Below are 136338 nucleotides of genomic sequence, written 5' to 3'. Positions count from 1 at the left end.
GCTCTTTGGGCGTGGGACCAGTCTCCAGACATATGGCCATTTTTGTGCCTGGCACGGCGCCAAGTGGGAAAGGGTGGTTTTGAGGCTGAAGGCAGCAGGAAAGCCTGCAGCCCCCAGGTCTCTGGGGCTACGCAAGCGGTTCCCAAAGAGCTTTAGAACAAGGCATAGTTTTCCCTGCTGGCTCTTTGGGAAAGGGACCAGTCTACAGACATATGGCCATTTTTGGGCCTGGCGCGGCGCCAAGTGGGAAAGGGTGGTTTTGAGGCTGAAGGCAGCAGGAAAGCCTGCATCGCCCAGGTGTGTGGGGCTACGCAAGCGGTTCCCAAAGAGCTTTAGAACAAGGCATAGTTTTCCCTGCTGGCTCTTTGGGAAAGGGACCAGTCTCCTGACATATGGCCATTTTTGGGCCTGGCGCGGGGCGAAATGGGAAAGGGGTGTTTGGAGGCTGAAGGCAGCAGGAAAGCCTGCAGCCCCCAGGTGTGTGGGGCTACGCAAGCGGTTCCCAAATACCTTTAGAACAAGGCATAGTTTTCCCTGCTGGCTCTTGGGCGTGGGACCAGTCTCCAGTCATATGGCCATTTTTGGGCCTGGCGCGGGGCCATGTGGGAAAGGGTGGTTTTGAGGCTGAAGGCAGCAGGAATGCCTGCAGCCCCCAGGTGTGTGGGGCTACGCAAGCGGTTCCCAAAGAGCTTTAGAACAAGGCATAGTTTTCCCTGCTGGCTCTTTGGGAAAGGGACCAGTCTCCAGACATATGGCCATTTTTGGGCCTGGCGCGGCGCCAAATGGGAAAGGGGTGTTTGGAGGCTGAAGGCAGCAGGAAAGCCTGCAGCCCCCAGGTGTGTGGGGCTACGCAAGCGGTTCCCAAAGAGCTTTAGAACAAGGCATAGTTTTCCCTGCTGGCTCTTTGGGCGTGGGACCAGTCTCCAGACATATGGCCATTCTTGGGCCTGGCGCGGCGCCAAGTGGGAAAGGGTGCTTTTGAGGCTGAAGGCAGCAGGAAAGCCTGCAGCCCCCAGGTGTGTGGGGCTACGCAAGCGGTTCCCAAAGAGCTTTAGAACAAGGCATAGTTTTCCCTGCTGGCTCTTTGGGCGTGGGACCAGTCTCCAGATATATGGCTATTTTTGGGCCTGGCGTGGCGCCAAGTGGGAAAGGGTGGTTTTGAGGCTGAAGGCAGCAGGAAAGCCTGCAGCCCCCAGGTGTGTGGGGCTACGCAAGCGGTTCCCAAAGAGCTTTAGAACAAGGCATAGTTTTCCCTGCTGGCTCTTTGGGCGTGGGACCAGTCTCCAGACATATGGCCATTTTTGGGCCTGGCGCAGGGCCAAATGGGAAAGGGGTGTTTTGAGGCTGAAGGCAGCAGGAAAGCCTGCAGCCCCCAGGTGTGTGGGGCTACGCAAGCGGTTCCCAAAGAGCTTTAGAACAAGGCATAGTTTTCCCTGCTGGCTCTTGGGCGTGGGACCAGTCTCCAGACATATGGCCTTTTTTCTGCCTGGCGCGGGGCCATGTGGGAAAGGGTGGTTTTGAGGCTGAAGGCAGCAGGAATGCCTGCAGCCCCCAGGTGTGTGGGGCTACGCAAGCGGTTCCCAAAGAGCTTTAGAACAAGGCATAGTTTTCCCTGCTGGCTCTTTGGGAAAGGGACCAGTCTCCAGACATATGGCCATTTTTGGGCCTGGCGCGGCGCGAAATGGGAAAGGGGTGTTTGGAGGCTGAAGGCAGCAGGAAAGCCTGCAGCCCCCAGGTGTGTGGGGCTACGCAAGCGGTTCCCAAAGAGCTTTAGAACAAGGCATAGTTTTCCCTGCTGGCTCTTTGGGCGTGGGACCAACCTCCAGACATATGGCCATTTTTCTGCCTGGCGTGACGCCATGTGGGAAAGGGTGGTTTTGAGGCTGAAGGCAGCAGGAAAGCCTGCAGCCCCCAGGAGTGTGGGGCCACGCAAGCGGTTCCCAAAGAGCTTTAGAACAAGGCATAGTTTTCCCTGCTGGCTCTTTGGGAAAGGAACCAGTCTCCAGACATATGGCCATTTTTGGGCCTGGCGCGGCGCCAAGTGGGAAAGGGTGGTTTTGAGGCTGAAGGCAGCAGGAAAGCCTGCATCCCCCATGTTTGTGGGGCTACGCAAGCGGTTCCCAAAGAGCTTTAGAACAAGGCATAGTTTTCCCTGCTGGCTCTTTGGGCATGGAACCAATCTCCAGACATATGGCCATTTTTGGGCCTGGCGCGGCGCCAAGTGCGAAAGGGTTCTTCTGAGGCTGAAGAGAGCAGGAAAGCCTGCAGCCCCCAGGTGTGTGGGGCTACGCAAGCGGTTCCCAAAGAGCTTTAGAAAAAGCCATAGTTTTCCCTGCTGGCTCTTTGGGCGTGGGACCAGTCTCCAGACATATGGCCATTTTTGGGCCTGGCGTGACGCCATGTGGGAAAGGGTGGTTTTGAGGCTGAAGGCAGCAGGAAAGCCTGCAGCCCCCAGGTCTGAGGGGCCACGCAAGTGGTTCCCAAAGAACTTTAGAACAAGGCATAGTTTTCCCTGCTGGCTCTTTGGGAAAGGGACCAGTCTCCAGACATATGGCCATTTTTGGGCCTGGAGCAGCGCCAAGTGGGAAAGGGTGGTTTTGAGGCTGAAAGCGCGAGAAAAGCCTGCAGCCCCCAGTTTGTGTGGGGCTACGCAAGCGGTTCCCAAAGAGCTTTAGTACAAGGCATAGTTTTCCCTGCTGGCTCTTTGGGTGTGGGACCAGTCTCCAGACATATGGCCATTTTTGGGCCTGGCGCGGCGCCAAGTGGGAAAGGGTGGTTTTGAGGCTGAAGGCAGCAGGAAAGCCTGCATCCCCCAGGTGTGTGGGGCTACGCAAGCGGTTCCCAAAGAGCTTTAGAAAAAGCCATATTTTTCCCTGCTGGCTCTTTGGGCATGGAACCAATCTCCAGACATATGGCCATTTCTGGGCCTGGCGCGGCGCCAAGTGCGAAAGGGTTCTTCTGAGGCTGAAGAGAGCAGGAAAGCCTGCAGCCCCCAGGTGTGTGGGGCTACGCAAGCGGTTCCCAAAGAGCTTTAGAACAAGGCATAGTTTTCCCTGCTGGCTCTTTGGGCGTGGGACCAACCTCCAGACATATGGCCATTTTTGGGCCTGGCGTGACGCCATGTGGGAAAGGGTGGTTTTGAGGCTGAAGGCAGCAGGAAAGCCTGCATCCCCCAGGTCTCTAGGGCTACGCAAGCGGTTCCCAAAGAGCTTTAGAACAAGGCATAGTTTTCCCTGCTGGCTCTTTGGGCGTGGGACCAGTCTCCAGACATATGGCTATTTTTGGGCCTGGCGCGGCGCCAAGTGGGAAAGGGTGGTTTTGAGGCTGAAGGCAGCAGGAATGCCTGCATCTCCCAGGTGTCTGGGGCTACGCAAGCGGTTCCCAAAGAGCTTTAGAACAAGGCATAGTTTTCCCTGCTGGCTCTTTGGGCGTGGGACCAACCTCCAGACATATGGCCATTTTTGTGCCTGGCGTGACGCCACTTGGGAAAGGGTGGTTTTGAGGCTGAAGGCAGCAGGAAAGCCTGCAGCCCCCAGGTGTGTGGGGCCACGCAAGCGGTTCCCAAAGAGCTTTAGAACAAGGCATAGTTTTCCCTGCTGGCTCTTTGGGCGTGGGACCAGTCTCCAGACATATGGCCATTTTTGGGCCTGGAGCAGCGCCAAGTGGGAAAGGGTGGTTTTGAGGCTGAAAGCGCGAGAAAAGCCTGCAGCCCCCAGTTTGTGTGGCGCTACGCAAGCGGTTCCCAAAGAGCTTTAGAACAAGGCATAGTTTTCCCTGCTGGCTCTTTGGGCGTGGGACCAGTCTCCAGACATATGGCCATTTTTGGGCCTGGCGCGGCGCCAAGTGCGAAAGGGTTCTTCTGAGGCTGAAGGCAGCAGGAAAGCCTGCAGCCCCCAGGTGTGTGGGGCTACGCAAGCGGTTCCCAAAGAGCTTTAGAACAAGGCATAGTTTTCCCTGCTGGCTCTTTGGGCGTGGGACCAATCTCCAGACATATGGCCATTTTTCTGCCTGGCGTGACGCCATGTGGGAAAGGGTGGTTTTGAGGCTGAAGGCAGCAGGAAAGCCTGCAGCCCCCAGGTGTGTGGGGCTACGCAAGCGGTTCCCAAAGAGCTTTAGAACAAGGCATAGTTTTCCCTGCTGGCTCTTTGGGCGTGGGACCAACCTCCAGACATATGGCCATTTTTCTGCCTGGCGTGACGCCATGTGGGAAAGGGTGGTTTTGAGGCTGAAGGCAGCAGGAAAGCCTGCAGCCCCCAGGAGTGTGGGGCCACGCAAGCGGTTCCCAAAGAGCTTTAGAACAAGGCATAGTTTTCCCTGCTGGCTCTTTGGGCATGGAACCAATCTCCAGACATATGGCCATTTTTGGGCCTGGCGCGGCGCCAAGTGCGAAAGGGTTCTTCTTAGGCTGAAGAGAGCAGGAAAGCCTGCAGCCCCCAGGTGTGTGGGGCTACGCAAGCGGTTCCCAAAGAGCTTTAGAACAAGGCATAGTTTTCCCTGCTGGCTCTTTGGGCGTGGGACCAACCTCCAGACATATGGCCATTTTTCTGCCTGGCGTGACGCCATGTGGGAAAGGGTGGTTTTGAGGCTGAAGGCAGCAGGAAAGCCTGCAGCCCCCAGGTGTGTGGGGCTACGCAAGCGGTTCCCAAAGAGCTTTAGAACAAGGCATAGTTTTCCCTGCTGGCTCTTTGGGCGTGGGACCAGTCTCCAGACATATGGCTATTTTTGGGCATGGCGCGGCGCGAAGCGGGAAAGGGTGGTTTTGAGGCTGAAGGCAGCAGGAAAGCCTGCAGCCCCCAGGTGTGTGGGGCTACGCAAGCGGTTCCCAAAGAGCTTTAGAACAAGGCATAGTTTTCCCTGCTGGCTCTTTGGGCGTGGGACCAGTCTCCAGACATATGGCCATTTTTGTGCCTGGCGCGGGGCCAAATGGGAAAGGGTGGTTTTGAGGCTGAAGGCAGCAGGAAAGCCTGCAGCCCCCAGGTGTGTGGGGCTACGCAAGCGGTTCCCAAATAGCTTTAGAACAAGGCATAGTTTTCCCTGCTGGCTCTTGGGCGTGGGACCAGTCTCCAGACATATGGCCATTTTTGTGCCTGGCGCGGGGCCATGTGGGAAAGGGTGGTTTTGAGGCTGAAGGCAGCAGGAAAGCCTGCAGCCCCCAGGTGTGTGGGGCTACGCAAGCGGTTCCCAAAGAGCTTTAGAACAAGGCATCGTTTTCCCTGCTGGCTCTTTGGGAAAGGGACCAGTCTCCAGACATATGGCCATTTTTGGGCCTGGCGCGGGGCCAAATGGGAAAGGGTGGTTTTGAGGCTGAAGGCAGCAGGAAAGCCTGCAGCCCCCAGGTGTGTGGGGCTACGCAAGCGGTTCCCAAAGAGCTTTAGAACAAGGCATAGTTTTCCCTGCTGGCTCTTTGGGAAAGGGACCAGTCTCCAGACATATGGCCATTTTTCTGCCTGGCGCGGGGCCATGTGGGAAAGGGTGGTTTTGAGGCTGAAGGCAGCAGGAATGCCTGCAGCCCCCAGGTGTGTGGGGCTACGCAAGCGGTTCCCAAAGAGCTTTAGAACAAGGCATAGTTTTCCCTGCTGGCTCTTTGGGCGTGGGACCAGTCTCCAGACATATGGCCATTTTTGGGCCTGGCGCGGGGCCAAATGGGAAAGGGGTTTTTTGAGGCTGAAGGCAGCAGGAAAGCCTGCAGCCCCCAGGTCTGTGGGGCTACGCAAGCGGTTCCCAAAGAGCTTTAGAACAAGGCATAGTTTTCCCTGCTGGCTCTTTGGGCGTGGGACCAACCTCAAGACATATGGCCATTTTTGGGCCTGGCGTGACGCCATGTGGGAAAGGGTGGTTTTGAGGCTGAAGGCAGCAGGAAAGCCTGCAGCCCCCAGGTCTGTGGGGCTACGCAAGCGGTTCCCAAAGAGCTTTAGAACAAGGCATAGTTTTCCCTGCTGGCTCTTTGGGCGTGGGACCAGTCTCCAGACATATGGCCATTTTTGTGCCTGGCACGGCGCCAAGTGGGAAAGGGTGGTTTTGAGGCTGAAGGCAGCAGGAAAGCCTGCAGCCCCCAGGTCTCTGGGGCTACGCAAGCGGTTCCCAAAGAGCTTTAGAACAAGGCATAGTTTTCCCTGCTGGCTCTTTGGGAAAGGGACCAGTCTCCAGACATATGGCCATTTTTGGGCCTGGCGCGGCACCAAGTGGGAAAGGGTGGTTTTGAGGCTGAAGGCAGCAGGAAAGCCTGCATCGCCCAGGTGTGTGGGGCTACGCAAGCGGTTCCCAAAGAGCTTTAGAACAAGGCATAGTTTTCCCTGCTGGCTCTTTGGGAAAGGGACCAGTCTCCTGACATATGAACATTTTTGGGCCTGGCGCGGGGCGAAATGGGAAAGGGGTGTTTGGAGGCTGAAGGCAGCAGGAAAGCCTGCAGCCCCCAGGTGTGTGGGGCTACGCAAGCGGTTCCCAAATACCTTTAGAACAAGGCATAGTTTTCCCTGCTGGCTCTTGGGCGTGGGACCAGTCTCCAGTCATATGGCCATTTTTGGGCCAGGCGCGGGGCCATGTGGGAAAGGGTGGTTTTGAGGCTGAAGGCAGCAGGAATGCCTGCAGCCCCCAGGTGTGTGGGGCTACGCAAGCGGTTCCCAAAGAGCTTTAGAACAAGGCATAGTTTTCCCTGCTGGCTCTTTGGGAAAGGGACCAGTCTCCAGACATATGGCCATTTTTGGGCCTGGCGCGGCGCCAAATGGGAAAGGGGTGTTTGGAGGCTGAAGGCAGCAGGAAAGCCTGCAGCCCCCAGATCTGTGGGGCTACGCAAGCGGTTCCCAAAGAGCTTTAGAACAAGGCATAGTTTTCCCTGCTGGCTCTTTGGGCGTGGGACCAACCTCCAGACATATGGCCTTCTTTCTGCCTGGCGTGACACCATGTGGGAAAGGGTGGTTTTGAGGCTGAAGGCAGCAGGAAAGCCTGCAGCCCCCAGGTGTGTGGGGCTACGCAAGCGGTTCCCAAAGAGCTTTAGAACAAGGCATAGTTTTCCCTGCTGGCTCTTTGGGCGTGGGACCAGTCTCCAGACATATGGCCATTTTTGTGCCTGGCGTGATGCCATGTGGGAAAGGGTGGTTTTGAAGATGAAAGCGCGAGAAAAGCCTGCAGCCCCCAGTTTGTGTGGGGCTACGCAAGCGGTTCCCAAAGAGCTTTAGAACAAGGCATAGTTTTCCCTGCTGGCTCTTTGGGTGTGGGACCAGTCTCCAGACATATGGCCATTTTTGGGCCTGGCGCGGCGCCAAGTGCGAAAGGGTTCTTCTGAGGCTGAAGAGAGCAGGAAAGCCTGCAGCCCCCAGGTGTGTGGGGCTACGCAAGCGGTTCCCAAAGAGCTTTAGAACAAGGCATAGTTTTCCCTGCTGGCTCTTTGGGCGTGGTACCAGTCTCCAGACATATGGCCATTCTTGGGCCTGGCGCGGCGCCAAGTGGGAAAGGGTGCTTTTGAGGCTGAAGGCAGCAGGAAAGCCTGCAGCCCCCAGGTGTGTGGGGCTACGCAAGCGGTTCCCAAAGAGCTTTAGAACAAGGCATATTTTTCCCTGCTGGCTCTTTGGGCGTGGGACCAGTCTCCAGATATATGGCTATTTTTGGGCCTGGCGCGGCGCCAAGTGGGAAAGGGTGGTTTTGAGGCTGAAGGCAGCAGGAAAGCCTGCAGCCCCCAGGTGTGTGGGGCTACGCAAGCGGTTCCCAAAGAGCTTTAGAACAAGGCATAGTTTTCCCTGCTGGCTCTTTGGGCGTGGGACCAGTCTCCAGACATATGGCCATTTTTGGGCCTGGCGCAGGGCCAAATGGGAAAGGGTGGTTTTGAGGCTGAAGGCAGCAGGAAAGCCTGCAGCCCCCAGGTGTGTGGGGCTACGCAAGCGGTTCCCAAATAGCTTTAGAATAAGGCATAGTTTTCCCTGCTGGCTCTTTGGGCGTGGGACCAGTCTCCAGACATATGGCCTTTTTTCTGCCTGGCGCGGGGCCATGTGGGAAAGGGTGGTTTTGAGGCTGAAGGCAGCAGGAATGCCTGCAGCCCCCAGGTGTGTGGGGCTACGCAAGCGGTTCCCAAAGAGCTTTAGAACAAGGCATAGTTTTCCCTGCTGGCTCTTTGGGAAAGGGACCAGTCTCCAGACATATGGCCATTTTTGGGCCTGGCGCGGCGCGAAATGGGAAAGGGGTGTTTTGAGGCTGAAGGCAGCAGGAAAGCCTGCAGCCCCCAGGTGTGTGGGGCTACGCAAGCGGTTCCCAAAGAGCTTTAGAACAAGGCATAGTTTTCCCTGCTGGCTCTTTGGGCGTGGGACCAACCTCCAGACATATGGCCATTTTTCTGCCTGGCGTGACGCCATGTGGGAAAGGGTGGTTTTGAGGCTGAAGGCAGCAGGAAAGCCTGCAGCCCCCAGGAGTGTGGGGCCACGCAAGCGGTTCCCAAAGAGCTTTAGAACAAGGCATAGTTTTCCCTGCTGGCTCTTTGGGAAAGGGACCAGTCTCCAGACATATGGCCATTTTTGGGCCTGGCGCGGCGCCAAGTGGGAAAGGGTGGTTTTGAGGCTGAAGGCAGCAGGAAAGCCTGCATCCCCCATGTTTGTGGGGCTACGCAAGCGGTTCCCAAAGAGCTTTAGAACAAGGCATAGTTTTCCCTGCTGGCTCTTTGGGCATGGAACCAATCTCCAGACATATGGCCATTTTTTGGCCTGGCGCGGCGCCAAGTGGGAAAGGGTTCTTCTGAGGCTGAAGAGAGCAGGAAAGCCTGCAGCCCCCAGGTGTGTGGGGCTACGCAAGCGGTTCCCAAAGAACTTTAGAACAAGGCATAGTTTTCCCTGCTGGCTCTTGGGCGTGGGACCAGTCTCCAGACATATGGCCATTTTTGGGCCTGGCGCGGCGCCAAGTGGGAAAGGGTGCATTTGAGGCTGAAGGCAGCAGGAAAGCCTGCAGCCCCCAGGTCTGTGGGGCTACGCAAGCGGTTCCCAAAGAGCTTTAGAAAAAGCCATAGTTTTCCCTGCTGGCTCTTTGGGCGTGGGACCAGTCTCCAGACATATGGCCATTTTTGGGCCTGGCGTGACGCCATGTGGGAAAGGGTGGTTTTGAGGCTGAAGGCAGCAGGAAAGCCTGCAGCCCCCAGGTCTGAGGGGCCACGCAAGTGGTTCCAAAAGAACTTTAGAACAAGGCATAGTTTTCCCTGCTGGCTCTTTGGGAAAGGGACCAGTCTCCAGACATATGGCCATTTTTGGGCCTGGAGCAGCGCCAAGTGGGAAAGGGTGGTTTTGAGGCTGAAAGCGCGAGAAAAGCCTGCAGCCCCCAGTTTGTGTGGGGCTACGCAAGCGGTTCCCAAAGAGCTTTAGTACAAGGCATAGTTTTCCCTGCTGGCTCTTTGGGTGTGGGACCAGTCTCCAGACATATGGCCATTTTTGGGCCTGGCGCGGCGCCAAGTGGGAAAGGGTGGTTTTGAGGCTGAAGGCAGCAGGAAAGCCTGCATCCCCCAGGTGTGTGGGGCTACGCAAGCGGTTCCCAAAGAGCTTTAGAAAAAGCCATAGTTTTCCCTGCTGGCTCTTTGGGCATGGAACCAATCTCCAGACATATGGCCATTTCTGGGCCTGGCGCGGCGCCAAGTGCGAAAGGGTTCTTCTGAGGCTGAAGAGAGCAGGAAAGCCTGCAGCCCCCAGGTGTGTGGGGCTACGCAAGCGGTTCCCAAAGAGCTTTAGAACAAGGCATAGTTTTCCCTGCTGGCTCTTTGGGCGTGGGACCAACCTCCAGACATATGGCCATTTTTGGGCCTGGCGTGACGCCATGTGGGAAAGGGTGGTTTTGAGGCTGAAGGCAGCAGGAAAGCCTGCATCCCCCAGGTCTCTAGGGCTACGCAAGCGGTTCCCAAAGAGCTTTAGAACAAGGCATAGTTTTCCCTGCTGGCTCTTTGGGCGTGGGACCAGTCTCCAGACATATGGCTATTTTTGGGCCTGGCGCGGCGCCAAGTGGGAAAGGGTGGTTTTGAGGCTGAAGGCAGCAGGAAAGCCTGCATCTCCCAGGTGTGTGGGGCTACGCAAGCGGTTCCCAAAGAGCTTTAGAACAAGGCATAGTTTTCCCTGCTGGCTCTTTGGGCGTGGGACCAGTCTCCAGACATATGGCTATTTTTGTGCCTGGCGCGGCGCCAAGTGGGAAAGGGTGTTTTTGAGGCTGAAGGCAGCAGGAAAGCCTGCAGCCCCCAGGTGTGTGGGGCTATGCAAGCCGTTCCCAATGAGCTTTAGAACAAGGCATAGTTTTCCCTGCTGGCTCTTTGGGAAAGGGACCAGTCTCCAGACATATGGCCATTTTTCTGCCTGGCGTGACGCCATGTGGGAAAGGGTGGTTTTGAGGCTGAAGGCAGCAGGAAAGCCTGCAGCCCCCAGGTGTGTGGGGCTACGCAAGCGGTTCCCAAAGAGCTTTAGAACAAGGCATAGTTTTCCCTGCTGGCTCTTTGGGCGTGGGACCAGTCTCCAGACATATGGCTATTTTTGGGCCTGGCGCGGCGCCAAGTGGGAAAGGGTGGTTTTGAGGCTGAAGGCAGCAGGAAAGCCTGCAGCCCCCAGGTGTGTGGGGCTACGCAAGCCGTTCCCAATGAGCTTTAGAACAAGGCATAGTTTTCCCTGCTGGCTCTTTGGGAAAGGGACCAGTCTCCAGACATATGGCCATTTTTGGGCCTGGCGCCGCGCAAAGTGCGAAAGGGTTCTTCTGAGGCTGAAGAGAGCAGGAAAGCCTGCAGCCCCCAGGTGTGTGGGGCTACGCAAGCGGTTCCCAAAGAACTTTAGAACAAGGCATAGTTTTCCCTGCTGGCTCTTGGGCGTGGGACCAGTCTCCAGACATATGGCCATTTTTGGGCCTGGCGCGGCGCCAAGTGGGAAAGGGTGCATTTGAGGCTGAAGGCAGCAGGAAAGCCTGCAGCCCCCAGGTGTGTGGGGCTACGCAAGCGGTTCCCAAAGAGCTTTAGAAAAAGCCATAGTTTTCCCTGCTGGCTCTTTGGGCGTGGAACCAGTCTCCAGACATATGGCCATTTTTGGGCCTGGCGTGACGCCATGTGGGAAAGGGTGGTTTTGAGGCTGAAGGCAGCAGGAAAGCCTGCAGCCCCCAGGTGTGTGGGGCCACGCAAGTGGTTCCCAAAAAACTTTAGAACAAGGCATAGTTTTCCCTGCTGGCTCTTTGGGAAAGGGACCAGTCTCCAGACATATGGCCATTTTTGGGCCTGGAGCAGCGCCAAGTGGGAAAGGGTGGTTTTGAGGCTGAAAGCGCGAGAAAAGCCTGCAGCCCCCAGTTTGTGTGGGGCTACGCAAGCGGTTCCCAAAGAGCTTTAGAACAAGGCATAGTTTTCCCTGCTGGCTCTTTGGGAAAGGGACCAGTCTCCAGACATATGGCCATTTTTGGGCCTGGCGCGGCGCCAAGTGGGAAAGGGTGGTTTTGAGGCTGAAGGCAGCAGGAAAGCCTGCATCCCCCAGGTGTGTGGGGCTACGCAAGCGGTTCCCAAAGAGCTTTAGAAAAAGCCATATTTTTCCCTGCTGGCTCTTTGGGCATGGAATCAATCTCCAGACATATGGCCATTTTTGGGCCTGGCGCGGCGCCAAGTGCGAAAGGGTTCTTCTGAGGCTGAAGAGAGCAGGAAAGCCTGCAGCCCCCAGGTGTGTGGGGCTACGCAAGCGGTTCCCAAAGAGCTTTAGAACAAGGCATAGTTTTCCCTGCTGGCTCTTTGGGCGTGGGACCAACCTCCAGACATATGGCCATTTTTGGGCCTGGCGTGACGCCATGTGGGAAAGGGTGGTTTTGAGGCTGAAGGCAGCAGGAAAGCCTGCATCCCCCAGGTGTGTGGGGCTACGCAAGCGGTTCCCAAAGAGCTTTAGAACAAGGCATAGTTTTCCCTGCTGGCTCTTTGGGCGTGGGACCAGTCTCCAGACATATGGCCATTCTTGGGCACGGCGCGGCGCCAAGTGGGAAAGGGTGCTTTTGAGGCTGAAGGCAGCAGGAAAGCCTGCATCTCCCAGGTGTGTGGGGCTACGCAAGCGGTTCCCAAAGAGCTTTAGAACAAGGCATAGTTTTCCCTGCTGGCTCTTTGGGCGTGGGACCAACCTCAAGACATATGGCCATTTTTGTGCCTGGCGTGACGCCATGTGGGAAAGGGTGGTTTTGAGGCTGAAGGCAGCAGGAAAGCCTGCAGCCCCCAGGTGTGTGGGGCCACGCAAGCGGTTCCCAAAGAGCTTTAGAACAAGGCATAGTTTTCCCTGCTGGCTCTTTGGGAAAGGGACCAGTCTCCAGACATATGGCCATTTTTGGGCCTGGAGCAGCGCCAAGTGGGAAAGGGTGGTTTTGAGGCTGAAAGCGCGAGAAAAGCCTGCAGCCCCCAGTTTGTGTGGGGCTACGCAAGCGGTTCCCAAAGAGCTTTAGAACAAGGCATAGTTTTCCCTGCTGGCTCTTTGGGCGTGGGACCAGTCTCCAGACATATGGCCATTTTTGGGCCTGGCGCGGCGCCAAGTGCGAAAGGGTTCTTCTGAGGCTGAAGGCAGCAGGAAAGCCTGCAGCCCCCAGGTGTGTGGGGCTACGCAAGCGGTTCCCAAAGAGCTTTAGAACAAGGCATAGTTTTCCCTGCTGGCTCTTTGGGCGTGGGACCAATCTCCAGACATATGGCCATTTTTCTGCCTGGCGTGACGCCATGTGGGAAAGGGTGGTTTTGAGGCTGAAGGCAGCAGGAAAGCCTGCAGCCCCCAGGTGTGTGGGGCTACGCAAGCGGTTCCCAAAGAGCTTTAGAACAAGGCATAGTTTTCCCTGCTGGCTCTTTGGGCGTGGGACCAGTCTCCAGACATATGGCTATTTTTCGGCCTGGCGCGGCGCCAAGTGGGAAAGGGTGGTTTTGAGGCTGAAGGCAGCAGGAAAGCCTGCAGCCCCCAGGTGTGTGGGGCTACGCAAGCCGTGCCCAAAGAGCTTTAGAACAAGGCATAGTTTTCCCTGCTGGCTCTTTGGGAAAGGGACCAGTCTCCAGACATATGGCCATTTTTGGGCCTGGCGCGGGGCCAAATGGGAAAGGGTTTTTGGAGGCTGAAGGCAGCAGGAAAGCCTGCAGCCCCCAGGTGTGTGGGGCTACGCAAGCGGTTCCCAAAGAGCTTTAGAACAAGGCATAGTTTTCCCTGCTGGCTCTTTGGGCGTGGGACCAGTCTCCAGACATATGGCCATTCTTGGGCCTGGCGCGGCGCCAAGTGCGAAAGGGTTCTTCTGAGGCTGAAGGCAGCAGGAAAGCCTGCAGCCCCCAGGTGTGTGGGGCTACGCAAGCGGTTCCCAAAGAGCTTTAGAACAAGGCATAGTTTTCCCTGCTGGCTCTTTGGGCGTGGGACCAGTCTCCAGACATATGGCCATTTTTGGGCCTGGCGCGGCGCCAAGTGGGAAAGGGTGGTTTTGAGGCTGAAGGCAGCAGGAAAGCCTGCAGCCCCCAGGTGTGTGGGGCTACGCAAGCGGTTCCCAAAGAGCTTTAGAAAAAGCCATATTTTTCCCTGCTGGCTCTTTGGGCATGGAACCAATCTCCAGACATATGGCCATTTTTGGGCCTGGCGCCGCGCCAAGTGCGAAAGGGTTCTTCTGAGGCTGAAGAGAGCAGGAAAGCCTGCAGCCCCCAGGTGTGTGGGGCTACGCAAGCGGTTCCCAAAGAGCTTTACAACAAGGCATAGTTTTCCCTGCTGGCTCTTTGGGCGTGGGACCAACCTCCAGACATATGGCCATTTTTGGGCCTGGCGTGACGCCATGTGGGAAAGGGTGGTTTTGAGGCTGAAGGTAGCAGGAAAGCCTGCAGCCCCCAGGTCTCTGGGGCTACGCAAGCGGTTCCCAAAGAGCTTTAGAACAAGGCATAGTTTTCCCTGCTGGCTCTTTGGGCGTGGGACCAACCTCAAGACATATGGCCGTTTTTGTGCCTGGCGTGACGTCATGTGGGAAAGGGTGGTTTTGAGGCTGAAGGCAGCAGGAAAGCCTGCAGCCCCCAGGTGTGTGGGGCCACGCAAGCGGTTCCCAAAGAGCTTTAGAACAAGGCATAGTTTTCCCTGCTGGCTCTTTGGGAAAGGGACCAGTCTCCAGACATATGGCCATTTTTGGGCCTGGAGCAGCGCCAAGTGGGAAAGGGTGGTTTTGAGGCTGAAAGCGCGAGAAAAGCCTGCAGCCCCCAGTTTGTGTGGGGCTACGCAAGCGGTTCCCAAAGAGCTTTAGAACAAGGCATAGTTTTCCCTGCTGGCTCTTTGGGCGTGGGACCAGTCTCCAGACATATGGCCATTTTTGGGCCTGGCGCGGCGCCAAGTGCGAAAGGGTTCTTCTGAGGCTGAAGGCAGCAGGAAAGCCTGCAGCCCCCAGGTCTGTGGGGCTACGCAAGCGGTTCCCAAAGAGCTTTAGAACAAGGCATAGTTTTCCCTGCTGGCTCTTTGGGCGTGGGACCAATCTCCAGACATATGGCCATTTTTCTGCCTGGCGTGACACCATGTGGGAAAGGGTGGTTTTGAGGCTGAAGGCAGCAGGAAAGCCTGCAGCCCCCAGGTGTGTGGGGCTACGCAAGCGGTTCCCAAAGAGCTTTAGAACAAGGCATAGTTTTCCCTGCTGGCTCTTTGGGAAAGGGACCAGTCTCCAGACATATGGCTATTTTTGGGCCTGGCGCGGCGCCAAGTGGGAAAGGGTGGTTTTGAGGCTGAAGGCAGCAGGAAAGCCTGCAGCCCCCAGGTGTGTGGGGCTACGCAAGCCGTTCCCAATGAGCTTTAGAACAAGGCATAGTTTTCCCTGCTGGCTCTTTGGGAAAGGGACCAGTCTCCAGACATATGGCCATTTTTGGGCCTGGCGCGGGGCCAAATGGGAAAGGGTGTTTGGAGGCTGAAGGCAGCAGGAAAGCCTGCAGCCCCCAGGTGTGTGGGGCTACGCAAGCGGTTCCCAAAGAGCTTTAGAACAAGGCATAGTTTTCCCTGCTGGCTCTTTGGGCGTGGGACCAGTCTCCAGACATATGGCCATTCTTGGGCCTGGCGCGGCGCCAAGTGCGAAAGGGTTCTTCTGAGGCTGAAGGCAGCAGGAAAGCCTGCAGCCCCCAGGTGTGTGGGGCTACGCAAGCGGTTCCCAAAGAGCTTTAGAACAAGGCATAGTTTTCCCTGCTGGCTCTTTGGGCGTGGGACCAGTCTCCAGACATATGGCCATTTTTGGGCCTGGCGCGGCGCCAAGTGGGAAAGGGCGGTTTTGAGGCTGAAGGCAGCAGGAAAGCCTGCATCCCCCAGGTGTGTGGGGCTACGCAAGCGGTTCCCAAAGAGCTTTAGAAAAAGCCATATTTTTCCCTGCTGGCTCTTTGGGCATGGAACCAATCTCCAGACATATGGCCATTTTTGGGCCTGGCGCCGCGCCAAGTGCGAAAGGGTTCTTCTGAGGCTGAAGAGAGCAGGAAAGCCTGCAGCCCCCAGGTGTGTGGGGCTACGAAAGCGGTTCCCAAAGAGCTTTACAACAAGGCATAGTTTTCCCTGCTGGCTCTTTGGGCGTGGGACCAACCTCCAGACATATGGCCATTTTTGGGCCTGGCGTGACGCCATGTGGGAAAGGGTGGTTTTGAGGCTGAAGGCAGCAGGAAAGCCTGCAGCCCCCAGGTGTGTGGGGCTACGCAAGCGGTTCCCAAAGAGCTTTAGAACAAGGCATAGTTTTCCCTGCTGGCTCTTTGGGCGTGGGACCAGTCTCCAGACATATGGCCATTCTTGGGCACGGCGCGGCGCCAAGTGGGAAAGGGTGCTTTTGAGGCTGAAGGCAGCAGGAAAGCCTGCAGCCCCCAGGGGTGTGGGGCTACGCAAGCGGTTCCCAAAGAGCTTTAGAACAAGGCATAGTTTTCCCTGCTGGCTCTTTGGGCGTGGGACCAGTCTCCAGACATATGGCCATTTTTCTGCCTGGCGTGACGCCATGTGGGAAAGGGTGGTTTTGAGGCTGAAGGCAGCAGGAAAGCCTGCAGCCCCCAGGTGTGTGGGGCTACGCAAGCGGTTCCCAAAGAGCTTTAGAACAAGGCATAGTTTTCCCTGCTGGCTCTTTGGGCGTGGGACCAGTCTCCAGACATATGGCTATTTTTGGGCCTGGCGCGGTGCCAAGTGGGAAAGGGTGGTTTTGAGGCTGAAGGCAGCAGGAAAGCCTGCAGCCCCCAGGTGTGTGGGGCTACGCAAGCCGTTCCCAATGAGCTTTAGAACAAGGCATAGTTTTCCCTGCTGGCTCTTTGGGCGTGGGACCAGTCTCCAGACATATGGCCATTTTTGGGCCTGGCGCGGGGCCAAGTGCGAAAGGGTTCTTCTGAGGCTGAAGAGAGCAGGAAAGCCTGCAGCCCCCAGGTGTGTGGGGCTACGCAAGCGGTTCCCAAAGAACTTTAGAACAAGGCATAGTTTTCCCTGCTGGCTCTTGGGCGTGGGACCAGTCTCCAGACATATGGCCATTTTTGGGCCTGGCGCGGCGCCAAGTGGGAAAGGGTGCATTTGAGGCTGAAGGCAGCAGGAAAGCCTGCAGCCCCCAGGTGTGTGGGGCTACGCAAGCGGTTCCCAAAGAGCTTTAGAACAAGGCATAGTTTTCCCTGCTGGCTCTTTGGGCGTGGAACCAGTCTCCAGACATATGGCCATTTTTGGGCCTGGCGTGACGCCATGTGGGAAAGGGTGGTTTTGAGGCTGAAGGCAGCAGGAAAGCCTGCAGCCCCCAGGTGTGTGGGGCTACGCAAGCGGTTCCCAAAGAGCTTTAGAACAAGGCATAGTTTTCCCTGCTGGCTCTTTGGGCGTGGGACCAGTCTCCAGACATATGGCCATTTTTGGGCCTGGCGCGGCGCCAAGTGCGAAAGGGTTCTTCTGAGGCTGAAGGCAGCAGGAAAGCCTGCAGCCCCCAGGTGTGTGGGGCTACGCAAGCGGTTCCCAAAGAGCTTTAGAACAAGGCATAGTTTTCCCTGCTGGCTCTTTGGGCGTGGGACCAATCTCCAGACATATGGCCATTTTTCTGCCTGGCGTGACGCCATGTGGGAAAGGGTGGTTTTGAGGCTGAAGGCAGCAGGAAAGCCTGCAGCCCCCAGGTGTGTGGGGCTACGCAAGCGGTTCCCAAAGAGCTTTAGAACAAGGCATAGCTTTCCCTGCTGGCTCTTTGGGAAAGGGACCAGTCTCCAGACATATGGCCATTTTTGGGCCTGGCGCGGCGCCAAGTGGGAAAGGGTGCATTTGAGGCTGAAGGCAGCAGGAAAGCCTGCAGCCCCCAGGTGTGTGGGACTACGCAAGCGGTTCCCAAAGAGCTTTAGAAAAAGCCATATTTTTCCCTGCTGGCTCTTTGGGCATGGAACCAATCTCCAGACATATGGCCATTTTTGGGCCTGGCGCCGCGCCAAGTGCGAAAGGGTTCTTCTGAGGCTGAAGAGAGCAGGAAAGCCTGCAGCCCCCAGGTGTGTGGGGCTACGCAAGCGGTTCCCAAAGAGCTTTACAACAAGGCATAGTTTTCCCTGCTGGCTCTTTGGGCATGGGACCAACCTCCAGACATATGGCCATTTTTGTGCCTGGCGTGACGCCATGTGGGAAAGGGTGGTTTTGAGGCTGAAGGCAGCAGGAAAGCCTGCAGCCCCCAGGTGTGTGGGGCCACGCAAGCGGTTCCCAAAGAGCTTTAGAACAAGGCATAGTTTTCCCTGCTGGCTCTTTGGGAAAGGGACCAGTCTCCAGACATATGGCCATTTTTGGGCCTGGAGCAGCGCCAAGTGGGAAAGGGTGGTTTTGAGGCTGAAAGCGCGAGAAAAGCCTGCAGCCCCCAGTTTGTGTGGGGCTACGCAAGCGGTTCCCAATGAGCTTTAGAACAAGGCATAGTTTTCCCTGCTGGCTCTTTGGGCGTGGGACCAGTCTCCAGACATATGGCCATTCTTGGGCCTGGCGCGGCGCCAAGTGGGAAAGGGTGCTTTTGAGGCTGAAGGCAGCAGGAAAGCCTGCAGCCCCCAGGTGTGTGGGGCTACGCAAGCGGTTCCCAAAGAGCTTTAGAACAAGGCATAGTTTTCCCTGCTGGCTCTTTGGGCGTGGGACCAGTCTCCAGACATATGGCTATTTTTGGGCCAGGCGCGGCGCCAAGTGGGAAAGGGTGGTTTTGAGGCTGAAGGCAGCAGGAAAGCCTGCAGCCCCCAGGTGTGTGGGGCTACGCAAGCGGTTCCCAAAGAGCTTTAGAACAAGGCATAGTTTTCCCTGCTGGCTCTTTGGGCGTGGGACCAGTCTCCAGACATATGGCTATTTTTGGGCCTGGCGCGGCGCCAAGTGGGAAAGGGTGGTTTTGAGGCTGAAGGCAGCAGGAAAGCCTGCAGCCCCCAGGTGTGTGGGGCTACGCAAGCGGTTCCCAATGAGCTTTAGAACAAGGCATAGTTTTCCCTGCTGGCTCTTTGGGCGTGGGACCAGTCTCCAGACATATGGCCATTTTTGGGCCTGGAGCAGCGCCAAGTGGGAAAGGGTGGTTTTGAGGCTGAAAGCGCGAGAAAAGCCTGCAGCCCCCAGTTTGTGTGGGGCTACGCAAGCGGTTCCCAAAGAGCTTTAGAACAAGGCATAGTTTTCCCTGCTGGCTCTTTGGGTGTGGGACCAGTCTCCAGACATATGGCCATTTTTGGGCCTGGCGCGGCGCCAAGTGGGAAAGGGTGGTTTTGAGGCTGAAGGCAGCAGGAAAGCCTGCAGCCCCCAGGTGTGTGGGGCTACGCAAGCGGTTCCCAAAGAGCTTTAGAAAAAGCCATATTTTGCCCTGCTGGCTCTTTGGGCGTGGGACCAGTCTCCAGACATATGGCCATTTTTGTGCCTGGCGCGGCGCCAAGTGCGAAAGGGTTCTTCTGAGGCTGAAGAGAGCAGGAAAGCCTGCAGCCCCCAGGTGTGTGGGGCTACGCAAGCGGTTCCCAAAGAGCTTTAGAACAAGGCATAGTTTTCCCTGCTGGCTCTTTGGGCGTGGGACCAACCTCCAGACATATGGCCATTTTTGGGCCTGGCGTGACGCCATGTGGGAAAGGGTGTTTTTGAGGCTGAAGGCAGCAGGAAAGCCTGCATCCCCCAGGTCTCTAGTACTTCGCAAGCGGTTCCCAAAGAGCTTTAGAACAAGGCATAGTTTTCCCTGCTGGCTCTTTGGGCGTGGGACCAGTCTCCAGACATATGGCCATTCTTGGGCACGGCGCGGCGCCAAGTGGGAAAGGGTGCTTTTGAGGCTGAAGGCAGCAGGAAAGCCTGCATCTCCCAGGTGTGTGGGGCTACGCAAGCGGTTCCCAAAGAGCTTTAGAACAAGGCATAGTTTTCCCTGCTGGCTCTTTGGGCGTGGGACCAGTCTCCAGACATATGGCCATTTTTGGGCCTGGCGCGGCGCCAAGTGCGAAAGGGTTCTTCTGAGGCTGAAGGCAGCAGGAAAGCCTGCAGCCCCCAGGTGTGTGGGGCTACGCAAGCGGTTCCCAAAGAGCTTTAGAACAAGGCATAGTTTTCCCTGCTGGCTCTTTGGGCGTGGGACCAATCTCCAGACATATGGCCATTTTTCTGACTGGCGTGACGCCATGTGGGAAAGGGTGGTTTTGAGGCTGAAGGCAGCAGGAAAGCCTGCAGCCCCCAGGTGTGTGGGGCTACGCAAGCGGTTCCCAAAGAGCTTTAGAACAAGGCATAGCTTTCCCTGCTGGCTCTTTGGGAAAGGGACCAGTCTCCAGACATATGGCCATTTTTGGGCCTGGCGCGGCGCCAAGTGGGAAAGGGTGCATTTGAGGCTGAAGGCAGCAGGAAAGCCTGCAGCCCCCAGGTGTGTGGGACTACGCAAGCGGTTCCCAAAGAGCTTTAGAAAAAGCCATATTTTTCCCTGCTGGCTCTTTGGGCATGGAACCAATCTCCAGACATATGGCCATTTTTGGGCCTGGCGCCGCGCCAAGTGCGAAAGGGTTCTTCTGAGGCTGAAGAGAGCAGGAAAGCCTGCAGCCCCCAGGTGTGTGGGGCTACGCAAGCGGTTCCCAAAGAGCTTTACAACAAGGCATAGTTTTCCCTGCTGGCTCTTTGGGCGTGGGACCAACCTCCAGACATATGGCCATTTTTGTGCCTGGCGTGACGCCATGTGGGAAAGGGTGGTTTTGAGGCTGAAGGCAGCAGGAAAGCCTGCAGCCCCCAGGTGTGTGGGGCCACGCAAGCGGTTCCCAAAGAGCTTTAGAACAAGGCATAGTTTTCCCTGCTGGCTCTTTGGGAAAGGGACCAGTCTCCAGACATATGGCCATTTTTGGGCCTGGAGCAGCGCCAAGTGGGAAAGGGTGGTTTTGAGGCTGAAAGCGCGAGAAAAGCCTGCAGCCCCCAGTTTGTGTGGGGCTACGCAAGCGGTTCCCAAAGAGCTTTAGAACAAGGCATAGTTTTCCCTGCTGGCTCTTTGGGCGTGGGACCAGTCTCCAGACATATGGCCATTTTTGGGCCTGGCGCGGCGCCAAGTGCGAAAGGGTTCTTCTGAGGCTGAAGGCAGCAGGAAAGCCTGCAGCCCCCAGGTGTGTGGGGCTACGCAAGCGGTTCCCAAAGAGCTTTAGAACAAGGCATAGTTTTCCCTGCTGGCTCTTTGGGCGTGGGACCAATCTCCAGACATATGGCCATTTTTGTGCCTGGCGTGACGCCATGTGGGAAAGGGTGGTTTTGAGGCTGAAGGCAGCAGGAAAGCCTGCAGCCCCCAGGTGTGTGGGGCTACGCAAGCGGTTCCCAAAGAGCTTTAGAACAAGGCATAGTTTTCCCTGCTGGCTCTTTGGGCGTGGGACCAACCTCCAGACATATGGCCATTTTTGGGCCTGGCGCGGCGCCAAGTGGGAAAGGGTGGTTTTGAGGCTGAAGGCAGCAGGAAAGCCTGCAGCCCCCAGGTGTGTGGGGCTACGCAAGCCGTTCCCAATGAGCTTTAGAACAAGGCATAGTTTTCCCTGCTGGCTCTTTGGGAAAGGGACCAGTCTCCAGACATATGGCCATTTTTGGGCCTGGCGCGGGGCCAAATGGGAAAGGGTGTTTGGAGGCTGAAGGCAGCAGGAAAGCCTGCAGCCCCCAGGTGTGTGGGGCTACGCAAGCGGTTCCCAAAGAGCTTTAGAACAAGGCATAGTTTTCCCTGCTGGCTCTTTGGGCGTGGGACCAGTCTCCAGACATATGGCCATTCTTGGGCCTGGCGCGGCGCCAAGTGCGAAAGGGTTCTTCTGAGGCTGAAGGCAGCAGGAAAGCCTGCAGCCCCCAGGTGTGTGGGGCTACGCAAGCGGTTCCCAAAGAGCTTTAGAACAAGGCATAGTTTTCCCTGCTGGCTCTTTGGGCGTGGGACCAGTCTCCAGACATATGGCCATTTTTGGGCCTGGCGCGGCGCCAAGTGGGAAAGGGTGGTTTTGAGGCTGAAGGCAGCAGGAAAGCCTGCAGCCCCCAGGTGTGTGGGGCTACGCAAGCGGTTCCCAAAGAGCTTTAGAAAAAGCCATATTTTTCCCTGCTGGCTCTTTGGGCATGGAACCAATCTCCAGACATATGGCCATTTTTGGGCCTGGCGCCGCGCCAAGTGCGAAAGGGTTCTTCTGAGGCTGAAGAGAGCAGGAAAGCCTGCAGCCCCCAGGTGTGTGGGGCTACGCAAGCGGTTCCCAAAGAGCTTTACAACAAGGCATAGTTTTCCCTGCTGGCTCTTTGGGCGTGGGACCAACCTCCAGACATATGGCCATTTTTGGGCCTGGCGTGACGCCATGTGGGAAAGGGTGGTTTTGAGGCTGAAGGCAGCAGGAAAGCCTGCAGCCCCCAGGTCTCTGGGGCTACGCAAGCGGTTCCCAAAGAGCTTTAGAACAAGGCATAGTTTTCCCTGCTGGCTCTTTGGGCGTGGGACCAACCTCAAGACATATGGCCATTTTTGTGCCTGGCGTGACGCCATGTGGGAAAGGGTGGTTTTGAGGCTGAAGGCAGCAGGAAAGCCTGCAGCCCCCAGGTGTGTGGGGCTACGCAAGCGGTTCCCAAAGAGCTTTAGAACAAGGCATAGTTTTCCCTGCTGGCTCTTTGGGCGTGGGACCAATCTCCAGACATATGGCCATTTTTCTGCCTGGCGTGACGCCATGTGGGAAAGGGTGGTTTTGAAGCTGAAGGCAGCAGGAAAGCCTGCAGCCCCCAGGTGTGTGGGGCTACGCAAGCGGTTCCCAAAGAGCTTTAGAACAAGGCATAGTTTTCCCTGCTGGCTCTTTGGGTGTGGGACCAGTCTCCAGACATATGGCTATTTTTGGGCCTGGCGCGGCGCCAAGTGGGAAAGGGTGGTTTTGAGGCTGAAGGCAGCAGGAAAGCCTGCAGCCCCCAGGTGTGTGGGGCTACGCAAGCGGTTCCCAAAGAGCTTTAGAACAAGGCATAGTTTTCCCTGCTGGCTCTTTGGGAAAGGGACCAGTCTCCAGACATATGGCCATTTTTGGGCCTGGCGCGGGGCCAAATGGGAAAGGGTGTTTGGAGGCTGAAGGCAGCAGGAAAGCCTGCAGCCCCCAGGTGTGTGGGGCTACGCAAGCGGTTCCCAAAGAGCTTTAGAACAAGGCATAGTTTTCCCTGCTGGCTCTTTGGGCGTGGGACCAGTCTCCAGACATATGGCCATTCTTGGGCCTGGCGCGGCGCCAAGTGCGAAAGGGTTCTTCTGAGGCTGAAGGCAGCAGAAAAGCCTGCAGCCCCCAGGTGTGTGGGGCTACGCAAGCGGTTCCCAAAGAGCTTTAGAACAAGGCATAGCTTTCCCTGCTGGCTCTTTGGGAAAGGGACCAGTCTCCAGACATATGGCCATTTTTGGGCCTGGCGCGGCGCCAAGTGGGAAAGGGTGCATTTGAGGCTGAAGGCAGCAGGAAAGCCTGCAGCCCCCAGGTGTGTGGGGCTACGCAAGCGGTTCCCAAAGAGCTTTAGAAAAAGCCATATTTTTCCCTGCTGGCTCTTTGGGCATGGAACCAATCTCCAGACATATGGCCATTTTTGGGCCTGGCGCCGCGCCAAGTGCGAAAGGGTTCTTCTGAGGCTGAAGAGAGCAGGAAAGCCTGCAGCCCCCAGGTGTGTGGGGCTACGCAAGCGGTTCCCAAAGAGCTTTAGAACAAGGCATAGTTTTCCCTGCTGGCTCTTTGGGCGTGGGACCAACCTCCAGACATATGGCCATTTTTGGGCCTGGCGTGACGCCATGTGGGAAAGGGTGGTTTTGAGGCTGAAGGCAGCAGGAAAGCCTGCAGCCCCCAGGTCTCTGGGGCTACGCAAGCGGTTCCCAAAGAGCTTTAGAACAAGGCATAGTTTTCCCTGCTGGCTCTTTGGGCGTGGGACCAGTCTCCAGACATATGGCCATTTTTGGGCCTGGCGTGACGCCATGTGGGAAAGGGTGGTTTTGAGGCTGAAGGCAGCAGGAAAGCCTGCAGCCCGCAGGTCTCTGGGGCTACGCAAGCGGTTCCCAAAGAGCTTTAGAACAAGGCATAGTTTTCCCTGCTGGCTCTTTGGGCGTGGGACCAACCTCAAGACATAAGGCCATTTTTGTGCCTGGCGTGACGCCATGTGGGAAAGGGTGGTTTTGAGGCTGAAGGCAGCAGGAAAGCCTGCAGCCCCCAGGTCTGTGGGGCCACGCAAGCGGTTCCCAAAGAGCTTTAGAACAAGGCATAGTTTTCCCTGCTGGCTCTTTGGGCGTGGGACCAGTCTCCAGACATATGGCCATTTTTGGGCCTGGAGCAGCGCCAAGTGGGAAAGGGTGGTTTTGAGGCTGAAAGCGCGAGAAAAGCCTGCAGCCCCCAGTTTGTGTGGGGCTACGCAAGCGGTTCCCAAAGAGCTTTAGAACAAGGCATAGTTTTCCCTGCTGGCTCTTTGGGTGTGGGACCAGTCTCCAGACATATGGCCATTTTTGGGCCTGGTGCAGCGCCAAGTGCGAAAGGGTTCTTCTGAGGCTGAAGGCAGCAGGAAAGCCTGCAGCCCCCAGGTGTGTGGGGCTACGCAAGCGGTTCCCAAAGAGCTTTAGAACAAGGCATAGTTTTCCCTGCTGGCTCTTTGGGAAAGGGACCAGTCTCCAGACATATGGCCATTTTTGGGCCTGGCGCGGGGCCAAATGGGAAAGGGTGTTTGGAGGCTGAAGGCAGCAGGAAAGCCTGCAGCCCCCAGGTGTGTGGGGCTACGCAAGCGGTTCCCAAAGAGCTTTAGAACAAGGCATAGTTTTCCCTGCTGGCTCTTTGGGCGTGGGACCAGTCTCCAGACATATGGCCATTCTTGGGCCTGGCGCGGCGCCAAGTGCGAAAGGGTTCTTCTGAGGCTGAAGGCAGCAGGAAAGCCTGCAGCCCCCAGGTGTGTGGGGCTACGCAAGCGGTTCCCAAAGAGCTTTAGAACAAGGCATAGTTTTCCCTGCTGGCTCTTTGGGTGTGGGACCAGTCTCCAGACATATGGCCATTTTTGGGCCTGAAGCGGGGCCAAGTGGGAAAGGGTGGTTTTGAGGCTGAAGGCAGCAGGAAAGCCTGCATCCCCCAGGTGTGTGGGGCTACGCAAGCGGTTCCCAAAGAGCTTTAGAAAAAGCCATATTTTTCCCTGCTGGCTCTTTGGGCATGGAACCAATCTCCAGACATATGGCCATTTTTGGGCCTGGCGCCGCGCCAAGTGCGAAAGGGTTCTTCTGAGGCTGAAGAGAGCAGGAAAGCCTGCAGCCCCCAGGTGTGTGGGGCTACGCAAGCGGTTCCCAAAGAGCTTTAGAACAAGGCATAGTTTTCCCTGCTGGCTCTTTGGGCGTGGGACCAACCTCCAGACATATGGCCATTTTTGGGCCTGGCGTGACGCCATGTGGGAAAGGGTGGTTTTGAGGCTGAAGGCAGCAGGAAAGCCTGCAGCCCCCAGGTGTGTGGGGCTACGCAAGCGGTTCCCAAAGAGCTTTAGAACAAGGCATAGTTTTCCCTGCTGGCTCTTTGGGTGTGGGACCAGTCTCCAGACATATGGCCATTTTTGGGCCTGGCGCGGCGCCAAGTGGGAAAGGGTGGTTTTGAGGCTGAAGGCAGCAGGAAAGCCTGCATCCCCCAGGTGTGTGGGGCTACGCAAGCGGTTCCCAAAGAGCTTTAGAAAAAGCCATATTTTTCCCTGCTGGCTCTTTGGGCATGGAATCAATCTCCAGACATATGGCCATTTTTGGGCCTGGAGCAGCGCCAAGTGGGAAAGGGTGGTTTTGAGGCTGAAAGCGCGAGAAAAGCCTGCAGCCCCCAGTTTGTGTGGGGCTACGCAAGCGGTTCCCAAAGAGCTTTAGAACAAGGCATAGTTTTCCCTGCTGGCTCTTTGGGTGTGGGACCAGTCTCCAGACATATGGCCATTTTTGGGCCTGGTGCAGCGCCAAGTGCGAAAGGGTTCTTCTGAGGCTGAAGGCAGCAGGAAAGCCTGCAGCCCCCAGGTGTGTGGGGCTACGCAAGCGGTTCCCAAAGAGCTTTAGAACAAGGCATATTTTTCCCTGCTGGCTCTTTGGGCGTGGGACCAATCTCCAGACATATGGCCATTTTTCTGCCTGGCGTGACGCCATGTGGGAAAGGGTGGTTTTGAGGCTGAAGGCAGCAGGAAAGCCTGCAGCCCCCAGGTGTGTGGGGCTACGCAAGCGGTTCCCAAAGAGCTTTAGAACAAGGCATAGTTTTCCCTGCTGGCTCTTTGGGCGTGGGACCAACCTCCAGACATATGGCCATTTTTGGGCCTGGCGTGACGCCATGTGGGAAAGGGTGTTTTTGAGGCTGAAGGCAGCAGGAAAGCCTGCATCCCCCAGGTCTCTAGTACTTCGCAAGCGGTTCCCAAAGAGCTTTAGAACAAGGCATAGTTTTCCCTGCTGGCTCTTTGGGCGTGGGACCAGTCTCCAGACATATGGCCATTCTTGGGCACGGCGCGGCGCCAAGTGGGAAAGGGTGCTTTTGAGGCTGAAGGCAGCAGGAAAGCCTGCATCTCCCAGGTGTGTGGGGCTACGCAAGCGGTTCCCAAAGAGCTTTAGAACAAGGCATAGTTTTCCCTGCTGGCTCTTTGGGCGTGGGACCAACCTCCAGACATATGGCCATTTTTGTGCCTGGCGTGACGCCATGTGGGAAAGGGTGGTTTTGAGGCTGAAGGCAGCAGGAAAGCCTGCAGCCCCCAGGTGTGTGGGGCTACGCAAGCGGTTCCCAAAGAGCTTTAGAACAAGGCATAGTTTTCCCTGCTGGCTCTTTGGGCGTGGGACCAGTCTCCAGACATATGGCCATTTTTGGGCCTGGCGCGGCGCCAAGTGCGAAAGGGTTCTTCTGAGGCTGAAGGCAGCAGGAAAGCCTGCAGCCCCCAGGTGTGTGGGGCTACGCAAGCGGTTCCCAAAGAGCTTTAGAACAAGGCATAGTTTTCCCTGCTGGCTCTTTGGGCGTGGGACCAATCTCCAGACATATGGCCATTTTTCTGCCTGGCGTGACGCCATGTGGGAAAGGGTGGTTTTGAGGCTGAAGGCAGCAGGAAAGCCTGCAGCCCCCAGGTGTGTGGGGCTACGCAAGCGGTTCCCAAAGAGCTTTAGAACAAGGCATAGCTTTCCCTGCTGGCTCTTTGGGAAAGGGACCAGTCTCCAGACATATGGCCATTTTTGGGCCTGGCGCGGCGCCAAGTGGGAAAGGGTGCATTTGAGGCTGAAGGCAGCAGGAAAGCCTGCAGCCCCCAGGTGTGTGGGACTACGCAAGCGGTTCCCAAAGAGCTTTAGAAAAAGCCATATTTTTCCCTGCTGGCTCTTTGGGCATGGAACCAATCTCCAGACATATGGCCATTTTTGGGCCTGGCGCCGCGCCAAGTGCGAAAGGGTTCTTCTGAGGCTGAAGAGAGCAGGAAAGCCTGCAGCCCCCAGGTGTGTGGGGCTACGCAAGCGGTTCCCAAAGAGCTTTACAACAAGGCATAGTTTTCCCTGCTGGCTCTTTGGGCGTGGGACCAACCTCCAGACATATGGCCATTTTTGTGCCTGGCGTGACGCCATGTGGGAAAGGGTGGTTTTGAGGCTGAAGGCAGCAGGAAAGCCTGCAGCCCCCAGGTGTGTGGGGCCACGCAAGCGGTTCCCAAAGAGCTTTAGAACAAGGCATAGTTTTCCCTGCTGGCTCTTTGGGAAAGGGACCAGTCTCCAGACATATGGCCATTTTTGGGCCTGGAGCAGCGCCAAGTGGGAAAGGGTGGTTTTGAGGCTGAAAGCGCGAGAAAAGCCTGCAGCCCCCAGTTTGTGTGGGGCTACGCAAGCGGTTCCCAAAGAGCTTTAGAACAAGGCATAGTTTTCCCTGCTGGCTCTTTGGGCGTGGGACCAGTCTCCAGACATATGGCCATTTTTGGGCCTGGCGCGGCGCCAAGTGCGAAAGGGTTCTTCTGAGGCTGAAGGCAGCAGGAAAGCCTGCAGCCCCCAGGTGTGTGGGGCTACGCAAGCGGTTCCCAAAGAGCTTTAGAACAAGGCATAGTTTTCCCTGCTGGCTCTTTGGGCGTGGGACCAATCTCCAGACATATGGCCATTTTTGTGCCTGGCGTGACGCCATGTGGGAAAGGGTGGTTTTGAGGCTGAAGGCAGCAGGAAAGCCTGCAGCCCCCAGGTGTGTGGGGCTACGCAAGCGGTTCCCAAAGAGCTTTAGAACAAGGCATAGTTTTCCCTGCTGGCTCTTTGGGCGTGGGACCAACCTCCAGACATATGGCCATTTTTGGGCCTGGCGTGGCGCCAAGTGGGAAAGGGTGGTTTTGAGGCTGAAGGCAGCAGGAAAGCCTGCAGCCCCCAGGTGTGTGGGGCTACGCAAGCCGTTCCCAATGAGCTTTAGAACAAGGCATAGTTTTCCCTGCTGGCTCTTTGGGAAAGGGACCAGTCTCCAGACATATGGCCATTTTTGGGCCTGGCGCGGGGCCAAATGGGAAAGGGTGTTTGGAGGCTGAAGGCAGCAGGAAAGCCTGCAGCCCCCAGGTGTGTGGGGCTACGCAAGCGGTTCCCAAAGAGCTTTAGAACAAGGCATAGTTTTCCCTGCTGGCTCTTTGGGCGTGGGACCAGTCTCCAGACAGATGGCCATTCTTGGGCCTGGCGCGGCGCCAAGTGCGAAAGGGTTCTTCTGAGGCTGAAGGCAGCAGGAAAGCCTGCAGCCCCCAGGTGTGTGGGGCTACGCAAGCGGTTCCCAAAGAGCTTTAGAACAAGGCATAGTTTTCCCTGCTGGCTCTTTGGGCGTGGGACCAGTCTCCAGACATATGGCCATTTTTGGGCCTGGCGCGGCGCCAAGTGGGAAAGGGTGGTTTTGAGGCTGAAGGCAGCAGGAAAGCCTGCAGCCCCCAGGTGTGTGGGGCTACGCAAGCGGTTCCCAAAGAGCTTTAGAAAAAGCCATATTTTTCCCTGCTGGCTCTTTGGGCATGGAACCAATCTCCAGACATATGGCCATTTTTGGGCCTGGCGCCGCGCCAAGTGCGAAAGGGTTCTTCTGAGGCTGAAGAGAGCAGGAAAGCCTGCAGCCCCCAGGTGTGTGGGGCTACGCAAGCGGTTCCCAAAGAGCTTTACAACAAGGCATAGTTTTCCCTGCTGGCTCTTTGGGCGTGGGACCAACCTCCAGACATATGGCCATTTTTGGGCCTGGCGTGACGCCATGTGGGAAAGGGTGGTTTTGAGGCTGAAGGCAGCAGGAAAGCCTGCAGCCCCCAGGTCTCTGGGGCTACGCAAGCGGTTCCCAAAGAGCTTTAGAACAAGGCATAGTTTTCCCTGCTGGCTCTTTGGGCGTGGGACCAACCTCAAGACTTATGGCCATTTTTGTGCCTGGCGTGACGCCATGTGGGAAAGGGTGGTTTTGAGGCTGAAGGCAGCAGGAAAGCCTGCAGCCCCCAGGTGTGTGGGGCTACGCAAGCGGTTCCCAAAGAGCTTTAGAACAAGGCATAGTTTTCCCTGCTGGCTCTTTGGGCGTGGGACCAATCTCCAGACATATGGCCATTTTTCTGCCTGGCGTGACGCCATGTGGGAAAGGGTGGTTTTGAGGCTGAAGGCAGCAGGAAAGCCTGCAGCCCCCAGGTGTGTGGGGCTACGCAAGCGGTTCCCAAAGAGCTTTAGAACAAGGCATAGTTTTCCCTGCTGGCTCTTTGGGTGTGGGACCAGTCTCCAGACATATGGCTATTTTTGGGCCTGGCGCGGCGCCAAGTGGGAAAGGGTGGTTTTGAGGCTGAAGGCAGCAGGAAAGCCTGCAGCCCCCAGGTGTGTGGGGCTACGCAAGCCGTTCCCAATGAGCTTTAGAACAAGGCATAGTTTTCCCTGCTGGCTCTTTGGGAAAGGGACCAGTCTCCAGACATATGGCCATTTTTGGGCCTGGCGCGGGGCCAAATGGGAAAGGGTGTTTGGAGGCTGAAGGCAGCAGGAAAGCCTGCAGCCCCCAGGTGTGTGGGGCTACGCAAGCGGTTCCCAAAGAGCTTTAGAACAAGGCATAGTTTTCCCTGCTGGCTCTTTGGGCGTGGGACCAGTCTCCAGACATATGGCCATTCTTGGGCCTGGCGCGGCGCCAAGTGCGAAAGGGTTCTTCTGAGGCTGAAGGCAGCAGAAAAGCCTGCAGCCCCCAGGTGTGTGGGGCTACGCAAGCGGTTCCCAAAGAGCTTTAGAACAAGGCATAGCTTTCCCTGCTGGCTCTTTGGGAAAGGGACCAGTCTCCAGACATATGGCCATTTTTGGGCCTGGCGCGGCGCCAAGTGGGAAAGGGTGCATTTGAGGCTGAAGGCAGCAGGAAAGCCTGCAGCCCCCAGGTGTGTGGGGCTACGCAAGCGGTTCCCAAAGAGCTTTAGAAAAAGCCATATTTTTCCCTGCTGGCTCTTTGGGCATGGAACCAATCTCCAGACATATGGCCATTTTTGGGCCTGGCGCCGCGCCAAGTGCGAAAGGGTTCTTCTGAGGCTGAAGAGAGCAGGAAAGCCTGCAGCCCCCAGGTGTGTGGGGCTACGCAAGCGGTTCCCAAAGAGCTTTAGAACAAGGCATAGTTTTCCCTGCTGGCTCTTTGGGCGTGGGACCAACCTCCAGACATATGGCCATTTTTGGGCCTGGCGTGACGCCATGTGGGAAAGGGTGGTTTTGAGGCTGAAGGCAGCAGGAAAGCCTGCAGCCCCCAGGTGTGTGGGGCTACGCAAGCGGTTCCCAAAGAGCTTTAGAACAAGGCATAGTTTTCCCTGCTGGCTCTTTGGGCGTGGGACCAGTCTCCAGACATATGGCCATTTTTGGGCCTGGCGTGACGCCATGTGGGAAAGGGTGGTTTTGAGGCTGAAGGCAGCAGGAAAGCCTGCAGCCCGCAGGTCTCTGGGGCTACGCAAGCGGTTCCCAAAGAGCTTTAGAACAAGGCATAGTTTTCCCTGCTGGCTCTTTGGGCGTGGGACCAACCTCAAGACATATGGCCATTTTTGTGCCTGGCGTGACGCCATGTGGGAAAGGGTGGTTTTGAGGCTGAAGGCAGCAGGAAAGCCTGCAGCCCCCAGGTCTGTGGGGCCACGCAAGCGGTTCCCAAAGAGCTTTAGAACAAGGCATAGTTTTCCCTGCTGGCTCTTTGGGAAAGGGACCAGTCTCCAGACATATGGCCATTTTTGGGCCTGGAGCAGCGCCAAGTGGGAAAGGGTGGTTTTGAGGCTGAAAGCGCGAGAAAAGCCTGCAGCCCCCAGTTTGTGTGGGGCTACGCAAGCGGTTCCCAAAGAGCTTTAGAACAAGGCATAGTTTTCCCTGCTGGCTCTTTGGGTGTGGGACCAGTCTCCAGACATATGGCCATTTTTGGGCCTGGTGCAGCGCCAAGTGCGAAAGGGTTCTTCTGAGGCTGAAGGCAGCAGGAAAGCCTGCAGCCCCCAGGTGTGTGGGGCTACGCAAGCGGTTCCCAAAGAGCTTTAGAACAAGGCATAGTTTTCCCTGCTGGCTCTTTGGGCGTGGGACCAATCTCCAGACATATGGCCATTTTTCTGCCTGGCGTGACGCCATGTGGGAAAGGGTGGTTTTGAGGCTGAAGGCAGCAGGAAAGCCTGCAGCCCCCAGGTGTGTGGGGCTACGCAAGCGGTTCCCAAAGAGCTTTAGAACAAGGCATAGTTTTCCCTGCTGGCTCTTTGGGCATGGGACCAGTCTCCAGACATATGGCTATTTTTGGGCCTGGCGCGGCGCCAAGTGGGAAAGGGTGGATTTGAGGCTGAAGGCAGCAGGAAAGCCTGCAGCCCCCAGGTGTGTGGGGCTACGCAAGCGGTTCCCAAAGAGCTTTAGAACAAGGCATAGTTTTCCCTGCTGGCTCTTTGGGAAAGGGACCAGTCTCCAGACATATGGCCATTTTTGGGCCTGGCGCGGGGCCAAATGGGAAAGGGTGTTTGGAGGCTGAAGGCAGCAGGAAAGCCTGCAGCCCCCAGGTGTGTGGGGCTACGCAAGCGGTTCCCAAAGAGCTTTAGAACAAGGCATAGTTTTCCCTGCTGGCTCTTTGGGCGTGGGACCAGTCTCCAGACATATGGCCATTCTTGGGCCTGGCGCGGCGCGAAGTGCGAAAGGGTTCTTCTGAGGCTGAAGGCAGCAGGAAAGCCTGCAGCCCCCAGGTGTGTGGGGCTACGCAAGCGGTTCCCAAAGAGCTTTAGAACAAGGCATAGTTTTCCCTGCTGGCTCTTTGGGTGTGGGACCAGTCTCCAGACATATGGCCATTTTTGGGCCTGAAGCGGGGCCAAGTGGGAAAGGGTGGTTTTGAGGCTGAAGGCAGCAGGAAAGCCTGCATCCCCCAGGTGTGTGGGGCTACGCAAGCGGTTCCCAAAGAGCTTTAGAAAAAGCCATATTTTTCCCTGCTGGCTCTTTGGGCATGGAACCAATCTCCAGACATATGGCCATTTTTGGGCCTGGCGCGGCGCCAAGTGCGAAAGGGTTCTTCTGAGGCTGAAGAGAGCAGGAAAGCCTGCAGCCCCCAGGTGTGTGGGGCTACGCAAGCGGTTCCCAAAGAGCTTTAGAACAAGGCATAGTTTTCCCTGCTGGCTCTTTGGGCGTGGGACCAACCTCCAGACATATGGCCATTTTTGGGCCTGGCGTGACGCCATGTGGGAAAGGGTGGTTTTGAGGCTGAAGGCAGCAGGAAAGCCTGCAGCCCCCAGGTGTGTGGGGCTACGCAAGCGGTTCCCAAAGAGCTTTAGAACAAGGCATAGTTTTCCCTGCTGGCTCTTTGGGCGTGGGACCAGTCTCCAGACATATGGCCATTCTTGGGCTCGGCGCGGCGCCAAGTGGGAAAGGGTGCTTTTGAGGCTGAAGGCAGCAGGAAAGCCTGCATCTCCCAGGTGTGTGGGGCTACGCAAGCGGTTCCCAAAGAGCTTTAGAACAAGGCATAGTTTTCCCTGCTGGCTCTTTGGGCGTGGGACCAACCTCCAGATATATGGCCATTTTTGTGCCTGGCGTGACGCCATGTGGGAAAGGGTGGTTTTGAGGCTGAAGGCAGCAGGAAAGCCTGCAGCCCCCAGGTCTGTGGGGCCACGCAAGCGGTTCCCAAAGAGCTTTAGAACAAGGCATAGTTTTCCCTGCTGGCTCTTTGGGCGTGGGACCAGTCTCCAGACATATGGCCATTTTTGGGCCTGGAGCAGCGCCAAGTGGGAAAGGGTGGTTTTGAGGCTGAAAGCGCGAGAAAAGCCTGCAGCCCCCAGGTGTGTGGGGCTACGCAAGCGGTTCCCAAAGAGCTTTAGAACAAGGCATAGTTTTCCCTGCTGGCTCTTTGGGTGTGGGACCAGTCTCCAGACATATGGCCATTTTTGGGCCTGGCGCGGCGCCAAGTGCGAAAGGGTTCTTCTGAGGCTGAAGGCAGCAGGAAAGCCTGCAGCCCCCAGGTGTGTGGGGCTACGCAAGCGGTTCCCAAAGAGCTTTAGAACAAGGCATATTTTTCCCTGCTGGCTCTTTGGGCGTGGGACCAATCTCCAGACATATGGCCATTTTTCTGCCTGGCGTGACGCCATGTGGGAAAGGGTGGTTTTGAGGCTGAAGGCAGCAGGAAAGCCTGCAGCCCCCAGGTGTGTGGGGCTACGCAAGCGGTTCCCAAAGAGCTTTAGAACAAGGCATAGTTTTCCCTGCTGGCTCTTTGGGCGTGGGACCAGTCTCCAGACATATGGCTATTTTTGGGCCTGGCGCGGCGCCAAGTGGGAAAGGGTGGTTTTGAGGCTGAAGGCAGCAGGAAAGCCTGCAGCCCCCAGGTGTGTGGGGCTACGCAAGCGGTTCCCAAAGAGCTTTAGAACAAGGCATAGTTTTCCCTGCTGGCTCTTTGGGCGTGGGACCAGTCTCCAGACATATGGCCATTTTTAGGCCTGGCGCGGGGCCAAATGGGAAAGGGTGTTTGGAGGCTGAAGGCAGCAGGAAAGCCTGCAGCCCGCAGGTGTGTGGGGCTACGCAAGCGGTTCCCAAAGAGCTTTAGAACAAGGCATAGTTTTCCCTGCTGGCTCTTTGGGAAAGGGACCAGTCTCCAGACATATGGCCATTTTTGGGCCTGGCGCGGGGCCAAATGGGAAAGGGGTGTTTGGAGGCTGAAGGCAGCAGGAAAGCCTGCAGCCCCCAGGTGTGTGGGGCTACGCAAGCGGTTCCCAAAGAGCTTTAGAACAAGGCATAGTTTTCCCTGCTGGCTCTTTGGGAAAGGGACCAGTCTCCAGACGTATGGCCATTTTTCTGCCTGGCACGGCGCCAAGTGGGAAAGGGTGCTTTTGAGGCTGAAGGCAGCAGGAAAGCCTGCATCTCCCAGGTGTGTGGGGCTACGCAAGCGGTTCCCAAAGAGCTTTAGAACAAGGCATAGTTTTCCCTGCTGGCTCTTTGGGCGTGGGACCAGTCTCCAGACATATGGCCATTTTTGGGCCTGGCGCGGCGCCAAGTGCGAAAGGGTTCTTCTGAGGCTGAAGGCAGCAGGAAAGCCTGCAGTCCCCAGGAGTGTGGGGCTACGCAAGCGGTTCCCAAAGAGCTTTAGAACAAGGCATAGTTTTCCCTGCTGGCTCTTTGGGCGTGGGACCAACCTCCAGACATATGGCCATTTTTGTGCCTGGCGTGACGCCATGTGGGAAAGGGTGGTTTTGAGGCTGAAGGCAGCAGGAAAGCCTGCAGCCCCCAGGTGTGTGGGGCTACGCAAGCGGTTCCCAAAGAGCTTTAGAACAAGGCATAGTTTTCCCTGCTGGCTATTTGGGCGTGGGACCAGTCTCCAGACATATGGCCATTTTTGGGCCTGGCACGGCGCCAAGTGGGAAAGGGTGCTTTTGAGGCTGAAGGCAGCAGGAAAGCCTGCATCTCCCAGGTGTGTGGGGCTACGCAAGCGGTTCCCAAAGAGCTTTAGAACAAGGCATAGTTTTCCCTGCTGGCTCTTTGGGCGTGGGACCAGTCTCCAGACATATGGCCATTTCTGTGCCTGGCGTGACGCCATGTGGGAAAGGGTGGTTTTGAGGCTGAAGGCAGCAGGAAAGCCTGCAGCCCCCAGGTGTGTGGGGCCACGCAAGCGGTTCCCAAAGAACTTTAGAACAAGGCATAATTTTCCCTGCTGGCTCTTTGGGAAAGGGACCAGTCTCCAGACATATGGCCATTTTTGGGCCTGGAGCAGCGCCAAGTGGGAAAGGGTGGTTTTGAGGCTGAAAGCGCGAGAAAAGCCTGCAGCCCCCAGTTTGTGTGGGGCTACGCAAGCGGTTCCCAAAGAGCTTTAGAACAAGGCATAGTTTTCCCTGCTGGCTCTTTGGGCGTGGGACCAGTCTCCAGACATATGGCCATTTTTGGGCCTGGCACGGCGCCAAGTGGGAAAGGGTTCTTCTGAGGCTGAAGAGAGCAGGAAAGCCTGCAGCCCCCAGGTGTGTGGGGCTACGCAAGCGGTTCCCAAAGAGCTTTAGAACAAGGCATAGTTTTCCCTGCTGGCTCTTGGGCGTGGGACCAGTCTCCAGACATATGGCCATTTTTGGGCCTGGCGCGGCGCCAAATGGGAAAGGGGTGTTTGGAGGCTGAAGGCAGCAGGAAAGCCTGCAGCCCCCAGGTGTGTGGGGCTACGCAAGCGGTTCCCAAAGAGCTTTAGAACAAGGCATAGTTTTCCCTGCTGGCTCTTTGGGCGTGGGACCAACCTCCAGACATATGGCCAATTTTCTGCCTGGCGTGACGCCATGTGGGAAAGGGTGGTTTTGAGGCTGAAGGCAGCAGGAAAGCCTGCAGCCCCCAGGTGTGTGGGGCTACGCAAGCGGTTCCCAAAGAGCTTTAGAACAAGGCATAGTTTTCCCTGCTGGCTCTTTGGGCGTGGGACCAGTCTCCAGACATATGGCTATTTTTGGGCATGGCGCGGCGCGAAGCGGGAAAGGGTGGTTTTGAGGCTGAAGGCAGCAGGAAAGCCTGCAGCCCCCAGGTGTGTGGGGCTACGCAAGCGGTTCCCAAAGAGCTTTAGAACAAGGCATAGTTTTCCCTGCTGGCTCTTTGGGCGTGGGACCAGTCTCCAGACATATGGCCATTCTTGGGCCTGGCGCGGGGCCAAATGGGAAAGGGTGGTTTTGAGGCTGAAGGCAACAGGAAAGCCTGCAGCCCCCAGGTGTGTGGGGCTACGCAAGCGGTTCCCAAATAGCTTTAGAACAAGGCATAGTTTTCCCTGCTGGCTCTTGGGCGTGGGACCAGTCTCCAGACATATGGCCATTTTTGTGCCTGGCGCGGGGCCATGTGGGAAAGGGTGGTTTTGAGGCTGAAGGCAGCAGGAAAGCCTGCAGCCCCCAGGTGTGTGGGGCTACGCAAGCGGTTCCCAAAGAGCTTTAGAACAAGGCATCGTTTTCCCTGCTGGCTCTTTGGGAAAGGGACCAGTCTCCAGACATATGGCCATTTTTGGGCCTGGCGCGGGGCCAAATGGGAAAGGGTGGTTTTGAGGCTGAAGGCAGCAGGAAAGCCTGCAGCCCCCAGGTCTCTGGGGCTACGCAAGCGGTTCCCAAAGAGCTTTAGAACAAGGCATAGTTTTCCCTGCTGGCTCTTTGGGCGTGGGACCAGTCTCCAGACATATGGCCATTTTTCTGCCTGGCGCGGGGCCATGTGGGAAAGGGTGGTTTTGAGGCTGAAGGCAGCAGGAATGCCTGCAGCCCCCAGGTGTGTGGGGCTACGCAAGCGGTTCCCAAAGAGCTTTAGAACAAGGCATAGTTTTCCCTGCTGGCTCTTTGGGCGTGGGACCAGTCTCCAGACATATGGCCATTTTTGGGCCTGGCGCGGGGCCAAAGGGGAAAGGGGTTTTTTGAGGCTGAAGGCAGCAGGAAAGCCTGCAGCCCCCAGGTGTGTGGGGCTACGCAAGCGGTTCCCAAAGAGCTTTAGAACAAGGCATAGTTTTCCCTGCTGGCTCTTTGGGCGTGGGACCAACCTCCAGACATATGGCCATGTTTGGGCCTGGCGTGACGCCATGTGGGAAAGGGTGGTTTTGAGGCTGAAGGCAGCAGGAAAGCCTGCAGCCCCCAGGTCTGTGGGGCTACGCAAGCGGTTCCCAAAGAGCTTTAGAACAAGGCATAGTTTTCCCTGCTGGCTCTTTGGGCGTGGGACCAGTCTCCAGACATATGGCCATTTTTGTGCCTGGCACGGCGCCAAGTGGGAAAGGGTGGTTTTGAGGCTGAAGGCAGCAGGAAAGCCTGCATCGCCCAGGTCTGTGGGGCTACGCAAGCGGTTCCCAAAGAGCTTTAGAACAAGGCATAGTTTTCCCTGCTGGCTCTTTGGGCGTGGGACCAGTCTCCAGACATATGGCCATTTTTGTGCCTGGCACGGCGGCAAGTGGGAAAGGGTGGTTTTGAGGCTGAAGGCAGCAGGAAAGCCTGCAGCCCCCAGGTGTGTGGGGCTACGCAAGCGGTTCCCAAAGAGCTTTAGAACAAGGCATAGTTTTCCCTGCTGGCTCTTTGGGAAAGGGACCAGTCTCCAGACATATGGCCATTTTTGGGCCTGGCGCGGCGCCAAGTGGGAAAGGGTGGTTTTGAGGCTGAAGGCAGCAGGAAAGCCTGCATCGCCCAGGTGTGTGGGGCTACGCAAGCGGTTCCCAAAGAGCTTTAGAACAAGGCATAGTTTTCCCTGCTGGCTCTTTGGGAAAGGGAACAGTCTCCAGACATATGGCCATTTTTGGGCCTGGCGCGGGGCGAAATGGGAAAGGGGTGTTTGGAGGCTGAAGGCAGCAGGAAAGCCTGCAGCCCCCAGGTGTGTGGGGCTACGCAAGCGGTTCCCAAAGAGCTTTAGAACAAGGCATAGTTTTCCCTGCTGGCTCTTGGGCGTGGGACCAGTCTCCAGTCATATGGCCATTTTTGGGCCTGGCGCGGGGCCATGTGGGAAAGGGTGGTTTTGAGGCTGAAGGCAGCAGGAATGCCTGCAGCCCCCAGGTGTGTGGGGCTACGCAAGCGGTTCCCAAAGAGCTTTAGAACAAGGCATAGTTTTCCCTGCTGGCTCTTTGGGAAAGGGACCAGTCTCCAGACATATGGCCATTTTTGGGCCTGGCGCGGCGCCAAATGGGAAAGGGGTGTTTGGAGGCTGAAGGCAGCAGGAAAGCCTGCAGCCCCCAGGTGTGTGGGGCTACGCAAGCGGTTCCCAAAGAGCTTTAGAACAAGGCATAGTTTTCCCTGCTGGCTCTTTGGGCGTGGGACCAACCTCCAGACATATGGCCATTTTTGTGCCTGGCGCTGCGCCAAGTGGGAAAGGGTGGTTTTGAGGCTGAAGGCAGCAGGAAAGCCTTCATCCCCCAGGTGTGTGGGGCTACGCAAGCCGCTCCCAAAGAGCTTTAGAAAAAGCCATAGTTTTCCCTCCTGGCTCTTTGGGCATGGAACCAATCTCCAGACATATGGCCATTTTTGGGCCTGGCGCGGCGCCAAGTGCGAAAGGGTTCTTCTGAGGCTGAAGAGAGTAGGAAAGCCTGCATCCCCCAGGTGTGTGGGGCTACGCAAGCGGTTCCCAAAGAGCTTTAGAACAAGGCATAGTTTTCCCTGCTGGCTCTTTGGGCGTGGGACCAACCTCCAGACATATGGCCTTTTTTCTGCCTGGCGTGACGCCATGTGGGAAAGGGTGGTTTTGAGGCTGAAGGCAGCAGGAAAGCCTGCAGCCCCCAGGTGTGTGGGGCTACGCAAGCGGTTCCCAAAGAGCTTTAGAACAAGGCATAGTTTTCCCTGCTGGCTCTTTGGGCGTGGGACCAGTCTCCAGACATATGGCCATTTTTGTGCCTGGCGTGATGCCATGTGGGAAAGGGTGGTTTTGAAGATGAAAGCGCGAGAAAAGCCTTCAGCCCCCAGTTTGTGTGGGGCTACGCAAGCGGTTCCCAAAGAGCTTTAGAACAAGGCATAGTTTTCCCTGCTGGCTCTTTGGGTGTGGGACCAGTCTCCAGACATATGGCCATTTTTGGGCCTGGCGCGGCGCCAAGTGGGAAAGGGTGGTTTTGAGGTTGAAGGCAGCAGGAAAGCCTGCATCCCCCAGGTGTGTGGGGCTACGCAAGCGGTTCCCAAAATGCTTTAGAAAAAGCCATAGTTTTCCCTGCTGGCTCTTTGGGCATGGAACCAATCTCCAGACATATGGCCATTTTTGGGCCTGGCGCGGCGCCAAGTGGGAAAGGGTTCTTCTGAGGCTGAAGAGAGCAGGAAAGCCTGCAGCCCCCAGGTGTGTGGGGCTACGCAAGCGGTTCCCAAAGAGCTTTAGAACAAGGCATAGTTTTCCCTGCTGGCTCTTTGGGCGTGGGACCAGTCTCCAGACATATGGCCATTCTTGGGCCTGGCGCGGCGCCAAGTGGGAAAGGGTGGTTTTGAGGCTGAAGGCAGCAGGAAAGCCTGCAGCCCCCAGGTGTGTGGGGCTACGCAAGCGGTTCCCAAAGAGCTTTAGAACAAGGCATAGTTTTCCCTGCTGGCTCTTTGGGCGTGGGACCAGTCTCCAGACATATGGCTATTTTTGGGCCTGGCGCGGCGCCAAGTGGGAAAGGGTGGTTTTGAGGCTGAAGGCAGCAGGAAAGCCTGCAGCCCCCAGGTGTGTGGGGCTACGCAAGCGGTTCCCAAAGAGCTTTAGAACAAGGCATAGTTTTCCCTGCTGGCTCTTTGGGCGTGGGACCAGTCTCCAGACATATGGCCATTTTTGGGCCTGGCGCGGGGCCAAATGGGAAAGGGGTGTTTGGAGGCTGAAGGCAGCAGGAAAGCCTGCAGCCCCCAGGTGTGTGGGGCTACGCAAGCGGTTCCCAAAGAGCTTTAGAACAAGGCATAGTTTTCCCTGCTGGCTCTTTGGGCGTGGAACCAACCTCCAGACATATGGCCATTTTTCTGCCTGGCGTGACGCCATGTGGGAAAGGGTGGTTTTGAGGCTGAAGGCAGCATGAATGCCTGCAGCCCCCAGGTCTGTGGGGCTACGCAAGCGGTTCCCAAAGAGCTTTAGAACAAGGCATAGTTTTCCCTGCTGGCTCTTGGGCGTGGGACCAGTCTCCAGACATATGGCCATTTTTGTGCCTGGCGCGGGGCCATGTGGGAAAGGGTGGTTTTGAGGCTGAAGGCAGCAGGAAAGCCTGCAGCCCCCAGGTGTGTGGGGCTACGCAAGCGGTTCCCAAAGAGCTTTAGAACAAGGCATAGTTTTCCCTGCTGGCTCTTTGGGAAAGGGACCAGTCTCCAGACATATGGCCATTTTTGGGCCTGGCGCGGGGCCAAATGGGAAAGGGTGGTTTTGAGGCTGAAGGCAGCAGGAAAGCCTGCAGCCCCCAGGTCTCTGGGGCTACGCAAGCGGTTCCCAAAGAGCTTTAGAACAAGGCATAGTTTTCCCTGCTGGCTCTTTGGGCGTGGGACCAGTCTCCAGACATATGGCCATTTTTCTGCCTGGCGCGGGGCCATGTGGGAAAGGGTGGTTTTGAGGCTGAAGGCAGCAGGAATGCCTGCAGCCCCCAGGTGTGTGGGGCTACGCAAGCGGTTCCCAAAGAGCTTTAGAACAAGGCATAGTTTTCCCTGCTGGCTCTTTGGGCGTGGGACCAGTCTCCAGACATATGGCCATTTTTGGGCCTGGCGCGGGGCCAAATGGGAAAGGGGTTTTTTGAGGCTGAAGGCAGCAGGAAAGCCTGCAGCCCCCAGGTGTGTGGGGCTACGCAAGCGGTTCCCAAAGAGCTTTAGAACAAGGCATAGTTTTCCCTGCTGGCTCTTTGGGCGTGGGACCAACCTCCAGACATATGGCCATGTTTGGGCCTGGCGTGACGCCATGTGGGAAAGGGTGGTTTTGAGGCTGAAGGCAGCAGGAAAGCCTGCAGCCCCCAGGTCTGTGGGGCTACGCAAGCGGTTCCCAAAGAGCTTTAGAACAAGGCATAGTTTTCCCTGCTGGCTCTTTGGGCGTGGGACCAGTCTCCAGACATATGGCCATTTTTGTGCCTGGCACGGCGCCAAGTGGGAAAGGGTGGTTTTGAGGCTGAAGGCAGCAGGAAAGCCTGCATCGCCCAGGTCTGTGGCGCTACGCAAGCGGTTCCCAAAGAGCTTTAGAACAAGGCATAGTTTTCCCTGCTGGCTCTTTGGGCGTGGGACCAGTCTCCAGACATATGGCCATTTTTGTGCCTGGCACGGCGGCAAGTGGGAAAGGGTGGTTTTGAGGCTGAAGGCAGCAGGAAAGCCTGCAGCCCCCAGGTGTGTGGGGCTACGCAAGCGGTTCCCAAAGAGCTTTAGAACAAGGCATAGTTTTCCCTGCTGGCTCTTTGGGAAAGGGACCAGTCTCCAGACATATGGCCATTTTTGGGCCTGGCGCGGCGCCAAGTGGGAAAGGGTGGTTTTGAGGCTGAAGGCAGCAGGAAAGCCTGCATCGCCCAGGTGTGTGGGGCTACGCAAGCGGTTCCCAAAGAGCTTTAGAACAAGGCATAGTTTTCCCTGCTGGCTCTTTGGGAAAGGGAACAGTCTCCAGACATATGGCCATTTTTGGGCCTGGCGCGGGGCGAAATGGGAAAGGGGTGTTTGGAGGCTGAAGGCAGCAGGAAAGCCTGCAGCCCCCAGGTGTGTGGGGCTACGCAAGCGGTTCCCAAAGAGCTTTAGAACAAGGCATAGTTTTCCCTGCTGGCTCTTGGGCGTGGGACCAGTCTCCAGTCATATGGCCATTTTTGGGCCTGGCGCGGGGCCATGTGGGAAAGGGTGGTTTTGAGGCTGAAGGCAGCAGGAATGCCTGCAGCCCCCAGGTGTGTGGGGCTACGCAAGCGGTTCCCAAAGAGCTTTAGAACAAGGCATAGTTTTCCCTGCTGGCTCTTTGGGAAAGGGACCAGTCTCCAGACATATGGCCATTTTTGGGCCTGGCGCGGCGCCAAATGGGAAAGGGGTGTTTGGAGGCTGAAGGCAGCAGGAAAGCCTGCAGCCCCCAGGTGTGTGGGGCTACGCAAGCGGTTCCCAAAGAGCTTTAGAACAAGGCATAGTTTTCCCTGCTGGCTCTTTGGGCGTGGGACCAACCTCCAGACATATGGCCATTTTTGTGCCTGGCGCTGCGCCAAGTGGGAAAGGGTGGTTTTGAGGCTGAAGGCAGCAGGAAAGCCTTCATCCCCCAGGTGTGTGGGGCTACGCAAGCCGTTCCCAAAGAGCTTTAGAAAAAGCCATAGTTTTCCCTCCTGGCTCTTTGGGCATGGAACCAATCTCCAGACATATGGCCATTTTTGGGCCTGGCGCGGCGCCAAGTGCGAAAGGGTTCTTCTGAGGCTGAAGAGAGTAGGAAAGCCTGCATCCCCCAGGTGTGTGGGGCTACGCAAGCGGTTCCCAAAGAGCTTTAGAACAAGGCATAGTTTTCCCTGCTGGCTCTTTGGGCGTGGGACCAACCTCCAGACATATGGCCTTTTTTCTGCCTGGCGTGACGCCATGTGGGAAAGGGTGGTTTTGAGGCTGAAGGCAGCAGGAAAGCCTGCAGCCCCCAGGTGTGTGGGGCTACGCAAGCGGTTCCGAAAGAGCTTTAGAACAAGGCATAGTTTTCCCTGCTGGCTCTTTGGGCGTGGGACCAGTCTCCAGACATATGGCCATTTTTGTGCCTGGCGTGATGCCATGTGGGAAAGGGTGGTTTTGAAGATGAAAGCGCGAGAAAAGCCTTCAGCCCCCAGTTTGTGTGGGGCTACGCAAGCGGTTCCCAAAGAGCTTTAGAACAAGGCATAGTTTTCCCTGCTGGCTCTTTGGGTGTGGGACCAGTCTCCAGACATATGGCCATTTTTGGGCCTGGCGCGGCGCCAAGTGGGAAAGGGTGGTTTTGAGGTTGAAGGCAGCAGGAAAGCCTGCATCCCCCAGGTGTGTGGGGCTACGCAAGCGGTTCCCAAAATGCTTTAGAAAAAGCCATAGTTTTCCCTGCTGGCTCTTTGGGCATGGAACCAATCTCCAGACATATGGCCATTTTTGGGCCTGGCGCGGCGCCAAGTGCGAAAGGGTTCTTCTGAGGCTGAAGAGAGCAGGAAAGCCTGCAGCCCCCAGGTGTGTGGGGCTACGCAAGCGGTTCCCAAAGAGCTTTAGAACAAGGCATAGTTTTCCCTGCTGGCTCTTTGGGCGTGGGACCAGTCTCCAGACATATGGCCATTCTTGGGCCTGGCGCGGCGCCAAGTGGGAAAGGGTGCTTTTGAGGCTGAAGGCAGCAGGAAACCCTGCAGCCCGCAGGTGTGTGGGGCTACGCAAGCGGTTCCCAAAGAGCTTTAGAACAAGGCATAGTTTTCCCTGCTGGCTCTTTGGGCGTGGGACCAGTCTCCAGACATATGGCTATTTTTGGGCCTGGCGCGGCGCCAAGTGGGAAAGGGTGGTTTTGAGGCTGAAGGCAGCAGGAAAGCCTGCAGCCCCCAGGTGTGTGGGGCTACGCAAGCGGTTCCCAAAGAGCTTTAGAACAAGGCATAGTTTTCCCTGCTGGCTCTTTGGGCGTGGGACCAGTCTCCAGACATATGGCCATTTTTGGGCCTGGCGCGGGGCCAAATGGGAAAGGGGTGTTTGGAGGCTGAAGGCAGCAGGAAAGCCTGCAGCCCCCAGGTGTGTGGGGCTACGCAAGCGGTTCCCAAAGAGCTTTAGAACAAGGCATAGTTTTCCCTGCTGGCTCTTTGGGCGTGGAACCAACCTCCAGACATATGGCCATTTTTCTGCCTGGCGTGACGCCATGTGGGAAAGGGTGGTTTTGAGGCTGAAGGCAGCATGAATGCCTGCAGCCCCCAGGTCTGTGGGGCTACGCAAGCGGTTCCCAAAGAGCTTTAGAACAAGGCATAGTTTTCCCTGCTGGCTCTTTGGAAAGGGACCAGTCTCCAGACATATGGCCATTTTTGGGCCTGGCGTGGCGCGAAATGGGAAAGGGGTGTTTGGAGGCTGAAGGCAGCAGGAAAGCCTGCAGCCCCCAGGTGTGTGGGGCTACGCAAGCGGTTCCCAAAGAGCTTTAGAACAAGGCATAGTTTTCCCTGCTGGCTCTTTGGGCGTGGGACCAACCTCCAGACATATGGCCATTTTTCTGCCTGGCGTGACGCCATGTGGGAAAGGGTGGTTTTGAGGCTGAAGGCAGCAGGAAAGCCTGCAGCCCCCAGGAGTGTGGGGCCACGCAAGCGGTTCCCAAAGAGCTTTAGAACAAGGCATAGTTTTCCCTGCTGGCTCTTTGGGAAAGGGACCAGTCTCCAGACATATGGCCATTTTTGGGCCTGGAGCAGCGCCAAGTGGGAAAGGGTGGTTTTGAGGCTTAAAGCGCGAGAAAAGCCTGCAGCCCCCAGTTTGTGTGGGGCTACGCAAGCGGTTCCCAAAGAGCTTTAGAACAAGGCATAGTTTTCCCTACTGGCTCTTTGGGCGTGGGACCAGTCTCCAGACATATGGCCATTTTTGGGCCTGGCGCGGCGCCAAGTGCGAAAGGGTTCTTCTGAGGCTGAAGGCAGCAGGAAAGCCTGCAGCCCCCAGGTGTGTGGGGCTACGCAAGCGGTTCCCAAAGAGCTTTAGAACAAGGCATAGTTTTCCCTGCTGGCTCTTTGGGTGTGGGACCAGTCTCCAGCCATATGGCCATTTTTGGGCCTGGCGCGGCGCCAAGTGGGAAAGGGTGGTTTTGAGGCTGAAGGCAGCAGGAAAGCCTGCATCCCCCAGGTGTGTGGGGCTACGCAAGCGGTTCCCAAAGAGCTTTAGAAAAAGCCATAGTTTTCCCTGCTGGCTCTTTGGGCGTGGGACCAATCTCCAGACATATGGCCATTTTTGGGCCTGGCGCGGCGCCAAGTGCGAAAGGGTTCTTCTGAGGCTGAAGAGAGCAGGAAAGCCTGCAGCCCCCAGGTGTGTGGGGCTACGCAAGCGGTTCCCAAAGAACTTTAGAACAAGGCATAGTTTTCCCTGCTGGCTCTTGGGCGTGGGACCAGTCTCCAGACATATGGCCATTTTTGGGCCTGGCGCGGCGCCAAGTGGGAAAGGGTGCATTTGAGGCTGAAGGCAGCAGGAAAGCCTGCAGCCCCCAGGTCTGTGGGGCTACGCAAGCGGTTCCCAAAGAGCTTTAGAAAAAGCCATAGTTTTCCCTGCTGGCTCTTTGGGCGTGGAACCAGTCTCCAGACATATGGCCATTTTTGGGCCTGGCGTGACGCCATGTGGGAAAGGGTGGTTTTGAGGCTGAAGGCAGCAGGAAAGCCTGCAGCCCCCAGGTCTGAGGGGCCACGCAAGCGGTTCCCAAAGAACTTTAGAACAAGGCATAGTTTTCCCTGCTGGCTCTTTGGGAAAGGGACCAGTCTCCAGACATATGGCCATTTTTGGGCCTGGAGCAGCGCCAAGTGGGAAAGGGTGGTTTTGAGGCTGAAAGCGCGAGAAAAGCCTGCAGCCCCCAGTTTGTGTGGGGCTACGCAAGCGGTTGCCAAAGAGCTTTATAACAAGGCATAGTTTTCCCTGCTGGCTCTTTGGGTGTGGGACCAGTCTCCAGACATATGGCCATTTTTGGGCCTGGCGCGGCGCCAAGAGGGAAAGGGTGGTTTTGAGGCTGAAGGCAGCAGGAAAGCCTGCATCCCCCAGGTGTGTGGGGCTACGCAAGCGGTTCCCAAAGAGCTTTAGAAAAAGCCATATTTTTCCCTGCTGGCTCTTTGGGCATGGAACCAATCTCCAGACATATGGCCATTTCTGGGCCTGGCGCGGCGCCAAGTGCGAAAGGGTTCTTCTGAGGCTGAAGAGAGCAGGAAAGCCTGCAGCCCCCAGGTGTGTGGGGCTACGCAAGCGGTTCCCAAAGAGCTTTAGAACAAGGCATAGTTTTCCCTGCTGGCTCTTTGGGCGTGGGACCAGTCTCCAGACATATGGCCATTTTTGGGCCTGGCGTGACGCCATGTGGGAAAGGGTGGTTTTGAGGCTGAAGGCAGCAGGAAAGCCTGCATCCCCCAGGTGTGTGGGGCTACGCAAGCGGTTCCCAAAGAGCTTTAGAACAAGGCATAGTTTTCCCTGCTGGCTCTTTGGGCGTGGGACCAGTCTCCAGACATATGGCTATTTTTGGGCACGGCGCGGCGCAAAGTGGGAAAGGGTGCTTTTGAGGCTGAAGGCAGCAGGAAAGCCTGCATCTCCCAGGTGTGTGGGGCTACGCAAGCGGTTCCCAAAGAGCTTTAGAACAAGGCATAGTTTTCCCTGCTGGCTCTTTGGGCGTGGGACCAACCTCCAGACATATGGCCATTTTTGTGCCTGGCGTGACGCCATGTGGGAAAGGGTGGTTTTGAGGCTGAAGGCAGCAGGAAAGCCTGCAGCCCCCAGGTGTGTGGGGCCACGCAAGCGGTTCCCAAAGAGCTTTAGAACAAGGCATAGTTTTCCCTGCTGGCTCTTTGGGAAAGGGACCAGTCTCCAGACATATGGCCATTTTTGTGCCTGGAGCAGCGCCAAGTGGGAAAGGGTGGTTTTGAGGCTGAAGGCAGCAGGAAAGCCTGCAGCCCCCAGGTGTGTGGGGCTACGCAAGCGGTTCCCAAAGAGCTTTAGAACAAGGCATAGTTTTCCCTGCTGGCTCTTTGGGCGTGGGACCAATCTCCAGCCATATAGGACATTTCTCTGCCTGGCACGGCGCCAAGTGGGAAAGGGTGGTTTTGAGGCTGAAGGCAGCAGGAAAGCCTGCAGCCCCCAGGTGTGTAGGGCTACGCAAGGGGTTCCCAAACAGCTTTAGAAAAAGGCATAGTTTTCCCTGCTGGCTCATTGGCGCGGGATCAATCGCCAGACATATGGCCATTTTTGTGCCTGGCGCGGCTCCAAGTGAGAAAGGGTGGTTTTGAGGCTTAAGGCAGCAGGAAAGCCTGCAGCCCCCAGGTCTGTGGTGCTATGGAAGCGGTTCCCAAAGAGCTTAAGAACAAAGCATATTTTTCCCTGCTGGCTCGTTGGGCGTGGGACCCGTCTTCAGACATATGGCAAATTTGGGAGGCGGGCGTGGCGCCAAGTGGGAAAGGGTGGTTTTGAGGCTGAAGGCAGCAGGAAAGCCTGCAGCCCCCAGGTGTGTGGGGCTACGCAAGCGGTTCCCAAAGAGCTTTAGAACAAGGCATAGTTTTCCCTGCTGGCTCTTTGGGCATGGGACCAATCTCCAGCCATATAGGACATTTTTGTGCCTGGCGCGGCGCCAAGTGGGAAAGGGTGGTTTTGAGGCTGAAGGCAGCAGGAAAGCCTGCAGCCCGCAGGTCTGTGGGGCTACGCAAGCGGTTCCCAAAGAGCTTTAGAACAAGGCATAATTTTCCCTGCTGGCTCTTTGGGCATGGGACCAATCTCCAGACATATGGCCATTTCTGTGCCTGGCGCGGCGCCAAGTGGGAAAGGGTGGTTTGGAGGCTGAAGGCAGCAGGAAAGCCTGCAGCACCCAGGTCTGCGGTGTTACGCAAGCGGTTCCCAAAGAGCTTTAGAACAAGGCAGAGTTTTCCCTGCTGGCTCTTTGGGCGTGGGACCTAATCTCCAGACATATAGGACATTTTTGTGCCTGGCGCGACGCCAAGTGGGAAACGGTGGTTTTGAGGCTGAAGGCAGCAGGAAAGCCTGCAGCCCCCAGCTGTGTGGGGCTAAGCAAGCGGTTCCCAAAGAGCTTTAGAACAAGACATAATTTTCCCTGCTGGCTCTTTGGGCGTGGGACCAATCTCCAGACATATGGCCATTGCTGTGCCTGGCGCACCGCCAAGTGGGAAGGGGTGGTTTTGAGGCTGAAGGCAGCAGGAAAGCCTGCAGCCCCCAGGTCTGTGGGGCTACGCAAGCGGTTCCCAAACAGCTTTAGAACAAGGCATAGTTTTCCCTGCTGGCTCTTTGGGCATGGGACCAATCTCCAGACATATGGCCATTTCTGTGCCTGGCGCGGCGCCAAGTCGGAAAGGGTGGTTTTGAGGCTGAAGGCAGCAGGAAAGCCTGCATCGCCCAGGTGTGTGGGGCTACGCAAGCGGTTCCCAAACAGCTTTAGAACAAGGCATAGTTTTCCCTGCTGGCTCATTGGCACGGGACCACTCGCCAGACATATGGCCATTTTTGTGCCTGGCGCGGCTCCAAGTGGGAAAGGGTGGTTTTGAGGCTGAAGGCAGCAGGAAAGCCTGCAGCACCCAGGTCTGTGGTGCTATGGAATCGGTTCCCAAAGAGCTTAAGAACAAAGCATATTTTTCCCTGCTGGCTCTTTGGGCGTGGGACCCGTCTTCAGACATATGGCAAATTTGGTAGGCGGGCGTGGCGCCAAGTGGGAAAGGGTGGTTTTGAGGCTGAAGGCAGCAGGAAAGCCTGCAGCCCCCAGGTGTGTGGGGCTACGCAAGCGGTTCCCAAAGAGCTTTAGATCAAGGCATACTTTTCCCTGCTGGCTCTTTGGGCGTGGGACTGGTCTCCAGAAACAGCAGGCCCTCCGTTGTGTGGGGCTACGCAAGCGGTTCCCACAGATCTTTAGAACAAGACATAATTTTCCCTGATCGCTCTTTGGACGTGGGACTAATCTCCAGACATATGGCCATTGCTGTGCCTGGTGCACCGCCAAGTGGGAAAGGGTGGTTTTGAGGCTGAAGGCGCCACGAAAGCCTGCAGCCCCCAGGTCTGTGGGGCTACGCAAGCGGTTCCCAAAGAGCTTTAGAACAAGGCATAGTTTTCCCTGCTGGCTCTTTGGACGTGGGACCAATCCCCAGACATATGGCCATTTTTGAGCCTGGCGTGGCGCCAAGTGGGAAAGGGTGGTTTTGAGGCTGAAGGCAGCAGGAAAGCCTGCAGCACCCAGGTCTGCGGTGTTACGCAAGCGGTTCCCAAAGAGCTTTAGAACAAGGCATAGTTTTCCCTGCTGGCTCTTTGGGCGTCGGACCAATCTCCAGCCATATAGGACATTTTTGTGCCTGGCGCGACGCCAAGTGGGAAAGGGTGGTTTTGAGGCTGAAGGGAGCAGGAAAGCCTGCAGCCCCCAGGTGTGTGGGGCTACGCAAGCGGTTCCCAAAGAGCTTTAGAACAAGGCATAGTTTTCCCTGCTGGCTCTTTGGGCGTGGGACCAATGTCCAGACATATGGCCATTGCTGTGCCTGGCGCACAGCCAAGTGGGAAAGGGTGGTTTTGAGGCTGAAGGCGCCACGAAAGCCTGCAGCCCGCAGGTCTGTGGGGCTACGCAAGCGGTTCCCCAAGAGCTTTAGAACAAGGCGTAGTTTTCCCTGCTGGCTCTTTGGGCGTGGGACCAATCTCCAGACATATGGGCATTTCTGTGCCTGGCGTGGCGCCAAGTGGGAAAGGGTGGTTTTGAGGCTGAAGGCAGCAGGAAAGCCTGCAGCCCCGAGGTGTGTGGGGCTACGCAAGCGGTTCCCAAAGAGCTTTAGAACAAGGCATAGTTTTCCCTCCTGGCTCTTTGGGCGTGGGACCGGTCTCCAGAAACAGCAGGCCCCCAGTTGTGTGGGGCTACGCAAGCGGTTCCCAAAGAGCTTTAGAACAAGACATAATTTTCCCTGCTGGCTCTTTGGGCGTGGGACCAGTGTCCAGACATATGGCCATTGCTGTGCCTGGCGCACCGCCAAGTGGGAAAGGGTGGTTTTGAGGCTGAAGGCGCCACGAAAGCCTGCAGCCCCAAGGTGTGTGGGGCTACGGAAGCGGTTCCCAAAGAGCTTTAGATCAAGGCATAGTTTTCCCTGCTGGCTCTTTGGGCGTGGGACCAGTCTCCAGACACAGCAGCCCCCCAGGTGTGTGGGGCTACACAAGCGGTTCCCAAAGAGCTTTAGAACAAGGCATAGTTTTCCCTGCTGGCTCTTTGGGCATGGCACCAGTCTCCAGAAACAGCAGGCCCCCAGTTGTTTGGGGCTACGCAAGCGGTTCCCAAAGAGCTTTAGAACAAGGCATAACTTTCCCTGCTGGCTCTTTGGGCATGGGACCAATCTCCAGCCTTATAGGACATTTCTGTGCCTGGCGTGGCGCCAAGTGGGAAAGGGTGGTTTTAAGGCTGAAGGCAGCAGGAAAGCCTGCAGCCCCCAGGTCTGTGGGGCTACGCAAGCGGTTGCCAAAGAGCTTTAGAACAAGGCATAGTTTTCCCTGCTGGCTCTTTGGGCGTCGGACCAGTCTCCAGACACAGCAGCCCCCCAGGTGTGTGGGGCTATGCAAACGGTTCTCGAAGAGCTTTAGAACAAGGCATAGTTTTCCCTGCTGGCTCTTTGGGCGTGGGACCCATCTCCAGACATATAGGACATTTTTGTGCCTGGCGCGGCGCCAAGTGGGAAAGGGTGGTTTTGAGGCTGAAGGCAGCAGGAAAGCCTGCAGCCCCCAGGTCTGTGGGGCTACGCAAGCGGTTCCCAAAGAGCTTTAGAACAAGGCATAGTTTTCCACGCTGGCTCTTTGCGCATGGGACCAACCTCCGGACAAATGGCCATTTTTGTGCCTGGCGCGGCGCCAAGTGGGAAAGGGTGGTTTTGAGGCTGAAGGCAGCCGGAAAGTCTGCAGCCCCCAGGTGTGTGGGGCTACGCAAGCGGTTCCCAAAGAGCTTTAGAACAAGACATAATTTTCCCTGCTGGCTCTTTCGGCGTGGGACCAACCTCCAGACATATGGCCATTTCTGTGCCTGGCGCGGCGCCAAGTGGGAAAGGGTGGTTTTGAGGCTGAAGGCAGCAGGAAAGCCTGCAGCACCCAGGTCTGCGGTGTTACGCAAGCGGTTCCCAAAGAGCTTTAGAACAAGGCATAGATTTCCCTGCTGGCTCTTTGGGCGTGGGACCAGTCTCCAGACACAGCAGCCCCCCAGGTGTGTGGGGCTACGCAAGCGTTTTCCAAAGACCTTTAGAACAAGGCATAGTTTTCCCTGCTGGCTCTTTGGGCGTGGGACCAGTCTCCAGAAACAGGAGGCCCCCAGTTGTGTGGGGCTACGCAAGCGGTTTCCAAACAGCTTTAGAACAAGACATAATTTTCCCTGCTGGCTCTTTGGGCGTGGGACCAATCTCCAGACATATGGCCATTGCTGTGCCTGGCGCGGCGCCAAGTGGGAAAGGGTGGTTTTGACGCTGAAGGCAGCAGGAAAGCCTGCAGCCCCCAGGTGTGTGGGGCTTCGCAAGCGGTTCCCAAATAGCTTTAGAACAAGGCATAGTTTTCCCTGCTGGCTCTTTGGGCGTCGGACCAGTATCCAGACACAGCAGCCCCCCAGGTCTCTGGGGCTACGCAAGCGGTTCCCCAAGAGCTTTAGAACAAGGCGTAGTTTTCCCTGCTGGCTCTTTGGGCGTGGGACCAATCTCCAGACATATGGCCATTTTTGTGCCTGGCGTGGCGCCAGGTGGGAAAGGGTGGTTTTGAGGCTGAAGGCAGCAGGAAAGCCTGCAGCCCGCAGGTGTGTGGGGCTACGCAAGCGATTCCCAAAGAGCTTTAGAACAAGGCATAGTTTTCCCTGCTGGCTCCTTGGGCGTGGGACCAATCTCCAGACATATGGCCATTTCTGTGCCTGGCGCGGCGCCAAGTGGGAAAGGGTGGTTTTGAGGCTGAAGGCAGCAGGAAAGCCTGCAGCCCCCAGGTGTGTGGGGCTACGCAAGCGGTTCCCAAAGAGCTTTAGAACAAGGCATAACTTTCCCTGCTGGCTCTTTGGGCATGGGACCAATCTCCAGCCATATAGGACATTTTTGTGCCTGGCGTGGCGCCAAGTGGGAAAGGGTGGTTTTGAGGCTGAAGGCAGCAGGAAAGCCTGCAGCCCCGAGGTGTGTGGGGCTACGCAAGCGGTTCCCAAAGAGCTTTAGAACAAGGCATAGTTTTCCCTGCTGGCTCTTTGGGCGTGGGACCGGTCTCCAGAAACAGCAGGCCCCCAGTTGTGTGGGGCTACGCAAGCGGTTCCCAAAGAGCTTTAGAACAAGACATAATTTTCCCTGCTGGCTCTTTGGGCGTGGGACCAGTGTCCAGACATATGGCCATTGCTGTGCCTGGCGCACCGCCAAGTGGGAAAGGGTGGTTTTGAGGCTGAAGGCGCCACGAAAGCCTGCAGCCCCAAGGTGTGTGGGGCTACGGAAGCGGTTCCCAAAGAGCTTTAGATCAAGGCATAGTTTTCCCTGCTGGCTCTTTGGGCGTGGGACCAGTCTCCAGACACAGCAGCCCCCCAGGTGTGTGGGGCTACACAAGCGGTTCCCAAAGAGCTTTAGAACAAGGCATAGTTTTCCCTGCTGGCTCTTTGGGCGTGGCACCAGTCTCCAGAAACAGCAGGCCCCCAGTTGTTTGGGGCTACGCAAGCGGTTCCCAAAGAGCTTTAGAACAAGGCATAACTTTCCCTGCTGGCTCTTTGGGCATGGGACCAATCTCCAGCCTTATAGGACATTTCTGTGCCTGGCGTGGCGCCAAGTGGGAAAGGGTGGTTTTAAGGCTGAAGGCAGCAGGAAAGCCTGCAGCCCCCAGGTCTGTGGGGCTACGCAAGCGGTTGCCAAAGAGCTTTAGAACAAGGCATAGTTTTCCCTGCTGGCTCTTTGGGCGTCGGACCAGTCTCCAGACACAGCAGCCCCCCAGGTGTGTGGGGCTATGCAAACGGTTCTCGAAGAGCTTTAGAACAAGGCATAGTTTTCCCTGCTGGCTCTTTGGGCGTGGGACCCATCTCCAGACATATAGGACATTTTTGTGCCTGGCGCGGCGCCAAGTGGGAAAGGGTGGTTTTGAGGCTGAAGGCAGCAGGAAAGCCTGCAGCCCCCAGGTCTGTGGGGCTACGCAAGCGGTTCCCAAAGAGCTTTAGAACAAGGCATAGTTTTCCACGCTGGCTCTTTGCGCATGGGACCAACCTCCGGACAAATGGCCATTTTTGTGCCTGGCGCGGCGCCAAGTGGGAAAGGGTGGTTTTGAGGCTGAAGGCAGCCGGAAAGCCTGCAGCCCCCAGGTGTGTGGGGCTACGCAAGCGGTTCCCAAAGAGCTTTAGAACAAGACATAATTTTCCCTGCTGGCTCTTTCGGCGTGGGACCAACCTCCAGACATATGGCCATTTCTGTGCCTGGCGCGGCGCCAAGTGGGAAAGGGTGGTTTTGAGGCTGAAGGCAGCAGGAAAGCCTGCAGCACCCAGGTCTGCGGTGTTACGCAAGCGGTTCCCAAAGAGCTTTAGAACAAGGCATAGTTTTCCCTGCTGGCTCTTTGGGCGTGGGACCAGTCTCCAGACACAGCAGCCCCCCAGGTGTGTGGGGCTACGCAAGCGTTTTCCGAAGACCTTTAGAACAAGGCATAGTTTTCCCTGCTGGCTCTTTGGGCGTGGGACCAGTCTCCAGAAACAGGAGGCCCCCAGTTGTGTGGGGCTACGCAAGCGGTTTCCAAACAGCTTTAGAACAAGACATAATTTTCCCTGCTGGCTCTTTGGGCGTGGGACCAATCTCCAGACATATGGCCATTGCTGTGCCTGGCGCGGCGCCAAGTGGGAAAGGGTGGTTTTGAGGCTGAAGGCAGCAGGAAAGCCTGCAGCCCCCAGGTGTGTGGGGCTTCGCAAGCGGTTCCCAAATAGCTTTAGAACAAGGCATAGTTTTCCCTGCTGGCTCTTTGGGCGTCGGACCAGTATCCAGACACAGCAGCCCCCCAGGTCTCTGGGGCTACGCAAGCGGTTCCCCAAGAGCTTTAGAACAAGGCGTAGTTTTCCCTGCTGGCTCTTTGGGCGTGGGACCAATCTCCAGACATATGGCCATTTTTGTGCCTGGCGTGGCGCCAGGTGGGAAAGGGTGGTTTTGAGGCTGAAGGCAGCAGGAAAGCCTGCAGCCCCCAGGTGTGTGGGGCTACGCAAGCGATTCCCAAAGAGCTTTAGAACAAGGCATAGTTTTCCCTGCTGGCTCCTTGGGCGTGGGACCAATCTCCAGACATATGGCCATTTCTGTGCCTGGCGCGGCGCCAAGTGGGAAAGGGTGGTTTTGAGGCTGAAGGCAGCAGGAAAGCCTGCAGCCCCCAGGTGTGTGGGGCTACGCAAGCGGTTCCCAAAGAGCTTTAGAACAAGGCATAACTTTCCCTGCTGGCTCTTTGGGCATGGGACCAATCTCCAGCCATATAGGACATTTTTGTGCCTGGCGTGGCGCCAAGTGGGAAAGGGTGGTTTTGAGGCTGAAGGCAGCAGGAAAGCCTGCAGCCCCGAGGTGTGTGGGGCTACGCAAGCGGTTCCCAAAGAGCTTTAGAACAAGGCATAGTTTTCCCTGCTGGCTCTTTGGGCGTGGGACCGGTCTCCAGAAACAGCAGGCCCCCAGTTGTGTGGGGCTACGCAAGCGGTTCCCAAAGAGCTTTAGAACAAGACATAATTTTCCCTGCTGGCTCTTTGGGCGTGGGACCAGTGTCCAGACATATGGCCATTGCTGTGCCTGGCGTGGCGCCAGGTGGGAAAGGGTGGTTTTGAGGCTGAAGGCAGCAGGAAAGCCTGCAGCCCCCAGGTGTGTGGGGCTACGCAAGCGATTCCCAAAGAGCTTTAGAACAAGGCATAGTTTTCCCTGCTGGCTCCTTGGGCGTGGGACCAATCTCCAGACATATGGCCATTTCTGTGCCTGGCGCGGCGCCAAGTGGGAAAGGGTGGTTTTGAGGCTGAAGGCAGCAGGAAAGCCTGCAGCCCCCAGGTGTGTGGGGCTACGCAAGCGGTTCCCAAAGAGCTTTAGAACAAGGCATAACTTTCCCTGCTGGCTCTTTGGGCATGGGACCAATCTCCAGCCATATAGGACATTTTTGTGCCTGGCGTGGCGCCAAGTGGGAAAGGGTGGTTTTGAGGCTGAAGGCAGCAGGAAAGCCTGCAGCCCCGAGGTGTGTGGGGCTACGCAAGCGGTTCCCAAAGAGCTTTAGAACAAGGCATAGTTTTCCCTGCTGGCTCTTTGGGCGTGGGACCGGTCTCCAGAAACAGCAGGCCCCCAGTTGTGTGGGGCTACGCAAGCGGTTCCCAAAGAGCTTTAGAACAAGACATAATTTTCCCTGCTGGCTCTTTGGGCGTGGGACCAGTGTCCAGACATATGGCCATTGCTGTGCCTGGCGCACCGCCAAGTGGGAAAGGGTGGTTTTGAGGCTGAAGGCGCCACGAAAGCCTGCAGCCCCAAGGTGTGTGGGGCTACGGAAGCGGTTCCCAAAGAGCTTTAGATCAAGGCATAGTTTTCCCTGCTGGCTCTTTGGGCGTCGGACCAGTATCCAGACACAGCAGCCCCCCAGGTCTCTGGGGCTACGCAAGCGGTTCCCCAAGAGCTTTAGAACAAGGCGTAGTTTTCCCTGCTGGCTCTTTGGGCGTGGGACCAATCTCCAGACATATGGCCATTTTTGTGCCTGGCGTGGCGCCAGGTGGGAAAGGGTGGTTTTGAGGCTGAAGGCAGCAGGAAAGCCTGCAGCCCCCAGGTGTGTGGGGCTACGCAAGCGATTCCCAAAGAGCTTTAGAACAAGGCATAGTTTTCCCTGCTGGCTCCTTGGGCGTGGGACCAATCTCCAGACATATGGCCATTTCTGTGCCTGGCGCGGCGCCAAGTGGGAAAGGGTGGTTTTGAGGCTGAAGGCAGCAGGAAAGCCTGCAGCCCCCAGGTGTGTGGGGCTACGCAAGCGGTTCCCAAAGAGCTTTAGAACAAGGCATAACTTTCCCTGCTGGCTCTTTGGGCATGGGACCAATCTCCAGCCATATAGGACATTTTTGTGCCTGGCGTGGCGCCAAGTGGGAAAGGGTGGTTTTGAGGCTGAAGGCAGCAGGAAAGCCTGCAGCCCCGAGGTGTGTGGGGCTACGCAAGCGGTTCCCAAAGAGCTTTAGAACAAGGCATAGTTTTCCCTGCTGGCTCTTTGGGCGTGGGACCGGTCTCCAGAAACAGCAGGCCCCCAGTTGTGTGGGGCTACGCAAGCGGTTCCCAAAGAGCTTTAGAACAAGACATAATTTTCCCTGCTGGCTCTTTGGGCGTGGGACCAGTGTCCAGACATATGGCCATTGCTGTGCCTGGCGCACCGCCAAGTGGGAAAGGGTGGTTTTGAGGCTGAAGGCGCCACGAAAGCCTGCAGCCCCAAGGTGTGTGGGGCTACGGAAGCGGTTCCCAAAGAGCTTTAGATCAAGGCATAGTTTTCCCTGCTGGCTCTTTGGGCGTGGGACCAGTCTCCAGACACAGCAGCCCCCCAGGTGTGTGGGGCTACACAAGCGGTTCCCAAAGAGCTTTAGAACAAGGCATAGTTTTCCCTGCTGGCTCTTTGGGCGTGGCACCAGTCTCCAGAAACAGCAGGCCCCCAGTTGTTTGGGGCTACGCAAGCGGTTCCCAAAGAGCTTTAGAACAAGGCATAACTTTCCCTGCTGGCTCTTTGGGCATGGGACCAATCTCCAGCCTTATAGGACATTTCTGTGCCTGGCGTGGCGCCAAGTGGGAAAGGGTGGTTTTAAGGCTGAAGGCAGCAGGAAAGCCTGCAGCCCCCAGGTCTGTGGGGCTACGCAAGCGGTTGCCAAAGAGCTTTAGAACAAGGCATAGTTTTCCCTGCTGGCTCTTTGGGCGTCGGACCAGTCTCCAGACACAGCAGCCCCCCAGGTGTGTGGGGCTATGCAAACGGTTCTCGAAGAGCTTTAGAACAAGGCATAGTTTTCCCTGCTGGCTCTTTGGGCGTGGGACCCATCTCCAGACATATAGGACATTTTTGTGCCTGGCGCGGCGCCAAGTGGGAAAGGGTGGTTTTGAGGCTGAAGGCAGCAGGAAAGCCTGCAGCCCCCAGGTCTGTGGGGCTACGCAAGCGGTTCCCAAAGAGCTTTAGAACAAGGCATAGTTTTCCACGCTGGCTCTTTGCGCATGGGACCAACCTCCGGACAAATGGCCATTTTTGTGCCTGGCGCGGCGCCAAGTGGGAAAGGGTGGTTTTGAGGCTGAAGGCAGCCGGAAAGCCTGCAGCCCCCAGGTGTGTGGGGCTACGCAAGCGGTTCCCAAAGAGCTTTAGAACAAGACATAATTTTCCCTGCTGGCTCTTTCGGCGTGGGACCAACCTCCAGACATATGGCCATTTCTGTGCCTGGCGCGGCGCCAAGTGGGAAAGGGTGGTTTTGAGGCTGAAGGCAGCAGGAAAGCCTGCAGCACCCAGGTCTGCGGTGTTACGCAAGCGGTTCCCAAAGAGCTTTAGAACAAGGCATAGTTTTCCCTGCTGGCTCTTTGGGCGTGGGACCAGTCTCCAGACACAGCAGCCCCCCAGGTGTGTGGGGCTACGCAAGCGTTTTCCAAAGACCTTTAGAACAAGGCATAGTTTTCCCTGCTGGCTCTTTGGGCGTGGGACCAGTCTCCAGAAACAGGAGGCCCCCAGTTGTGTGGGGCTACGCAAGCGGTTTCCAAACAGCTTTAGAACAAGACATAATTTTCCCTGCTGGCTCTTTGGGCGTGGGACCAATCTCCAGACATATGGCCATTGCTGTGCCTGGCGCGGCGCCAAGTGGGAAAGGGTGGTTTTGAGGCTGAAGGCAGCAGGAAAGCCTGCAGCCCCCAGGTGTGTGGGGCTTCGCAAGCGGTTCCCAAATAGCTTTAGAACAAGGCATAGTTTTCCCTGCTGGCTCTTTGGGCGTCGGACCAGTATCCAGACACAGCAGCCACCCAGGTCTCTGGGGCTACGCAAGCGGTTCCCCAAGAGCTTTAGAACAAGGCGTAGTTTTCCCTGCTGGCTCTTTGGGCGTGGGACCAATCTCCAGACATATGGCCATTTTTGTGCCTGGCGTGGCGCCAGGTGGGAAAGGGTGGTTTTGAGGCTGAAGGCAGCAGGAAAGCCTGCAGCCCCCAGGTGTGTGGGGCTACGCAAGCGATTCCCAAAGAGCTTTAGAACAAGGCATAGTTTTCCCTGCTGGCTCCTTGGGCGTGGGACCAATCTCCAGACATATGGCCATTTCTGTGCCTGGCGCGGCGCCAAGTGGGAAAGGGTGGTTTTGAGGCTGAAGGCAGCAGGAAAGCCTGCAGCCCCCAGGTGTGTGGGGCTACGCAAGCGGTTCCCAAAGAGCTTTAGAACAAGGCATAACTTTCCCTGCTGGCTCTTTGGGCATGGGACCAATCTCCAGCCATATAGGACATTTTTGTGCCTGGCGTGGCGCCAAGTGGGAAAGGGTGGTTTTGAGGCTGAAGGCAGCAGGAAAGCCTGCAGCCCCGAGGTGTGTGGGGCTACGCAAGCGGTTCCCAAAGAGCTTTAGAACAAGGCATAGTTTTCCCTGCTGGCTCTTTGGGCGTGGGACCGGTCTCCAGAAACAGCAGGCCCCCAGTTGTGTGGGGCTACGCAAGCGGTTCCCAAAGAGCTTTAGAACAAGACATAATTTTCCCTGCTGGCTCTTTGGGCGTGGGACCAGTGTCCAGACATATGGCCATTGCTGTGCCTGGCGCACCGCCAAGTGGGAAAGGGTGGTTTTGAGGCTGAAGGCGCCACGAAAGCCTGCAGCCCCAAGGTGTGTGGGGCTACGGAAGCGGTTCCCAAAGAGCTTTAGATCAAGGCATAGTTTTCCCTGCTGGCTCTTTGGGCGTGGGACCAGTCTCCAGACACAGCAGCCCCCCAGGTGTGTGGGGCTACACAAGCGGTTCCCAAAGAGCTTTAGAACAAGGCATAGTTTTCCCTGCTGGCTCTTTGGGCGTGGCACCAGTCTCCAGAAACAGCAGGCCCCCAGTTGTTTGGGGCTACGCAAGCGGTTCCCAAAGAGCTTTAGAACAAGGCATAACTTTCCCTGCTGGCTCTTTGGGCATGGGACCAATCTCCAGCCTTATAGGACATTTCTGTGCCTGGCGTGGCGCCAAGTGGGAAAGGGTGGTTTTAAGGCTGAAGGCAGCAGGAAAGCCTGCAGCCCCCAGGTCTGTGGGGCTACGCAAGCGGTTGCCAAAGAGCTTTAGAACAAGGCATAGTTTTCCCTGCTGGCTCTTTGGGCGTCGGACCAGTCTCCAGACACAGCAGCCCCCCAGGTGTGTGGGGCTATGCAAACGGTTCCCAAAGAGCTTTAGAACAAGGCATAGTTTTCCCTGCTGGCTCTTTGGGTGTGGGATCCATCTGCAGACATATAGGACATTTTTGTGCCTGGCGCGGCGCCAAGTGGGAAAGGGTGGTTTTGAGGCTGAAGGCAGCAGGAAAGCCTGCAGCCCCCAGGTCTGTGGGGCTACGCAAGCGGTTCCCAAAGAGCTTTAGAACAAGGCATAGTTTTCCACGCTGGCTCTTTGCGCATGGGACCAACCTCCGGACAAATGGCCATTTTTGTGCCTGGCGCGGCGCCAAGTGGGAAAGGGTGGTTTTGAGGCTGAAGGCAGCCGGAAAGCCTGCAGCCCCCAGGTGTGTGGGGCTACGCAAGCGGTTCCCAAAGAGCTTTAGAACAAGACATAATTTTCCCTGCTGGCTCTTTGGGCGTGGGACCAGTCTCCAGACATATGGCCATTTCTGTGCCTGGCGCGGCGCCAAGTGGGAAAGGGTGGTTTTGAGGCTGAAGGCAGCAGGAAAGCCTGCAGCACCCAGGTCTGCGGTGTTACGCAAGCGGTTCCCAAAGAGCTTTAGAACAAGGCATAGTTTTCCCTGCTGGCTCTTTGGGCGTGGGACCAGTCTCCAGACACAGCAGCCCCCCAGGTGTGTGGGGCTACGCAAGCGTTTTCCAAAGACCTTTAGAACAAGGCATAGTTTTCCCTGCTGGCTCTTTGGGCGTGGGACCAGTCTCCAGAAACAGGAGGCCCCCAGTTGTGTGGGGCTACGCAAGCGGTTTCCAAACAGCTTTAGAACAAGACATAATTTTCCCTGCTGGCTCTTTGGGCGTGGGACCAATCTCCAGACATATGGCCATTGCTGTGCCTGGCGCGGCGCCAAGTGGGAAAGGGTGGTTTTGAGGCTGAAGGCAGCAGGAAAGCCTGCAGCCCCCAGGTGTGTGGGGCTTCGCAAGCGGTTCCCAAATAGCTTTAGAACAAGGCATAGTTTTCCCTGCTGGCTCTTTGGGCGTCGGACCAGTATCCAGACACAGCAGCCCCCCAGGTCTCTGGGGCTACGCAAGCGGTTCCCCAAGAGCTTTAGAACAAGGCGTAGTTTTCCCTGCTGGCTCTTTGGGCGTGGGACCAATCTCCAGACATATGGCCATTTTTGTGCCTGGCGTGGCGCCAGGTGGGAAAGGGTGGTTTTGAGGCTGAAGGCAGCAGGAAAGCCTGCAGCCCCCAGGTGTGTGGGGCTACGCAAGCGATTCCCAAAGAGCTTTAGAACAAGGCATAGTTTTCCCTGCTGGCTCCTTGGGCGTGGGACCAATCTCCAGACATATGGCCATTTCTGTGCCTGGCGCGGCGCCAAGTGGGAAAGGGTGGTTTTGAGGCTGAAGGCAGCAGGAAAGCCTGCAGCCCCCAGGTGTGTGGGGCTACGCAAGCGGTTCCCAAAGAGCTTTAGAACAAGGCATAACTTTCCGTGCTGGCTCTTTGGGCATGGGACCAATCTCCAGCCATATAGGACATTTTTGTGCCTGGCGTGGCGCCAAGTGGGAAAGGGTGGTTTTGAGGCTGAAGGCAGCAGGAAAGCCTGCAGCCCCGAGGTGTGTGGGGCTACGCAAGCGGTTCCCCAAGAGCTTTAGATCAAGGCATAGTTTTCCCTGCTGGCTCTTTGGGCGTGGGACCAGTCTCCAGACACAGCAGCCCCCCAGGTGTGTGGGGCTACGCAAGCGGTTCCCAAAGAGCTTTAGAACAAGGCATAGTTTTCCCTGCTGGCTCTTTGGGCGTGGGACCAGTCTCCAGAAACAGCAGGACCCCAGTTGTGTGGGGCTACGCAAGAGGTTCCCAAAAAGCTTTAGAACAAGGCATAGTTTTCCTTGCTGGCTCTTTGGGCGTGGGAACAATCTAAAGACATGTGGCCATTGCTGTGACTGGCGCGGCGCCAAGTGGGAAAGGGTGATTTTGAGGCTGAAGGCGCAAGGGAAGCCTGCAGCCCCCAGGTGTGTGGGGCTACGCAAGCGGTTCCCAAAGTGCTTTAGAACAAGGCATAGTTTTCCCTGCTGGCTCTTTGCGCATGGGACCAATCTCCAGACATATGGCCATTTCTGTGCCTTGCACGGCGCCAAGTGGGAAAGGGTGGTTTTGAGGCTGAAAGCAGCAGGAAAGCCTGCAGCCCCCAGGTCTGTGTGGCTACGCCAGCGGTTCCCCAAGAGCTTTAGAACAAGGCATAGTTTTCCCTTCTGGCTCTTTGGGCGTGGGACCAATCTCCAGACATATGGCCATTTCTGTGCCTCGCGCTGCGCCAAGTGGGAAAGGGTGTTTTTGAGGCTGAAGGCAGCAGGAAAGCCTGCAGCCCCCAGGTGTGTGGGGCTACGCAAGCGGTTCCCAAAGAGCTTTAGAACAAGGCATAGTTTTCCCTGCTGGCTCTTTGCGCATGGGACCAATCTCCAGACATATGGCCATTTCTGTGCCTGGCACGGCGCCAAGTGGGAAAGGGTGGTTTTGAGGCTGAAGGCAGCAGGAAAGCCTGCAGCCCCCAGGTGTGTGGGGCTACGCAAGCGGTTCCCAAAGAGCTTTAGAACAAGGCATAATTTTCCCTCCTGGCTCTTTGCGCATGGGACAAATCTCCAGCCATATAGGACATTTCTGTGCCTGGCGTGGCGCCAAGTGGGAAAGGGTGGTTTTGAGGCTGAAGGCAGCAGGAAAGCCTGCAGCCCGCAGGTCTGTGGGGCTACGCAAGCGGTTCCCAAAGAGCTTTAGAACAAGGCATAGTTTTCCCTGCTGGCTCTTTGCGCATGGGACCAACCTCCGGACAAATGGCCATTTTTGTGCCTGGCGCGGCGCCAAGTGGGAAAGGGTGGTTTTAAGGCTGAGGGCAGCCGGAAAGCCTGCAGCCCCCAGGTGTGTGGGGCTATGCAAGCGGTTCCCAAAGAGCTTTAGAACAAGACATAATTTTCCCTGCTGGCTCTTTGGGCGTGGGACCAATCTCCAGACATATGGCCATTTCTGTGCCTGGCGCGGCGCCAAGTGGGAAAGGGTGGTTTTGAGGCTGAAGGCAGCAGGAAAGTCTGCAGCACCCAGGTCTGCGGTGTTACGCAAGCGGTTCCCAAAGAGCTTTAGATCAAGGCATAGTTTTCCCTGCTGGCTCTTTGGGCGTGGGACCAGTCTCCAGAAACAGCAGGCCCCCAGGTGTGTGGGGCTACGCAAGCGGTTTCCAAACAGCTTTAGAACAAGACATAGTTTTCCCTGCTGGCTCTTTGGGCGTGGGACCAATCTCCAGACATATGGCCATTGCTGTGCCTGGCGCGGCGCCAAGTGGGAAAGGGTGGTTTTGAGGCTGAAGGCAGCAGGAAAGCCTGCAGCCCCCAGGTGTGTGGAGCTACGCAAGTGGTTCCCAAAGAGCTTTAGAACAAGACATAATTTTCCCTGCTGGCTCTTTGGGCGTGGCACTAATCTCCAGACATATGGCCATTTTTGTGCCTGGCGCCGCGCCAAGTGGGAAAGTGTGGTTTTGAGGCTGAAGGCGCCACGAAAACCTGCAGCCCGCAGGTCTGTGGGGCTACGCAAGCGATTCCCAAAGAGCTTTAGAACAAGACATATTTTTCCCTGCTGGCCCTTTGGGCGCGGTACCAATCTCCAGACATATGGCCATTGCTGTGCCTGGCGCACCGCCAAGTGGGAAAGGGTGGTTTTGAGGCTGAAGGCAGCAGGAAAGCCTGCAGCCCCGAGGTGTGTGGGGCTACGCAAGCGGTTCCCAAAGAGCTTTAGATAAAGGCATAGTTTTCCCTGCTGGCTCTTTGGGCGTGGGACCAGTCTCCAGAAACAGCAGGACCCCAGTTGTGTGGGGCTACGCAAGCGGTTCCCAAACAGCTTTAGAACAAGGCATAGTTTTCCTTGCTGGCTCTTTTGGCGTGGGAACAATCTAAAGACATGTGGCCATTGCTGTGCCTGGCGCGGCGCCAAGTGGGAAAGGGTGATTTTGAGGCTGAAGGCGCAAGGGAAGCCTGCAGCCCCCAGGTGTGTGGGGCTACGCAAGCGGTTCCCAAAAAGCTTTAGAACAAGGCATAGTTTTCCCTGCTGGCTCTTTGCGCATGGGACCAATCTCCAGACATATGGCCATTTCTGTGCCTGGCACGGCGCCAAGTGGGAAAGGGTGTTTTTGAGGCTGAAGGCAGCAGGAAAGCCTGCAGCCCGCAGGTGTGTGGGGCTACGCAAGCGGTTCCCAAAGAGCTTTAGAACAAGGCATAATTTTCGCTGCTGGCTCTTTGGGCATGGGACCAATCTCCACACATATAGGACATTTTTGTGCCTGGCGTGACGGCAAGTGGGAAAGCGTGATTTTGAGGCTGAAGGCAGCAGGAAAGCCTGCAGCCCCCAGGTCTGTGGGGCTACGCAAGCGGTTCCCAAAGAGCTTTAGAACAAGGCATAGTTTTCCCTGCTGGCTCTTTGGGCGTGGGACCCATCTCCAGACATATGGCCATTTCTGTGCCTGGCGCGACGCCAAGTGGGAAAGGGTGGTTTTGAGGCTGAAGGCAGCAGGAAAGCCTGCAGCACCCAGGTCTGCGGTGTTACGCAAGCGGTTGCCAAAGAGCTTTAGAACAAGGCATAATTTTCCCTGCTGGCTCTTTGAGCATAAGACCAATCTCCAGCCATATGGCCATTTTTGTGCCTGGCGCGGCGCCAAGTGGGAAAGGGTGGTTTTGAGGCTGAAGGCAGCAGGAAAGCCTGCAGCCCCCAGGTCTGCGGTGTTACGCAAGCGGTTCCCAAAGAGCTTTAGAAGACGGCATAGTTTTCCCTGCTGGCTCTTTGGGCGTGGGACCAGTCTCCAGACACAGCAGCACCCCAGGTGTGTGGGGCTACGCAAGCGGTTCCCAAAGAGCTTTAGAACAAGGCATAGTTTTCCCTGCTGGCTCTTTGGGCGTGGGACCAATCTCCAGACATATGGCCATTGCTGTGCCTGGCGCGGCGCCAAGTGGGAAAGGGTGGTTTTGAGGCTGAAGGCAGCAGGAAAGCCTGCAGCCCCCAGGTGTGTGGGGCTACGCAAGCGGTTCCCAAAGAGCTTTAGAACAAGGCATAGTTTTCCCTGCTGGCTCTTTGGGCGTGGGACCGGTCTCCAGAAACAGCAGGCCCCCAGGTGTGTGGGGCTACGCAAGCGGTTCCCAAAGAGCTTTAGAACAAGACATAATTTTCCCTGCTGGCTCTTTGGGCGTGGGACTAATCTCCAGACATATGGCCATTTTTGTGCCTGGCGCCGCGCCAAGTGGGAAAGGGTGGTTTTGAGGCTGAAGGTGCCACGAAAACCTGCAGCCCGCAGGTCTGTGGGGCTACGCAAGCGATTCCCAAAGAGCTTTAGAACAAGGCATATTTTTCCCTGCTGTCCCTTTGGGCGCGGTACCAATCTCCAGACATATGGCCATTGCTGTGCCTGGCGCGGCGCCAAGTGGGAAAGGGTGGTTTTGAGGCTGAAGGCAGCAGGAAGCCTGCAGCCCCGAGGTGTGTGGGGCTACGCAAGCGGTTCCCAAAGAGCTTTAGATCAAGGCATAGTTTTCCCTGCTGGCTCTTTGGGCGTGGGACCAGTCTCCAGACACAGCAGCCCCCCAGGTGTGTGGGTCTACGCAAGCGGTTCCCAAAGAGCTTTAGAACAAGGCATAGTTTTCCCTGCTGGCTCTTTGGGCGTGGGACCAGTCTCCAGAAACAGCAGGACCCCAGTTGTGTGGGGCTACGCAAGCGGTTCCCAAACAGCTTTACAACAAGGCATAGTTTTCCTTGCTGGCTCTTTGGGCGTGGGACCAATCTAAAGACATGTGGCCATTGCTGTGCCTGGCGCGGCGCCAAGTGGGAAAGGGTGATTTTGAGGCTGAATGCGCAAGGGAAGCCTGCAGCCCCCAGGTCTGTGGGGCAACGCAAGCGGTTTCAAAATAGCTTTAGAACAAGGCATAGTTTTCCCTGCTGGCTCTTTGCGCATGGGACCAATCTCCAGACATATGGCCATTTCTGTGCCTGGCACGGCGCCAAGTGGGAAAGGGTGTTTTTGAGGCTGAAGGCAGCAGGAAAGCCTGCAGCCCCCAGGTGTGTGGGGCTACGCAAGCGGTTCCCAAAGAGCTTTAGAACAAGACATAGTTTTCCCTGCTGGCTCTTTGGGCGTGGGACCAATCTCCAGCCATATGGCCATTTCTGTGCCTGGCGCACCGCCAAGTGGGAAAGTGTGGTTTTGAGGCTGAAGGCGCCACGAAAGCCTGCAGCCCGCAGGTCTGTGGGGCTACGCAAGCGGTTCCCCAAGACCTTTAGAACAAGGCATAGTTTTCCCTGCTGGCTCTTTGGGCGTGGGACCAGTCTCCAGACATATGGCCATTTCTCTGCCTGGCGCGGCGCCAAGTGGGAAAGGGTTGTTTTGAGGCTGAAGGCAGCAGGAAAGCCTGCAGCCCCCAGGTCTGTGGGGCTACGCAAGCGGTTCCCAAAGAGCTTTAGAACAAGGCATAGTTTTCCCTGCTGGCTCTTTGGGCATGGGACCAATCTCCAGCCATATAGGACATTTTTGTGCCTGGCGCGACACCAAGTGGGAAAGGGTGGTTTTGAGGCTGAAGGGAGCAGGAAAGCCTGCAGCCCCCAGGTGTGTGGGGCTACGCAAGCGATTCCCAAAGAGCTTTAGAACAAGGCATAGTTTTCCCTGCTGGTTCTTTGGGCGTGGGACCAGTGTCCAGACATATGGCCATTGCTGTGCCTGTCGCGGCGCCAAGTGGGAAAGGGTGGTTTTGAGGCTGAAGGCAGCAGGAAAGCCTGCAGCACCCAGGTCTGCGGTGTTACGCAAGCGGTTCCCAAAGAGCTTTAGAACAAGGCCTAGTTTTCCCTGCTGGCTCTTTGGGCGTCGGACCAGTCTCCAGACACAGCAGCCCCCAGGTGTGTGGGGCTACGCAAGCGGTTCCCAAAGAGCTTTAGAACAAGGCATAGTTTTCCCTGCTGGCTCTTTGGGCGTGGGACCAATGTCCAGACATATGGCCATTGCTGTGCCTGGCGCACCGCCAAGTGGGAAAGGGTGGTTTTGAGGCTGAAGACGCCACGAAAGCCTGCAGCCCGCAGGTCTGTGGGGCTACGCAAGCGGTTCCCCAAAAGCTTTAGAACAAGGCGTAGTTTTCCCTGCTGGCTCTTTGGGCGTGGGACCAATCTCCAGACATATGGCCATTTTTGTGCCTGGCGTGGCGCCAAGTGGGAAAGGGTGGTTTTGAGGCTGAAGGCAGCAGGAAAGCCTGCAGCCCCCAGTTGTGTGGGGCTACGCAAGCGGTTCCCAAGGAGCTTTAGAACAAGGCATAGTTTTCCCTGCTGGCTCTTTGGGCGTGGGGCCAATCTCCAGACATATGGCCATTTTTGTGCCTGGTGTGGCGCCAGGTGGGAAAGGGTGTTTTTGAGGCTGAAGGCAGCAGGAAAGCCTGCAGCCCCCAGGTGTGTGGGGCTACGCAAGCGGTTCCCAAAGAGCTTTAGAACAAGGCATAGTTTTCCCTGCTGGCTCTTTGGGCATGGGACCAATCTCCAGACATATGGCCATTTCTGTGCCTGGAGTACCGCCAAGTGGGAAAGGGTGGTTGTGAGGCTGAAGGCAGTAGGAAAGCCTGCAGCCCCCAGGTGTGTGGGGCTACGCAAGCGATTCCCAAAGAGCTTTAGAACAAGGCATAGTTTTCCCTGCTGCCTCTTTGGGCGTGGGACCAGTCTCCAGAAACAGCAGGCCCCCAGTTGTCTTCGGCTACGCAAGCGGTTCCCAAAGAGCTTTTAAACAAGGCACAGTTTTCCCTGATTGGCTCTTTGGGCGTGGGACCAATGTCCAGACATATGGCCATTTTTGTGCCTGGCGCTGCGCCAAGTGGGAAAGTGTGGTTTTGAGGCTGAAGGCGCCACGAAAGCCTGTAGCCCGCAGGTCTGTGTGGCTACGCAAGCGGTTCCCCAAGAGCTTTAGAAGAAGGCATAGTTTTCCCTGCTGGCTCTTTGGGCGTGGGACCAGTCTCCAGAAACAGCAGGCCCCCAGTTGTGTGTGGCTACACAAGCGGTTCCCAAAGAGCTTTAGAACAAGGCATAGTTTTCCCTGCTGACTCTTTGGGCGTGGGACCAGTGTCCAGACATATGGCCATTGCTGTGCCTGGCGTGGCGCCAAGTGGGAAAGGGTGGTTTTGAGGCTGAAGGCAGCAGGAAAGCCTGCAGCACCCAGGTCTGCGGTGTTACGCAAGCGGTTCCCAAAGAGCTTTAGAACAAGGCATAGTTTTCCCTGCTGGCTCTTTGGGCGTCGGACCAGTCTCCAGACACAGCAGCCACCCAGGTGTGTGGGGCTACGCAAGCGGTTCCCAAAGAGCTTTAGAACAAGGCATAGTTTTCCCTGCTGGCTCTTTGGGCGTGGGACCAATGTCCAGACATATGGCCATTGCTGTGCCTGGCGCACCGCCAAGTGGGAAAGGGTGGTTTTCAGGCTGAAGGCGCCACGAAATCCTGCAGCCCGCAGGTCTGTGGGGCTACGCAAGCGGTTCCCCAAGAGCTTTAGAACAAGGCGTAGTTTTCCCTGCTGGCTCTTTGGGCGTGGGACCAATCTCCAGACATATGGCCATTTTTGTGCCTGGCGTGGCGCCAGGTGGGAAAGGGTGTTTTTGAGGCTGAAGGCAGCAGGAAAGCCTGCAGCCCCCAGGTCTGTGGGGCTACGCAAGCGGTTGCCAAAGAGCTTTAGAACAAGGCATAGTTTTCTCTGCTGGCTCTTTGGGCGTGGGACCAGTCTCCAGACATATGGCCATTTCTGTGCCTGGCGCGGCGCCAAGTGGGAAAGGGTGGTTTTGAGGCTGAAGGCAGCAGGAAAGCCTGCAGCCCCCAGGTCTGTGGGGCCATGCAAACGGTTCCCAAAGAGCTTTAGAACAAGCCACAGTTTTCCCTGCTGGCTCTTTGGGCGTGGGACCAGTCTCCAGACATATGGCCATTGCTGTGCCTGGCGCGGCGCCAAGAGGAAAAGGGTGGTTTTGAGGCTGAAGGCAGCCGGAAAGCCTGCAGCCCCCAAGTGTGTAGGGCCATGCAAGCGGTTCCCAAAGAGCTTTAGAACCAGGCATAGTTTTCCCTACTGGCTCTTTGGGCGTGGGACCCATCTCCAGACATATGGCCATTTTTGTGCCTGATTCGGTGCCAAGTGGGAAACGGTTGTTTTGAGGTTGAAGGCAGCAGGAAAGCCTGCAGCCCCCAAGTCTGTGGGGCTACGCAAGCGGTTCCCAAAGAGCTTTAGAACAAAGCATAATTTTCCCTGATGGCTCTTTGGGCGTAGGATCAATCTCCAGACATATGGGAATTTACGACTCTTGCGCCGTACCAAGTGGGAAAGGGTGGTTCTGAGGCTGAAGGCAGCAGGAAAGCCTGCAGCCCCCAGGTCTGTGGGGCCACGCAAGCGGATCCCAAAGATCTTTAGAACAAGCCACATTTTTCTCTCCTGCCTCTTTGGGCGTGGAAGCAATCTCCAGACATATGGCCATTTTTGTGCCTGGCGCGGCGCCAAATGGGAAAGGGCGGTTTTGAGGCTGAAGGCAGCAGGAAAGCCTGCAGCACCCAGGTGTGTGAGGCAACGCAAGCGGTTCCCAAAGAGCTTTAGAACAAGCCACATTTTTCTCTCCTGGCTCCTTGGGCGTGGGACCAATCTCCAGACATATGGAAATTTTGGAATTCGGCACCGCGCCAAGTGGGAAAGTATGGTTCTGAGGCTGAAGGCAGCAGCAAACCCTGCAGCCCGTAGGTCGGTGGGGCCATGCAAGCGGTTCCCAAAGAGCTTTAGAACAAGCCACAGTTTTCCCTGCTGGCTCTTTGGGCGTGGGACCAATCTCCAGACATATGGAAATTTTGGACTCTGGCGCCGTGCCAAGTGGGAAAGGGTGGTTTTGAGGCTGAAGGCAGCAGGAAAGCCTGCAGCCCGCAGGTCTGTGGGGCTACGCAAGCGGTTCCCAAAGAGCTTTAGAACAAGGCATAGTTTTCCCTGCTGGCTCTTTGGGCGTGGGACCCATCTCCAGCCCTATAGGCCTTTTTTCTGCCTGGCGCGGCGCCAAGTGGAAACGGTGGTTTTGAGGCTGAAGGCAGCAGGAAAGCCTGCAGCCCCCAGGTGTGTGGGGCTACGCAAGCGGTTCCCAAAGAGCTTTAGAACAAGTGATAATTTTCCCTGCTGGCTCTTTGGGCGTGGGACCAATCTCCAGACATATGGCCATTTTTCGGCCTGGCGTGGCGCCAAGTGGGAAAGGGTGGTTTTGAGGCTGAAGGCAGCAGGAAAGCCTGCAGCCCCCAGGTGTGTGGGGCTACGCAAGCGGTTCCCAAAGAGCTTTAGAACAAGGCATAGTTTTCCCTGCTGGCTCTTTGGGAGTGGGACCAATCTAAAGCCATATGGCCATTTTTCTGCCTGGCGTGGCGCCAAGTGGGAAAGGGTGGTTTTGAGGTTCAAGGCAGCAGGAAAGCCTGCAACCCCCAGGTGTGTGGGGCTACGCAAGCGGTTCCAAAGAGCTTTAGAACAAGGCATAGTTTTCCCTGCTGGCTCCTTGGGCGTGGGACCAATCTCCAGATATATGGCGATTTCTGTGCCTGGAGTGGCGCCAAGTGGGAAAGGGTGGTTTTGAGGCTGAAGGCAGCAGGAAAGCCTGCAGCCCCCAGGTGTGTGGGGCTACGCAAGCGGTTGCCAAAGAGCTTTAGAATAAGGCATAATTTTCCCTGCTGGCTCTTTGGGCGTGGGACTAATCTCCAGACATATGGCCATTTTTCTGCCTGGCGTGGCGCCAAGTGGGAAAGGGTGGTTTTGAGGCTGAAGGCAGCAGGAAAGCCTGCAGCCCCCAGGTCTGTGGGGCTACGCAAGCGGTTCCCAAATAGCTTTAGAACAAGGTATAGTTTTCCCTGCTGGCTCTTTGGGCGTGGGACCAATCTCCAGACATATGGCCATTTCTGTGCCTGTCACGGCGCCAGGTGGGAAAGGGTGGTTTTGAGGCTGAAGGCAGCAGGAAAGCCTGCAGCCCGCAGGTGTGTGGGGCTACGCAAGCGGTTCCCAAAGAGCTTTAGAAGAAGACATAATTTTCCCTCCTGGCTCTTTGCGCATGGGACTAATGTCTGGAGAAATGGCCATTTCTGTGCCTGGCGTGGCGCCAAGTGGGAAAGGGTGGTTTTGAGGCTGAAGGCAGCAGGAAAGCCTGCAGCCCGCAGGTGTGTGGGGCTACGCAAGCGGTTCCCAAAGAGCTTTAGAACAAGGCATAATTTTCGCTCCTGGCTCTTTGCGCATGGGACTAATGTCTGGAGAAATGGCCATATTTGTGCCTGGTGCGGCGCCAAGTGGGAAAGGGTGGTTTTGAGGCTGAAGGCAGCAGGAAAGCCTGCAGCCCCCAGGTGTGTGGGGCTACGCAAGCGGTTGCCAAAGAGCTTTAGAATAAGGCATAATTTTCCCTGCTGGCTCTTTGGGCGTGGGACTAATCTCCAGACATATGGCCATTTTTCTGCCTGGCGTGGCGCCAAGTGGGAAAGGGTGGTTTTGAGGCTGAAGGCAGCAGGAAAGCCTGCAGCCCCCAGGTGTGTGGGGCTACGCAAGCGGTTCCCAAAGAGCTTTAGAACAAGGCATAATTTTCCCTGCTGGCTCTTTGGGCTTGGGACGCGTCTCCAGCCCTTTAGCCATTTTTGTGCCTGGCGTGGCGCCAAGTGGGAAAGGGTGGTTTTGAGGCTGAAGGCAGCAGGAAAGCCTGCAGCCCGCAGGTCTGTGGGGCTACGCAAGCGGTTCCCAAAGAGCTTTAGAACAAGGCATAGTTTTCCCTGCTGGCTCCTTGGGCGTGGGACCAATCTCCAGATATATGGCCATTTCTGTGCCTGGCGTGGCGCCAAGTGGGAAAAGGTGGTTTTGAGGCTGATGGCAGCAGGAAAGCCTGCAACCCGCAGGTCTCTGGGGCTACGCAAGCGGTTCCCAAAGAGCTTTAGAACAAGGTATAGTTTTCCCTGTTGGCTCTTTGGGCATGGGACCAATCTCCAGACATATGGCCATTTCTGTGCCTGGCGCGGCGCCAGTTGGGAAAGGGTGGTTTTGAGGCTGAAGGCAGCAGGAAAGCCTGCAGCCCGCAGGTCTGTGGGGCTACGCAAGCGGTTCCCCAAGAGCTTTAGAACAAGGCATAGTTTTCCCTGCTGGCTCCTTGGGCGTGGGACCAATCTCCAGACATATGGCCATTTCTGTGCCTGGCGTGGCGCCAAGTGGGAAAGGGTGGTTTTGAGGCTGAAGGCAGCAGGAAAGCCTGCAACCCGCAGGTCTGTGGGGCTACGCAAGCGGTTCCCAAAGAGCTTTAGAACAAGGTATAGTTTTCCATGCTGGCTCTTTGGGCGTGGGACCAATCTCCAGACATATGGCCATTGCTGTGTCTGGCGCACCGCCAAGTGGGAAAGGGTGGTTTTGAGGCTGAAGGCAGCAGGAAAGCCTGCAGCCCGCAGGTCTCTGGGGCTACGCAAGCGGTTGCCAAAGAGCTTTATAACAAGGCATAGTTTTCCCTGCTGTCTCTTTGGGCGTGGGACCCATCTCCAGCCCTATAGCCATTTTTGTGCCTGGCGCGGCGCCAAGTGGGAAAGGCTGGTTTTGAGGCTGAAGGCAGCAGGAAAGCCTGCAGCCCCCAGGTGTGTGGGGCTACGCAAGCGGTTCCCAAAGAGCTTTATAACAAGGCATAGTTTTCCCTGCTGGCTCTTTGGGCGTGGGACCCATCTCCAGCCCTATAGGCCATTTTTGTGCCTGGCGCGGCGCCAAGTGGGAAAGGGTGGTTTTGAGGCTGAAGGCAGCAGGAAACCCTGCAGCCCCCAGGTGTGTGGGGCTACGCAAGCGGTTCCCAAAGAGCTTTAGAACAAGGCATAGTTTTCCCTGCTGTCTCTTTGGGCGTGGGACCCGTCTCCAGCCCTATAGCCATTTTTCTGCCTAGCGCGGCGCCAAGTGGGAAAGGGTGGTTTTGAGGCTGAAGGCAGCAGGAAAGCCTGCAGCCCCCAGGTGTGTGGGGCTACGCAAGCGGTTCCCAAAGAGTTTTAGAACAGGGCATAGTTTTCCCTGCTGGCTCTTTGGGCGTGGGACCCATCTCCTGACATATGGCCATTTTTGTGCGTGGCGTGGCGCCGAGTGGGAAAGGGTGGTTTTGAGGCTGAAGGCAGCAGGAAACCCTGCAGCCCGCAGGTGTGTGGGGCTACGCAAGCGGTTCCCAAAGAGCTTTAGAACAAGGCATAATTTTCGCTCCTGGCTCTTTGCGCATGGGACTAATGTCTGGAGAAATGGCCATATTTGTGCCTGGTGCGGCGCCAAGTGGGAAAGGGTGGTTTTGAGGCTGAAGGCAGCAGGAAAGCCTGCAGCCCCCAGGTGTGTGGGGCTACGCAAGCGGTTGCCAAAGAGCTTTAGAATAAGGCATAATTTTCCCTGCTGGCTCTTTGGGCGTGGGACTAATCTCCAGACATATGGCCATTTTTCTGCCTGGCGTGGCGCCAAGTGGGAAAGGGTGGTTTTGAGGCTGAAGGCAGCAGGAAAGCCTGCAGCCCCCAGGTGTGTGGGGCTACGCAAGCGGTTCCCAAAGAGCTTTAGAACAAGGCATAATTTTCCCTGCTGGCTCTTTGGGCTTGGGACGCGTCTCCAGCCCTTTAGCCATTTTTGTGCCTTGCGTGGCGCCAAGTGGGAAAGGGTGGTTTTGAGGCTGAAGGCAGCAGGAAAGCCTGCAGCCCGCAGGTCTGTGGGGCTACGCAAGCGGTTCCCAAAGAGCTTTAGAACAAGGCATAGTTTTCCCTGCTGGCTCCTTGGGCGTGGGACCAATCTCCAGATATATGGCCATTTCTGTGCCTGGCGTGGCGCCAAGTGGGAAAAGGTGGTTTTGAGGCTGATGGCAGCAGGAAAGCCTGCAACCCGCAGGTCTCTGGGGCTACGCAAGCGGTTCCCAAAGAGCTTTAGAACAAGGTATAGTTTTCCCTGTTGGCTCTTTGGGCATGGGACCAATCTCCAGACATATGGCCATTTCTGTGCCTGGCGCGGCGCCAGTTGGGAAAGGGTGGTTTTGAGGCTGAAGGCAGCAGGAAAGCCTGCAGCCCGCAGGTCTGTGGGGCTACGCAAGCGGTTCCCCAAGAGCTTTAGAACAAGGCATAGTTTTCCCTGCTGGCTCCTTGGGCGTGGGACCAATCTCCAGACATATGGCCATTTCTGTGCCTGGCGTGGCGCCAAGTGGGAAAGGGTGGTTTTGAGGCTGAAGGCAGCAGGAAAGCCTGCAACCCGCAGGTCTGTGGGGCTACGCAAGCGGTTCCCAAAGAGCTTTAGAACAAGGTATAGTTTTCCATGCTGGCTCTTTGGGCGTGGGACCAATCTCCAGACATATGGCCATTGCTGTGTCTGGCGCACCGCCAAGTGGGAAAGGGTGGTTTTGAGGCTGAAGGCAGCAGGAAAGCCTGCAGCCCGCAGGTCTCTGGGGCTACGCAAGCGGTTGCCAAAGAGCTTTATAACAAGGCATAGTTTTCCCTGCTGTCTCTTTGGGCGTGGGACCCATCTCCAGCCCTATAGCCATTTTTGTGCCTGGCGCGGCGCCAAGTGGGAAAGGCTGGTTTTGAGGCTGAAGGCAGCAGGAAAGCCTGCAGCCCCCAGGTGTGTGGGGCTACGCAAGCGGTTCCCAAAGAGCTTTATAACAAGGCATAGTTTTCCCTGCTGGCTCTTTGGGCGTGGGACCCATCTCCAGCCCTATAGGCCATTTTTGTGCCTGGCGCGGCGCCAAGTGGGAAAGGGTGGTTTTGAGGCTGAAGGCAGCAGGAAACCCTGCAGCCCCCAGGTGTGTGGGGCTACGCAAGCGGTTCCCAAAGAGCTTTAGAACAAGGCATAGTTTTCCCTGCTGTCTCTTTGGGCGTGGGACCCGTCTCCAGCCCTATAGCCATTTTTCTGCCTAGCGCGGCGCCAAGTGGGAAAGGGTGGTTTTGAGGCTGAAGGCAGCAGGAAAGCCTGCAGCCCCCAGGTGTGTGGGGCTACGCAAGCGGTTCCCAAAGAGTTTTAGAACAGGGCATAGTTTTCCCTGCTGGCTCTTTGGGCGTGGGACCCATCTCCTGACATATGGCCATTTTTGTGCGTGGCGTGGCGCCGAGTGGGAAAGGGTGGTTTTGAGGCTGAAGGCAGCAGGAAACCCTGCAGCCCGCAGGTGTGTGGGGCTACGCAAGCGGTTCCCAAAGAGCTTTAGAACAAGGCATAATTTTCCCTCCTGGCTCTTTGCGCATGGGACTAATGTCTGGAGAAATGGCCATTGCTGTGTCTGGCGCACCGCCAAGTGGGAAAGGGTGGTTTTGAGGCTGAAGGCAGCAGGAAAGCCTGCAGCCCGCAGGTGTGTGGGGCTATGCAAGCGGTTCCCAAAGAGCTTTAGAACAAGGCATAGTTTTCCCTGCTGGCTCTTTGGGCGTGGGACCAATCTCCAGACATATGGCCATTTCTGTGCCTGGCGCGGCGGCAAGTGGGAAAGGGTGGTTTTGAGGCTGAAAGCAGCAGGAAACTCTGCAGCCCGCAGGTGTGTGGGGCTACGCAAGCGGTTCCCAAAGAGCTTTAGAACAAGGCATAGTTTTCCCTGCTGGCTCTTTGGGCGTGGGACCCGTCTCCAGACATATGGCCATTTTTGTGCCTGGCGCTGCGCCAAGTGGGAAAGGGTGGTTTTGAGGCTGAAGGCAACAGGAAAGCCTGCAGCCCGCAGGTCTGTGGGGCTACGAAAGCGTTGCCAATGAGCTTTAGAACAAGGCATAGTTTTCCCTGCTGCCTCTTTGTGCGTGGGACCAGTCTCCAGACACAGCAGCCCCCAGGTGTGTGGGGCTACGCAAGCGGTTCCCAAAGAGCTTTAGAACAAGGCATAGTTTTCCCTGCTTGCTCCTTGGGCGTGGGACCAATCTCCAGATATATGGCCATTTCTGTGCCTGGCGTGGCGCCAAGTGGGAAAGGGTGGTTTTGAGGCTGAAGGCAGCAGGAAAGCCTGCAGCCCCCAGGTGTGTGGGGCTACGCAAGCGGTTCCCAAAGAGCTTTAGAACAAGGCATAATTTTCCCTCCTGGCTCTTTGCGCATGGGACTAATGTCTAGAGAAATGGACATTTCTGTGCCTGGCGTGGCGCCAAGTGGGAAAGGGTGGTTTTGAGGCTGAAGGCAGCAGGAAAGCCTGCAGCCCCCAGGTGTGTGGGGCTATGCAAGCGGTTCCCAAAGAGCTTTAGAACAAGGCATAGTTTTCCCTGCTGTCTCTTTGGGCGTGGGACCCATCTCCAGCCCTATAGCCATTTTTCTGCCTGGCGCGGCGCCAAGTGGGAAAGGGTGGTTTTGAGGCTGAAGGCAGCAGGAAAGCCTGCAGCCCCCAGGTCTGTGGGGCTACGCAAGCGGTTCCCAAAGAGCTTTAGAACAAGGCATAATTTTCCCTGCTGGCTCTTTGGGCGTGGGACCAATCTAAAGCCATATGGCCATTTTTCTGCCTGGCGTGGCGCCAAGTGGGAAAGGGTGGTTTTGAGGCTGAAGGCAGCAGGAAAGCCTGCAGCCCGCAGGTCTGTGGGGCTACGCAAGCGGTTCCAAAGAGCTTTAGAACAAGGCATAGTTTTCCCTGCTGGCTCTTTGGGCGTGGGACCAATCTCCAGACATATGGCCATTTTTGTGCCTGGCGCGGCGCCAAGTGGGAAAGGGTGGTTTTCCGCCTGAAGGCAGCAGGAAAGCCTGCACCCCTAGGTGTGTGGGGCTACGCAAGCGGTTCCCAAAGAGCTTTAGAACAAGGCATAATTTTCCCTGCTGGCTCTCTGGGCGTGGGACCAATCTCCAGACATATGGCCATTGCTGTGTCTGGCGCACCGCCAAGTGGGAAAGGGTGGTTTTGAGGCTGAAGGCAGCAGGAAAGCCTGCAACCCGCAGGTCTCTAGGGCTACGCAAGGGGTTCCCAAAGAGCTTTAGAACAAGGTATAGTTTTCCCTGCTGGCTCTTTGGGCGTGGGACCAATCTCCAGACATATGGCCATTTTTGTGCCTGGCGCGGCACCAGTTGGGAAAGGGTGGTTTTGAGGCTGAAGGCAGCAGGAAAGCCTGCAGCCCGCAGGTCTGTGGGGCTACGCAAGCGGTTCCCCAAGAGCTTTAGAACAAGGCATAGTTTTCCCTCCTGGCTCCTTGGGCGTGGGACCAATCTCCAGATATATGGCCATTTCTGTGCCTGGCGTGGCGCCAAGTGGGAAAGGGTGGTTTTGAGGCTGAAGGCAGCAGGAAAGCCTGCAACCCGCAGGTCTGTGGGGCTACGCAAGCGGTTCCCAAAGAGCTTTAGAACAAGGTATAGTTTTCCCTGCTGGCTCTTTGGGCGTGGGACCAATCTCCAGACATATGGCCATTTCTGTGCCTGGCGCGGCGCCAGGTGGGAAAGGGTGGTTTTGAGGCTGATGGCAGCAGGAAAGCCTGCAGCCCGCAGGTCTGTGGGGCTACGCAAGCGGTTCCCAAAGAGCTTTAGAACAAGACATAATTTTCCCTGCTGGCTCTTTGGGCGTGGGACCCGTCTCCAGCCCTATATTTATTTTTGTGCCTGGCGCGGCGCCAAGTGGGAAAGGGTGGTTTTGAGGGTGAAGGCAGCAGGAAAGCCTGCAGCCCCCAGGTGTGTGGGGCTACGCAAGCGGTTCCCAAAGAGCTTTAGAACAAGGCATAGTTTTCCCTCCTGGCTCTTTGGGCGTGGGACCAATCTCCGGACAAATGGCCATTTTTGTGCGTGGCGTGGCGCCAAGTGGGAAAGGGTGGTTTTGAGGCTGAAGGCACCAGGAAAGCCTGCAGCCCCAAGGTGTGTGGGGCTACGCAAGCGGTTCCCAAAGAGCTTTAGAACAAGGCATAATTTTCCCTCCTGGCTCTTTGCGCATGGGACTAATGTCTGGAGAAATGGCCATTTCTGTGCCTGGCGTGGCGCCAAGTGGGAAAGGGTGGTTTTAAGGCTGAAGGCAGCAGGAAAGCCTGCAGCCCCCAGGTGTGTGGGGCTATGCAAGCGGTTCCCAAAGAGCTTTAGAACAAGGCATAGTTTTCCCTGCTGGCTCTTTGGGCGTGGGACCAATCTCCAGACATATGGCCATTTCTGTGCCTGGCGCGGCGGCAAGTGGGAAAGGGTGGTTTTGAGGCTGAAAGCAGCAGGAAAGCCTGCAGCCCGCAGGTGTGTGGGGCTACGCAAGCTGTTCCCAAAGAGCTTTAGAACAAGGCATAGTTTTCCCTGCTGGCTCTTTGGGCGTGGGACCCGTCTCCAGACATATGGCCATTTTTGGGCCTGGCGTGGCGCCAAGTGGGAAAGGGTGGTTTTGAGGCTGAAGGCAGCAGGAAAGCCTGCAGCCCGCAGGTCTGTGGGGCTACGAAAGCGTTGCCAAAGAGATTTAGAACAAGGCATAGTTTTCCCTGCTGCCTCTTTGTGCGTGGGACCAGTCTCCAGACACAGCAGCCCCCAGGTGTGTGGGGCTACGCAAGCGGTTCCCAAAGAGCTTTAGAACAAGGCATAGTTTTCCCTGCTAGCTCCTTGGGCGTGGGACCAATCTCCAGATATATGGCCATTTCTGTGCCTGGCGTGGCGCCAAGTGGGAAAGGGTGCTTTTGAGGCTGAAGGCAGCAGGAAAGCCTGCAGCCCCCAGGTGTGTGGGGCTACGCAAGCGGTTCCCAAAGAGCTTTAGAACAAGGCATAATTTTCCCTCCTGGCTCTTTGCGCATGGGACTAATGTCTAGAGAAATGGCCATTTTTGTGCCTGGCGTGGCGCCAAGTGGGAAAGGGTGGTTTTGAGGCTGAAGGCAGCAGGAAAGCCTGCAGCCCCAGGTGTGTGGGGCTACGCAAGCGGTTCCCAAAGAGCTTTAGAACAAGGCATAGTTTTCCCTGCTGGCTCTTTGGGCGTGGGACTAATCTCCAGACATATGGCCATTTCTGTGCCTGGCGCGGCGCCAAGTGGGAAAGGGTGGTTTTGAGGCTGAAGGCAGCAGGAAAGCCTGCAGCCCCCAGGTCTGTGGGGCTACACAAGCGGTTCCAAAGAGCTTTAGAACAAGGCATAGTTTTCCCTGCTGGCTCCTTGGGCGTGGGACCAATCTCCAGATATATGGCCATTTCTGTGCCTGGCGTGGCGCGAAGTGGGAAAGGGTGGTTTTGAGGCTGAAGGCAGCAGGAAAGCCTGCAGCCCCCAGGTGTGTGGGGCTACGCAAGCGGTTCCTAAAGAGCTTTAGAACAAGGTATAGTTTTCCCTGCTGGCTCTTTGGGCGTGGGACCAATCTCCGGACAAATGGCCATTTTTGTGCTTGGCGTGGCGCCAAGTGTAAAAGGGTGGTTTTGAGGCTGAAGGCAGCAGGAAAGCCTGCAGCCCGGAGGTGTGTGGGGCTACGCAAGCGGTTCCCAAAGAGCTTTAGAACAAGGCATAGTTTTCCCTGCTGGCTCTTTGGGCGTGGGACCCATCTCCAGCCCTATAGGCCATTTTTGTGCCTGGCGCAGTGCCAAGTGGGAAAGGGTGGTTTTGAGGCTGAAGGCAGCAGGAAACCCTGCAGCCCCCAGGTGTGTGGGGCTACGCAAGCGGTTCCCAAAGAGCTTTAGAACAAGGTATAGTTTTCCCTGCTGGCTCTTTGGGCGTGGGACCAATCTCCGGACAAATGGCCATTTTTGTGCGTGGCGTGGCGCCAAGTGGAAAAGGGTGGTTTTGAGGCTGAAGGCAGCAGGAAACCCTGCAGCCCGCAGGTGTGTGGGGCTACGCAAGCGGTTCCCAAAGAACTTTAGAACAAGGCATAATTTTCCCTCCTGGCTCTTTGCGCATGGGACTAATGTCTGGAGAAATGGCCATTGCTGTGTCTGGCGCACCGCCAAGTGGGAAAGGGTGGTTTTGAGGCTGAAGGCAGCAGGAAAGCCTGCAGCCCACAGGTCTGTGGGGCTACGCAAGCGGTTCCCCAAGAGCTTTAGAACAAGGCATAGTTTTCCCTCCTGGCTCCTTGGGCGTGGGACCAATCTCCAGATATATGGCCATTTCTGTGCCTGGCGTGGCGCCAAGTGGGAAAGGGTGGTTTTGAGGCTGAAGGCAGCAGGAAAGCCTGCAGCCCCCAGGTGTGTGGGGCTACGCAAGCGGTTCCCAAAGAGCTTTAGAACAAGGCATAGTTTTCCCTGCTGGCTCTTTGGGCGTGGGACCAATCTCCAGACATATGGCCATTTTTGTGCCTGGCGCGGCGCCAAGTGGGAAAGGGTGGTTTTCCGGCTGAAGGCAGCAGGAAAGCCTGCACCCCCAGGTGTGTGGGGCTACGCAAGCGGTTCCCAAAGAGCTTTAGAACAAGGCATAATTTTCCCTGCTGGCTCTTTGGGCGTGGGACCAATCTCCAGACATATGGCCATTGCTGTGTCTGGCGCAGCGCCAAGTGGGAAAGGGTGGTTTTGAGGCTGAAGGCAGCAGGAAAGCCTGCAACCCGCAGGTCTCTAGGGCTACGCAAGTGGTTCCCAAAGAGCTTTAGAACAAGGTATAGTTTTCCCTGCTGGCTCTTTGGGCGTGGGACCAATCTCCAGACATATGGCCATTTTTGTGCCTGGCGCGGCGCCAGTTGGGAAAGGGTGGTTTTGAGGCTGAAGGCAGCAGGAAAGCCTGCAGCCCGCAGGTCTGTGGGGCTACGCAAGCGGTTCCCCAAGAGCTTTAGAACAAGGCATAGTTTTCCCTGCTGGCTCCTTGGGCGTGGGACCAATCTCCAGATATATGGCCATTTCTGTGCCTGGCGTGGCGCCAAGTGGGAAAGGGTGGTTTTGAGGCTGAAGGCAGCAGGAAAGCCTGCAACCCGCAGGTGTGTGGGGCTACGCAAGCGGTTCCCAAAGAGCTTTAGAACAAGGTATAGTTTTCCCTGCTGGCTCTTTGGGCGTGGGACCAATCTCCAGACATATGGCCATTTCTGTGCCTGGCGAGGCGCCAGGTGGGAAAGGGTGGTTTTGAGGCTGATGGCAGCAGGAAAGCCTGCAGCCCGCAGGTCTGTGGGGCTACGCAAGCGGTTCCCAAAGAGCTTTAGAACAAGACATAATTTTCCCTGCTGGCTCTTTGGGCGTGGGACCAATCTCCGGACAAATGGCCATTTTTGTGCGTGGCGTGGCGCCAAGTGGGAAAGGGTGGTTTTGAGGCTGAAGGCACCAGGAAAGCCTGCAGCCCCAAGGTGTGTGGGGCTACGCAAGCGGTTCCCAAAGAGCTTTAGAACAAGGCATAATTTTCCCTCCTGGCTCTTTGCGCATGGGACTAATGTCTGGAGAAATGGCCATTTCTGTGCCTGGCGTGGCGCCAAGTGGGAAAGGGTGGTTTTAAGGCTGAAGGCAGCAGGAAAGCCTGCAGCCCCCAGGTGTGTGGGGCTATGCAAGCGGTTCCCAAAGAGCTTTAGAACAAGGCATAGTTTTCCCTGCTGGCTCTTTGGGCGTGGGACCAATCTCCAGACATATGGCCATTTCTGTGCCTGGCGCGGCGGCAAGTGGGAAAGGGTGGTTTTGAGGCTGAAAGCAGCAGGAAACCCTGCAGACCGCAGGTGTGTGGGGCTACGCAAGCGGTTCCCAAAGAGCTTTAGAACAAGGCATAGTTTTCCCTGCTGGCTCTTTGGGCGTGGGACCAGTCTCCAGACATATGGCCATTTTTGTGCCTGGCGCTGCGCCAAGTGGGAAAGGGTGGATTTGAGGCTGAAGGCAGCAGGAAAGCCTGCAGCCCGCAGGTCTGTGTGGCTACGAAAGCGTTGCCAAAGAGATTTAGAACAAGGCATAGTTTTCCCTGCTGGCTCTTTGGGCGTGGGACCAGTCTCCAGACACAGCAGCCCCCAGGTGTGTGGGGCTACGCAAGCGGTTCCCAAAGAGCTTTAGAACAAGGCATAGTTTTCCCTGCTAGCTCCTTGGGCGTGGGACCAATCTCCAGATATATGGCCATTTCTGTGCCTCGCGCTGCGCCAAGTGGGAAAGGGTGGTTTTGAGGCTGAAGGCAGCAGGAAAGCCTGCAGCCCCCAGGTGTGTGGGGCTACGCAAGCGGTTCCCAAAGAGCTTTAGAACAAGGCATAGTATTCCCTGCTGGCTCTTTGGGCGTGGGACCAATCTCCGGACAAATGGCCATTTTTGTGCGTGGCGTGGCGCCAAGTGGAAAAGGGTGGTTTTGAGGCTGAAGGCAGCAGGAAAGCCTGCAGCCCGCAGGTCTCTGGGGCTACGCAAGCGGTTCCCAAAGAGCTTTAGAACAAAGCATAGTTTTCCCTGCTGGCTCTTTGGGCGTGGGACCCATCTCCAGCCCTATAGGCCATTTTTGTGCCTGGCGCAGCGCCAAGTGGGAAAGGGTGGTTTTGAGGCTGAAGGCAGCAGGAAACCCTGCAGCCCGCAGGTGTGTGGGGCTACGCAAGCGGTTCCCAAAGAGCTTTAGAACAAGGCATAATTTTCCCTCCTGGCTCTTTGCGCATGGGACTAATGTCTGGAGAAATGGCCATTGCTGTGTCTGGCGCACCGCCAAGTGGGAAAGGGTGGTTTTGAGGCTGAAGGCAGCAGGAAAGCCTGCAGCCCACAGGTCTGTGGGGCTACGCAAGCGGTTCCCCAAGAGCTTTAGAACAAGGCATAGTTTTCCCTCCTGGCTCCTTGGGCGTGGGACCAATCTCCAGATATATGGCCATTTCTGTGCCTGGCGTGGCGCCAAGTGGGAAAGGGTGGTTTTGAGGCTGAAGGCAGCAGGAAAGCCTGCAGCCCCCAGGTCTGTGGGGCTACGCAAGAGGTTCCCAAAGAGCTTTAGAACAAGGCATAATTTTCCCTCCTGGCTCTTTGCGCATGGGACTAATGTCCGGAGAAATGGCCATTTCTGTGCCTGGCGCGGCGCCAAGTGGGAAAGGGTGGTTTTGAGGCTGAAGGCAGCAGGAAACCCTGCAGCCCGCAGGTGTGTGGGGCTACGCAAGTGGTTCCCAAAGAGCTTTAGAACAAGGCATAGTTTTCCCTGCTGGCTCTTTGGGCGTGGGACCAATCTCCAGACATATGGCCATTTTTGTGCCTGGCGCGGCGCCAAGTGGGAAAGGGTGGTTTTCCGGCTGAAGGCAGCAGGAAAGCCTGCACCCCCAGGTGTGTGGGGCTACGCAAGCGGTTCCCAAAGAGCTTTAGAACAAGGCATAATTTTCCCTGCTGGCTCTTTGGGCGTGGGACCAATCTCCAGACATATGGCCATTGCTGTGTCTTGCGCACCGCCAAGTGGGAAAGGGTGGTTTTGAGGCTGAAGGCAGCAGGAAAGCCTGCAACCCGCAGGTCTCTAGGGCTACGCAAGTGGTTCCCAAAGAGCTTTAGAACAAGGTATAGTTTTCCCTGCTGGCTCTTTGGGCGTGGGACCAATCTCCAGACATATGGCCATTTCTGTGCCTGGCGCGGTGCCAGTTGGGAAAGCGTGGTTTTGAGGCTGAAGGCAGCAGGAAAGCCTACAGCCCGCAGGTCTGTGTGGCTACGCAAGCGGTTCCCGAAGAGCTTTAGAACAAGGCATAGTTTTCGCTGCTGGCTCCTTGGGCGTGGGACCAATCTCCAGATATATGGCCATTTCTGTGCCTGGCGTGGCGCCAAGTGGGAAAGGGTGGTTTTGAGGCTGAAGGCAGCAGGAAAGCCTGCAACCCGCAGGTCTGTGGGGCTACGCAAGCGGTTCCCAAAGAGCTTTAGAACAAGATATAGTTTTCCCTGCTGGCTCTTTGGGCGTGGGACCAATCTCCAGACATATGGCCATTTCTGTGCCTGGCGCGGCGCCAGGTGAGAAAGGGTGGTTTTGAGGCTGATGGCAGCAGGAAAGCCTGCAGCCCGCAGGTCTGTGGGGCTACGCAAGCGGTTCCCAAAGAGCTTTAGAACAAGACATAATTTTCCCTGCTGGCTCTTTGGGCGTGGGACCCGTCTCCAGCCCTATAGCCATTTTTGTGCCTGGCGCGGCGCCAAGTGGGAAAGGGTGGTTTTGAGGGTGAAGGCAGCAGGAAAGCCTGCAGCCCCCAGGTGTGTGGGGCTACGCAAGCGGTTCCCAAAGAGCTTTAGAACAAGGCATAGTTTTCCCTGCTGGCTCTTTGGGCGTTGGACCAATATCCGGACAAATGTCCATTTTTGTGCGTGGTGTGGTGCCAAGTGGGAAAGGGTGGTTTTGAGGCTGAAGGCACCAGGAAAGCCTGCAGCCCCAAGGTATGTGGGGCTACGCAAGCGGTTCCCAAAGAGCTTTAGAACAAGGCATAATTTTCCCTCCTGGCTCTTTGCGCATGGGACTAATGTCTGGAGAAATGGCCATTTCTGTGCCTGGCGTGGCGCCAAGTGGGAAAGGGTGGTTTTAAGGCTGAAGGCAGCAGGAAAGTCTGCATCCCCCAGGTCTGTGGGGCTATGCAAGCGGTTCCCAAAGAGCTTTAGAACAAGGCATAGTTTTCCCTGCTGGCTCTTTGGGCGTGGGACCAATCTCCAGACATATGGCCATTTCTGTGCCTGGCGCGGCGGCAAGTGGGAAAGGGTGGTTTTGAGGCTGAAAGCAGCAGGAAACCCTGCAGCCCGCAGGTGTGTGGGGCTACGCAAGCTGTTCCCAAAGAGCTTTAGAACAAGGCATAGTTTTCCCTGCTGGCTCTTTGGGCGTGGGACCAGTCTCCAGACATATGGCCATTTTTGTGCCTGGCGCTGCGCCAAGTGGGAAAGGGTGGTTTTGAGGCTGAAGGCAGCAGGAAAGCCTGCAGCCCGCAGGTCTGTGGGGCTACGAAAGCGTTGCCAAAGAGATTTAGAACAAGGCATAGTTTTCCCTGCTGCCTCTTTGTGCGTGGGACCAGTCTCCAGAAACAGCAGCCCCCAGGTGTGTGGGGCTACGCAAGCGGTTCCCAAAGAGCTTTAGAACAAGGCATAGTTTTCCCTGCTGGCTCTTTGGGCGTGGGACCAATCTCCAGATATATGGCCATTTCTGTGCCTGGCGTGGCGCCAAGTGGGAAAGGGTGCTTTTGAGGCTGAAGGCAGCAGGAAAGCCTGCAGCCCCCAGGTGTGTGGGGCTACGCAAGCGGTTCCCAAAGAGCTTTAGAACAAGGCATAATTTTCCCTCCTGGCTCTTTGCGCATGGGACTAATGTCTGGAGAAATGGCCATTTCTGTGCCTGGCGTGGCGCGAAGTGGGAAAGGGTGGTTTTGAGGCTGAAGGCAGCAGGAAAGCCTGCAGCCCCCAGGTGTGTGGGGCTACGCAAGCGGTTCCCAAAGAGCTTTAGAACAAGGCATAGTTTTCCCTGCTGGCTCTTTGGGCGTGGGACCCATCTCCAGCCCTATAGGCCACTTTTGTGCCTGGCACAGCGCCAAGTGGGAAAGGGTGGTTTTGAGGCTGAAGGCAGCAGGAAACCCTGCAACCCGCAGGTCTCTGGGGCTACGCAAGCGGTTCCCAAAGAGCTTTAGAACAAGGCATAATTTTCCCTCCTGGCTCTTTGCGCATGGGACTAATGTCTGGAGAAATGGCCATTGCTGTGTCTGGCGCACCGCCAAGTGGGAAAGGGTGGTTTTGAGGCTGAAGGCAGCAGGAAACCCTGCAGCCCGCAGGTGTGTGGGGCTACGCAAGCGGTTCCCAAAGAGCTTTAGAACAAGGCATAATTTTCCCTCCTGGCTCTTTGCGCATGGGACTAATGTCTGGAGAAATGGCCATTGCTGTGTCTGGCGCACCGCCAAGTGGGAAAGGGTGGTTTTGAGGCTGAAGGCAGCAGGAAAGCCTGCAGCCCACAGGTCTGTGGGGCTACGCAAGCGGTTCCCCAAGAGCTTTAGAACAAGGCATAGTTTTCCCTCCTGGCTCCTTGGGCGTGGGACCAATCTCCAGACATATGGCCATTTCTGTGCCTGGCGTGGCGCCAAGTGGGAAAGGGTGGTTTTGAGGCTGAAGGCAGCAGGAAAGCCTGCAGCCCCCAGGTCTGTGGGGCTACGCAAGAGGTTCCCAAAGAGCTTTAGAACAAGGCATAATTTTCCCTCCTGGCTCTTTGCGCATGGGACTAATGTCCGGAGAAATGGCCATTTCTGTGCCTGGCGCGGCGCCAAGTGGGAAAGGGTGGTTTTGAGGCTGAAGGCAGCAGGAAACCCTGCAGCCCGCAGGTGTGTGGGGCTACGCAAGTGGTTCCCAAAGAGCTTTAGAACAAGGCATAGTTTTCCCTGCTGGCTCTTTGGGCGTGGGACCAATCTCCAGACATATGGCCATTTTTGTGCCTGGCGCGGCGCCAAGTGGGAAAGGGTGGTTTTCCGGCTGAAGGCAGCAGGAAAGCCTGCACCCCCAGGTGTGTGGGGCTACGCAAGCGGTTCCCAAAGAGCTTTAGAACAAGGCATAATTTTCCCTGCTGGCTCTTTGGGCGTGGGACCAATCTCCAGACATATGGCCATTGCTGTGTCTTGCGCACCGCCAAGTGGGAAAGGGTGGTTTTGAGGCTGAAGGCAGCAGGAAAGCCTGCAACCCGCAGGTCTCTAGGGCTACGCAAGTGGTTCCCAAAGAGCTTTAGAACAAGGTATAGTTTTCCCTGCTGGCTCTTTGGGCGTGGGACCAATCTCCAGACATATGGCCATTTCTGTGCCTGGCGCGGTGCCAGTTGGGAAAGGGTGGTTTTGAGGCTGAAGGCAGCAGGAAAGCCTACAGCCCGCAGGTCTGTGTGGCTACGCAAGCGGTTCCCGAAGAGCTTTAGAACAAGGCATAGTTTTCGCTGCTGGCTCCTTGGGCGTGGGACCAATCTCCAGATATATGGCCATTTCTGTGCCTGGCGTGGCGCCAAGTGGGAAAGGGTGGTTTTGAGGCTGAAGGCAGCAGGAAAGCCTGCAACCCGCAGGTCTGTGGGGCTACGCAAGCGGTTCCCAAAGAGCTTTAGAACAAGATATAGTTTTCCCTGCTGGCTCTTTGGGCGTGGGACCAATCTCCAGACATATGGCCATTTCTGTGCCTGGCGCGGCGCCAGGTGAGAAAGGGTGGTTTTGAGGCTGATGGCAGCAGGAAAGCCTGCAGCCCGCAGGTCTGTGGGGCTACGCAAGCGGTTCCCAAAGAGCTTTAGAACAAGACATAATTTTCCCTGCTGGCTCTTTGGGCGTGGGACCCGTCTCCAGCCCTATAGCCATTTTTGTGCCTGGCGCGGCGCCAAGTGGGAAAGGGTGGTTTTGAGGGTGAAGGCAGCAGGAAAGCCTGCAGCCCCCAGGTGTGTGGGGCTACGCAAGCGGTTCCCAAAGAGCTTTAGAACAAGGCATAGTTTTCCCTGCTGGCTCTTTGGGCGTTGGACCAATATCCGGACAAATGTCCATTTTTGTGCGTGGTGTGGTGCCAAGTGGGAAAGGGTGGTTTTGAGGCTGAAGGCACCAGGAAAGCCTGCAGCCCCAAGGTATGTGGGGCTACGCAAGCGGTTCCCAAAGAGCTTTAGAACAAGGCATAATTTTCCCTCCTGGCTCTTTGCGCATGGGACTAATGTCTGGAGAAATGGCCATTTCTGTGCCTGGCGTGGCGCCAAGTGGGAAAGGGTGGTTTTAAGGCTGAAGGCAGCAGGAAAGTCTGCATCCCCCAGGTCTGTGGGGCTATGCAAGCGGTTCCCAAAGAGCTTTAGAACAAGGCATAGTTTTCCCTGCTGGCTCTTTGGGCGTGGGACCAATCTCCAGACATATGGCCATTTCTGTGCCTGGCGCGGCGGCAAGTGGGAAAGGGTGGTTTTGAGGCTGAAAGCAGCAGGAAACCCTGCAGCCCGCAGGTGTGTGGGGCTACGCAAGCTGTTCCCAAAGAGCTTTAGAACAAGGCATAGTTTTCCCTGCTGGCTCTTTGGGCGTGGGACCAGTCTCCAGACATATGGCCATTTTTGTGCCTGGCGCTGCGCCAAGTGGGAAAGGGTGGTTTTGAGGCTGAAGGCAGCAGGAAAGCCTGCAGCCCGCAGGTCTGTGGGGCTACGAAAGCGTTGCCAAAGAGATTTAGAACAAGGCATAGTTTTCCCTGCTGCCTCTTTGTGCGTGGGACCAGTCTCCAGAAACAGCAGCCCCCAGGTGTGTGGGGCTACGCAAGCGGTTCCCAAAGAGCTTTAGAACAAGGCATAGTTTTCCCTGCTGGCTCTTTGGGCGTGGGACCAATCTCCAGATATATGGCCATTTCTGTGCCTGGCGTGGCGCCAAGTGGGAAAGGGTGCTTTTGAGGCTGAAGGCAGCAGGAAAGCCTGCAGCCCCCAGGTGTGTGGGGCTACGCAAGCGGTTCCCAAAGAGCTTTAGAACAAGGCATAATTTTCCCTCCTGGCTCTTTGCGCATGGGACTAATGTCTGGAGAAATGGCCATTTCTGTGCCTGGCGTGGCGCGAAGTGGGAAAGGGTGGTTTTGAGGCTGAAGGCAGCAGGAAAGCCTGCAGCCCCCAGGTGTGTGGGGCTACGCAAGCGGTTCCCAAAGAGCTTTAGAACAAGGCATAGTTTTCCCTGCTGGCTCTTTGGGCGTGGGACCAATCTCCAGCCCTATAGGCCACTTTTGTGCCTGGCACAGCGCCAAGTGGGAAAGGGTGGTTTTGAGGCTGAAGGCAGCAGGAAACCCTGCAACCCGCAGGTCTCTGGGGCTACGCAAGCGGTTCCCAAAGAGCTTTAGAACAAGGCATAATTTTCCCTCCTGGCTCTTTGCGCATGGGACTAATGTCTGGAGAAATGGCCATTGCTGTGTCTGGCGCACCGCCAAGTGGGAAAGGGTGGTTTTGAGGCTGAAGGCAGCAGGAAACCCTGCAGCCCGCAGGTGTGTGGGGCTACGCAAGCGGTTCCCAAAGAGCTTTAGAACAAGGCATAATTTTCCCTCCTGGCTCTTTGCGCATGGGACTAATGTCTGGAGAAATGGCCATTGCTGTGTCTGGCGCACCGCCAAGTGGGAAAGGGTGGTTTTGAGGCTGAAGGCAGCAGGAAAGCCTGCAGCCCACAGGTCTGTGGGGCTACGCAAGCGGTTCCCCAAGAGCTTTAGAACAAGGCATAGTTTTCCCTCCTGGCTCCTTGGGCGTGGGACCAATCTCCAGATATATGGCCATTTCTGTGCCTGGCGTGGCGCCAAGTGGGAAAGGGTGGTTTTGAGGCTGAAGGCAGCAGGAAAGCCTGCAACCCGCAGGTCTGTGGGGCTACGCAAGCAGTTCCCAAAGAGCTTTAGAACAAGGTATAGTTTTCCCTGCTGGCTCTTTGGGCGTGGGACCAATCTCCAGACATATGGCCATTTCTGTGCCTGGCGCGGCGCCAGGTGGGAAAGGGTGGTTTTGAGGCTGATGGCAGCAGGAAAGCCTGCAGCCCCCAGGTGTGTGGGGCTACGCAAGCGGTTCCCAAAGAGCTTTAGAACAAGACATAATTTTCCCTGCTGGCTCTTTGGGCGTGGGACCCGTCTCCAGCCCTATAGCCATTTTTGTGCCTGGCGCGGCGCCAAGTGGGAAAGGGTGGTTTTGAGGGTGAAGGCATCAGGAAAGCCTGCAGCACCCAGGTGTGTGGGGCTACGCAAGTGGTTCCCAAAGAGCTTTAGAACAAGGCATAGTTTTCCCTGCTAGCTCCTTGGGCGTGGGACCAATCTCCAGATATATGGCCATTTCTGTGCCTGGCGTGGCGCCAAGTGGGAAAGGGTGGTTTTGAGGCTGAAGGCAGCAGGAAAGCCTGCAATCCGCAGGTCTGTGGGGCTACGCAAGCAGTTCCCAAAGAGCTTTAGAACAAGGTATAGTTTTCCCTGCTGGCTCTTTGGGCGTGGGACCAATCTCCAGACATATGGCCATTTCTGTGCCTGGCGCGGCGCCAGGTGGGAAAGGGTGGTTTTGAGGCTGATGGCAGCAGGAAAGCCTGCAGCCCCCAGGTGTGTGGGGCTACGCAAGCGGTTCCCAAAGAGCTTTAGAACAAGACATAATTTTCCCTGCTGGCTCTTTGGGCGTGGGACCCGTCTCCAGCCCTATAGCCATTTTTGTGCCTGGCGCGGCGCCAAGTGGGAAAGGGTGGTTTTGAGGGTGAAGGCATCAGGAAAGCCTGCAGCCCGGAGGTGTGTGGGGCTACGCAAGCGGTTCCCAAAGAGCTTTAGAACAAGGCATAGTTTTCCCTGCTGGCTCTTTGGGCGTGGGACCCATCTCCAGCCCTATAGGCCATTTTTGTGCCTGGCGCAGCGCCAAGTGGGAAAGGGTGGTTTTGAGGCTGAAGGCAGCAGGAAACCCTGCAGCCCCCAGGTGTGTGGGGCTACGCAAGCGGTTCCCAAAGAGCTTTAGAACAAGGTATAGTTTTCCCTGCTGGCTCTTTGGGCGTGGGACCAATCTCCGGACAAATGGCCATTTTTGTGCGTGGCGTGGCGCCAAGTGGAAAAGGGTGGTTTTGAGGGTGAAGGCAGCAGGAAAGCCTGCAGCCCGGAGGTGTGTGGGGCTACGCAAGCGGTTCCCAAAGAGCTTTAGAACAAAGCATAGTTTTCCCTGCTGGCTCTTTGGGCGTGGGACCCATCTCCAGCCCTATAGGCCATTTTTGTGCCTGGCGCAGCGCCAAGTGGGAAAGGGTGGTTTTGAGGCTGAAGGCAGCAGGAAACCCTGCAGCCCGCAGGTGTGTGGGGCTACGCAAGCGGTTCCCAAAGAGCTTTAGAACAAGGCATAATTTTCCCTCCTGGCTCTTTGCGCATGGGACTAATGTCTGGAGAAATGGCCATTGCTGTGTCTGGCGCACCGCCAAGTGGGAAAGGGTGGTTTTGAGGCTGAAGGCAGCAGGAAAGCCTGCAGCCCACAGGTCTGTGGGGCTACGCAAGCGGTTCCCCAAGAGCTTTAGAACAAGGCATAGTTTTCCCTCCTGGCTCCTTGGGCGTGGGACCAATCTCCAGATATATGGCCATTTCTGTGCCTGGCGTGGCGCCAAGTGGGAAAGGGTGGTTTTGAGGCTGAAGGCAGCAGGAAAGCCTGCAGCCCCCAGGTCTGTGGGGCTACGCAAGAGGTTCCCAAAGAGCTTTAGAACAAGGCATAATTTTCCCTCCTGGCTCTTTGCGCATGGGACTAATGTCCGGAGAAATGGCCATTTCTGTGCCTGGCGCGGCGCCAAGTGGGAAAGGGTGGTTTTGAGGCTGAAGGCAGCAGGAAACCCTGCAGCCCGCAGGTGTGTGGGGCTACGCAAGTGGTTCCCAAAGAGCTTTAGAACAAGGCATAGTTTTCCCTGCTGGCTCTTTGGGCGTGGGACCAATCTCCAGACATATGGCCATTTTTGTGCCTGGCGCGGCGCCAAGTGGGAAAGGGTGGTTTTCCGGCTGAAGGCAGCAGGAAAGCCTGCACCCCCAGGTGTGTGGGGCTACGCAAGCGGTTCCCAAAGAGCTTTAGAACAAGGCATAATTTTCCCTGCTGGCTCTTTGGGCGTGGGACCAATCTCCAGACATATGGCCATTGCTGTGTCTTGCGCACCGCCAAGTGGGAAAGGGTGGTTTTGAGGCTGAAGGCAGCAGGAAAGCCTGCAACCCGCAGGTCTCTAGGGCTACGCAAGTGGTTCCCAAAGAGCTTTAGAACAAGGTATAGTTTTCCCTGCTGGCTCTTTGGGCGTGGGACCAATCTCCAGACATATGGCCATTTCTGTGCCTGGCGCGGTGCCAGTTGGGAAAGGGTGGTTTTGAGGCTGAAGGCAGCAGGAAAGCCTACAGCCCGCAGGTCTGTGTGGCTACGCAAGCGGTTCCCGAAGAGCTTTAGAACAAGGCATAGTTTTCCCTGCTGGCTCCTTGGGCGTGGGACCAATCTCCAGATATATGGCCATTTCTGTGCCTGGCGTGGCGCCAAGTGGGAAAGGGTGGTTTTGAGGCTGAAGGCAGCAGGAAAGCCTGCAACCCGCAGGTCTGTGGGGCTACGCAAGCGGTTCCCAAAGAGCTTTAGAACAAGGCATAGTTTTCCCTGCTGGCTCTTTGGGCGTGGGACCAATCTCCAGACATATGGCCATTTCTGTGCCTGGCGCGGCGCCAGGTGAGAAAGGGTGGTTTTGAGGCTGATGGCAGCAGGAAAGCCTGCAGCCCGCAGGTCTGTGGGGCTACGCAAGCGGTTCCCAAAGAGCTTTAGAACAAGACATAATTTTCCCTGCTGGCTCTTTGGGCGTGGGACCCGTCTCCAGCCCTATAGCCATTTTTGTGCCTGGCGCGGCGCCAAGTGGGAAAGGGTGGTTTTGAGGGTGAAGGCAGCAGGAAAGCCTGCAGCCCCCAGGTGTGTGGGGCTACGCAAGCGGTTCCCAAAGAGCTTTAGAACAAGGCATAGTTTTCCCTGCTGGCTCTTTGGGCGTTGGACCAATATCCGGACAAATGTCCATTTTTGTGCGTGGCGTGGTGCCAAGTGGGAAAGGGTGGTTTTGAGGCTGAAGGCACCAGGAAAGCCTGCAGCCCCAAGGTATGTGGGGCTACGCAAGCGGTTCCCAAAGAGCTTTAGAACAAGGCATAATTTTCCCTCCTGGCTCTTTGCGCATGGGACTAATGTCTGGAGAAATGGCCATTTCTGTGCCTGGCGTGGCGCCAAGTGGGAAAGGGTGGTTTTAAGGCTGAAGGCAGCAGGAAACCCTGCAGCCCGCAGGTCTGTGGGGCTATGCAAGCGGTTCCCAAAGAGCTTTAGAACAAGGCATAGTTTTCCCTGCTGGCTCTTTGGGCGTGGGACCAATCTCCAGACATATGGCCATTTCTGTGCCTGGCGCGGCGGCAAGTGGGAAAGGGTGGTTTTGAGGCTGAAAGCAGCAGGAAACCCTGCAGCCCGCAGGTGTGTGGGGCTACGCAAGCTGTTCCCAAAGAGCTTTAGAACAAGGCATAGTTTTCCCTGCTGGCTCTTTGGGCGTGGGACCAGTCTCCAGACATATGGCCATTTTTGTGCCTGGCGCTGCGCCAAGTGGGAAAGGGTGGTTTTGAGGCTGAAGGCAGCAGGAAAGCCTGCAGCCCGCAGGTCTGTGGGGCTACGAAAGCGTTGCCAAAGAGATTTAGAACAAGGCATAGTTTTCCCTGCTGCCTCTTTGTGCGTGGGACCAGTCTCCAGAAACAGCAGCCCCCAGGTGTGTGGGGCTACGCAAGCGGTTCCCAAAGAGCTTTAGAACAAGGCATAGTTTTCCCTGCTGGCTCTTTGGGCGTGGGACCAATCTCCAGATATATGGCCATTTCTGTGCCTGGCGTGGCGCCAAGTGGGAAAGGGTGCTTTTGAGGCTGAAGGCAGCAGGAAAGCCTGCAGCCCCCAGGTGTGTGGGGCTACGCAAGCGGTTCCCAAAGAGCTTTAGAACAAGGCATAATTTTCCCTCCTGGCTCTTTGCGCATGGGACTAATGTCTGGAGAAATGGCCATTTCTGTGCCTGGCGTGGCGCGAAGTGGGAAAGGGTGGTTTTGAGGCTGAAGGCAGCAGGAAAGCCTGCAGCCCCCAGGTGTGTGGGGCTACGCAAGCGGTTCCCAAAGAGCTTTAGAACAAGGCATAGTTTTCCCTGCTGGCTCTTTGGGCGTGGGACCCATCTCCAGCCCTATAGGCCACTTTTGTGCCTGGCACAGCGCCAAGTGGGAAAGGGTGGTTTTGAGGCTGAAGGCAGCAGGAAACCCTGCAACCCGCAGGTCTCTGGGGCTACGCAAGCGGTTCCCAAAGAGCTTTAGAACAAGGCATAATTTTCCCTCCTGGCTCTTTGCGCATGGGACTAATGTCTGGAGAAATGGCCATTGCTGTGTCTGGCGCACCGCCAAGTGGGAAAGGGTGGTTTTGAGGCTGAAGGCAGCAGGAAACCCTGCAGCCCGCAGGTGTGTGGGGCTACGCAAGCGGTTCCCAAAGAGCTTTAGAACAAGGCATAATTTTCCCTCCTGGCTCTTTGCGCATGGGACTAATGTCTGGAGAAATGGCCATTGCTGTGTCTGGCGCACCGCCAAGTGGGAAAGGGTGGTTTTGAGGCTGAAGGCAGCAGGAAAGCCTGCAGCCCACAGGTCTGTGGGGCTACGCAAGCGGTTCCCCAAGAGCTTTAGAACAAGGCATAGTTTTCCCTCCTGGCTCCTTGGGCGTGGGACCAATCTCCAGATATATGGCCATTTCTGTGCCTGGCGTGGCGCCAAGTGGGAAAGGGTGGTTTTGAGGCTGAAGGCAGCAGGAAAGCCTGCAACCCGCAGGTCTGTGGGGCTACGCAAGCAGTTCCCAAAGAGCTTTAGAACAAGGTATAGTTTTCCCTGCTGGCTCTTTGGGCGTGGGACCAATCTCCAGACATATGGCCATTTCTGTGCCTGGCGCGGCGCCAGGTGGGAAAGGGTGGTTTTGAGGCTGATGGCAGCAGGAAAGCCTGCAGCCCCCAGGTGTGTGGGGCTACGCAAGCGGTTCCCAAAGAGCTTTAGAACAAGACATAATTTTCCCTGCTGGCTCTTTGGGCGTGGGACCCGTCTCCAGCCCTATAGCCATTTTTGTGCCTGGCGCGGCGCCAAGTGGGAAAGGGTGGTTTTGAGGGTGAAGGCATCAGGAAAGCCTGCAGCCCCCAGGTGTGTGGGGCTACGCAAGTGGTTCCCAAAGAGCTTTAGAACAAGGCATAGTTTTCCCTGCTAGCTCCTTGGGCGTGGGACCAATCTCCAGATATATGGCCATTTCTGTGCCTGGCGTGGCGCCAAGTGGGAAAGGGTGGTTTTGAGGCTGAAGGCAGCAGGAAAGCCTGCAACCCGCAGGTCTGTGGGGCTACGCAAGCAGTTCCCAAAGAGCTTTAGAACAAGGTATAGTTTTCCCTGCTGGCTCTTTGGGCGTGGGACCAATCTCCAGACATATGGCCATTTCTGTGCCTGGCGCGGCGCCAGGTGGGAAAGGGTGGTTTTGAGGCTGATGGCAGCAGGAAAGCCTGCAGCCCCCAGGTGTGTGGGGCTACGCAAGCGGTTCCCAAAGAGCTTTAGAACAAGGCATAGTTTTCCCTGCTGGCTCTTTGGGCGTGGGACCCGTCTCCAGCCCTATAGCCATTTTTGTGCCTGGCGCGGCGCCAAGTGGGAAAGGGTGGTTTTGAGGGTGAAGGCATCAGGAAAGCCTGCAGCCCCCAGGTGTGTGGGGCTACGCAAGTGGTTCCCAAAGAGCTTTAGAACAAGGCATAGTTTTCCCTGCTAGCTCCTTGGGCGTGGGACCAATCTCCAGATATATGGCCATTTCTGTGCCTGGCGTGGCGCCAAGTGGGAAAGGGTTCTTTTGAGGCTGAAGGCAGCAGGAAAGCCTGCAGCCCCAAGGTGTGTGGGGCTACGCAAGCTGTTCCCAAAGAGCTTTAGAACAAGGCATAGTTTTCCCTGCTGGCTCTTTGGGCGTTGGACCCGTCTCCAGACATATGGTCATTTTTGTGCCTGGCGCTGCGCCAAGTGGGAAAGGGTGGTTTTGAGGCTGAAGGCAGCAGGAAAGCCTGCAGCCCGTAGGTCTGTGGGGCTACGAAAGCGTTGCCAAAGAGATTTAGAACAAGGCATAGTTTTCCCTGCTGCCTCTTTGTGCGTGGGACCAGTCTCCAGACACAGCAGCCCCCAGGTGTGTGGGGCTACGCAAGCGGTTCCCAAAGAGCTTTAGAACAAGGCATAATTTTCCCTGCTGGCTCTTTGGGCGTGGGACCAATCTAAAGCCATATGACCATTTTTCTGCCTGGCGTGGCGCCAAGTGGGAAAGGGTGGTTTTGAGGCTGAAGGCAGCAGGAAAGCCTGCAGCCCCCAGGTCTGAGGGGCTACGAAAGCGTTGCCAAAGAGCTTTAGAACAAGGCATAGTTTTCCCTGCTGCCTCTTTGTGCGTGGGACCAGTCTCCAGACACAGCAGCCCCCAGGTGTGTGGGGCTACGCAAGCGGTTCCCAAAGAGCTTTAGAACAAGGCATAGTTTTCCCTGCTAGCTCCTTGGGCGTGGGACCAATCTCCAGATATATGGCCATTTCTGTGCCTGGCGTTGCGCCAAGTGGGAAAGGGTGCTTTTGAGGCTGAAGGCAGCAGGAAAGCCTGCAGCCCCCAGGTGTGTGGGGTTACGCAAGCGGTTCCCAAAGAGCTTTAGAACAAGGCATAATTTTCCCTCCTGGCTCTTTGCGCATGGGACTAATGTCTGGAGAAATGGCCATTTCTGTGCCTGGCGTGGCGCCAAGTGGGAAAGGGTGGTTTTGAGGCTGAAGGCAGCAGGAAAGCCTGCAGCCCCCAGGTGTGTGGGGCTATGCAAGCGGTTCCCAAAGAGCTTTAGAACAAGGCATAGTTTTCCCTGCTGGCTCTTTGGGCGTGGGACCAATCTCCAGACATATGGCCATTTCTGTGCCTGGCGCGGCGCCAAGTGGGAAAGGGTGGTTTTGAGGCTGAAAGCAGCAGGAAGCCCTGCAGCCCCCAGGTGTGTGGGGCTACGCAAGCTGTTCCCAAAGAGCTTTAGAACAAGGCATAGTTTTCCCTGCTGGCTCTTTGGGCGTGGGACCCGTCTCCAGACATATGGTCATTTTTGTGCCTGGCGCTGCGCCAAGTGGGAAAGGGTGGTTTTGAGGCTGAAGGCAGCAGGAAAGCCTGCAGCCCGTAGGTCTGTGGGGCTACGAAAGCGTTGCCAAAGAGATTTAGAACAAGGCATAGTTTTCCCTGCTGCCTCTTTGTGCGTGGGACCAGTCTCCAGACACAGCAGCCCCCAGGTGTGTGGGGCTACGCAAGCGGTTCCCAAAGAGCTTTAGAACAAGGCATAGTTTTCCCTGCTGGCTCCTTGGGCGTGGACCAATCTCCAGATATATGGCCATTTCTGTGCCTGGCGTGGCGCCAAGTGGGAAAGGGTGGTTTTGAGGCTGAAGGCAGCAGGAAAGCCTGCAGCCCCCAGGTGTGTGGGGCTACGCAAGCGGTTCCCAAAGAGCTTTAGAACAAGACATAATTTCCCCTTCTGGCTCTTTGGGCGTGGGACGCGTCTCCAGCCCTATAGCCATTTTTGTGCCTGGTGCGGCGCCAAGTGGGAAAGGGTTGTTTTGAGGCTGAAGGCAGCAGGAAAGCCTGCAGCCCCCAGGTCTGAGGGGCTACGCAAGCGGTTCCAAAGAGCTTTAGAACAAGGCACAGTTTTCCCTGCTGGCTCCTTGGGCGTGGGACCAATCTCCAGATATATGGCCATTTCTGTGCCTGGCGTGGCGCCAAGTGGGAAAGGGTGGTTTTGAGGCTGAAGGCAGCAGGAAAGCCTGCAGCCCCCAGGTCTGAGGGGCTACGCAAGCGGTTCCAAAGAGCTTTAGAACAAGGCACAGTTTTCCCTGCTGGCTCCTTGGGCGTGGGACCAATCTCCAGATATATGGCCATTTCTGTGCCTGGCGTGGCGCCAAGTGGGAAAGGGTGGTTTTGAGGCTGAAGGCAGCAGGAAAGCCTGCAGCCCGCAGGTGTGTGGGGCTACGCAAGCGGTTCCCAAAGAGCTTTAGAACAAGGCATAATTTTCCCTCCTGGCTCTTTGCGCATGGGACTAATGTCTGGAGAAATGGCCATTGCTGTGCCTGGCGTGGCGCCAAGTGGGAAAGGGTGGTTTTGAGGCTGAAGGCAGCAGGAAAGCCTGCAGCCCGCATGTCTCTGGGGCTACGCAAGCGGTTCCCAAAGAGCTTTAGAACAAGGCATAATTTTCCCTCCTGGCTCTTTGCGCATGGGACTAATCCGGAGAAATGGCCATTTCTGTGCCTGGCGTGGCGCCAAGTGGGAAAGGGTGGTTTTGAGGCTGAAGGCAGCAGGAAAGCCTGCAGCCCGCAGGTCTCTGGGGCTACGCAAGCGGTTCCCAAAGAGCTTTAGAACAAGGCATAGTTTTCCCTGCTGGCTCTTTGGGCGTGGGACCCATCTCCAGCCCTATAGGCCATTTTTGTGCCTGGCGCGGCGCCAAGTGGGAAAGGCTGGTTTTGAGGCTGAAGGCAGCAGGAAAGCCTGCAGCACCCAGGTGTGTGGGGCTACGCAAGTGGTTCCCAAAGAGCTTTAGAACAATGCATAGTTTTCCCTGCTGGCTCTTTGGGCGTGGGACCAATCTCCAGACATATGGCCATTTTTGTGCCTGGCGTGGCGCCAAGTGGGAAAGGGTGGTTTTGAGGCTGAAGGCAGCAGGAAAGCCTGCAGCCCCCAGGTGTGTGGGGCTACGCAAGCGGTTCCAAAGAGCTTTAGAACAAGGCATAGTTTTCCCTGCTGGCTCCTTGGGCGTGGGACCAATCTCCAGATATATGGCCATTTCTGTGCCTGGCGTGGCGCCAAGTGGGAAAGGGTGGTTTTGAGGCTGAAGGCAGCAGGAAAGCCTGCAGCCCCCAGGTGTGTGGGGCTACGCAAGCGGTTGCCAAAGAGCTTTAGAACAAGGCATAGTTTTCCCTGCTGGCTCTTTGGGCGTGGGACCCATCTCCAGCCCTATAGGCCATTTTTGTGCCTGGCGCGGCGCCAAGTGGGAAAGGGTGGTTTTGAGGCTGAAGGCAGCAGGAAAGCCTGCAGCCCGCAGGTGTGTGGGGCTACGCAAGCGGTTCCCCAAGAGCTTTAGAACAAGGCATAATTTTCCCTCCTGGCTCTATGCGCATGGGACTAATGTCCGGAGAAATGGCCATTTCTGTGCCTGGCGTGGCGCCAAGTGGGAAAGGGTGGTTTTGAGGCTGAAGGCAGCAGGAAAGCCTGCAGCCCGCAGGTCTGTGTGGCTACGCAAACGGTTCTCAAAGAGCTTTAGAAGACGGCATAGTTTTCCCTGCTGGCTCTTTGGGCGTGGGACCCATCTCCAGACATATAGGACATTTTTGTGCCTGGCGCGGCGCCAAGTGGGAAAGGCTGGTTTTGAGGTTGAAGGCAGCAGGAAAGCCTGCAGTCCCCAGGTGTGTGGGGCTACGCAAGCGGTTCCCAAAGAGCTTTAGAACAAGGCATAATTTTCCCTCCTGGCTCTTTGCGCATGGGACTAATGTCTGGAGAAATGGCCATTTCTGTGCCTGGCGTGGCGCCAAGTGGGAAAGGGTGGTTTTAAGGCTGAAGGCAGCAGGAAACCCTGCAGCCCGCAGGTCTGTGGGGCTATGCAAGCGGTTCCCAAAGAGCTTTAGAACAAGGCATAGTTTTCCCTGCTGGCTCTTTGGGCGTGGGACCAATCTCCAGACATATGGCCATTTCTGTGCCTGGCGCGGCGGCAAGTGGGAAAGGGTGGTTTTGAGGCTGAAAGCAGCAGGAAACCCTGCAGCCCGCAGGTGTGTGGGGCTACGCAAGCTGTTCCCAAAGAGCTTTAGAACAAGGCATAGTTTTCCCTGCTGGCTCTTTGGGCGTGGGACCAGTCTCCAGACATATGGCCATTTTTGTGCCTGGCGCTGCGCCAAGTGGGAAAGGGTGGTTTTGAGGCTGAAGGCAGCAGGAAAGCCTGCAGCCCGCAGGTCTGTGGGGCTACGAAAGCGTTGCCAAAGAGATTTAGAACAAGGCATAGTTTTCCCTGCTGCCTCTTTGTGCGTGGGACCAGTCTCCAGAAACAGCAGCCCCCAGGTGTGTGGGGCTACGCAAGCGGTTCCCAAAGAGCTTTAGAACAAGGCATAGTTTTCCCTGCTGGCTCTTTGGGCGTGGGACCAATCTCCAGATATATGGCCATTTCTGTGCCTGGCGTGGCGCCAAGTGGGAAAGGGTGCTTTTGAGGCTGAAGGCAGCAGGAAAGCCTGCAGCCCCCAGGTGTGTGGGGCTACGCAAGCGGTTCCCAAAGAGCTTTAGAACAAGGCATAATTTTCCCTCCTGGCTCTTTGCGCATGGGACTAATGTCTGGAGAAATGGCCATTTCTGTGCCTGGCGTGGCGCGAAGTGGGAAAGGGTGGTTTTGAGGCTGAAGGCAGCAGGAAAGCCTGCAGCCCCCAGGTGTGTGGGGCTACGCAAGCGGTTCCCAAAGAGCTTTAGAACAAGGCATAGTTTTCCCTGCTGGCTCTTTGGGCGTGGACCCATCTCCAGCCCTATAGGCCACTTTTGTGCATGGCACAGCGCCAAGTGGGAAAGGGTGGTTTTGAGGCTGAAGGCAGCAGGAAACCCTGCAACCCGCAGGTCTCTGGGGCTACGCAAGCGGTTCCCAAAGAGCTTTAGAACAAGGCATAATTTTCCCTCCTGGCTCTTTGCGCATGGGACTAATGTCTGGAGAAATGGCCATTGCTGTGTCTGGCGCACCGCCAAGTGGGAAAGGGTGGTTTTGAGGCTGAAGGCAGCAGGAAACCCTGCAGCCCGCAGGTGTGTGGGGCTACGCAAGCGGTTCCCAAAGAGCTTTAGAACAAGGCATAATTTTCCCTCCTGGCTCTTTGCGCATGGGACTAATGTCTGGAGAAATGGCCATTGCTGTGTCTGGCGCACCGCCAAGTGGGAAAGGGTGGTTTTGAGGCTGAAGGCAGCAGGAAAGCCTGCAGCCCACAGGTCTGTGGGGCTACGCAAGCGGTTCCCCAAGAGCTTTAGAACAAGGCATAGTTTTCCCTCCTGGCTCCTTGGGCGTGGGACCAATCTCCAGATATATGGCCATTTCTGTGCCTGGCGTGGCGCCAAGTGGGAAAGGGTGGTTTTGAGGCTGAAGGCAGCAGGAAAGCCTGCAACCCGCAGGTCTGTGGGGCTACGCAAGCAGTTCCCAAAGAGCTTTAGAACAAGGTATAGTTTTCCCTGCTGGCTCTTTGGGCGTGGGACCAATCTCCAGACATATGGCCATTTCTGTGCCTGGCGCGGCGCCAGGTGGGAAAGGGTGGTTTTGAGGCTGATGGCAGCAGGAAAGCCTGCAGCCCCCAGGTGTGTGGGGCTACGCAAGCGGTTCCCAAAGAGCTTTAGAACAAGACATAATTTTCCCTGCTGGCTCTTTGGGCGTGGGACCCGTCTCCAGCCCTATAGCCATTTTTGTGCCTGGCGCGGCGCCAAGTGGGAAAGGGTGGTTTTGAGGGTGAAGGCATCAGGAAAGCCTGCAGCCCCCAGGTGTGTGGGGCTACGCAAGTGGTTCCCAAAGAGCTTTAGAACAAGGCATAGTTTTCCCTGCTAGCTCCTTGGGCGTGGGACCAATCTCCAGATATATGGCCATTTCTGTGCCTGGCGTGGCGCCAAGTGGGAAAGGGTGGTTTTGAGGCTGAAGGCAGCAGGAAAGCCTGCAACCCGCAGGTCTGTGGGGCTACGCAAGCAGTTCCCAAAGAGCTTTAGAACAAGGTATAGTTTTCCCTGCTGGCTCTTTGGGCGTGGGACCAATCTCCAGACATATGGCCATTTCTGTGCCTGGCGCGGCGCCAGGTGGGAAAGGGTGGTTTTGAGGCTGATGGCAGCAGGAAAGCCTGCAGCCCCCAGGTGTGTGGGGCTACGCAAGCGGTTCCCAAAGAGCTTTAGAACAAGACATAATTTTCCCTGCTGGCTCTTTGGGCGTGGGACCCGTCTCCAGCCCTATAGCCATTTTTGTGCCTGGCGCGGCGCCAAGTGGGAAAGGGTGGTTTTGAGGGTGAAGGCATCAGGAAAGCCTGCAGCCCCCAGGTGTGTGGGGCTACGCAAGTGGTTCCCAAAGAGCTTTAGAACAAGGCATAGTTTTCCCTGCTAGCTCCTTGGGCGTGGGACCAATCTCCAGATATATGGCCATTTCTGTGCCTGGCGTGGCGCCAAGTGGGAAAGGGTTCTTTTGAGGCTGAAGGCAGCAGGAAAGCCTGCAGCCCCAAGGTGTGTGGGGCTACGCAAGCTGTTCCCAAAGAGCTTTAGAACAAGGCATAGTTTTCCCTGCTGGCTCTTTGGGCGTTGGACCCGTCTCCAGACATATGGTCATTTTTGTGCCTGGCGCTGCGCCAAGTGGGAAAGGGTGGTTTTGAGGCTGAAGGCAGCAGGAAAGCCTGCAGCCCGTAGGTCTGTGGGGCTACGAAAGCGTTGCCAAAGAGATTTAGAACAAGGCATAGTTTTCCCTGCTGCCTCTTTGTGCGTGGGACCAGTCTCCAGACACAGCAGCCCCCAGGTGTGTGGGGCTACGCAAGCGGTTCCCAAAGAGCTTTAGAACAAGGCATAATTTTCCCTGCTGGCTCTTTGGGCGTGGGACCAATCTAAAGCCATATGACCATTTTTCTGCCTGGCGTGGCGCCAAGTGGGAAAGGGTGGTTTTGAGGCTGAAGGCAGCAGGAAAGCCTGCAGCCCCCAGGTCTGAGGGGCTACGAAAGCGTTGCCAAAGAGCTTTAGAACAAGGCATAGTTTTCCCTGCTGCCTCTTTGTGCGTGGGACCAGTCTCCAGACACAGCAGCCCCCAGGTGTGTGGGGCTACGCAAGCGGTTCCCAAAGAGCTTTAGAACAAGGCATAGTTTTCCCTGCTAGCTCCTTGGGCGTGGGACCAATCTCCAGATATATGGCCATTTCTGTGCCTGGCGTTGCGCCAAGTGGGAAAGGGTGCTTTTGAGGCTGAAGGCAGCAGGAAAGCCTGCAGCCCCCAGGTGTGTGGGGCTACGCAAGCTGTTCCCAAAGAGCTTTAGAACAAGGCATAGTTTTCCCTGCTGGCTCTTTGGGCGTGGGACCCGTCTCCAGACATATGGTCATTTTTGTGCCTGGCGCTGCGCCAAGTGGGAAAGGGTGGTTTTGAGGCTGAAGGCAGCAGGAAAGCCTGCAGCCCGTAGGTCTGTGGGGCTACGAAAGCGTTGCCAAAGAGATTTAGAACAAGGCATAGTTTTCCCTGCTGCCTCTTTGTGCGTGGGACCAGTCTCCAGACACAGCAGCCCCCAGGTGTGTGGGGCTACGCAAGCGGTTCCCAAAGAGCTTTAGAACAAGGCATAGTTTTCCCTGCTGGCTCCTTGGGCGTGGGACCAATCTCCAGATATATGGCCATTTCTGTGCCTGGCGTGGCGCCAAGTGGGAAAGGGTGGTTTTGAGGCTGAAGGCAGCAGGAAAGCCTGCAGCCCCCAGGTGTGTGGGGCTACGCAAGCGGTTCCCAAAGAGCTTTAGAACAAGACATAATTTCCCCTTCTGGCTCTTTGGGCGTGGGACGCGTCTCCAGCCCTATAGCCATTTTTGTGCCTGGTGCGGCGCCAAGTGGGAAAGGGTGGTTTTGAGGCTGAAGGCAGCAGGAAAGCCTGCAGCCCGCAGGTGTGTGGGGCTACGCAAGCGGTTGCCAAAGAGCTTTAGAACAAGGCATAATTTTCCCTCCTGGCTCTTTGGGCGTGGGACCAATCTAAAGCCATATGACCATTTTTCTGCCTGGCGTGGCGCCAAGTGGGAAAGGGTTGTTTTGAGGCTGAAGGCAGCAGGAAAGCCTGCAGCCCCCAGGTCTGAGGGGCTACGCAAGCGGTTCCAAAGAGCTTTAGAACAAGGCACAGTTTTCCCTGCTGGCTCCTTGGGCGTGGGACCAATCTCCAGATATATGGCCATTTCTGTGCCTGGCGTGGCGCCAAGTGGGAAAGGGTGGTTTTGAGGCTGAAGGCAGCAGGAAAGCCTGCAGCCCGCAGGTGTGTGGGGCTACGCAAGCGGTTCCCAAAGAGCTTTAGAACAAGGCATAATTTTCCCTCCTGGCTCTTTGCGCATGGGACTAATGTCTGGAGAAATGGCCATTGCTGTGCCTGGCGTGGCGCCAAGTGGGAAAGGGTGGTTTTGAGGCTGAAGGCAGCAGGAAAGCCTGCAGCCCGCATGTCTCTGGGGCTACGCAAGCGGTTCCCAAAGAGCTTTAGAACAAGGCATAATTTTCCCTCCTGGCTCTTTGCGCATGGGACTAATCCGGAGAAATGGCCATTTCTGTGCCTGGCGTGGCGCCAAGTGGGAAAGGGTGGTTTTGAGGCTGAAGGCAGCAGGAAAGCCTGCAGCCCGCAGGTGTGTGGGGCTACGCAAGCGGTTCCCAAAGAGCTTTAGAACAAGACATAATTTTCCCTGCTGGCTCTTTGGGCGTGGGACCCGTCTCCAGCCCTATAGCCATTTTTGTGCCTGGCGCGGCGCCAAGTGGGAAAGGGTGGTTTTGAGGGTGAAGGCATCAGGAAAGCCTGCAGCCCCCAGGTGTGTGGGGCTACGCAAGTGGTTCCCAAAGAGCTTTAGAACAAGGCATAGTTTTCCCTGCTAGCTCCTTGGGCGTGGGACCAATCTCCAGATATATGGCCATTTCTGTGCCTGGCGTGGCGCCAAGTGGGAAAGGGTTCTTTTGAGGCTGAAGGCAGCAGGAAAGCCTGCAGCCCCAAGGTGTGTGGGGCTACGCAAGCTGTTCCCAAAGAGCTTTAGAACAAGGCATAGTTTTCCCTGCTGGCTCTTTGGGCGTTGGACCCGTCTCCAGACATATGGTCATTTTTGTGCCTGGCGCTGCGCCAAGTGGGAAAGGGTGGTTTTGAGGCTGAAGGCAGCAGGAAAGCCTGCAGCCCGTAGGTCTGTGGGGCTACGAAAGCGTTGCCAAAGAGATTTAGAACAAGGCATAGTTTTCCCTGCTGCCTCTTTGTGCGTGGGACCAGTCTCCAGACACAGCAGCCCCCAGGTGTGTGGGGCTACGCAAGCGGTTCCCAAAGAGCTTTAGAACAAGGCATAATTTTCCCTGCTGGCTCTTTGGGCGTGGGACCAATCTAAAGCCATATGACCATTTTTCTGCCTGGCGTGGCGCCAAGTGGGAAAGGGTGGTTTTGAGGCTGAAGGCAGCAGGAAAGCCTGCAGCCCCCAGGTCTGAGGGGCTACGAAAGCGTTGCCAAAGAGCTTTAGAACAAGGCATAGTTTTCCCTGCTGCCTCTTTGTGCGTGGGACCAGTCTCCAGACACAGCAGCCCCCAGGTGTGTGGGGCTACGCAAGCGGTTCCCAAAGAGCTTTAGAACAAGGCATAGTTTTCCCTGCTAGCTCCTTGGGCGTGGGACCAATCTCCAGATATATGGCCATTTCTGTGCCTGGCGTTGCGCCAAGTGGGAAAGGGTGCTTTTGAGGCTGAAGGCAGCAGGAAAGCCTGCAGCCCCCAGGTGTGTGGGGTTACGCAAGCGGTTCCCAAAGAGCTTTAGAACAAGGCATAATTTTCCCTCCTGGCTCTTTGCGCATGGGACTAATGTCTGGAGAAATGGCCATTTCTGTGCCTGGCGTGGCGCCAAGTGGGAAAGGGTGGTTTTGAGGCTGAAGGCAGCAGGAAAGCCTGCAGCCCCCAGGTGTGTGGGGCTACGCAAGCGGTTCCCAAAGAGCTTTAGAACAAGACATAATTTCCCCTTCTGGCTCTTTGGGCGTGGGACGCGTCTCCAGCCCTATAGCCATTTTTGTGCCTGGTGCGGCGCCAAGTGGGAAAGGGTGGTTTTGAGGCTGAAGGCAGCAGGAAAGCCTGCAGCCCGCAGGTGTGTGGGGCTACGCAAGCGGTTGCCAAAGAGCTTTAGAACAAGGCATAATTTTCCCTGCTGGCTCTTTGGGCGTGGGACCAATCTAAAGCCATATGACCATTTTTCTGCCTGGCGTGGCGCCAAGTGGGAAAGGGTTGTTTTGAGGCTGAAGGCAGCAGGAAAGCCTGCAGCCCCCAGGTCTGAGGGGCTACGCAAGCGGTTCCAAAGAGCTTTAGAACAAGGCACAGTTTTCCCTGCTGGCTCCTTGGGCGTGGGACCAATCTCCAGATATATGGCCATTTCTGTGCCTGGCGTGGCGCCAAGTGGGAAAGGGTGGTTTTGAGGCTGAAGGCAGCAGGAAAGCCTGCAGCCCGCAGGTGTGTGGGGCTACGCAAGCGGTTCCCAAAGAGCTTTAGAACAAGGCATAATTTTCCCTCCTGGCTCTTTGCGCATGGGACTAATGTCTGGAGAAATGGCCATTGCTGTGCCTGGCGTGGCGCCAAGTGGGAAAGGGTGGTTTTGAGGCTGAAGGCAGCAGGAAAGCCTGCAGCCCGCATGTCTCTGGGGCTACGCAAGCGGTTCCCAAAGAGCTTTAGAACAAGGCATAATTTTCCCTCCTGGCTCTTTGCGCATGGGACTAATCCGGAGAAATGGCCATTTCTGTGCCTGGCGTGGCGCCAAGTGGGAAAGGGTGGTTTTGAGGCTGAAGGCAGCAGGAAAGCCTGCAGCCCGCAGGTGTGTGGGGCTACGCAAGCGGTTCCCAAAGAGCTTTAGAACAAGGCATAGTTTTCCCTGCTGGCTCTTTGGGCGTGGGACCCATCTCCAGCCCTATAGGCCATTTTTGTGCCTGGCGCGGCGCCAAGTGAGAAAGGCTGGTTTTGAGGCTGAAGGCAGCAGGAAAGCCTGCAGCACCCAGGTGTGTGGGGCTACGCAAGTGGTTCCCAAAGAGCTTTAGAACAATGCATAGTTTTCCCTGCTGGCTCTTTGGGCGTGGGACCAATCTCCAGACATATGGCCATTTTTGTGCCTGGCGTGGCGCCAAGTGGGAAAGGGTGGTTTTGAGGCTGAAGGCAGCAGGAAAGCCTGCAGCCCCCAGGTGTGTGGGGCTACGCAAGCGGTTCCAAAGAGCTTTAGAACAAGGCATAGTTTTCCCTGCTGGCTCCTTGGGCGTGGGACCAATCTCCAGATATATGGCCATTTCTGTGCCTGGCGTGGCGCCAAGTGGGAAAGGGTGGTTTTGAGGCTGAAGGCAGCAGGAAAGCCTGCAGCCCCCAGGTGTGTGGGGCTACGCAAGCGGTTGCCAAAGAGCTTTAGAACAAGGCATAGTTTTCCCTGCTGGCTCTTTGGGCGTGGGACCCATCTCCAGCCCTATAGGCCATTTTTCTGCCTGGCGCGGCGCCAAGTGGGAAAGGGTGGTTTTGAGGCTGAAGGCAGCAGGAAAGCCTGCAGCCCGCAGGTGTGTGGGGCTACGCAAGCGGTTCCCCAAGAGCTTTAGAACAAGGCATAATTTTCCCTCCTGGCTCTATGCGCATGGGACTAATGTCCGGAGAAATGGCCATTTCTGTGCCTGGCGTGGCGCCAAGTGGGAAAGGGTGGTTTTGAGGCTGAAGGCAGCAGGAAAGCCTGCAGCCCGCAGGTCTGTGTGGCTACGCAAACGGTTCTCAAAGAGCTTTAGAAGACGGCATAGTTTTCCCTGCTGGCTCTTTGGGCGTGGGACCCATCTCCAGACATATAGGACATTTTTGTGCCTGGCGCGGCGCCAAGTGGGAAAGGCTGGTTTTGAGGTTGAAGGCAGCAGGAAAGCCTGCAGTCCCCAGGTGTGTGGGGCTACGCAAGCGGTTCCCAAAGAGCTTTAGAACAAGGCATAATTTTCCCTCCTGGCTCTTTGCGCATGGGACTAATGTCTGGAGAAATGGCCATTTCTGTGCCTGGCGTGGCGCCAAGTGGGAAAGGGTGGTTTTAAGGCTGAAGGCAGCAGGAAACCCTGCAGCCCGCAGGTCTGTGGGGCTATGCAAGCGGTTCCCAAAGAGCTTTAGAACAAGGCATAGTTTTCCCTGCTGGCTCTTTGGGCGTGGGACCAATCTCCAGACATATGGCCATTTCTGTGCCTGGCGCGGCGGCAAGTGGGAAAGGGTGGTTTTGAGGCTGAAAGCAGCAGGAAACCCTGCAGCCCGCAGGTGTGTGGGGCTACGCAAGCTGTTCCCAAAGAGCTTTAGAACAAGGCATAGTTTTCCCTGCTGGCTCTTTGGGCGTGGGACCAGTCTCCAGACATATGGCCATTTTTGTGCCTGGCGCTGCGCCAAGTGGGAAAGGGTGGTTTTGAGGCTGAAGGCAGCAGGAAAGCCTGCAGCCCGCAGGTCTGTGGGGCTACGAAAGCGTTGCCAAAGAGATTTAGAACAAGGCATAGTTTTCCCTGCTGCCTCTTTGTGCGTGGGACCAGTCTCCAGAAACAGCAGCCCCCAGGTGTGTGGGGCTACGCAAGCGGTTCCCAAAGAGCTTTAGAACAAGGCATAGTTTTCCCTGCTGGCTCTTTGGGCGTGGGACCAATCTCCAGATATATGGCCATTTCTGTGCCTGGCGTGGCGCCAAGTGGGAAAGGGTGCTTTTGAGGCTGAAGGCAGCAGGAAAGCCTGCAGCCCCCAGGTGTGTGGGGCTACGCAAGCGGTTCCCAAAGAGCTTTAGAACAAGGCATAATTTTCCCTCCTGGCTCTTTGCGCATGGGACTAATGTCTGGAGAAATGGCCATTTCTGTGCCTGGCGTGGCGCGAAGTGGGAAAGGGTGGTTTTGAGGCTGAAGGCAGCAGGAAAGCCTGCAGCCCCCAGGTGTGTGGGGCTACGCAAGCGGTTCCCAAAGAGCTTTAGAACAAGGCATAGTTTTCCCTGCTGGCTCTTTGGGCGTGGGAACCATCTCCAGCCCTATAGGCCACTTTTGTGCCTGGCACAGCGCCAAGTGGGAAAGGGTGGTTTTGAGGCTGAAGGCAGCAGGAAACCCTGCAACCCGCAGGTCTCTGGGGCTACGCAAGCGGTTCCCAAAGAGCTTTAGAACAAGGCATAATTTTCCCTCCTGGCTCTTTGCGCATGGGACTAATGTCTGGAGAAATGGCCATTGCTGTGTCTGGCGCACCGCCAAGTGGGAAAGGGTGGTTTTGAGGCTGAAGGCAGCAGGAAACCCTGCAGCCCGCAGGTGTGTGGGGCTACGCAAGCGGTTCCCAAAGAGCTTTAGAACAAGGCATAATTTTCCCTCCTGGCTCTTTGCGCATGGGACTAATGTCTGGAGAAATGGCCATTGCTGTGTCTGGCGCACCGCCAAGTGGGAAAGGGTGGTTTTGAGGCTGAAGGCAGCAGGAAAGCCTGCAGCCCACAGGTCTGTGGGGCTACGCAAGCGGTTCCCCAAGAGCTTTAGAACAAGGCATAGTTTTCCCTCCTGGCTCCTTGGGCGTGGGACCAATCTCCAGATATATGGCCATTTCTGTGCCTGGCGTGGCGCCAAGTGGGAAAGGGTGGTTTTGAGGCTGAAGGCAGCAGGAAAGCCTGCAACCCGCAGGTCTGTGGGGCTACGCAAGCAGTTCCCAAAGAGCTTTAGAACAAGGTATAGTTTTCCCTGCTGGCTCTTTGGGCGTGGGACCAATCTCCAGACATATGGCCATTTCTGTGCCTGGCGCGGCGCCAGGTGGGAAAGGGTGGTTTTGAGGCTGATGGCAGCAGGAAAGCCTGCAGCCCCCAGGTGTGTGGGGCTACGCAAGCGGTTCCCAAAGAGCTTTAGAACAAGACATAATTTTCCCTGCTGGCTCTTTGGGCGTGGGACCCGTCTCCAGCCCTATAGCCATTTTTGTGCCTGGCGCGGCGCCAAGTGGGAAAGGGTGGTTTTGAGGGTGAAGGCATCAGGAAAGCCTGCAGCCCCCAGGTGTGTGGGGCTACGCAAGTGGTTCCCAAAGAGCTTTAGAACAAGGCATAGTTTTCCCTGCTAGCTCCTTGGGCGTGGGACCAATCTCCAGATATATGGCCATTTCTGTGCCTGGCGTGGCGCCAAGTGGGAAAGGGTGGTTTTGAGGCTGAAGGCAGCAGGAAAGCCTGCAACCCGCAGGTCTGTGGGGCTACGCAAGCAGTTCCCAAAGAGCTTTAGAACAAGGTATAGTTTTCCCTGCTGGCTCTTTGGGCGTGGGACCAATCTCCAGACATATGGCCATTTCTGTGCCTGGCGCGGCGCCAGGTGGGAAAGGGTGGTTTTGAGGCTGATGGCAGCAGGAAAGCCTGCAGCCCCCAGGTGTGTGGGGCTACGCAAGCGGTTCCCAAAGAGCTTTAGAACAAGACATAATTTTCCCTGCTGGCTCTTTGGGCGTGGGACCCGTCTCCAGCCCTATAGCCATTTTTGTGCCTGGCGCGGCGCCAAGTGGGAAAGGGTGGTTTTGAGGGTGAAGGCATCAGGAAAGCCTGCAGCCCCCAGGTGTGTGGGGCTACGCAAGTGGTTCCCAAAGAGCTTTAGAACAAGGCATAGTTTTCCCTGCTAGCTCCTTGGGCGTGGGACCAATCTCCAGATATATGGCCATTTCTGTGCCTGGCGTGGCGCCAAGTGGGAAAGGGTTCTTTTGAGGCTGAAGGCAGCAGGAAAGCCTGCAGCCCCAAGGTGTGTGGGGCTACGCAAGCTGTTCCCAAAGAGCTTTAGAACAAGGCATAGTTTTCCCTGCTGGCTCTTTGGGCGTTGGACCCGTCTCCAGACATATGGTCATTTTTGTGCCTGGCGCTGCGCCAAGTGGGAAAGGGTGGTTTTGAGGCTGAAGGCAGCAGGAAAGCCTGCAGCCCGTAGGTCTGTGGGGCTACGAAAGCGTTGCCAAAGAGATTTAGAACAAGGCATAGTTTTCCCTGCTGCCTCTTTGTGCGTGGGACCAGTCTCCAGACACAGCAGCCCCCAGGTGTGTGGGGCTACGCAAGCGGTTCCCAAAGAGCTTTAGAACAAGGCATAATTTTCCCTGCTGGCTCTTTGGGCGTGGGACCAATCTAAAGCCATATGACCATTTTTCTGCCTGGCGTGGCGCCAAGTGGGAAAGGGTGGTTTTGAGGCTGAAGGCAGCAGGAAAGCCTGCAGCCCCCAGGTCTGAGGGGCTACGAAAGCGTTGCCAAAGAGCTTTAGAACAAGGCATAGTTTTCCCTGCTGCCTCTTTGTGCGTGGGACCAGTCTCCAGACACAGCAGCCCCCAGGTGTGTGGGGCTACGCAAGCGGTTCCCAAAGAGCTTTAGAACAAGGCATAGTTTTCCCTGCTAGCTCCTTGGGCGTGGGACCAATCTCCAGATATATGGCCATTTCTGTGCCTGGCGTTGCGCCAAGTGGGAAAGGGTGCTTTTGAGGCTGAAGGCAGCAGGAAAGCCTGCAGCCCCCAGGTGTGTGGGGCTACGCAAGCTGTTCCCAAAGAGCTTTAGAACAAGGCATAGTTTTCCCTGCTGGCTCTTTGGGCGTGGGACCCGTCTCCAGACATATGGTCATTTTTGTGCCTGGCGCTGCGCCAAGTGGGAAAGGGTGGTTTTGAGGCTGAAGGCAGCAGGAAAGCCTGCAGCCCGTAGGTCTGTGGGGCTACGAAAGCGTTGCCAAAGAGATTTAGAACAAGGCATAGTTTTCCCTGCTGCCTCTTTGTGCGTGGGACCAGTCTCCAGACACAGCAGCCCCCAGGTGTGTGGGGCTACGCAAGCGGTTCCCAAAGAGCTTTAGAACAAGGCATAGTTTTCCCTGCTGGCTCCTTGGGCGTGGGACCAATCTCCAGATATATGGCCATTTCTGTGCCTGGCGTGGCGCCAAGTGGGAAAGGGTGGTTTTGAGGCTGAAGGCAGCAGGAAAGCCTGCAGCCCCCAGGTGTGTGGGGCTACGCAAGCGGTTCCCAAAGAGCTTTAGAACAAGACATAATTTCCCCTTCTGGCTCTTTGGGCGTGGGACGCGTCTCCAGCCCTATAGCCATTTTTGTGCCTGGTGCGGCGCCAAGTGGGAAAGGGTGGTTTTGAGGCTGAAGGCAGCAGGAAAGCCTGCAGCCCGCAGGTGTGTGGGGCTACGCAAGCGGTTGCCAAAGAGCTTTAGAACAAGGCATAATTTTCCCTGCTGGCTCTTTGGGCGTGGGACCAATCTAAAGCCATATGACCATTTTTCTGCCTGGCGTGGCGCCAAGTGGGAAAGGGTTGTTTTGAGGCTGAAGGCAGCAGGAAAGCCTGCAGCCCCCAGGTCTGAGGGGCTACGCAAGCGGTTCCAAAGAGCTTTAGAACAAGGCACAGTTTTCCCTGCTGGCTCCTTGGGCGTGGGACCAATCTCCAGATATATGGCCATTTCTGTGCCTGGCGTGGCGCCAAGTGGGAAAGGGTGGTTTTGAGGCTGAAGGCAGCAGGAAAGCCTGCAGCCCGCAGGTGTGTGGGGCTACGCAAGCGGTTCCCCAAGAGCTTTAGAACAAGGCATAATTTTCCCTCCTGGCTCTTTGCGCATGGGACTAATGTCTGGAGAAATGGCCATTGCTGTGCCTGGCGTGGCGCCAAGTGGGAAAGGGTGGTTTTGAGGCTGAAGGCAGCAGGAAAGCCTGCAGCCCGCATGTCTCTGGGGCTACGCAAGCGGTTCCCAAAGAGCTTTAGAACAAGGCATAATTTTCCCTCCTGGCTCTTTGCGCATGGGACTAATCCGGAGAAATGGCCATTTCTGTGCCTGGCGTGGCGCCAAGTGGGAAAGGGTGGTTTTGAGGCTGAAGGCAGCAGGAAAGCCTGCAGCCCGCAGGTGTGTGGGGCTACGCAAGCGGTTCCCAAAGAGCTTTAGAACAAGGCATAGTTTTCCCTGCTGGCTCTTTGGGCGTGGGACCCATCTCCAGCCCTATAGGCCATTTTTGTGCCTGGCGCGGCGCCAAGTGGGAAAGGCTGGTTTTGAGGCTGAAGGCAGCAGGAAAGCCTGCAGCACCCAGGTGTGTGGGGCTACGCAAGTGGTTCCCAAAGAGCTTTAGAACAATGCATAGTTTTCCCTGCTGGCTCTTTGGGCGTGGGACCAATCTCCAGACATATGGCCATTTTTGTGCCTGGCGTGGCGCCAAGTGGGAAAGGGTGGTTTTGAGGCTGAAGGCAGCAGGAAAGCCTGCAGCCCCCAGGTGTGTGGGGCTACGCAAGCGGTTCCAAAGAGCTTTAGAACAAGGCATAGTTTTCCCTGCTGGCTCCTTGGGCGTGGGACCAATCTCCAGATATATGGCCATTTCTGTGCCTGGCGTGGCGCCAAGTGGGAAAGGGTGGTTTTGAGGCTGAAGGCAGCAGGAAAGCCTGCAGCCCCCAGGTGTGTGGGGCTACGCAAGCGGTTGCCAAAGAGCTTTAGAACAAGGCATAGTTTTCCCTGCTGGCTCTTTGGGCGTGGGACCCATCTCCAGCCCTATAGGCCATTTTTGTGCCTGGCGCGGCGCCAAGTGGGAAAGGGTGGTTTTGAGGCTGAAGGCAGCAGGAAAGCCTGCAGCCCGCAGGTGTGTGGGGCTACGCAAGCGGTTCCCCAAGAGCTTTAGAACAAGGCATAATTTTCCCTCCTGGCTCTATGCGCATGGGACTAATGTCCGGAGAAATGGCCATTTCTGTGCCTGGCGTGGCGCCAAGTGGGAAAGGGTGGTTTTGAGGCTGAAGGCAGCAGGAAAGCCTGCAGCCCGCAGGTCTGTGTGGCTACGCAAACGGTTCTCAAAGAGCTTTAGAAGACGGCATAGTTTTCCCTGCTGGCTCTTTGGGCGTGGGACCCATCTCCAGACATATAGGACATTTTTGTGCCTGGCGCGGCGCCAAGTGGGAAAGGCTGGTTTTGAGGTTGAAGGCAGCAGGAAAGCCTGCAGTCCCCAGGTGTGTGGGGCTACGCAAGCGGTTCCCAAAGAGCTTTAGAACAAGGCATAGTTTTCCCTGCTGGCTCTTTGGGCGTGGGACCAATCTCCAGACATATGGCCATTTTTGTGCCTGGCGCGGCGCCAAGTGGGAAAGGGTGGTTTTCCGGCTGAAGACAGCAGGAAAGCCTGCAGCCCCCAGGTGTGTGGGGCTACGCAAGCGGTTCCCAAAGAGCTTTAGAACAAGGCATAGTTTTCCCTGCTGCCTCTTTGTGCATGGGACCAGTCTCCAGACACAGCAGCCCCCCAGTTGTGTGGGGCTACGCAAGCGGTTCCCAAAGAGCTTTAGAACAAGGCATAATTTTCCCTGCTGGCTCTTTGGGCGTGGGACCAATCTCCAGACATATGGCCATTGCTGTGTCTGGCGCACCGCCAAGTGGGAAAGGGTGGTTTTGAGGCTGAAGGCAGCAGGAAAGCCTGCAGCCCGCAGGTCTGTGGGGCTACGCAAGCGGTTCCCCAAGAGCTTTAAAACAAGGCATATTTTTCCCTCCTGGCTCCTTGGGCGTGGGACCAATCTCCAGATATATGGCCATTTCTGTGCCTGGCGTGGCGCCAAGTGGGAAAGGGTGATTTTGAGGCTGAAGGCAGCAGGAAACCCTGCAACCCGCAGGTCTCTGGGGCTACGCAAGCGGTTCCCAAAGAGCTTTAGAACAAGGCATAATTTTCCCTGCTGGCTCTTTGGGCGTGGGACCCATCTCCAGCCCTATAGGCCATTTTTGTGCCTGGCGCGGCGGCAAGTGGGAAAGGGTGGTTTTGAGGCTGAAGGCAGCAGGAAAGCCTGCAGCCCGCAGGTCTGTGTGGCTACGCCAACGGTTCTCAAAGAGCTTTAGAAGACGGCATAGTTTTCCCTGCTGGCTCTTTGGGCGTGGGACCCATCTCCAGACATATAGGACATTTTTGTGCCTGGCGCGGCACCAAGTGGGAAAGGGTGGTTTTGAGGCTGAAGGCAGCAGGAAAGCCTGCAGCCCCCAGGTGTGTGGGGCTACGCAAGCGGTTCCCAAAGAGCTTTAGAACAAGGCATAGTTTTCCCTGCTGGCTCTTTGGGCGTTGGACCAATCTCCAGACATATGGCCATTTTTGTGCCTGGCGCGGCGCCAAGTGGGAAAGGGTGGTATTCCGGCTGAAGGCAGCAGGAAAGCCTGCAGCCCCCAGGTGTGTGGGGCTACGCAAGCGGTTCCCAAAGAGCTTTAGAACAAGGCATAGTTTTCCCTGCTGCCTCTTTGTGCGTGGGACCAGTCTCCAGACACAGCAGCCCCCCAGTTGTGTGGGGCTACGCAAGCGGTTCCCAAAGAGCTTTAGAACAAGGCATAATTTTCCCTGCTGGCTCTTTGGGCGTGGGACCAATCTCCAGATATATGGCCATTGCTGTGTCTGGCGCACCGCCAAGTGGGAAAGGGTGGTTTTGAGGCTGAAGGCAGCAGGAAACCCTGCAACCCGCAGGTCTCTGGGGCTACGCAAGCGGTTCCCAAAGAGCTTTAGAACAAGGCATAATTTTCCCTCCTGGCTCTTTGCGCATGGGACTAATGTCCGGAGAAATGGCCATTTCTGTGCCTGGCGTGGCGCCAAGTGGGAAAGGGTGGTTTTGAGGCTGAAGGCAGCAGGAAAGCCTGCAGCCCGCAGGTCTGTGGGGCTACGCAAGCGGTTGCCAAAGAGCTTTATAACAAGGCATAGTTTTCCCTGCTGGCTCTTTGGGCGTGGGACCCATCTCCAGCCCTATAGGCCATTTTTGTGCCTGGCGCGGCGGCAAGTGGGAAAGGGTGGTTTTGAGGCTGAAGGCAGCAGGAAAGCCTGCAGCCCGCAGGTCTCTGGGGCTACGCAAGCGGTTCCCAAAGAGCTTTAGAACAAGGCATAGTTTTCCCTGCTGTCTCTTTGGGCGTGGGACCCGTCTCCAGCCCTATAGCCATTTTTCTGCCTGGCGTGGCGCCAAGTGGGAAAGGGTGGTTTTGAGGCTGAAGGCAGCAGGAAAGCCTGCAGCCCCCAGGTCTGTGGGGCTACGCAAGCGGTTCCCAAAGAGCTTTAGAACAAGGTATAGTTTTCCCTGCTGGCTCTTTGGGCGTGGGACCCATCTCCAGTCCTACAGGCCATTTTTGTGCCTGGCGCAGCGCCAAGTGGGAAAGGGTGGTTTTGAGGCTGAAGGCAGCAGGAAAGCCTGCAGCCCCCAGGTGTGTGGGGCTACGCAAGCTGTTCCCAAAGAGCTTTAGAACAAGACATAGTTTTCCCTCCTGGCTCCTTTGGCGTGGGACCAATCTCCAGATATATGGCCATTTCTGTGCCTGGCGTGGCGCCAAGTGGGAAAGGGTGGTTTTGAGGCTGAAGGCAGCAGGAAAGCCTGCAGCCCCCAGGTCTCTAGGGCTACGCAAGCGGTTGCCAAAGAGCTTTAGAACAAGGCATAGTTTTCGCTGCTGTCTCTTTGCGCATGGGACCAATCTCCAGACATATGGCCATTTCTGTGCCTGGCACGGCGCCAAGTGGGAAAGGGTGGTTTTGAGGCTGAAGGCAGCAGGAAAGCCTGCAGCCCCCAGGTCTGTGTGGCTACGCAAGCGGTTCCCCAAGAGCTTTAGAACAAGGCATAATTTTCCCTCCTGGCTCTATGCGCATGGGACTAATGTCCGGAGAAATGGCCATTTCTGTGCCTGGCGTGGCGCCAAGTGGGAAAGGGTGGTTTTGAGGCTGAAGGCAGCAGGAAAGCCTGCAGCCCGCAGGTCTGTGTGGCTACGCAAACGGTTCTCAAAGAGCTTTAGAAGACGGCATAGTTTTCCCTGCTGGCTCTTTGGGCGTGGGACCCATCTCCAGACATATAGGACATTTTTGTGCCTGGCGCGGCACCAAGTGGGAAAGGGTGGTTTTCCGGCTGAAGGCAGCAGGAAAGCCTGCAGCCCCCAGGTCTGTGGGGCTACGCAAGCGGTTCCCAAAGAGCTTTAGAACAAGGCATAGTTTTCCCTGCTGGGTCTTTGGGCGTGGGACCAATCTCCAGACATATGGCCATTTTTGTGCCTGGCGCGGCGCCAAGTGGGAAAGGGTGGTTTTCCGGCTGAAGGCAGCAGGAAAGCCTGCAGCCCCCAGGTGTGTGGGGCTACGCAAGCGGTTCCCAAAGAGCTTTAGAACAAGGCATAGTTTTCCCTGCTGCCTCTTTGTGCATGGGACCAGTCTCCAGACACAGCAGCCCCCCAGTTGTGTGGGGCTACGCAAGCGGTTCCCAAAGAGCTTTAGAACAAGGCATAATTTTCCCTGCTGGCTCTTTGGGCGTGGGACCAATCTCCAGACATATGGCCATTGCTGTGTCTGGCGCACCGCCAAGTAGGAAAGGGTGGTTTTGAGGCTGAAGGCAGCAGGAAAGCCTGCAGCCCGCAGGTCTGTGGGGCTACGCAAGCGGTTCCCCAAGAGCTTTAGAACAAGGCATAGTTTTCCCTCCTGGCTCCTTGGGCGTGGGACCAATCTCCAGATATATGGCCATTTCTGTGCCTGGCGCGGCGCCAAGTGGGAAAGGGTGGTTTTGAGGCTGAAGGCAGCATGAAACCCTGCAACCCGCAGGTCTCTGGGGCTACGCAAGCGGTTCCCAAAGAGCTTTAGAACAAGGCATAATTTTACCTGCTGGCTCTTTGGGCGTGGGACCCATCTCCAGCCCTATAGGCCATTTTTGTGCCTGGCGCGGCGGCAAGTGGGAAAGGGTGTTTTTGAGGCTGAAGGCAGCAGGAAAGCCTGCAGCCCCCAGGTGTGTGGGGCTACGCAAACGGTTCTCAAAGAGCTTTAGAAGACGGCATAGTTTTCCCTGCTGGCTCTTTGGGCGTGGGACCCATCTCCAGACATATAGGACATTTTTGTGCCTGGCGCGGCACCAAGTGGGAAAGGGTGGTTTTGAGGCTGAAGGCAGCAGGAAAGCCTGCAGCCCCCAGGTGTGTGGGGCTACGCAAGCGGTTCCCAAAGAGCTTTAGAACAAGGCATAGTTTTCCCTGCTGGCTCTTTGGGCGTTGGACCAATCTCCAGACATATGGCCATTTTTTGCCTGGCGCGGCGCCAAGTGGGAAAGGGTGGTTTTGAGGCAGAAGGCAGCAGGAAAGCCTGCAGCCCCCAGGTGTGTGGGGCTACGCAAGCGGTTCCCAAAGAGCTTTAGAACAAGGCATAGTTTTCCCTGCTGCCTCTTTGTGCGTGGGACCAGTCTCCAGACACAGCAGCCCCCCAGTTGTGTGGGGCTACGCAAGCGGTTCCCAAAGAGCTTTAGAACAAGGCATAATTTTCCCTCCTGGCTCTTTGGGCGTGGGACCAATCTCCAGACATATGGCCATTGCTGTGTCTGGCGCATCGCCAAGTGGGAAAGGGTGGTTTTGAGGCTGAAGGCAGCAGGAAACCCTGCAACCCGCAGGTCTCTGGGGCTACGCAAGCGGTTCCCAAAGAGCTTTAGAAGAAGGCATAATTTTCCCTCCTGGCTCTTTGCGCATGGGACTAATGTCCGGAGAAATGGCCATTTCTGTGCCTGGCGTGGCGCCAAGTGGGAAAGGGTGGTTTTGAGGCTGAAGGCAGCAGGAAAGCCTGCAGCCCGCAGGTCTGTGGGGCTACGCAAGCGGTTGCCAAAGAGCTTTATAACAAGGCATAGTTTTCCCTTCTGGCTCTTTGTTCGTGGGACCCATCTCCAGCCCTATAGGCCATTTTTGTGCCTGGCGCGGCGGCAAGTGGGAAAGGGTGGTTTTGAGGCTGAAGGCAGCAGGAAACCCTGCAGCCCGCAGGTCTCTGGGGCTACGCAAGCGGTTCCCAAAGAGCTTTAGAACAAGGCATAGTTTTCCCTGCTGTCTCTTTGGGCGTGGGACCCGTCTCCAGTCCTACAGGCCATTTTTGTGCCTAGCGCAGCGCCAAGTGGGAAAGGGTGGTTTTGAGGCTGAAGGCAGCAGGAAAGCCTGCAGCCCCCAGGTGTGTGGGGCTACGCAAGCGGTTCCCAAAGAGCTTTAGAACAAGACATAGTTTTCCCTGCTGGCTCCTTTGGCGTGGGACCAATCTCCAGATATATGGCCATTTCTGTGCCTGGCGTGGCGCCAAGTGGGAAAGGGTGGTTTTGAGGCTGAAGGCAGCAGGAAAGCCTGCAGCCCCCAGGTGTGTGGGGCTACGCAAGCGGTTCCCAAAGAGCTTTAGAACAAGGCATAGTTTTCCCTGCTGGCTCTTTGCGCATGGGACCAATCTCCAGACATATGGCCATTTCTGTGCCTGGCACGGCGCCAAGTGGGAAAGGGTGGTTTTGAGTCTGAAGGCAGCAGGAAAGCCTGCAGCCCCCAGGTCTGTGTGGCTACGCAAGCGGTTCCCCAAGAGCTTTAGAACAAGGCATAATTTTCCCTCCTGGCTCTATGCGCATGGGACTAATGTCCGGAGAAATGGCCATTTCTGTGCCTGGCGTGGCGCCAAGTGGGAAAGGGTGGTTTTGAGGCTGAAGGCAGCAGGAAAGCCTGCAGCCCGCAGGTCTGTGTGGCTACGCAAACGGTTCTCAAAGAGCTTTAGAAGACGGCATAGTTTTCCCTGCTGGCTCTTTGGGCGTGGGACCCATCTCCAGACATATAGGACATTTTTGTGCCTGGCACGGCACCAAGTGGGAAAGGGTGGTTTTGAGGCTGAAGGCAGCAGGAAAGCCTGCAGCCCCCAGGTGTGTGGGGCTACGCAAGCGGTTCCCAAAGAGCTTTAGAACAAGGCATAGTTTTCCCTGCTGGCTCTTTGGGCGTGGGACCAGTCTCCAGACATATGGCCATTTTTGTGCCTGGCGCGGCGCCAAGTGGGAAAGGGTGGTTTTCCGGCTGAAGGCAGCAGGAAAGCCTGCAGCCCCCAGGTGTGTGGGGCTACGCAAGCGGTTCCCAAAGAGCTTTAGAACAAGGCATAGATTTCCCTGCTGCCTCTTTGTGCATGGGACCAGTCTCCAGACACAGCAGCCCCCCAGTTGTGTGGGGCTACGCAAGCGGTTCCCAAAGAGCTTTAGAACAAGGCATAATTTTCCCTGCTGGCTCTTTGGGCGTGGGACCAATCTCCAGACATATGGCCATTGCTGTGTCTGGCGCACCGCCAAGTGGGAAAGGGTGGTTTTGAGGCTGAAGGCATCAGGAAAGCCTGCAGCCCCCAGGTCTGTGGGGCTACGCAAGCGGTTCCCCAAGAGCTTTAGAACAAGGCATAGTTTTCCATCCTGGCTCCTTGGGCGTGGGACCAATCTCCAGATATATGGCCATTTCTGTGCCTGGCGTGGCGCCAAGTGGGAAAGGGTGGTTTTGAGGCTGAAGGCAGCAGGAAACCCTGCAACCCGCAGGTCTCTGGGGCTACGCAAGCGGTTCCCAAAGAGCTTTAGAACAAGGCATAATTTTCCCTCCTGGCTCTTTGCGCATGGGACTAATGTCCGGAGAAATGGCCATTTCTGTGCCTGGCGTGGCGCCAAGTGGGAAAGGGTGGTTTTGAGGCTGAAGGCAGCAGGAAAGCCTGCAGCCCGCAGGTCTGTGGGGCTACGCAAGCGGTTGCCAAACAGCTTTATAACAAGGCATAGTTTTCCCTTCTGGCTCTTTGGGCGTGGGGCCCATCTCCAGCCCTATAGGCCATTTTTGTGCCTGGCGCGGCGCCAAGTGGGAAAGGGTGGTTTTGAGGCTGAAGGCAGCAGGAAAGCCTGCAGCCCGCAGGTCTCTGGGGCTACGCAAGCGGTTCCCAAAGAGCTTTAGAACAAGGCATAGTTTTCCCTGCTGTCTCTTTGGGCGTGGGACCCGTCTCCAGCCCTATAGCCATTTTTCTGCCTGGCGCGGCGCCAAGTGGGAAAGGGTGGTTTTGAGGCTGAAGGCAGCAGGAAAGCCTGCAGCCCCCAGGTGTGTGGGGCTACGCAAGCGGTTCCCAAAGAGCTTTAGAACAAGGCATATTTTTCCCTGCTGGCTCTTTGGGCGTGGGACCCATCTCCTGACATATGGCCATTTTTGTGCGTGGCGTGGCGCCGAGTGGGAAAGGGTGGTTTTGAGGCTGAAGGCAGCAGGAAAGCCTGCAGCCCGCAGGTCTGTGTGGCTACGCAAACGGTTCTCAAAGAGCTTTAGAAGACGGCATAGTTTTCCCTGCTGGCTCTTTGGGCGTGGGACCCATCTCCAGACATATGGCCATTTCTGTGCCTGGCACGGCGCCAAGTGGGAAAGGGTGGTTTTGAGGCTGAAGGCAGCAGGAAAGCCTGCAGCCCCCAGGTCTGTGTGGCTACGCAAGCGGTTCCCCAAGAGCTTTAGAACAAGGCATAATTTTCCCTCCTGGCTCTATGCGCATGGGACTAATGTCCGGAGAAATGGCCATTTCTGTGCCTGGCGTGGCGCCAAGTGGGAAAGGGTTGTTTTGAGGCTGAAGGCAGCAGGAAAGCCTGCAGCCCACAGGTCTGTGTGGCTACGCAAACGGTTCTCAAAGAGCTTTAGAAGACGGCATAGTTTTCCCTGCTGGCTCTTTGGGCGTGGGACCCATCTCCAGACATATAGGACATTTTTGTGCCTGGCGCGGCGCCAAGTGGGAAAGGGTGGTTTTGAGGCTGAAGGCAGCAGGAAAGCCTGCAGCCCCCAGGTGTGTGGGGCTACGCAAGCGGTTCCCAAAGAGCTTTAGAACAAGGCATAGTTTTCCCTGCTGGCTCTTTGGGCGTGGGACCAGTCTCCAGACATATGGCCATTTTTGTGCCTGGCGCACCGCCAAGTGGGAAAGGGTGGTTTTGAGGCTGAAGGCAGCAGGAAAGCCTGCAGTCCCCAGGTCTGTGGGGCTACGCAAGCGGTTCCCAAAGAGCTTTAGAACAAGGCATAGTTTTCCCTCCTGGCTCCTTGGGCGTGGGACCAATCTCCAGATATATGGCCATTTCTGTGCCTGGCGCACCGCCAAGTGGGAAAGGGTGGTTTTGAGGCTGAAGGCAGCAGGAAAGCCTGCAGCCCGCAGGTCTGTGGGGCTACGCAAGCGGTTCCCCAAGAGCTTTAGAACAAGGCATAGTTTTCCCTCCTGGCTCCTTGGGCGTGGGACCAATCTCCAGATATATGGCCATTTCTGTGCCTGGCGTGGCGCCAAGTGGGAAAGGGTGGTTTTGAGGCTGAAGGCAGCAGGAAACCCTGCAACCCGCAGGTCTCTGGGGCTACGCAAGCGGTTCCCAAAGAGCTTTAGAACAAGGCATAATTTTCCCTCCTGGCTCTTTGGGCGTGGGACCCATCTCCAGCCCTATAGGCCATTTTTGTGCCTGGCGCGGCGGCAAGTGGGAAAGGGTGGTTTTGAGGCTGAAGGCAGCAGGAAAGCCTGCAGCCCGCAGGTCTGTGTGGCTACGCAAACGGTTCTCAAAGAGCTTTAGAAGACGGCATAGTTTTCCCTGCTGGCTCTTTGGGCGTGGGACCCATCTCCAGACATATAGGACATTTTTGTGCCTGGTGCGGCACCAAGTGGGAAAGGGTGGTTTTGAGGCTGAAGGCAGCAGGAAAGCCTGCAGCCCCCAGGTGTGTGGGGCTACGCAAGCGGTTCCCAAAGAGCTTTAGAACAAGGCATAGTTTTCCCTGCTGGCTCTTTGGGCGTTGGACCAATCTCCAGACATATGGCCATTTTTGTGCCTGGCGCGGCGCCAAGTGGGAAAGGGTGGTATTCCGGCTGAAGGCAGCAGGAAAGCATGCAGCCCCCAGGTGTGTGGGGCTACGCAAGCGGTTCCCAAAGAGCTTTAGAACAAGGCATAGTTTTCCCTGCTGCCTCTTTGTGCGTGGGACCAGTCTCCAGACACAGCAGCCCCCCAGTTGTGTGGGGCTACGCAAGCGGTTCCCAAAGAGCTTTAGAACAAGGCATAATTTTCCCTCCTGGCTCTTTGGGCGTGGGACCAATCTCCAGACATATGGCCATTGCTGTGTCTGGCGCACCGCCAAGTGGGAAACGGTGGTTTTGAGGCTGAAGGCAGCAGGAAACCCTGCAACCCGCAGGTCTCTGGGGCTACGCAAGCGGTTCCCAAAGAGCTTTAGAACAAGGCATAATTTTCCCTCCTGGCTCTTTGCGCATGGGACTAATGTCCGGAGAAATGGCCATTTCTGTGCCTGGCGTGGCGCCAAGTGGGAAAGGGTGGTTTTGAGGCTGAAGGCAGCAGGAAAGCCTGCAGCCCGCAGGTCTGTGGGGCTACGCAAGCGGTTGCCAAAGAGCTTTATAACAAGGCATAGTTTTCCCTTCTGGCTCTTTGGGCGTGGGACCCATCTCCAGCCCTATAGGCCATTTTTGTGCCTGGCGCGGCGGCAAGTGGGAAAGGGTGGTTTTGAGGCTGAAGGCAGCAGGAAAGCCTGCAGCCCGCAGGTCTCTGGGGCTACGCAAGCGGTTCCCAAAGAGCTTTAGAACAAGGCATAGTTTTCCCTGCTGGCTCTTTGGGCGTGGGACCCGTCTCCAGCCCTATAGCCATTTTTCTGCCTGGCGTGGCGCCAAGTGGGAAAGGGTGGTTTTGAGGCTGAAGGCAGCAGGAAAGCCTGCAGCCCCCAGGTCTGTGGGGCTACGCAAGCGGTTCCCAAAGAGCTTTAGAACAAGGTATAGTTTTCCCTGCTGGCTCTTTGGGCGTGGGACCCATCTCCAGTCCTACAGGCCATTTTTGTGCCTGGCGCAGCGCCAAGTGGGAAAGGGTGGTTTTCCGGCTGAAGGCAGCAGGAAAGCCTGCAGCCCGCAGGTCTGTGGGGCTACGCAAGTGGTTCCCCAAGAGCTTTAGAACAAGGCATAGTTTTCCCTCCTGGCTCCTTGGGCGTGGGACCAATCTCCAGATATATGGCCATTTCTGTGCCTGGCGCACCGCCAAGTGGGAAAGGGTGGTTTTGAGGCTGAAGGCAGCAGGAAACCCTGCAACCCGCAGGTCTCTGGGGCTACGCAAGCGGTTCCCAAAGAGCTTTAGAACAAGGCATAATTTTCCCTGCTGGCTCTTTGGGCGTGGGACCCATCTCCAGCCCTATAGGCCATTTTTGTGCCTGGCGCGGCGGCAAGTGGGAAAGGGTGGTTTTGAGGCTGAAGGCAGCAGGAAACCCTGCAACCCGCAGGTCTCTGGGGCTACGCAAGCGGTTCCCAAAGAGCTTTAGAACAAGGCATAATTTTCCCTCCTGGCTCTTTGCGCATGGGACTAATGTCCGGAGAAATGGCCATTTCTGTGCCTGGCGTGGCGCCAAGTGGGAAAGGGTGGTTTTGAGGCTGAAGGCAGCAGGAAAGCCTGCAGCCCGCAGGTCTGTGGGGCTACGCAAGCGGTTGCCAAAGAGCTTTATAACAAGGCATAGTTTTCCCTTCTGGCTCTTTGGGCGTGGGACCCATCTCCAGCCCTATAGGCCATTTTTGTGCCTGGCGCGGCGGCAAGTGGGAAAGGGTGGTTTTGAGGCTGAAGGCAGCAGGAAAGCCTGCAGCCCGCAGGTCTCTGGGGCTACGCAAGCGGTTCCCAAAGAGCTTTAGAACAAGGCATAGTTTTCCCTGCTGTCTCTTTGGGCGTGGGACCCGTCTCCAGCCCTATAGCCATTTTTCTGCCTGGCGTGGCGCCAAGTGGGAAAGGGTGGTTTTGAGGCTGAAGGCAGCAGGAAAGCCTGCAGCCCCCAGGTCTGTGTGGCTACGCAAGCGGTTCCCAAAGAGCTTTAGAACAAGGTATAGTTTTCCCTGCTGGCTCTTTGGGCGTGGGACCCATCTCCAGTCCTACAGGCCATTTTTGTGCCTAGCGCAGCGCCAAGTGGGAAAGGGTGGTTTTCCGGCTGAAGGCAGCAGGAAAGCCTGCAGCCCCCAGGTGTGTGGGGCTACGCAAGCGGTTCCCAAAGAGCTTTAGAACAAGACATAGTTTTCCCTGCTGGCTCCTTTCGCGTGGGACCAATCTCCAGATATATGGCCATTTCTGTGCCTGGCGTGGCGCCAAGTGGGAAAGGGTGGTTTTGAGGCTGAAGGCAGCAGGAAAGCCTGCAGCTCTTAGGTGTGTGGGGCTACGCAAGCGGTTCCCAAAGAGCTTTAGAAGACGGCATAGTTTTCGCTGCTGGCTCTTTGCGCATGGGACCAATCTCCAGACATATGGCCATTTCTGTGCCTGGCACGGCGCCAAGTGGGAAAGGGTGGTTTTGAGGCTGAAGGCAGCAGGAAAGCCTGCAGCCCCCAGGTCTGTGTGGCTACGCAAGCGGTTCCCCAAGAGCTTTAGAACAAGGCATAATTTTCCCTCCTGGCTCTATGCGCATGGGACTAATGTCCAGAGAAATGGCCATTTCTGTGCCTGGCGTGGCGCCAAGTGGGAAAGGGTGGTTTTGAGGCTGAAGGCAGCAGGAAAGCCTGCAGCCCGCCGGTCTGTGTGGCTACGCAAACGGTTCTCAAAGAGCTTTAGAAGACGGCATAGTTTTCCCTGCTGGCTCTTTGGGCGTGGGACCCATCTCCAGACATATAGGACATTTTTGTGCCTGGCGCGGCACCAAGTGGGAAAGGGTGGTTTTGAGGCTGAAGGCAGCAGGAAAGCCTGCAGCCCCCAGGTGTGTGGGGCTACGCAAGCGGTTCCCAAAGAGCTTTAGAACAAGGCATAGTTTTCCCTGCTGGCTCTTTGGGCGTGGGACCAGTCTCCAGACATATGGCCATTTTTGTGCCTGGCGCGGCGCCAAGTGGGAAAGGGTGGTTTTGAGGCTGAAGGCAGCAGGAAAGCCTGCAGCCCCCAGGTGTGTGGGGCTACGCAAGCGGTTCCCAAAGAGCTTTAGAACAAGGCATAGTTTTCCCTGCTGCCTCTTTGTGCATGGGACCAGTCTCCAGACACAGCAGCCCCCCAGTTGTGTGGGGCTACGCAAGCGGTTCCCAAAGAGCTTTAGAACAAGGCATAGTTTTCCCTGCTGGCTCTTTGGGCGTGGGACCAGTCTCCAGACATATGGCCATTTTTGTGCCTGGCGCACCGCCAAGTGGGAAAGGGTGGTTTTGAGGCTGAAGGCAGCAGGAAAGCCTGCAGCCCCCAGGTCTGTGTGGCTACGCAAGCGGTTCCCAAAGAGCTTTAGAACAAGGCATAGTTTTCCCTCCTGGCTCCTTGGGCGTGGGACCAATCTCCAGATATATGGCCATTTCTGTGCCTGGCGTGGCGCCAAGTGGGAAAGGGTGGTTTTGAGGCTGAAGGCAGCAGGAAAGCCTGCAGCCCGCAGGTCTCTGGGGCTACGCAAGCGGTTCCCAAAGAGCTTTAGAACAAGGCATAGTTTTCCCTGCTGGCTCTTTGGGTGTGGGACCCGTCTCCAGCCCTATAGCCATTTTTGTGCCTGGCGTGGCGCCAAGTGGGAAAGGGTGGTTTTGAGGCTGAAGGCAGCAGGAAAGCCTGCAGCCCCCAGGTCTGAGGGGCTACGCAAGCGGTTCCAAAGAGCTTTAGAACAAGGCATAGTTTTCCCTGCTGGCTCCTTGGGCGTGGGACCAATCTCCAGATATATGGCCATTTCTGTGCCTGGCGCAGCGCCAAGTGGGAAAGGGTGGTTTTGAGGCTGAAGGCAGCAGGAAAGCCTGCAACCCGCAGGTCTGTGGGGCTACGCAAGCGGTTCCCAAAGAGCTTTAGAACAAGGTATAGTTTTCCCTGCTGGCTCTTTGGGCGTGGGACCAATCTCCAGAAATATGGCCATTTCTGTGCCTGGCGCGGCGCCAAGTGGGAAAGGGTGGTTTTGAGGCTGATGGCAGCAGGAAAGCCTGCAGCCCCCAGGTGTGTGGGGCTACGCAAGCGGTTCCCAAAGAGCTTTAGAACAAGACATAATTTTCCCTGCTGGCTCTTTGGGCGTGGGACCCGTCTCCAGCCCTATAGCCATTTTTGTGCCTGGCGCGGCGCCAAGTTGGAAAGGGTGGTTTTGAGGGTGAAGGCAGCAGGAAAGCCTGCAGCCCCCAGGTCTGTGGGGCTACGCAAGCGGTTCCCAAAGAGCTTTAGAACAAGGCATAGTTTTCCCTGCTGGCTCTTTGGGCGTGGGACCAATCTCCAGATATATGGCCATTTCTGTGCCTGGCGTGGCGCCAAGTGCGAAAGGGTGGTTTTGAGGCTGAAGGCAGCAGGAAACCCTGCAACCCGCAGGTCTCTGGGGCTACGCAAGCGGTTCCCAAAGAGCTTTAGAACAAGGCATAATTTTCCCTGCTGGCTCTTTGGGCGTGGGACCCATCTCCAGCCCTATAGGCCATTTTTGTGCCTGGCGCGGCGGCAAGTGGGAAAGGGTGGTTTTGAGGCTGAAGGCAGCAGGAAACCCTGCAACCCGCAGGTCTCTGGGGCTACGCAAGCGGTTCCCAAAGAGCTTTAGAACAAGGCATAATTTTCCCTCCTGGCTCTTTGCGCATGGGACTAATGTCTGGAGAAATGGCCATTTCTGTGCCTGGCGCGGCGCCAAGTGGGAAAGGGTGGTTTTGAGGCTGAAGGCAGCAGGAAAGCCTGCAGCCCGCAGGTCTCTGGGGCTACGCAAGCGGTTCCCAAAGAGCTTTAGAACAAGGCATAGTTTTCCCTTCTGGCTCTTTGGGCGTGGGACCCATCTCCAGCCCTATAGGCCATTTTTGTGCCTGGCGCGGCGCCAAGTGGGAAAGGGTGGTTTTGAGGCTGAAGGCAGCAGGAAAGCCTGCAGCCCGCAGGTCTCTGGGGCTACGCAAGCGGTTCCCAAAGAGCTTTAGAACAAGGCATAGTTTTCCCTGCTGTCTCTTTGGGCGTGGGACCCGTCTCCAGCCCTATAGCCATTTTTCTGCCTGGCGTGGCGCCAAGTGGGAAAGGGTGGTTTTGAGGCTGAAGGCAGCAGGAAAGCCTGCAGCCCCCAGGTGTGTGGGGCTACGCAAGCGGTTCCCAAAGAGCTTTAGAACAAGGTATAGTTTTCCCTGCTGGCTCTTTGGGCGTGGGACCCATCTCCAGTCCTACAGGCCATTTTTGTGCCTAGCGCAGCGCCAAGTGGGAAAGGGTGGTTTTGAGGCTGAAGGCAGCAGGAAAGCCTGCAGCCCCCAGGTGTGTGGGGCTACGCAAGCGGTTCCCAAAGAGCTTTAGAACAAGGCATAGTTTTCCCTGCTGGCTCCTTTCGCGTGGGACCAATCTCCAGATATATGGCCATTTCTGTGCCTGGCGTGGCGCCAAGTGGGAAATGGTGGTTTTGAGGCTGAAGGCAGCAGGAAAGCCTGCAGCCCCCAGGTGTGTGGGGCTACGAAAGCGGTTCCCAAAGAGCTTTAGAACAAGGAATAGTTTTCGCTGCTGGCTCTTTGCGCATGGGACCAATCTCCAGACATATGGCCATTTCTGTGCCTGGCACGGCGCCAAGTGGGAAAGGGTGGTTTTGAGGCTGAAGGCAGCAGGAAAGCCTGCAGCCCCCAGGTCTGTGTGGCTACGCAAGCGGTTCCCCAAGAGCTTTAGAACAAGGCATAATTTTCCCTCCTGGCTCTATGCGCATGGGACTAATGTCCGGAGAAATGGCCATTTCTGTGCCTGGCGTGGCGCCAAGTGGGAAAGGGTGGTTTTGAGGCTGAAGGCAGCAGGAAAGCCTGCAGCCCGCAGGTCTGTGTGGCTACGCAAACGGTTCTCAAAGAGCTTTAGAAGACGGCATAGTTTTCCCTGCTGGCTCTTTGGGCGTGGGACCCATCTCCAGACATATAGGACATTTTTGTGCCTGGCGCGGCACCAAGTGGGAAAGGGTGGTTTTGAGGCTGAAGGCAGCAGGAAAGCCTGCAGCCCCCAGGTGTGTGGGGCTACGCAAGCGGTTCCCAAAGAGCTTTAGAACAAGGCATAATTTTCCCTCCTGGCTCTTTGGGCGTGGGACCAATCTCCAGACATATGGCCATTGCTGTGTCTGGCGCACCGCCAAGTGGGAAAGGGTGGTTTTGAGGCTGAAGGCAGCAGGAAAGCCTGCAGCCCGCAGGTCTCTGGGGCTACGCAAGCGGTTCCCCAAGAGCTTTAGAACAAGGCATAGTTTTCCCTCCTGGCTCCTTGGGCGTGGGACCAATCTCCAGATATATGGCCATTTCTGTGCCTGGCGTGGCGCCAAGTGGGAAAGGGTGGTTTTGAGGCTGAAGGCAGCAGGAAACCCTGCAACCCGCAGGTCTCTGGGGCTACGCAAGCGGTTCCCAAAGAGCTTTAGAACAAGGCATAGTTTTCCCTTCTGGCTCTTTGGGCGTGGGACCCATCTCCAGCCCTATAGGCCATTTTTGTGCCTGGCACGGCGCCAAGTGGGAAAGGGTGGTTTTGAGGCTGAAGGCAGCAGGAAAGCCTGCAGCCCGCAGGTCTGTGGGGCTACGCAAGCGGTTGCCAAACAGCTTTATAACAAGGCATAGTTTTCCCTTCTGGCTCTTTGGGCGTGGGACCCATCTCCAGCCCTATAGGCCATTTTTGTGCCTGGCGCGGCGCCAAGTGGGAAAGGGTGGTTTTGAGGCTGAAGGCAGCAGGAAAGCCTGCAGCCCGCAGGTCTCTGGGGCTACGCAAGCGGTTCCCAAAGAGCTTTAGAACAAGGCATAGTTTTCCCTGCTGTCTCTTTGGGCGTGGGACCCGTCTCCAGCCCTATAGCCATTTTTCTGCCTGGCGTGGCGCCAAGTGGGAAAGGGTGGTTTTGAGGCTGAAGGCAGCAGGAAAGCCTACAGCCCCCAGGTGTGTGGGGCTACGCAAGCGGTTCCCAAAGAGCTTTAGAACAAGGCATAGTTTTCCCTGCTGGCTCTTTGGGCGTTGGACCCGTCTCCAGCCCTATAGCCATTTTTGTGCCTGGCGCGGCGCCAAGTGGGAAAGGGTGGTTTTGAGGCTGAAGGCAGCAGGAAAGCCTGCAGCCCCCAGGTCTGTGGGGCTACGCAAGCGGTTCCCAAAGAGCTTTAGAACAAGGCATAGTTTTCCCTGCTGGCTCTTTGGGCGTGGGACCCATCTCCTGACATATGGCCATTTTTGTGCGTGGCGTGGCGCCGAGTGGGAAAGGGTGGTTTTGAGGCTGAAGGCAGCAGGAAAGCCTGCAGCCCGCAGGTCTGTGTGGCTACGCAAACGGTTCTCAAAGAGCTTTAGAAGACGGCATAGTTTTCCCTGCTGGCTCTTTGCGCATGGGACCAATCTCCAGACATATGGCCATTTCTGTGCCTGGCGTGGCGCCAAGTGGGAAAGGGTGGTTTTGAGGCTGAAGGCAGCAGGAAAGCCTGCAGCCCCCAGGTCTGTGTGGCTACGCAAGCGGTTCCCAAAGAGCTTTAGAACAAGGCATAATTTTCCCTACTGGCTCTATGCGCATGGGACTAATGTCCGGAGAAATGGCCATTTCTGTGCCTGGCGTGGCGCCAAGTGGGAAAGGGTTGTTTTGAGGCTGAAGGCAGCAGGAAAGCCTGCAGCCCACAGGTCTGTGTGGCTACGCAAACGGTTCTCAAAGAGCTTTAGAAGACGGCATAGTTTTCCCTGCTGGCTCTTTGGGCGTGGGACCCATCTCCAGACATATAGGACATTTTTGTGCCTGGCGCGGCGCCAAGTGGGAAAGGGTGGTTTTGAGGCTGAAGGCAGCAGGAAAGCCTGCAGCCCGCAGGTCTGTGGGGCTACGAAAGCGTTGCCAAAGAGCTTTAGAACAAGGCATAGTTTTCCCTGCTGGCTCTTTGGGCGTGGGACCAGTCTCCAGACATATGGCCATTTTTGTGCCTGGCGCACCGCCAAGTGGGAAAGGGTGGTTTTGAGGCTGAAGGCAGCAGGAAAGCCTGCAGCCCACAGGTCTGTGGGGCTACGCAAGCGGTTCCCAAAGAGCTTTAGAACAAGGCATAGTTTTCCCTCCTGGCTCCTTGGGCGTGGGACCAATCTCCAGATATATGGCCATTTCTGTGCCTGGCGTGGCGCCAAGTGGGAAAGGGTGGTTTTGAGGCTGAAGGCAGCAGGAAACCCTGCAACCCGCAGGTCTCTGGGGCTACGCAAGCGGTTCCCAAAGAGCTTTAGAACAAGGCATAATTTTCCCTCCTGGCTCTTTGCGCATGGGACTAATGTCCGGAGAAATGGCCATTTCTGTGCCTGGCGTGGCGCCAAGTGGGAAAGGGTGGTTTTGAGGCTGAAGGCAGCAGGAAAGCCTGCAGCCCGCAGGTGTGTGGGGCTACGCAAGCGGTTCCCAAAGAGCTTTATAACAAGGCATAGTTTTCCCTGCTGTCTCTTTGGGCGTGGGACCCATCTCCAGCCCTATAGGCCATTTTTGTGCCTGGCGCGGCGCCAAGTGGGAAAGGGTGGTTTTGAGGCTGAAGGCAGCAGGAAAGCCTGCAGCCCGCAGGTCTCTGGGGCTACGCAAGCGGTTCCCAAAGAGCTTTAGAACAAGGCATAGTTTTCCCTGCTGGCTCTTTGGGTGTGGGACCCGTCTCCAGCCCTATAGCCATTTTTCTGCCTGGCGTGGCGCCAAGTGGGAAAGGGTGGTTTTGAGGCTGAAGGCAGCAGGAAAGCCTGCAGCCCGCAGGTGTGTGGGGCTACGCAAGCGGTTCCAAAGAGCTTTAGAACAAGGCATAGTTTTCCCTGCTGGCTCCTTGGGCGTGGGACCAATCTCCAGATATATGGCCATTTCTGTGCCTGGCGCAGCGCCAAGTGGGAAAGGGTGGTTTTGAGGCTGAAGGCAGCAGGAAAGCCTGCAACCCGCAGGTGTGTGGGGCTACGCAAGTGGTTCCCAAAGAGCTTTAGAACAAGGTATAGTTTTCCCTGCTGGCTCTTTGGGCGTGGGACCAATCTCCAGAAATATGGCCATTTCTGTGCCTGGCGCGGCGCCAAGTGGGAAAGGGTGGTTTTGAGGCTGAAGGCAGCAGGAAAGCCTGCAGCCCCCAGGTGTGTGGGGCTACGCAAGCGGTTCCCAAAGAGCTTTAGAACAAGACATAATTTTCCCTGCTGGCTCTTTGGGCGTGGGACCCGTCTCCAGCCCTATAGCCATTTTTGTGCCTGGCGCGGCGCCAAGTGGGAAAGGGTGGTTTTGAGGGTGAAGGCAGCAGGAAAGCCTGCAGCCCCCAGGTGTGTGGGGCTACGCAAGCGGTTCCCAAAGAGCTTTAGAACAAGGCATAGTTTTCCCTCCTGGCTCCTTGGGCGTGGGACCAATCTCCAGATATATGGCCATTTCTGTGCCTGGCGTGGCGCCAAGTGGGAAAGGGTGGTTTTGAGGCTGAAGGCAGCAGGAAAGCCTGCAACCCGCAGGTCTCTGGGGCTACGCAAGCGGTTCCCAAAGAGCTTTAGAACAAGGCATAATTTTCCCTCCTGGCTCTTTGGGCGTGGGACCCATCTCCAGCCCTATAGGCCATTTTTGTGCCTGGCGCGGCGGCAAGTGGGAAAGGGTGGTTTTGAGGCTGAAGGCAGCAGGAAACCCTGCAACCCGCAGGTCTCTGGGGCTACGCAAGCGGTTCCCAAAGAGCTTTAGAACAAGGCATAATTTTCCCTCCTGGCTCTTTGCGCATGGGACTAATGTCTGGAGAAATGGCCATTTCTGTGCCTGGCGTGGCGCCAAGTGGGAAAGGGTGGTTTTGAGGCTGAAGGCAGCAGGAAAGCCTGCAGCCCGCAGGTCTCTGGGGCTACGCAAGCGGTTCCCAAAGAGCTTTAGAACAAGGCATAGTTTTCCCTTCTGGCTCTTTGGGCGTGGGACCCATCTCCAGCCCTATAGGCCATTTCTGTGCCTGGCGCGGCGCCAAGTGGGAAAGGGTGGTTTTGAGGCTGAAGGCAGCAGGAAAGCCTGCAGCCTGCACGTCTCTGGGGCTACGCAAGCGGTTCCCAAAGAGCTTTAGAACAAGGTATAGTTTTCCCTGCTGGCTCTTTGGGCGTGGGACCCATCTCCAGTCCTACAGGCCATTTTTGTGCCTAGCGCAGCGCCAAGTGGGAAAGGGTGGTTTTGAGGCTGAAGGCAGCAGGAAAGCCTGCAGCCCCCAGGTGTGTGGGGCTACGCAAGCGGTTCCCAAAGAGCTTTAGAACAAGGCATAGTTTTCCCTCCTGGCTCCTTGGGCGTGGGACCAATCTCCAGATATATGGCCATTTCTGTGCCTGGCGTGGCGCCAAGTGGGAAAGGGTGGTTTTGAGGCTGAAGGCAGCAGGAAAGCCTGCAACCCGCAGGTCTCTGGGGCTACGCAAGCGGTTCCCAAAGAGCTTTAGAACAAGGCATAATTTTCCCTCCTGGCTCTTTGGGCGTGGGACCCATCTCCAGCCCTATAGGCCATTTTTGTGCCTGGCGCGGCGGCAAGTGGGAAAGGGTGGTTTTGAGGCTGAAGGCAGCAGGAAACCCTGCAACCCGCAGGTCTCTGGGGCTACGCAAGCGGTTCCCAAAGAGCTTTAGAACAAGGCATAATTTTCCCTCCTGGCTCTTTGCGCATGGGACTAATGTCTGGAGAAATGGCCATTTCTGTGCCTGGCGTGGCGCCAAGTGGGAAAGGGTGGTTTTGAGGCTGAAGGCAGCAGGAAAGCCTGCAGCCCGCAGGTCTCTGGGGCTACGCAAGCGGTTCCCAAAGAGCTTTAGAACAAGGCATAGTTTTCCCTTCTGGCTCTTTGGGCGTGGGACCCATCTCCAGCCCTATAGGCCATTTCTGTGCCTGGCGCGGCGCCAAGTGGGAAAGGGTGGTTTTGAGGCTGAAGGCAGCAGGAAAGCCTGCAGCCTGCACGTCTCTGGGGCTACGCAAGCGGTTCCCAAAGAGCTTTAGAACAAGGTATAGTTTTCCCTGCTGGCTCTTTGGGCGTGGGACCCATCTCCAGTCCTACAGGCCATTTTTGTGCCTAGCGCAGCGCCAAGTGGGAAAGGGTGGTTTTGAGGCTGAAGGCAGCAGGAAAGCCTGCAGCCCCCAGGTGTGTGGGGCTACGCAAGCGGTTCCCAAAGAGCTTTAGAACAAGACATAGTTTTCCCTGCTGGCTCCTTTCGCGTGGGACCAATCTCCAGATATATGGCCATTTCTGTGCCTGGCGTGGCGCCAAGTGGGAAATGGTGGTTTTGAGGGTGAAGGCAGCAGGAAAGCCTGCAGCCCCCAGGTGTGTGGGGCTACGCAAGCGGTTCCCAAAGAGCTTTAGAACAAGGAATAGTTTTCGCTGCTGGCTCTTTGCGCATGGGACCAATCTCCAGACATATGGCCATTTCTGTGCCTGGCACGGCGCCAAGTGGGAAAGGGTGGTTTTGAGGCTGAAGGCAGCAGGAAAGCCTGCAGCCCCCAGGTCTGTGTGGCTACGCAAGCGGTTCCCCAAGAGCTTTAGAACAAGGCATAATTTTCCCTCCTGGCTCTATGCGCATGGGACTAATGTCCGGAGAAATGGCCATTTCTGTGCCTGGCGTGGCGCCAAGTGGGAAAGGGTGGTTTTGAGGCTGAAGGCAGCAGGAAAGCCTGCAGCCCGCAGGTCTGTGTGGCTACGCAAACTGTTCTCAAAGAGCTTTAGAACAAGGCATAGTTTTCCCTGCTGGCTCTTTGGGCGTGGGACCCATCTCCAGACATATAGGACATTTTTGTGCCTGGCGCGGCACCAAGTGGGAAAGGGTGGTTTTGAGGCTGAAGGCAGCAGGAAAGCCTGCAGCCCCCAGGTGTGTGGGGCTACGCAAGCGGTTCCCAAAGAGCTTTAGAACAAGGCATAGTTTTCCCTGCTGGCTCTTTGGGCGTGGGACCAATCTCCAGACATATGGCTATTTTTGGGCCTGGCGCGGCGCCAAGTGGGAAAGGGTGGTTTTGAGGCTGAAGGCAGCAGGAAAGCCTGCAGCCCCCAGGTGTGTGGGGCTACGCAAGCGGTTCCCAAAGAGCTTTAGAACAAGGCATAGTTTTCCCTGCTGCCTCTTTGTGCGTGGGACCAGTCTCCAGACACAGCAGCCCCCCAGTTGTGTGGGGCTACGCAAGCGGTTCCCAAAGAGCTTTAGAACAAGGCATAATTTTCCCTGCTGGCTCTTTGGGCGTGGGACCAATCTCCAGACATATGGCCATTGCTGTGTCTGGCGCACCGCCAAGTGGGAAAGGGTGGTTTTGAGGCTGAAGGCAGCAGGAAAGCCTGCAGCCCGCAGGTCTGTGGGGCTACGCAAGCGGTTCCCCAAGAGCTTTAGAACAAGGCATAGTTTTCCCTCCTGGCTCCTTGGGCGTGGGACCAATCTCCAGATATATGGCCATTTCTGTGCCTGGCGTGGCGCCAAGTGGGAAAGGGTGGTTTTGAGGCTGAAGGCAGCAGGAAACCCTGCAACCCGCAGGTCTCTGGGGCTACGCAAGCGGTTCCCAAAGAGCTTTAGAACAAGGCATAATTTTCCCTCCTGGCTCTTTGCGCATGGGACTAATGTCCGGAGAAATGGCCATTTCTGTGCCTGGCGTGGCGCCAAGTGGGAAAGGGTGGTTTTGAGGCTGAAGGCAGCAGGAAAGCCTGCAGCCCGCAGGTCTGTGGGGCTTCGCAAGCGGTTCCCAAAGAGCTTTAGAACAAGGCATAGTTTTCCCTGCTGTCTCTTTGGGCGTGGGACCCGTCTCCAGCCCTATAGCCATTTTTCTGCCTGGCGTGGCGCCAAGTGGGAAAGGGTGGTTTTGAGGCTGAAGGCAGCAGGAAAGCCTGCAGCCCGCAGGTGTGTGGGGCTACGCAAGCGGTTCCCAAAGAGCTTTAGAACAAGGCATAGTTTTCCCTGCTGGCTCTTTGGGCGTGGGACCCATCTCCTGACATATGGCCATTTTTGTGCGTGGCGTGGCGCCGAGTGGGAAAGGGTGGTTTTGAGGCTGAAGGCAGCAGGAAAGCCTGCAGCCCGCAGGTCTGTGTGGCTACGCAAACGGTTCTCAAAGAGCTTTAGAAGACGGCATAGTTTTCCCTGCTGGCTCTTTGCGCATGGGACCAATCTCCAGACATATGGCCATTTCTGTGCCTGGCGTGGCGCCAAGTGGGAAAGGGTGGTTTTGAGGCTGAAGGCAGCAGGAAAGCCTGCAGCCCCCAGGTCTGTGTGGCTACGCAAGCGGTTCCCCAAGAGCTTTAGAACAAGGCATAATTTTCCCTCCTGGCTCTATGCGCATGGGACTAATGTCCGGAGAAATGGCCATTTCTGTGCCTGGCGTGGCGCCAAGTGGGAAAGGGTTGTTTTGAGGCTGAAGGCAGCAGGAAAGCCTGCAGCCCACAGGTCTGTGTGGCTACGCAAACGGTTCTCAAAGAGCTTTAGAAGACGGCATAGTTTTCCCTGCTGGCTCTTTGGGCGTGGGACCCATCTCCAGACATATAGGACATTTTTGTGCCTGGCGCGGCGCCAAGTGGGAAAGGGTGGTTTTGAGGCTGAAGGCAGCAGGAAAGCCTGCAGCCCCCAGGTGTGTGGGGCTACGCAAGCGGTTCCCAAAGAGCTTTAGAACAAGGCATAGTTTTCCCTGCTGGCTCTTTGGGCGTGGGACCAGTCTCCAGACATATGGCCATTTTTGTGCCTGGCGCGGCGCCAAGTGGGAAAGGGTGGTTTTGAGGCTGAAGGCAGCAGGAAAGCCTGCAACCCGCAGGTCTCTGGGGCTACGCAAGCGGTTCCCAAAGAGCTTTAGAACAAGGCATAATTTTCCCTCCTGGCTCTTTGCGCATGGGACTATTGTCCGGAGAAATGGCCATTTCTGTGCCTGGCGTGGCGCCAAGTGGGAAAGGGTGGTTTTGAGGCTGAAGGCAGCAGGAAAGCCTGCAGCCCGCAGGTGTGTGGGGCTACGCAAGCGGTTCCCAAAGAGCTTTATAACAAGGCATAGTTTTCCCTGCTGGCTCTTTGGGCGTGGGACCCATCTCCAGCCCTATAGGCCATTTTTGTGCCTGGCGCGGCGCCAAGTGGGAAAGGGTGGTTTTGAGGCTGAAGGCAGCAGGAAAGCCTGCAGCCCCCAGGTCTCTGGGGCTACGCAAGCGGTTCCCAAAGAGCTTTAGAACAAGGCATAGTTTTCCCTGCTGTCTCTTTGGGTGTGGGACCCGTCTCCAGCCCTATAGCCATTTTTCTGCCTGGCGTGGCGCCAAGTGGGAAAGGGTGGTTTTGAGGCTGAAGGCAGCAGGAAAGCCTGCAGCCCCCAGGTCTGAGGGGCTACGCAAGCGGTTCCAAAGAGCTTTAGAACAAGGCATAGTTTTCCCTGCTGGCTCCTTGGGCGTGGGACCAATCTCCAGATATATGGCCATTTCTGTGCCTGGCGCAGCGCCAAGTGGGAAAGGGTGGTTTTGAGGCTGAAGGCAGCAGGAAAGCCTGCAACCCGCAGGTCTGTGGGGCTACGCAAGCGGTTCCCAAAGAGCTTTAGAACAAGGTATAGTTTTCCCTGCTGGCTCTTTGGGCGTGGGACCAATCTCCAGAAATATGGCCATTTCTGTGCCTGGCGCGGCGCCAAGTGGGAAAGGGTGGTTTTGAGGCTGATGGCAGCAGGAAAGCCTGCAGCCCCCAGGTGTGTGGGGCTACGCAAGCGGTTCCCAAAGAGCTTTAGAACAAGACATAATTTTCCCTGCTGGCTCTTTGGGCGTGGGACCCGTCTCCAGCCCTATAGCCATTTTTGTGCCTGGCGCGGCGCCAAGTGGGAAAGGGTGGTTTTGAGGGTGAAGGCAGCAGGAAAGCCTGCAGCCCCCAGGTGTGTGGGGCTACGCAAGCGGTTCCCAAAGAGCTTTAGAACAAGGCATAGTTTTCCCTGCTGCCTCTTTGGGCGTGGGACCAATCTCCAGACATATGGCCATTTTTGTGCGTGGCGTGGCGCCAAGTGGGAAAGGGTGGTTTTGAGGCTGAAGGCAGCAGGAAAGCCTGCAGCCCCAAGGTGTGTGGGGCTACGCAAGCGGTTCCCAAAGAGCTTTAGAACAAGGCATAATTTTCCCTCCTGGCTCTTTGCGCATGGGAATAACGTCTGGAGAAATGGCCATTTCTGTGCCTGGCGTGGCGCCAAGTGGGAAAGGGTGGTTTTGAGGCTGAAGGCAGCAGGAAAGCCTGCAGCCCGCAGGTCTGTGGGGCTACGAACGCGTTGCCAAAGAGATTTAGAACAAGGCATAGTTTTCCCTGCTGCCTCTTTGTGCGTGGGACTAATGTCTGGAGAAATGGCCATTTCTGTGCCTGGCGTGGCGCCAAGTGGGAAAGGGTGGTTTTGAGTCTGAAGGCAGCAGGAAAGCCTGCAGCCCCCAGGTGTGTGGGGCTATGCAAGCAGTTCCCAAAGAGCTTTAGAACAAGGCATAGTTTTCCCTGCTGGCTCTTTGGGCGTGGGACCAATCTCCAGACATATGGCCATTTCTGTGCCTGGCGTGGCGCCAAGTGGGAAAGGGTGGTTTTGAGGCTGAAAGCAGCAGGAAGCCCTGCAGCCCGCAGGTGTGTGGGGCTACGCAAGCTGTTCCCAAAGAGCTTTAGAACAAGGCATAGTTTTCCCTGCTGGCTCTTTGGGCGTGGGACCCGTCTCCAGACATATGGTCATTTTTGTGCCTGGCGCTGCGCCAAGTGGGAAAGGGTGGTTTTGAGGCTGAAGGCAGCAGGAAAGCCTGCAGCCCGTAGGTCTGTGGGGCTACGAAAGCGTTGCCAAAGAGCTTTAGAACAAGGCATAGTTTTCCCTGCTGCCTCTTTGTGCGTGGGACCAGTCTCCAGACACAGCAGCCCCCAGGTGTGTGGGGCTACGCAAGCGGTTTCCAAAGAGCTTTAGAACAAGGCATAATTTTCCCTGCTGGCTCCTTGGGCGTGGGACCAATCTCCAGATATATGGCCATTTCTGTGCCTGGCGTGGCGCCAAGTGGGAAAGGGTGGTTTTGAGGCTGAAGGCAGCAGGAAAGCCTGCAGCCCCCAGGTGTGTGGGGCTACGCAAGCGGTTCCCAAAGAGCTTTAGAACAAGACATAATTTTCCCTTCTGGCTCTTTGGGCGTGGGACGCGTCTCCAGCCCTATAGCCATTTTTGTGCCTGGTGCGGCGCCAAGTGGGAAAGGGTGGTTTTGAGGCTGAAGGCAGCAGGAAACCCTGCAGCCCCCATGTGTGTGGGGCTACGCAAGCGGTTCCCAAAGAGCTTTAGAACAAGGCATAATTTTCCCTCCTGGCTCTTTGCGCATGGGACTAATGTCTGGAGAAATGGCCATTGCTCTGCCTGGCGTGGCGCCAAGTGGGAAAGGGTGGTTTTGAGGCTGAAGGCAGCAGGAAAGCCTGCAGCCCCCAGGTCTCTGGGGCTACGCAAGTGGTTCCCAAAGAGCTTTAGAACAAGGCATAATTTTCCCTCCTGGCTCTTTGCGCATGGGACTAATCCGGAGAAATGGCCATTTCTGTGCCTGGCGTGGCGCCAAGTGGGAAAGGGTGGTTTTGAGGCTGAAGGCAGCAGGAAAGCCTGCAGCCCCCAGGTGTGTGGGGCTACGCAAGCGGTTCCCAAAGAGCTTTATAACAAGGCATAGTTTTCCCTGCTGGCTCTTTGGGCGTGGGACCCATCTCCAGCCCTATAGGCCATTTTTGTGCCTGGCGCGGCGCCAAGTGGGAAAGGCTGGTTTTGAGGCTGAAGGCAGCAGGAAAGCCTGCAGCCCCCAGGTGTGTGGGGCTACGCAAGCGGTTCCAAAGAGCTTTAGAACAAGGCATAGTTTTCCCTGCTGGCTCCTTGGGCGTGGGACCAATCTCCAGATATATGGCCATTTCTGTGCCTGGCGTGGCGCCAAGTGGGAAAGGGTGGTTTTGAGGCTGAAGGCAGCAGGAAAGCCTGCAGCCCCAAGGTGTGTGGGGCTACGCAAGCGGTTCCCAAAGAGCTTTAGAACAAGGCATAATTTTCCCTCCTGGCTCTTTGCGCATGGGACTAATGTCTGGAGAAATGGCCATTTC

This window comes from Chroicocephalus ridibundus, chromosome 9, assembly GCF_963924245.1.
Source record: "Chroicocephalus ridibundus chromosome 9, bChrRid1.1, whole genome shotgun sequence".
NCBI classification, from domain to species: domain Eukaryota; kingdom Metazoa; phylum Chordata; class Aves; order Charadriiformes; family Laridae; genus Chroicocephalus; species Chroicocephalus ridibundus.
Note: the sequence above shows the minus strand (reverse complement) of the source record.